At 41.5% G+C, this 106,594-nt stretch overlaps 2 protein-coding genes across 6 annotated transcripts; both read right to left on the minus strand.

The window, feature by feature from the left end:
• Positions 1-1,585: 1,585 nt before the first annotated feature.
• On the minus strand, positions 1,586-35,831 carry SH3GLB1 (SH3 domain containing GRB2 like, endophilin B1). 5 transcript variants are annotated; one of them, XM_074961385.1, is made up of 11 exons: positions 35,636-35,831; positions 28,585-28,726; positions 21,636-21,764; positions 19,692-19,825; positions 19,165-19,257; positions 17,467-17,553; positions 15,185-15,208; positions 11,236-11,325; positions 10,572-10,672; positions 5,801-6,032; positions 1,590-2,049 (listed from the first exon to the last, which is right to left on the minus strand). In XM_074961385.1, exons 1-11 carry the CDS (start codon positions 35,705-35,707, stop codon positions 1,942-1,944), a joined length of 1,212 nt encoding a protein of 403 aa, XP_074817486.1. In that variant the 5' UTR covers positions 35,708-35,831; the 3' UTR covers positions 1,590-1,941. The 5 variants fall into 5 exon arrangements, with proteins under 5 accessions (XP_074817490.1, XP_074817486.1, XP_074817488.1 ...); XM_074961386.1 differs by having other exon boundaries at positions 1,592-2,049; positions 17,515-17,553; positions 35,636-35,830; XM_074961389.1 differs by lacking the exon at positions 28,585-28,726 and having other exon boundaries at positions 1,586-2,049; positions 35,636-35,785.
• A 7,457-nt stretch (positions 35,832-43,288) lies between these two features.
• Positions 43,289-76,788, minus strand: LOC141992906 (calcium-activated chloride channel regulator 1-like). The gene is made up of 14 exons (XM_074962241.1): positions 76,639-76,788; positions 74,860-75,000; positions 74,251-74,401; positions 72,487-72,604; positions 69,707-69,884; positions 63,151-63,378; positions 59,687-59,911; positions 58,572-58,749; positions 56,966-57,072; positions 51,000-51,230; positions 50,169-50,439; positions 48,963-49,127; positions 45,761-45,997; positions 43,289-43,713 (listed from the first exon to the last, which is right to left on the minus strand). Exons 1-14 carry the CDS (start codon positions 76,786-76,788, stop codon positions 43,289-43,291), a joined length of 2,805 nt encoding a protein of 934 aa, XP_074818342.1.
• Between the last annotated feature and the right edge of the window lie 29,806 nt (positions 76,789-106,594).

Genomic DNA, 106,594 nt, shown 5'->3' on the forward strand with positions numbered 1-106,594 from the left:
GGTCTAAATGGTAACTCTCGTTCCGAACTGTAACACTGAAAGAGCTGTTCATTGTGGCTCCCCTCGGCCACAGTAATAACATTCTAGGAAGTAAGAGTGGGCAGGAGCAGGAAAAGCTGATGCCACCAGAAGGTATAAGACACAGCGGGTGGCGAGATGCAAGAAGGTTGAGCCCTTCAACATGACTGGGGCACTTTTCACCTTTGTTGGGTCAACTGTCAGTCACAAGCCCACTCCAAAGGAGTTCAGCATAAAAATCAAGGAGATCAGTGGTCAAGAAAATTAAGGGGGCACCAGGGGCTGTTTCTGCAAATTAATTCTTAGCTTAATTGCAATGAAGTTGTGTTCTGCTTCTGAACAAGCGTTAATGTCTGTGTATTCCTCCCAACCTCCCCTTCTGTTCAGAGTGCACCAAGGCACCTTTAGTGATACAATGGTAACAGTTTGGCAGAGTAGTAGTAAGGAAGAGTCTTATTACCTAGAAAAACAAAACAGATGCAGCTCCATTTTTACCTCTGCTCTTAAAAATAAATAAATAATAATATGGAGTTCAACTGTTTGGCTATCTATTCTAGCCCATCACAGTTGTGTTAGGCCCTCAGAAGATCTCTTGCATGTTCCGACAAGTTCTGGGTTTCCTTTACATATACATTGTTAAGAGTTAGTTTTGATCATCTCCAGACATTTTATCTACTTTCACTATTTAATAAATGACGTTTCATTAGATCCCCATTATCCTTTTCAAGAGCGAGGCTGCTCTGTGGCAGCAATATGTTGGTGCATCTCAATAAGATGTAACTGACAACTTACTGAAAAGTCAATTAAGTCCTTTGATTAGTTTGAAGTTAGTATTAATAAACACTAAGCGTAAGAGTAAATTAGTGAATTGCCGACCTTTGCCTATATGTGACCTTGAACTTAAAACCACATCTGATGCAAAATGCGTTCGTTACATGAAAGGGACAATTAAAAATAGCATAAATTGACACTGACTTGTGTTCTGTGGTCAATGTCATCAGTGGAAGTTATGGTTAAATCATTGCGTCATTTTCTGCTCCCAAGACCTCAGTACTATCCTTTCTTACTTATAGCGAATGCAAACAGATGAACGCAAGTAAAATTGCAAACATTTATGATGCTTCCTGTGACATTTATATTCAATGGAATGAATATCTAGAATTTTCCTGGTGCTTGGCTGTTTCTTTGAGTAGACTGCAGTAAGCCAGCTGGAAAGTTCGGGTTGGTTCATGTGTTTGCTTTATTAAAGCTTTGGCACGAGGGAAAAACAAAGACACCAAGCAGGGTTTTCTGGAACTGTTAATTTTTTTTTTTAAAAGTATTATACATAAAAATAAATAAAAAAAAAAATAAAAATAAAACCTTGGCTTTTCAACCAGGAACTCAATTTATTTTAATTTTATCATTAATTGTTAACCACAAATGTCAACAAGTTCCTATTCAATATGCCATGTTGGAGAACTAGAGACAAATATAGTTTCATTTTTGAAGTGTTAACACCTGGTTTTTGGCTATTCACTATGCTGAGCAAATAACTGGAGTCAGACTGATATCAATTCACAATAGATTTATTTTATGTGAGGAAAGCAGCTTGCCATTAATGAAAAATTCAGTAGAAAACAGTGCCTCCTGCTTTCAGTCTAGATTACTCAAAAGTAGAAGCTTGGTATTAGTGAAAACTTCAGTAGAAACAATTCTGTAGGAAACATTCTTGGCACATGAAATAAAAGCTTTAAACACAAATTAAATCTGAACAGAGTATTTACCATGCAACAATACTGGCAGAAGAGCCGGTTTCTGATGACTGGTATTCTTATCCCTTAAGACAGTATCACGGAAGACACTTAAACCTGCTTTATATAAAGTTAATTGTATATAAATATGGTGTCACCGTAACTGGCAATCTTTATTCAAGCCAGCCATTTAGTTTAGCAGTTCTAAGTAAGTAATAGGCACTTTGCCCTTCTGATTCCCCCTTTCACCCATCAGCCAGTCTGAATCCATACCAGGGACACTGTACACTGTGATCACCTAAAAACAAAAATACACCATTAACATTTGACCTAGAATAAATATTCCTGACAATAAAGAACAATCTATATGCACTTGAAAACTTCTGTCCCATCTGTCTTCTCTTTTCCAGACTAAACAAACCCAATTTTTTTTTTTTCTTTCAATCTTTCCTCACAGGTCATGTTTTCTAAACCTTGAATCATTTTTGTTATTGTCTGAACTTTCTTCAGTTTGTCCATATCCTTCCGTAAATGTGGCACCAGAAACTGGACAATACTCCAGTTGAGGCCTTATCAGTGGTAAGCAGAGTGGTAGAATTATTTATCATGCATGCTAACAACACTTCTGCTAACACATCCCAGAATGATGTTTGCTCTTTTTGCAACAGTGTTACTTTGTTAACCCATATTTAGTTTGTGATCCATGAAAACCCCCAGAACCTTTTCTGCATTCCTTCTTTCTAGGCAGTCATGTGCCATTTTGTATTTGTGCAACTGCTTATTCCTTTGTAAGTGTAGTACTTTGAATTAGTCCTTACTGAATTTCATCCTATTTAATTCAGACCATTTCTCCAGTTTGTCCAGATCATTTTGAATTCTAATCTGGTTATCCAAGGCGCTTGCAACCCCTCTCAGCTTTCAATTTTATAAGTGCTCTCTATGGCATTATCCAAATAATTTATGAAGATATTCAACAGAATTGGACCCAGAACAGATCCCTGAAGGACCCCTCTCGATATGCCCTTCCAGCTTGACTGTGAGCCATTGATAACTACTCTGAGTATGGTTTTCCAGCCAGTTGTGTACCTACTTATAGCACAGGGGAGGGCAAACTATGGCCCGTGGGCTGGATCTGGCCCATCAGGACTTTCAATCTGGCCCGCGGGATTGCCAGCCCCGTGGTGCAGCAGGGCTAAGGCAGGCTCCCTGCCTGCCCTGGCCCCGCGCCGCTCCCAGAAGCGACCGGCACCACATCCCTGCGGCCTCTAGGGAAGGGGAGCACAGGAAACCCCGGCCAATGGGAGCTTCGGGGGTGGTGCCCACAGGTGAGGGCAGCATGCAGCGGAGCCACCTGCCCTACCCCACCCTAGGAGCCACTGCCGGATATGCTGGACACTTCCGGGAACGGCGTGGGGCCAGGGCAGGCAGGCAGCCTGCCCTAGGTAAGAGGTGCTGGGCCGGAGCCTGCACACCAACCCCCTGCCCTGAGCCCCCTCCTGCATGCCGCACTCCCTTCCACACCCCAACCCTATATTCATGGCCCTACATAAAATTTCCCCACCCAGATGTGACCCTCGGGCCAAAAAGTTTGCCCACCCCTGTTATAGTAGGTTCATGTAGGCTATATTTCTCTAGCTTATGAGACTACTATGAGACAGTATCAAAAGCTTTACTAAAGTAGATGACATCTGCTACCTCCCCCTATCCACAAGTCTTATTACCCTGTCAAAGGAGGATATTAGGTTGATTTGCATGATTTGTTCTTGACAAATCCATTTTATTATAGGTGCTTACAAATTGTTTATTTGCTCCATTATCTTTCTGTGTACTGAAGTTAAACTGACTGGTCTGTAATTCCCTGGGTTGTCCTTATTCCCCTTTTAATACATGGGTATTTTATTTGCCCTTATCCAGTCCTCAGACTCTCTCCCATCCTTCACAAGTTCTCAAAGATAATAGCTAATGGCTCAGAGATCTCTTCAGCTAGCTCCTTAAGTATCCTAGGATGTATTTCATCAGGCCCTGCTGACCTGAAGACTTCTAACTTGTCTAAAGGCATGTCTACACTTAAAACGCTGCATCGGTGCAGCTTCATCAACACAGCTCTAGTGCTTGAATGAAGTCACTAAGCCAACGGGAGAGAGCTCTCCCGTCAGCATAGTTAGTCCCCTTCCCCAAGAGGAGAAGCTCGCCTGCCGATATAGCGCTGTCTACATGGGAGGTTACATCAGTATAACTACATTGCTCTGGGGTGTGGATTTTTCACTGATATAGGTCCATACTGTAGACCAGACCTAAGTAATTCTTACCTTGTTCATTTCCTATTTAACCTGAGATCCTATTCCATTTACATTGATGGTCTTTATGTTTGTCTAATGACTACTAACTTTTTTGGTGAAAAAACAAAAACACAAAAAAAGGCATTTAGTACTTCAGCCATTGCTGCGTTGTCTGTTATTGTCTTTCCCTCCTCATTGAGTAATGGGCCTATCTTGTCCCTGATCTTCCTCTTGCTTCACATGTATTTGTAAAATGCTTTTTTGTTACCCTTTATAGTTTAATCTCATTTTGTTCCTTGGCTTTTCTAACTTTGTCCCTACATGCTTGTGGGGGTTTTTTTGTATTCATCCTTTGTAAGTTTCCACTATTTATATGGCTCTTTTTGAGTTCCAGGTCACTGAAGATTAATTGGTTAAGCCAGGATGGCCTCTTACCATACTTCCTATCTTACCTATACATTGATATTGCTTGCTCTCATGCCGTTAATAATGTCTTTTTAAAAAGCTGCCAACTCTCAAACTCTGCCTCCCCACATAGACTTGTTTCCTTTTGGATTTTACCTACCAATTCTCTGAGTTTGCCATCTTGAAGTCCATTGTCTTTATTCTGCTGTTTTCCCCTCTTACCATTCCCTAGAATCATGAACTATCGTTTCATGATCACTTTCACCCAAGTTGTCTTCCACCTTCAGATTCTCAATTAATTACTCCCCGTTTGTCAGAATCGAACCCATAATAGCCTCTGACCTAGTTCCATTCTCCACCTTCTGTAATAAAAAGTCTCCAATGCATTCCCAAGAAGTTGTTGGATAATCTGTGCCCTGCTGCATTAATATCCCAGCCTATAATGCTAAATAGCACTTTCTAATAGATTTTATTGTCAAATAAAAGACTAATTGTGCCATTTCTTTCCAGGTTCTCTGTTGAAATCAAGTCTCTGTGCTTGTGCACTCATCCTTGCGTGTAACCTAAGCAGAATTTAATGACTCAGTCATTACAATGGTAACACCAATGGGTACTAATGGAGGGAGGTACTATATAACATGAAAAGGGATGGCAGAATTGAACCCCAACTGCTTAACTCATAAGATAACACTTACTGTGCCTGCCTCACAGAAGTTATCCCCATTTTATGATATTTGGATATGCAAGTAACGGGCACTTCAGTGACAGTGAAATTCTGATACATTAGATCAGTGGGTCTCAACCAGGGGTACACATACCCCTAGGGGTACACAGAGGTCTTCCGGGGATACATCAACTCAACTAGATATTTGCCTGTTTTACAACAGGCTACAGAAAAAGCAACAGCTAAGTCAGTACAAACTAAAATTTCATACACACAATGACTTGTTTATACTGCTCCATATACTATACACTGAAATGAAAGTACAATATTTATGTTCCAATTGATTTATTTTATAATTATATGTTAAAATGAGACCATAAGCAATTTTTCAGTAATAGTGTGCAGTGACACTTTTGTATTTTTGTGTTGGATTTTGTAAGCAAGTAGTTTTTAAGTGAAGTGAAACCTGGGGTATGCAAGACTAATCAGACTCCAGAAAGGGTACAGTAGTCTGGAAAGGTTGAGAGCTACTGCATTAGGTTACATGGAGAGGTTTCTAGCTTCCACTCCAGAATACTTAAGTCACTATTTCTATGTTGAATACATAAGTTACCTAAAATAGTATTTAAGACATTTAAACTTGTTAGTCATGAGTATACTGGTTTTAAATTACTATGCTATTTAGAAAAAACACCTCTTACCTCATCTGCAAGAAGGGATAGTTCACTGCTGTTTGCAGCATCATAATCATAGAGAACTCTGGCTTTCCTGCTGCCACTTGATGCTTTCAGTTCACTGAAGCCTGAAGTATTTACGGAATTGCTTACTGAAGGCAGTGAAGCAGAGGCAGAAGCCAAGACTGAGGAAGCAGAAACACTTGGTGCAGGGGTCAAGGAAGACTGATTATTGTTAGAGAGGAAGGTAGATGGAAAGCTGTGGAAAAACAAGATGACCACTGACTGAATTATTTCAGCACACATGCAAGCAAGTCTTCATCACTATAGTAAGAGTTTCAATTATATGACCCTGTGACCTTTCCTACCAACTGTCTAACTGGCACTACACATTGTGAGAGCTTATTACTTCCTTGAAGTCTGAAGTGTAGTTCTCTTCATGCCAGTAGCATCTGTCAACACCCCAAACGGGAATCACCTTTGATTCATGGATTTCACAAGCAGAACCATTATAGCTGATTCAGCTAGCTACTAAGCATTATTCATAAATGATAGGTTTTATCAGTTTCACAAATAAAACACCCAGCTATTGGACATGAACAGGAATACTTACAACTCGGGCAATTCCTCTGACAAGAGAATATATTGCCCATTAAACACACACACACACCCCCCACACCCTCCCCCCCATACACACACAGGAAGCCATTGTTGTGCAAACCCCACTTTCACTCTGCCCCACACCCTCACATACCCTCCCCCAACCACCCTCCCATACAGTCTATGTACAAAGTGTTCCAGCCACTCTTGCTCAGACATCTTGCTGCAGATCCCCAGTTCCCCCCCCCCCCCACCCCCATCAGTCCTCCTACACAGGCTGGAAACCCCACTGGTGCTACCCCTTTCACTCTCCCGATGTGGGGAAGAGACTTCACCCTTACCCTGCCTACTTTATTTCACAACAGAATAGCATTCATGGGATTTCAAGTAAAATTAAGAGCTGGGGTCTTACCATGAGCATCTCACAATTCAAGCTGGAACTTGCATATACTGGCTGCAAACCCCAGAGTAACTACATACCCAAACAAGAACATAATTTCACCTCCTCAATCAAGATAGAAAATAAGCTAGGACATCTGCCCTTCTTGCTTGGCAGCCTGCTTCTGCAGAAAGTCTGGCTGTTGCCTATATCTGACAGCACTCCAGTGGTCACTCAGCTAGTACACAAGCCCAGGGATCTACATATCCTCTTCATCCACCTACTCTGAGCAATCAGCAGCTATGCCTCATCTATTTACAAATGTACGGCCCTATCCAGTGTGAAAAGTGCAACTCAAGAAACTGTCCTGTCACGCTCCATGACTAGTACAATGGAGACTTCCTTGTCCAAGATATATAGCAGGAAGGACAGGAATTGGTTTAACCACCACTATAGTTTTAAAGTCATGTAGATTACTCCTGTGGTAGTTCTGTGCCAAAAAAATTTAAAATTCTTCAAATTTTATTTGTCAATAAATAAATGTGGCTCCAGCATGAGGAGCACAGGCCACTGGCTGCACTGAGGTGGGAATATCACCCTGAAGCCCCCACCTTCCCTGGTACTGGGACTTGGCAGTACAGCTGCACCTGATCCTGACACAGTGCAAGGGCTGGGCCTGCCTCAGAAACACCCCAGGACCCTGCCCCTCTGCACCAGGTGTGGGTGGACAGGCTTAACCCAACAGGATCTAAGTGTGGAGGACTTCGTGTGGAGGGATCCAGGTGTGTGGTGAGAGGTTTCTGTGCGGGGCAATCTGGGTGCAGGCGGCTCAGTGGGAGATCTGGATGTACAGGGGCTCATGGGTGGGGGGGGGGGAGGAAGGTTCCAGGTGAAGGAGCAAGGGGACTCTGCAGGGGATCCAGGTGAAGACAGTTGGGGATCAGCAGGGGGGGTTGGGTGTAGGGAAAAGGGGCTCAATGGGAGTGGGTCTGAGCGTGGGGGGCTCAGTGGTAGGGTGTGAGTGCTGGGGGAGTGGGGCTTGATGTCCAGGTGCAGCTAGTTGGAGTTCAGTGGGGTGGGGGTCCAGGTGTAGGGGGCTTGTCAGAGGGGTCCGGGGGTAGGGCTTGTCAGGGTGAATGTTCAATGGGCCTGCTTAACAGGGGAGCCCCAGCTGCTGCTGAGGGGATGCTGCATGCCGGGCTCCTGCTTCCTCTATCCCCTTGTCTTCTCCAGCTCCTTCCCCCTCACTCCCACATTCCTCTCCCCTTGCCCTATTCCATCCTCTCTTCCTTCCCCACTGCTTCTTCACCTCACCCCCTTCCCTCATTTCCCCCACCCTCCTCTTACCCAGCCCCACCGTAGGCATTCATTGTTGCACAAAAAACAGGACGGCTCCTAGCACACAGAAGGGGAGCATAACTAGCACTGGGATCCAGGAAGCAGCGTTCAGCCCCCAAAAACTGTACCCATGGTATTCCGTTCCCGGCGGCTTCCCTTTGCTTCCCTGCTGTTTTCTGCAAAATCCCCACAGGAGTAGCAGATGCAAGTTTCATAGGGCAGTTTGTGAGACTTTCCAGCCATAGACTGAGCATCGGCAGGATTATGGAGATAGAGTTAAGGCCAAGTTTCAAGACCACACTGACACTTCCAAGAACATAGGCATTTTGTAAAAACATGCTAAAAATAAAAGCACTTTTACATGCCTAGGCAAAGAAATTAGTTAAGAGGAACAATCTTCTTTAGGTTAAAACTACTATGTTTAAAGCAAGTCCTATTTGCTTTCTATAGATTATCAACCTAGTTCTTGAAGTCTGTACTCTTGTCATTTGCTGATACTCAGAACAGTCTTCCAAAAACACTTCATTTGACTTATCATAAAAATTTAAGATATTGAGAAATCCATGCCCTTATTCTCATGTAGCTTCTCTTCAACTTTTGATTCTGCGGTATGTGTTGTATACAAGTTACTTAATTTATACTAGTGTACCATCTTTCATGGAGGCTCTCAATGTGTTTTACAGATATTATACCTCTTAACTTGTTCATAACTAGCACAAGCACTTTATAAGTGGAAGAAATGAGGCAAAGGGCTTAAGTGACAAGGTAGTGATAAGTCAAGAAAAGACTCCGGAGTATTAAGTTTTTCCTGCTATAGCTACTACACTCTCCCTCTCATTAAGGCAAAGCTTATCCATTCCTTATCTATATAGAGAAATAGAACGCCTCATATAGTAGAGCCTCAGAGTTATGAATACCTCGGGAATGTAGGTTGTTCGTAACTGAACAAAACGTTATGGTTCTTTCAAAAGTTTACAACTGTAAATTGACTTAATACAGTTTGAAAACTTTACTATGCAGAAGAAAAATTCTGCTTTTAACCATCTTAATTTAAATGAAACAACCACAGAAAGTTTCCTTACCTTGTCAAATCTTTAAAAAAAAAAAAAAAAAAAAAAGTTAAAGTTTACATTTAACAGTACTGTAGTGTATTTGTTTTTTTTGGTCTCTGCTGCTGCCTGATTGCATTACTTCCAGTTCCAAATGAGATGTGTGGTTGACTAGTCAGTTCGTAACTTTAAGATTCTACTGTATGTATGTTTTGGGCTTGTTTTAGAAGCCCCCATACAACATATGCATTTAGAATCCAACAACATAACAAAACTTATAAATGAGTTAGTGCAATTTATAACACTGCTTCAAATTTTAAAAGATACTAGTTTCAAATGCCAGTTATTTCTAGGTTTGTTTTGATAAGGCAAGTTAATGGTAAAATGGTAAAATTCAGTTACCACCACCACCACCCCAAAAAAAAATTCCAGCCACTGGGTACATGTTAGAATGTGTTTCAGCAGGTGTGCTAAGAGTTCTAGATAAAGCAGCTTGCAATTTACAAGTGGCTGCAAAAGAATCTTTTCTTCTAGTAAAGAAGTAGTTGTTAATAGAAATTATCCAATTAGGGCTTGTCTACACCTTGAAATACTCCAAAATAGCTATTCCCGAATAATTATAAACCTCCACATGGACACTGATTCCAGAAAGCTTGCTCTCCATTTAATAAAGGGGTCTGGCATACACCATAGTTTCAGAAAAATTCTGATTGGGATAAAGGGTTTGAAAGAGGGAGCTGTAGGGAATGTATAGAATCTATCAGCATACAGTACAATTCTTTAAAGCATTTTAGTATTTTAGAATTCAGGGCACATCAAATTAAAGAGTCTTTTAGGCAACAGATGGTTTCTTCCACTTGCTTTTTAAAAAAAGCTTTTAAGCTATCCAGAATCTAGGCACGTAGTCTACCTACTCAGTTGCTACTATTAATTTCCCCACCAAGCTTCTCATATTATGAAACGTATTTCTCCCCATAGTAAATTGCTTTACTGGTAATCGCTCTAACTTTGGAGAACACCCCTGTTCTCAAATCATCTTAAGGTCTTGCATGTCAACACTTTTTGACAGCTGTTTGCTAGCATGAAACATCACCAACACAGTAGAATAATTAGCAGTATATTGCTAGGAATCCTCTAGATCTCTACCAGAAGTGATCACGTTAATTATAGACTCCGCAAAGTCTCCGTTTCACATTATGCTTCACAGCATTGGCTCTATCTACAGGTTTGGGATTTTTGCTCCACTGGTGCAACATCATCATCATCATTACACTGGTACAAACCCTGTTTTGCACCAGTGCAGCACATCTGCATTAGAGGTTTGCAGCACTATCACTACATTAATGTAGTTACAACAGTGCAAGTTTTCCTACCTCTAAACAAGTCCTTACACAAAGCTATAACTATAAAAAAGCTTTTGCAGTTTTACCACCTTCCAAGTTGTTTCTGGAGGTCCAACATATATTGGTAACATTGTGCATAATAGGTCATCTGAGCTTCAACAAAATCATTCAGACAGCGAAGATGATGTGCCTATAATATAATGAAGGTTTCAAATTTTTAGTGCATATGAAGAATACTATACCTGCATTAAAAAGGCTGGCTTGGTAGCTTAGCATCAGTGGCAACCCTGAACTGGGGAGGGGACGGGGGGGCGACACAAATTCAGGACCCAGACTCACAAGATAATTGGGATGTTAGTGCTCTGGAAACAACATTTTCAGGCCTGAGAGATAGGATACTTGTATGATGCCCACCATTCTTAATTCTCTGCCCAATTAAAGAGTTACTGTAATATACAGTAATTTTGTAATGTGTAGCCTCAACACAGGGTGGGTCTGGTGGTGGTGGGGATCACAGCAGCTTAGAGGAAAGTAAGAAGACCCTTTGGGCGCCTAGGGCCCTGGGGAGACCAGAGTTAAGTTAGCTGGACAGTAACTACAGCTTAGAAGTTGAGATTCAAATGGGTATGTATTGTGTAACACATTTTAAAGGTGTTAAGGAAAATTAGCATTTTAAAAGTTTTTCCAAGCAACTTCCTGTAGTTATTTTAGAGGGTCTCAATTTTATTCGTTTTCTTCAATTTAGATACTCACATGTGTACTGCTGATGCCTTCCAGCAGCAATCTGGTAATCTCTGCTTGACGGTCAAATTCACTCTGAGTTATTCGTACTTCCTGTTCAGACTGAAGAGTATAAACTTATTAGAAGTTTGTACAGCACAGCTTAAAACACCGATTACAGTTTCTATGGGAAGGCCTTGACCCTATAAACACAGACAGGTGCTTAACTTTATGCATCTAAGTGGTTCCATGGACTTCAATGGGACCATTCATATGCATGCAGTAAAGCACACGTTTAGGTGTTTACAGGATTAGGGCCCAATTTTGCTTTCACACTCTACAATACTAAATAGATTACAGCTACTTAGTGTTTTCAAATAGTTGCAAATATGAGACTTTTTGGCAAAATTTTAACAAAATGCTTTATTAGTCACCAAGCTTTATGTTCGATGTTTGATCTACCTATCCAGATCTATGGGTGCCTCAAAATTAAGATCTTGAAGGAGAAAATGAAATTTAGATTTAGTCCCACAGTCTGATGTTTTAACTTCTCTGATAGACTAGAAAATGAATTAGGCCACCAACAGCAGAACATCTTTAAGACTTCATATATAACACTAATATTTATTTTTACAAATCTTTCAAATTCCTGGATTGCTCTCATGTTGCCAGTTAGCCTACAGTTATTAGCAATTTTAGAACAAGTCTGAAATGATCTAGTAACAATAGAGGGCCTCATTTAACACAAGAACAAGTCATTCTGAATTCCATGCTGTTCTGAGCAACCAATACCACCCAAATTGCACAGGACTTTTTACCTAAGTCTATATTTCTGCTTATTCTACTATGGATAGTTCCATGGGAACACAAAAGTGATTCATTCAAAGGAATATGCACAAAAGAATTATGGAACTAAAATGTTTCTGGGTTAAGTTTTTACAGCCACTTTTGAAATTGCTTGAAAGACCATGAAAAAGCTGTGGAGAATGAAGTATACAGTGATATTTAGCACACAAGCGAATTCCTATTAACTTTCCAAACTTTGTGCAGAGTGTACCAAATGGACAGCATGGGTCCACTAGAACTTGTTCTGTCAGAAGTCTTTCAGGACAAGCTAGCTTACTCCTCCCTCTCCCCCCCAAACAAGCAGTTTTACTTTCAGAGAAAATGGCAGAGACATTTACTATAAATTCTTATGCCTGACATGTTGACGCTTATTGCTTCAGAAGTCAGGACTTCACCAGCACAATGAACTCATGGCCTGCCATTAGGAAAGAGCTGGGTAAGAACAGGAAGGAAAATAGGAGGGTTTGTGTGTGTTTTGCTTTGGTGTTTGTGTTTTGTTTTTTTTGCAGGGGAGAGGCGGGAAGATTGAAAGACAAAAAAAAAAAAAAAAGGAAGAGTTCCATTTCCTGCTTTTGCACTCTACACATAGCTTCCCACTGGATGGAAAAACTAGTTGACTGTCTTGAGTTTTTACAAAAGTTATTTTTTGGTACTTCAACTTGCAGTAAATTTCAGGTGATTGTTTTTAAACACATGCAGATATGAAGCTGTAGCAAGGCTGATACTTTAATGAAACACTGCAGAGGGCAAATTATCTACTTTAACGATAGCAGAGAAAATAAAGCAGATTCCTTCCCATACCAAGTTCATAAAAGACAAAATAAGAAGTTATACAACTGTATGTTAAACAGGTGCACACTGAATTAGTTCACCAGACAGAAGGGCCTTTGGAAGCGCTACTGCTTTTTAAGTCAAGCTTACTTGCTATATGCAGAGGGTTCCTTGAATTGGTGGTTGCGATGGCATGCTCCAAGATCTCTAGTTTCCTGATCTTCCCACGCATTGCCTCATCCCCTTTTTCACTGCTGCTGATTCAAGTGTAGCATTATGGCATACCATTTATATCCCTGGGGTAAAACTTGTATACATGCACAACTGACATTCTGAGTTCACGCAACTTGTAACCTTATCAGCCCTGTTTTTGAGAAGGGTTAAGGAAAGAGCCTTGAAATGTAAATCTAGGCTACCCTGTCCCTCAGTGTAGAACTGCAATCAGAGTCAGTGAAACCTCCTGTTTGAATAGGAAGTAGCAGGTGACTGGCGCTGTCTTGCCATGAAGAGCCCTTGATGTGATACCTGCTCTCCACCTCAGTTCAGACCATGGATTTGTAAGCCTTCTGGGCTGAAAAGCTTATTATATAGATAACCAGTTGACTCGGAGTATAGTGCGTCCAGTGCAGGCCACACTTCAAAGAAGAAGGTTAATTGCAAAGGATGCAGAAGAGCTACAAGACTAATTCAAGGTCTGGAAATCATGCCTTGCAGTAAGAGACCAAAGAAGTTCAGTCTATTTAAGTTCACTCTAGAGAAAGTTAAGGGTGACAATCACCATCTACACATGCCTACCTAAATGGGAAAGATTTGACAGACTAAGCTAGCAGAAGCAGGCATAACTAGATCCAATGGTTAGAAACTGAAGCGAGACCAATGCAAACTTTAAAAAAAAAAAATAATAATAATTTGTGATTTATTTCAAGGCAATTATATCCATAAGATTAGTTGTTCTAGTGGTTAAGTGATTCTCCATCATCTAGAGTCTTAAAAGCAACATTGGAGATCTATTTCTAATGATAAGCTATTTCAAAACAGAAGTTACGGTTTGATTCAGAGATTAGTTTATGAATCAGATTCCCCTCCATCCCCAGGCTTTCAATAAAGGGGAAGACAGATCAACCTAAATGCATTTAGATCAGTTACTGGGCCTTCGGAAGGAGGCATGAGCTAGAGGTTGGAGGATTTGACTGGGTGGTCTCTGGTTTTATTACTTTTTCATTTTTTAAACCCGACAGCACTTACAGCAATAGATAGGTACTTTATAAACCTAATAAGGTATTCAGAGTTTCTAGCCTCTCTGTTAAGATTTGAAAACAAATAAGCCAATAGCTAGCGTTGAAAAGTTGCCACTGGATTTTTCCTTAGATACACATAACTCAGTCCCCCAGAATTGGCTTTTGGGATGCAAGACAGCTCTCTAGAGTAGACCACTTCTCTGCTAGTTGGGTGATGGAATGCCATTCAGGCTGCTGCCAACTGCACTATGACTAGTCTCCAGCTTCCCCCAGAGAGCTGCTTGTAGCTCCTGTCACAGAATGGTAGCTCAATAGTATGGAACAGCATGATTTGGCAACAAGCTTTGATGTTCTACTCCCAGCTCTCAGACTTCTTAAGACTTTGCTTCTTAGTTTTGCCATACGAAAAGAAAGGGGAACCAGTTTGATAGTGTTTATGATAGCACTGTGTGTGTGCTAAAATCCAACAGACGGCAGACACAAGCCTCTGGTAAGTCAAGTGACGTCTCAAAGTATCATCTTGTCAACCTATGGTTTTGTCCTGCATTCCATTACATTTGCAGGCAATTAGTGTTTTGCAGGCCCACCCAAGAGTGCAAAGGCTAGCACTGCTTCTCCTTTTTTCACCCTCCTTCAGATGAGCTTACTACCTTCAGCAGTATCAGTTCCCCATTTGAGTACTAAGAGGCTGACAGTTGAACGTCTTTTAATTGTCTCACAAAATCCTTCAGAAAAAAAATCTACAATGCAATTTGTTACTGTGATGTGTTTGCAATAAGATACTATCCTAAGAAATTAACTTTTTTAAGAGAAGCCCTATTGTCTTGTTACTTGCAGGCTTACAGTCTAATATTATATCTTGCCACAAGAATGTCACATGGTGGCAATGGTTACTTAGAAACAGTATTTCTTCAAATTCCAAGTTTATTCCTCAGCACTACCCTGACGATGTACCTCACTTCACTACTGGTATCTGAAAGTCTCTACAAGAGGCTAAATAGTTAATGCAATACAGCAGAATGACTGCCAGCAGTGTACTAACTACAAGAACACCGAACACTCTTTATTACACTGTACCAAACAAGTAATTGTTTCATAATGCTGCAGTTTCTGAACTGTTTACTTACTTTTGTCACTTCCTCTGCCCAAATCTTGTCAGCATTAAGAGTTAAGACAGACATTTAGAACAGCAGACATTTAGAACAGCAGAGAGTGGTTTTAACACAGTAAAGCCATACTTGTGTGTTCTTTAATAATTCTGCCCCCGCATCCCCCCACAAAGAAGTAAAGTTTTTAAAGAGTGGACAACTGTGACTTGTTGCACCCATATGAAGGCCTCTGCTATGAACTATGTTCAGTCAAGAAAATGTAATGCATTCTTTAAACAAAATAAAGAATTCCAGTTTAAACTGCATACCTATAGCACTATATTACGTACATTATGTGAGGTTATAGAGCTATTATAAACTTAAGTGGATACTCTACAGAGTAGAAGTGATGAAAATCCAAAAATTCTCCAAATTGGGAACTTGTCCGTAAAACATGAAGCTCTTAAAATGTAAAATATGTAACTACTTGGAAAATGGATACAAACTAGACAACAACCTAAATTACTTATTGCAAGTTATAAATAAATTAAAGATTTTTAATTTAGTTATGGATACTTGAAGGTTCGCTAAGGTTGAAATATTGATCAACTGAAAGATATGCTCACCCTTCACAAGAGCCTACTAGACAAAACTATGTTAATATAAAACCGTGAAATTGAGACAAGCGATTTCTCTTGCCATCTTAATTCCATTATTGGTTGCGGCCTCCACAAGGATTTGCAATAAATTGGACAATTTCAGTAAACTGGACAATTGATTAAAATTCTATTGTGACATCTCAATAATAAGTTAATATTAAACTTAATACAGCTACAACAGGAGTCTTCCTCACAATGCAGCTTTTCTCTAGTTTATGATGTTGAAATTAGAAGTCTTTTGGAAAGCCATCCCAACACCGTCAAAGTTGTGGTTAAAACATACAATTATGACCCAAGACTTCATTAGTTTTATAACTAGAGGTAAGATATTTTTGGTTTAACGATTCACTGTCCATCAGCAATGGAACCTTTAACACTTCAGTGTTGATTTGTATTACAGGCCCCACTGAAAATCAATGCCATATTGTACCAGATGCTCTACAGACCGAGGACAACGCCACCAGAATGAGGAACCATCATAGAATATTGTGCATGTTCTACAGAAGTAATTTTGACTAGTATGCTAACACTCTGGACTAAAAACTGTATAAATATTTTCCAGGCTGAGAAAGAATCTGCAAATCTTTGCAACAAGTATCTTACAATTGTTATTCCTAAATTAGCCCAGTGATCATATTGCAATATTCATAGTTTCAATTGTTTGTACAATTAGTTTGATATCAAAAGACAAGAAATAGTCCCTAAAATATATAGATTTACAGTTTATTCCAACTGTGACAGAGATGAGACCCTGACAGCATGGAAACTACAAAGATTATGATGTTGAGATTATTTATTATGATAATTCAAACAACATCTGGAGTCTAATCAGATGCTATGGGCGAACAGGTTGCTCAAACTGTTATATCAATACACATCTGTGTGCATGTGTGTATATATCTGTGTTCCTGGTTCATTGGGTGGGTTTACTGTGAAATCTGGAATCATTAGGAGGTAATTAATGCAAATCCATAGAAATACGACACAGACAATTATATATACTGGCTTGGACTGGGTTCAAGAGGTGAGCAAACATCCCTCTCCCCCCAGAAAACAGTATGAAAGGTCAACCTGCACTGACTGTGGATAGAACTCTGAACCAAAGCATGTACAGACACACTGGATGATGGGTAATCCCTGGTAAATTTAACTTGTGTTTATGACACTATTTTATGACATGTTCTCTGTAATGCTTTTGACTGGTTTGGGGTGCCCTCAAGGGCACCATAAAGTAGTGTGAGGTGCAGTTACCCTGAAACGGCCCTGTACAAAAAACTATGGGGAAAGTCAAATAATGCATTTCAGTTGTTTTCCCACAATTGCACTTAATTTTTCAATAGTAAAAAAGTTTCAAATTGGTACATTAAGCTTTCTGACATCAGTAAAGTTGTGGAAACAAGACTATAGTATCGTACACTTTAGATTATTGGATACAGTCTGACAAGGACAATTTAACAATACAGAGCCATGAGTCATTTGTCTAGCACTCCCCCCTCCCCGCCTTTTTTTTTTTTTAAATATAAAGTAAGGACTCTTAAGAAATTGGAATATTGATTCTGTTCTCCATTCCAAATATTTGATATGACAATTAAGGCCACTAGAGATGGATAGCAAGAGGAAACACTTTGTAAAAGAATGTATGAACACAGAAGGCCAACAAACCTTTAGCCATTTTACATGCAGCAAGTTGAGCATGTAAGAGACATTTACCATAATGTTATTTTCTTCAGGCTGAGAGGTGTTTAGTTGCTTTAGTGCATAGATAGAGACAAAACCAGGTTACACTGTTATTACTATAGGTGAACAACATGTTACAAAACACAGAATAGTTAAAACACTGCAAGATTGAACTAAGCAAGTGGTGAAGCATACCTAGAAATCCAAACAGTTGCTGGTTTAATTCAAGTAGTTTTATTCAGCCATCTTAAATACTGCTCTGGGCTACTTCATTTAGCTATTAAACATAATGGTGCATGACTTATGAAGAGATTAAAGTTACATGTTACTACATCTGCATTTGTTTCATTTTCTTTTACAGAACAGAGAAAACATTTAAAGTAAGACCTGAGATTACCACAAAGACGAGCACTAAAACCCTCAATGAAAGTGTGCGCTACTGACTCAGACATTCACTACAGCTATCAAGCCAGATAAACATCCCTCAGAAATAAAGAATGATCCATGGTATCCTGAACCAATCCCTTTACACTTCTTCACCCCCTCTTGATCTTCTGGCTTCTACTCTGAACATTCACTACCAACTGCACAATAAGACTTTAGAGGCCCCTTTGTGCATACTCTGGAAGCTTGAAACCCAGTGTTCAAGAGGAAGAAAAGCATTAAAATGTTCTTAGTTTGAGTTATCAGCCACTAAAGTGGATTTGGAATTGAAGTATAGGCAAGCAAGATGGTAATGTAGATGTACCTTTAATTACATCACAAATTGAGGTGTACTTTATAAAATGCAGTTAGGCATACCTGTGCTAGCTTTAGCACAGAAGACGTGATGTCATGAGCTTCAGTGCAGGCTAGCTGCCCCAGTTCAAGTGCACCTCCCAGTGGGAGTGGGTATGTATTCTGGTTGCTAGCCCACACCAAGGTCTGCGCACCACATCTTCACTCCTATTGTTATCCATGCTAGCTAAATTAAAGCTAATACAGGTATTACACCATAATTTGCAATGTGGATGTACCCTAAGAAGTAGGAAGTCTCATGATCTACCACCAATGAAATACTGACAGATAAATGTTTACAAGAAAAGTATTTTTCTATTACTAGTCCTGTAGTAATGATCAGCAAGTAATTTGTTCCTCTGAATAAAATCAGCAGATTAATTCCCTCCCCCAACTAACAAAAATCTAATAATGCATGTAAGCAAATCACAACATAACTTGAGATAAAACTAAGATGAATGAGGCCACTTAAATGTTTTGGAAATGGTTGTTCCTGGGATTTTTATGTTTGGTAAAATGTGTATCTGCTACACTGGCCCTAGCAAGCTAATACCCAAGGTAACAGGACTTGTAGCTGTTAATATGTAAAAAGGTATAAAGATGTGATAAGTTCCCTGAAATTATGTAAAACGTGTGACAAGCTATTTCAAAGAAAAAGACAAGAATATTTAGCATAGGGCAAGGCTGAGCCTTCTGAAGGCTCCAAACTAGTCTACTTATGCTCCCACACTTCTAGTAAACAATCAAACCACCAAAAAAATATTTTTTATATATTATAAAAAGTGTCTGGCTTCTAGCATAAGTAATTACAATTTGCATAGGGCCAGAATTGTCTATGTTTGAGACCCAAATGTGGAGAGTTATGGTGAACTTCTTGTTTTTTAATTAAAAGATTATTCTACTTACCGCAGCTCTAGCTTCTGCAACTTTTGCCTTCTTCAGTCTGGTTTTTGCTGCATCCAAATCTAGTCTTTTATTTTGCAATAGTTTGCGTTCTTTCTGGAAGTTTAGGAAAATCCGTTGGTATAAAGGATCATGAAATAAGCTGTGGGCTTGTACTACATAAAGACCACTCACTCACTCCTGTGGATTATATTTGTAACATACTGCATACAAGCAGCCTCCTAAAACTGACACCACAGGCATAATTAGATACAGAATTAGATCCAGATTTTTTTTATTATTATTTTAACTCCTATCTAAGATAAGAGACACTTACTAAAAGTGGCAGATACTCAAGAAAAAATTTTCTTGAGTCAGACAACCCCCCCCCCCCAAAAAAAACCCACGACATGCATTACTTAAGACAAAAGTCTCAACTGCTTCTTCCTTATTGTAAGTTTAAAAAAAACTCCATGATTTATCTAGCCCTTTACTTAAATGTTTATATTTAGAACTATTTACAAATGTTTAAAATACATTTGTCAACTTACAGTAATTGTTTTATAATCTCCTTCTATAAAATTTCTTAGAGGAGTGAGGAAGTTTATAGCAGATGTTTGAATTAGTTCTCTATCTGCTGTTCCAATTCGCTTTTGTGTTTCTCCACATTTAATTAATGCATTTCCTGCAAAGGAGAAGAGACGGTTGTTAAACAGTGATTCCTATAGGTGGTTATGCAAATTTCTACAAGCACAAGAATTTAGGCCAACATTTTGAAAAGAATTACCAAATGCTAAACAAATAGCTTTTAAAGAAAAAGTTAGAACCAAGGCTGTTTTAATGAAAGTCACTAACTGGAAGTTCTGAAGGAACTAACATTCATTGTTAGATCTTAATCTATTGAATAGTTACAGCACTGTGGTAGTAGTACTACCTATGGCAATTCCATTTCGCATTTACTAATGAAAGTTCTAATTGTCAGTATTAGTCCAGAAGCAGTTTCCCCCCTTTTGACAGTTTGATTCACCTATCTGAGGTTTTGCTAAATAGAAAAATGTCAGCTGTTGAGAATGCTTTTTGCATTTTATGTAAACTCTGAAAGTCTACTTTTGAAGACACAGGTAGGCTTTGTACTTTAATACAAAACGTTAGTAAATTTGATTCTGAAGAACAGGGTTATGAAAACAACTTCAGAGAGACACCATGATCAGATGCTTCCAATGATCACACATTTTACTGTTCTTAGAATTTTTAATTAATTAAAAGAGAAAAGGGACTGGGGACCTTATCATTCAAAGTTTGTTTTGTATGCCCTTGAGGTATGGAACTTTTCAGTGCAAGTGCTAATCAATACCAGTTTCCTACCAAAATTCATCCTTGCTCAACATATTAAGTATGACGCAATGACACTATTTGAAAGCTAATGCTGTAACTTATTTATTTTTGCATCCTAGAATGAATCAAGTTGCAATGGCTGCATACTTATAAGAAGTTACACACATTGGTATGAATAAGCTGAGTTTCATTTAGTTTGTTTTATATTAAGATTAGAAAGCTTCAGGCCTGGTTAATACTTGGACAACCAGCCACTGATGTTTAAAGTGTCTCGTCACTTCTCTGATTGTAAAGGTTGCCATTACTGAAGTTATACCCATACACTTTCTGTGAAAATCTATACTTGGATGCTTCAAACAGCAAGAGTAGGTTATCTTCTACTTAACAGAAAATCCTATTAATTTCAGATGCAAAGATCTACGATTCAATTCCTTGTGGAAATTCATCTCACAAAACAAGGTTTTTTGATTTACTTGCTCAGCTGGCTTATGTTCTGAAATGAAAATTATCAAGCTTTGTAGTATGTGTATTTTGGCAACAATATACCTATATATTAAACAGTTGGTTAATTTTAACTGTTACCTATATTAAACTGATGGGTAGGTTTAAGAGAAGATGAGACCTGGACTTCATGTTATTAAGACCCAGTCTCAAAACTTTTCCTGGAAAATACCAGAGATGACATTATAGAGGAGTACGTTTTTGGGGGAGTAAGAGAAACATATCCATGAACAAATCTACTCTAATAATCCCTTGTAGAAAGTAGTTAAAAAAAAAGTCAGGACTATGAAACTGCACTGAGATTTTAAACAAGAACGTAGTTGTTTCCCACAGCATTTCTACTCTGCACACAGTACATATGTATTTCATATCTTTTTCAAATAAATCACTGTATTCAAAAGAAAGGAACTGCATTTTTCCCTTGTGACTCGAAATTCATAGGGAAACAAAATGTGAGCTATCTGTTCAGGTAGTAAAGTTATGCATCCACTAGGGGGGTAGAGTTAGGGTTCCAACAGCAGCCATAACTAATGCTACCCTCATCTTCATTTTAGATTAAGGCTTCAGAGCTTTAATATTCTCAAAGATGTACACTGAATACACAAATTTGTGCAGTTATTTTTTTTGAAATTTGAGTCATCTCCTGGGCTCAAACTTACCATATGCTGTTCCTGGGCCAAACTCATTCCCTGCATCAATCATATACTGGCCTAGTAGTTCTGGGTTATTCATACGACTTGGTGCTTTGCGGTCCAGCTTCTCGTAGACAAATTCTTCTATTCTAGCATCTAAAAAAAAGCGTTATTTGCTAATTTGAAGCACAATTACTGTAAATCAAAGCAGTATTTAAAAAAAATCTTCACTCATAGAAAATCAACTTACTAACTAATTCATTCAAGGAATATCAAAGTATTAGGTAACTGACGAAACTGGATAAAGTGATTAGACTAACTTATCACAGTTAGTGACAAATCTCCATCTGCTCTGTTTACAAGTATTTCTAATATTATCCATGAAAATTCAACACAGGCTCTTGTAATAAAGCAAATTCATACCTTCTTACACATCAGTAGTATTAGAGGTTATGCAGGGCACATCATCCCTAACACTTGAGCCATTGTCACTAAATGCAGTTGCAGTTTCGACTGATTTCATCTGTAAACTAGTGTAAACCTAGCCTAGCACTTTTGTCAGTATAACTTATGTTGCTCAGGGGTGTGAAAAAAAAAAAAAAAAAAAAACCCAAAAAAACCCCACACCCCTGAGTGACATAAATTACACCGACAGAAGCACTATGGTGTGGACAGCACTATGTTGGTGGGAAACGCTCTCCTGCAGACATAGGTATTGCCGCTCATTGGGGGCAGGGTTTAATTATATTGATTGGAGAGCTCTTTTCCATCAGCATAGAGCTAGTACGTGAGAGATCTTACAGCGGCACATCTGCGTAAGTACAGCTGTGCCGCTGTAAGCTCTCTAAGGTAGACATGGCCTCAGTAAGCAGTTCTGAATTCACCAGGAACAGAACAGCGCCTTCTTCCCTATAGCCACACAGACGTCTGTTTCCAAAAGTACTTAGTAAAAACTCTGCCTCTAGAGTCAGCAGTAGATATCACTACGTGTAGTGAGTAAATCTGTTGAGTATGAAAGAGGGTTTTTTTTTGTTTTTTTTAAAAAGACACGAAGTCTAGAAGTCACACAAATGCTCTCTTCAGCTTTGATTTCTTTAATATTTCAAATCTCTAATGTGCTAGAGATCGGTTTGACACTGAGCCTTGGATGTGAAGACACCTCAAACTTTGACTTGGCTAGAGTCACAATCTGAGTTTTGTAACTTTGGCTGATCTCTAATTTCATAAAGAGCACTTATGCTTACCACTGAAACTGTCATGCACTTGTCACATACATCTGCCACAAGTTTCTCGTGAGCTACAGTAGCATTTTGGGGTCAGGATTATTGTATAGCGCCAAGTAGGCTTTCCCTATATTAGTGATTGCTTGTACCCTTTAACTGTAGCATAAACAAATCCGTTCACCCTGTTTACCTATCCATTACTACTACTTAGAATCCAGCATTCTTCTGTAGCAGAGCTTTCAGTTCCATTACTCATAGGAAAAAATGGCTGTGCTTGGATTGTGGAGAGAAGATATACATGTCTTAAGGTACCAAATAAAGCATTTAGGCAGAAAGCATTTGTCAAGGTTCCTCCCCCACCCTGAACTCTAGGGTACAGATGTGGGGACCTGCATGAAAACCTCCTAAGCTTACTTTTACCCGCTTAGGTTCCCCAAGGTACAAATTAATTTTATCCTTTGCCCTTGGAATTTCCACTGCCACCAAACTTTAACTGGGTTTACTGGGAAATGTAGTTTGGACACATCTTTCCCCCCCAAAATCCTCCCAACCCTTCCACCCCACTTCCTGGGGAAGGTTTGGTAAAAAATCCTCACCAATTTGCATAGGTGACCACAGACCCAAACCCTTGGATCTCAGAACAATGAAAAAGCATTCAGTTCTCTTACAAGAAGGCTTTTAATAGAAGTAAAGGAATCACCTCTGTAAAATCAGAATGGTAGATACCTTACAGGGTAATTAGATTCAACACAGAGAATCCCTCTAGGCAAAACCTTAAGTTACAAAAAAGACACACAGACAGGAATAGTCATTCTATTTAGCACAGCTCTTTTCTCAGCCATTTACAGAAAGCATAATCTAACACATACCTAGCTAGATTACTTACTAAAGTTCTAAGACTCCATTCCTGTTCTATCCCCGGCAAAAGCAGCATAGACAGACAGACACAGACCCTTTGTTTCTCTCCCTCCTCCCAGCTTTTGAAAGTATCTTGTCTCCTCATTGGTCATTTTGGTCAGGTGCCAGCGAGGTTACCTTTAGCTTCTTAACCCTTTACAGGTGAGAGGATTTTTCCTCTCGCCAGGAGGGATTTTAAAGGGGTTTACCCTTCCCTTTATATTTATGACAGCATTAAAGAAAGCATTTTTTAGAGAAAAACAGATTAAGGTGTGACACTCAAGTTGAAGCGAGATAGCTGGTTTGAACTGAGTATTTTCAGATTGGATCAGAACTGAATACAATTCAGAGAGCTGAAAGTAAGGTTTAGATAAAATTGAGATATTGCCATCCATTCATTACACTGTAGTTAATGACTCAGGCTTCTGGTTAAACGTTTAGTGAGACATTTTATAAGCTGTTTATTTTTTTCCTCTTAAAACCAGAAACCCAAATTATGTAGTGTTTAAGTTTATTTCCTCTATTATTTCAAGCCAGAGACTCAAAGCACTGTAATTTTATTATTTATAGTCTAAACTGTCTCTGGTTCACTCAGATTTTAAGTGAATAAATTCGACAAGTGTTTCAGATCCTTAAGTCTGCTGATGAAGAGAGATCAGATACTGCACTGGAACCTAGATTTGAATCCTAGACTTAAAGTCAAGCCAGGGTGACCACTCAGCTCAATCTCCCATAGCACTCCTGCCAAGTAGATGGCCCAACTGAGCACAGAAGGGGAACCTGAAGCTGTTGCCTTAGCATTACTGCTGCTCTGCTCCTAGCAGCTGCTCCATATGAAGGACAAGGAAGCATTGCTTACTTTTAGAGTAGGGGAACATTAGTTCTAGCTACCAATTGTGATAAGTGTGACTTGTTGCCAAATACACTGAAACCCTCCCCTACCTGTCTGAATCCCCACCATTTCAAAGATGTGGGGACAGAGGGGGGAGAGAAGGGAGTGAAAGGGGAGGGAAAGTTACTTAGCTTGGGCACTCACATCTTTTCCAATACCATTTGTTTATCAGCCACTCATCTACTGAGGTCAAAATTCCCTGCAATCATCCTATGACTGTAGGAAGCAAAGAACTTAACTCTCTGCTGCATCTGCTCCTCCTCTGCCCCAAAGAAGAGAATGGAGCTAGCATTTTTTTTTTTTTAAATAGGCCATCCTATTTATGTAATGGGAACTATAATATACAGGTTTCATAGAATTTGGCTTTTAATTATATTTTTATTCAAGGTCTGTGTATCCATCTGCTGCAGAATTTATTCTGGAATCCACCTCTTGCAACAAGTACGCTCCATGATTTCAGCACCATTCAGTTAAAAGAAGTGTTTCTATTTTTCTGGATGTCAGGAAAACTTTGAAGATGTGAAGGAAGAGTAAGTTGGAGGTCTGAGTATACAAACTGCTTGAAACAATAGCTCTGAGAGGCATGAACTGTTACACTTACCTCAACAGGTGAAGACTGAAACCTAAAGATGACCGTTTGCATCAATACGGTCAACTATTTCACTGCCACTCATTTTAGCGGACATATGCAGCTAATGTGCTTGTTCCACAATCCTAAACTGCCTTACTCCCTCCTGGATACCATGAGCCTCATTCACCACTTTATGCAGCGGCCAAAACACTCAGCTTCACCTCTGACAGGTTCTAGAAAGCAACTATGCTTTAATACAAAACTGGCATATTAAACTAAGTGTGGAACACCATAAAATTGAATTTTGTATCTGAACAGTACCAGTTGTAACACTCAATTTCATGCTGAATCAAACAAAAACATCCATCTTTTAATTTAAGAGAATCTTACAGGATTTCCAGTTTGCCACACCAGAATGTCACAGAACCCAGGTATTTTGCAACAGAGTTTAGGTCCAGCTTCCCATGGAATACTGTGAAGATGTGAAGAGCCTACAAAAATTATGATTTCTAGTAGGTACTATGAAGTTGTGAAAATTGCTGTATCAGTGAATACCTCTGTGTAAAAATGGAATCCACCGTGGGCTGACAGTGCTTGTATACCCACCAAGCTAGGGAAAATGGAAAGCAGTTACCCTTAGCAACTGTACTCTGACCACACAACGGGTATGTAAGGAGGTTGGCTGAAGTTGGGGAAAACAGATTCTCCTAACTCCTCAACAGGAAGCTTGGATTTGGAACAGCTGAACAGAAACCAAGGTGGTGACGCTAACCTTAGAAACCTCAGAGGCTGGGTGGGTCGGGGAAGACTCACAGCCACATAGGAAGTTTTGGGCAGGAGAAGGGAAGCAATTGGGAGGTTTTTGTAGCAGGGAGCCCTGGTATAGCTGCACGACCAGCCAAGGTTAAAGTGCTCCATGGTTAAGAAAAAAAGCCATGCACTGCAGGAGGAACATGGAAACCTGCAGAGAACTCTGACCCTAGCCCAAAGAATGCTCTGGAGTGGTGAGGCAGGGAAATGCATGCAGGCTGTATTTCTGTACAGATCTGGGTACTTCTCATCAATTAAAGAGAGTAAAGTCTGTGTTATGCCTATCACATTGAAGAGTTAACCCAAGCATACAGAACAGCTTCCAGACTAACAGAGACTTTGACACAGCTTTTCTATTACTTTAAGATCAGCAGCTACAGACAATCATAAAGCTGAGGGGTTCTTGCTATAACTGTACATGGCACTTTGCATTAAGATGGAACCCTACGCAGGGTGGATAAAGATCAACTTTTTAAATAAAAAAGAAATTTGATTTATTTAATGCACTCTTTAAAAAAAAAAAAAAAGTGTAGGCTGCCATAATTTCAAATATTCAGGCCTAAACTCAGTATAATCTATTACAATTATTTAAGTAAAAATATTGAAGCAGTATACCACTTTTGCTGTGAAATTTTTAGATTCACCGAACTGGTGGAAGTCACTGGCTGAGCACCTAGAACCAGGTGTTAACGAAGTGCTAAACCAGCTTTTGATGGCAGTAGCCACTTTTGCAGATGCAGAAAGAATATTTTCTTTTCAATGTATTCAATTCAATGACTAGTTCATTGAGAAGCCAACTGACAGTTGAAAAAAGCAGGAAAGCACGTTTTCTCTCCAATCTCTGAATCAAAAATGAGGTGTGTGCGGATGAGATCTAGAAGTATGGAAGTTTTGAAGAACAGTGACCATACACGAACAGTTCAATTCAATAACTACGGATAATACTTCCTTTGTTTGTTAGGCCAGTGTCAAATGAAAACAGGTTTGCTAAACTTTGTCCAGCACATTTAAGATGTTTTTTGTTCGATGAAACAGTTTTAAAATTGGTTCGTGCATTTTTAATTGAATTCCAAGTTCTATCCAAATATAGCTCAACGTAAATGAGTAAAAAATTAATCTAGCAAATTAAAGTATTAGTTAATATTTTAACTTAAAAATGTAAATGTTAAGATTATTAATAAATGTATGCGAAGCTATATAGTTGCTTAAATGTCTATAGAGAAGGTTTCCTCTGGTTAGGAAAAAGCACCAAATTTAGTGTAAAGGCTATATTTAATTGAAAATCAGTATGTTCTCATTTGTTGGTAACCATTACCATCAACCTGTCTTTAGGAAAATAACTAAAGAGTACAAATGCAAAGTAAGATAAAGATTAAGCATTTAAATCAATGTTTCCTGCTTGATGATTAAATGATGATTTAATTAAAAAAAATCTGTGATTTCAGTTAACTGTTATTTACATCAACCCATCCACCCCAAAAGACATTAAAAACAGTTCATATAATTTAGTCTATGTTAGTTAATGAGAATCATACGACCCACTAAAAAAAAAAATCTAGAAGAGGAAATGAAGATTATAACCAATTGAAACTGTAGGGGGAATTGAGATAGAATACAACTCAAGAAAATCATTCAAGCTAGAAATTGGCCAGGATATTAGGTTTACAACTTGGAGTTAAGCCAATAGCTTGTAATGAGAAGCTTAGTTGATTAATTTAGTCTTATTCTGTGAGCAGATTATTTGAATTTATTCACTTTAAGGATTTACTGCCAATATTTGACATTTGAGCTTTGTTGCTTGTGTGTGACCTATCAGCTAAGGATCATGATCTTGTTTATTTTCCAGCTGAATAAGAACACAAGCACTTTTGGTTTCCACAAATACACATGAAAACTTGAAGTTTTATGAACATTTCCCTAGTAAACCACCACTCAAATATTTGTGAAAAGCAAACCAAAAGGGCAATTAGCATGGCCAGAACAGATTTGTTGCAAAACTCAGAAGTGTGCTGGCCTTGTTCACCAAGGTCTAATCAAAACTCTTTTTCGTAAAGAGTCACTAAATGTAACATGACAAGTGATCAGAACCCCAGTTGCTATTCTCAAAGAAAAATATCAAGCAGCATCATGCCCCTAATACAATGGTGGAGAAGCAACACAATACAGACTGAGGGAAGAGTGACACCTATTAAATAATCAACATATCTTCCCGAGCATTTTGTTTTCCTTTGGGGTAGGGGGAATTCTCTCATCTTAGTACTGATGAAGACAGACCCTGCATAGCTTAGATGAGATATGACAGGATCAGAGCCTAAGATGTTTTGAGACAACCCTCACACAATCATTATTCTGCTATAGATTCCAGATGCCGTTTTATGTAGTCAAGTCTTTGCATTGGAATTAAGAGCTAATTTATTGCATTATATCAAAAAAGCATTGTACATCTTGTACATGTAAGTTTTAAACAGGAACAATGAACTGCAGTGTGTATAAATATGCAGCAGTGACTCTGCCAAATACACACACAAATAGACAAGCCTGTTAACACTGAAGTATCGATGAAAAACCCAACAAGTTTCTTACTTGGGTTTGGCTGCAATAAAACCTCTGTCTGTTTCATAATTTTTTCTGTCCACAGTTTAGTACATTCTGCTTTGCTGAGGAGGTTCTCCAAGTGAGCATCCAGTTCAGTCTTCTCTGCTTGACCAAGTTTTTCTTCAGTAAACTATTGGTTAAAAAGAGCTAGATTAGCAATGCAAGTCTGGTCAGCACAAACAGCCTCATGTAATGTTAGCCTTTATCTAATTATGTTTTATTTCATGTAAAAGCTTTTTTGAAGACTGACGCTTTACTCAGTCTTCAGCAACTAAGCCCTACTAATATTACTGAAAAAATAAATTTTAAATGAAATGAAGATACCTTTGAAAGCTAGCAAATGTGCATTTGAGTTTGCAAGTTCATACTCTGAGCTTTCAAATTCTTACTGAATTAAAGCATACTATTCATTTCAACTAGTGTTTAAGTCACCACAATAGGATTTTAGTTTTAACATGGAGAAATTTCATGCTCATGAAAGAGCACATAGCATCTGTGTCTGGATCCAGAGACAGGTATGCTTTCCCAAACAGCTCTACTATTACACCTCAGTCCTCACTTGCAAACCTAGTGCCCATCACAAGAAGAGATTTAAGTCCCAGGAGTATAGACAACTGCCAGCCATTTTAGGTTGAGTTTTAGTCTTCCAGTTACAGAAAATTGCACACTAGTGGGTCTGGGTCTTGTTCTAACCCCTGAACTGATTTAGGGTTTGTCACCTCCATCTCCAATGTTAAATTATGTACTCATCTGACAACCCCGTTTAGGTTGGGCATTTCCAGAGAAGGAAACCTGGCTAGGTAATTAAATCCCGAGCAAGTTTACAATTTAACATAACCAGACTAAAAGTATTCTGGCTGCAGTAACTTCAACATTCTCTGCAGTAAGTTGTAGAAGAGAACCAAAAGCAAAACTAACTGGAAAAGGAATCAGATTGGACAACGTTGTTTCTCTTTCCATTATGCAGAGTGAAAAAGGGTAACTTGGTAGTGCCTCTTTTTCAAAACTGGACATATGTTCATCTTCACTGGGGATCCACATCAATGCAAGGATCTGCACAAATGTTGTCTGTGGTCTTATTTTGTAGGCATATTAATATTGTTCCATTTTCTAATGTTTATAAAAATAATTTCAAAACTTTACATTTCAAAACTTTACATTGCTTTACATTTGCTAAAAGGAATGTTTGATTAAATGAAGTTTGATTAAACCATGTTTTCCACAACAGAAAAAAGTAATGTGCCTAGCAAAAGAATAAGGAGTTAATAGGAAGAGTAACAGCATGCACTGTTTCTTTTGATGATGAGAATTGGAATACAGATATAGACTCCAAATTTACTAATCAAGACACTGCCTTATTGAATCAGTTCAAAAACAGACCCTCATCCATCAAGCAGACTGAAGTTTATGAAAACATTAAGGTTTGGCTCATAAAACATGTAGCTCTTGGTTATAACAGATTATGAACGAAGGCCAAATCTACACTACAAACTGTTGCCAGCATAGCTATGTAGGTCAAGGGTGTGATATGTGACCGACATACCTGTGCTGGCAAAACAGTCCTAGTGTGGAAACTATGCTTTTGCTGGTAGAGTTTATTAGCCTAGATTAGTTTACCACTATCAGTTGCAGCAACACTAGTAGTGCTTTGCTGGTATAGTACACCAATGTAATTCCTTCTGTAAACCTGTGATCTAAGTTTCCAGGTGACTTTACTACTATATAAAGAGATTTCTAACACAACTCCAGTTTCAGAAAAGGAACATAAGTAGGTCTCCATTTCCTCGGACCCAGCCAAAGAATACTGACCTTAGTATCTGGGTGAGACTTGTGCAGAACTAACTGGCTAAAACTAATCCAGGTAAGGTTGAAGTGAAATTACCTGTCTGGAAGAAGTAACCAAAAGAGATTGCAAGAATATTGGCTTGTTTAAGTCTGTGCGCATCTCCTCCACCATTTGTTTGTCAGATTCACAACACAGGGGTCCGTTTAGACTCCCAGCTGCTACCAGAAGATGTGGCTTGCTCAGCTTTTATTATTTACATAAAGCTAGGAGGCTGCATCCATTCATTTTGTATGTGAACCTCACAACTATCATCCATGCCTTTGTCACCTCAAGATGAAATTACTCCAATGCATTCTGTGGGCAACATTTTAAAAGCATCCAGAAACTGAAGCTAATGAAGAATGCGGCTGCCTGCTTGGTAACTGGGATGTCTTGCCATGATTCTCAGTGGCTGTCTGTGGGTTTCTAGTTTACAAGATTGATTGACCCATAAAGTCCAGAATGGCGGAGAACCAACGGGAGAGAGTCCCATATCACAGAGCATCAAAACCGCTCAAGATTAAGTGCCCACTAGCATAAGACAGACAACACTGCTGGCTAGGCATTCTCCATGAGGAACATTTCACAACATGGGAGTTCCCTCTCCCTGATCTCTAAGAACCCAAATATTTGAAGGTCAATCTGCCACCACCACCACAGCAGCATCTGAGAGAGGGGAACTTAAAAAAGGTGTGGAATTGCTGGAAAAAGGATATTTGAGTTTCTAACTGCTGCATGGTGGGTGCTGTACATTATTTATGTTTAGGTATCCATTTTGCTGTATTTTTAATTATGGTCAAGAGTGCATAGAACATATGGATCTATTAGTGTTTTATACAAATGCAAATACTTTCATGTTTTTAATAATTAAACTCATTTTCTTTTTCATCATTTGTTTACACTTTTTCATCATACTCAGAAAGTCAAATAAGATTGGTTAGTTTCTCTTTCTAGTTCTCATATAACCTGTAGTGTAAAGAAGTTTAGGGTACAGAAACTGAAGTTTTATAGACATTAAGACATTTCTAGTTCTGTTGTGTTCTTAGATTGAAAGCTCCTGGGGCAGGGAAAGTGCATTTACAAGTCATCACATAAGTTATGGTGTTAAGTGACATTCACCACAGTTTACTTTTTAGGGTTGACTAATTTCAATAAGTTACACTGTCATTTTTGATACAGCACCCTCTAAGTCATTCGTCTTACAAATGAAGAGCTTTTCTATTGTCCTAATGATGTCTGTATGAGCCTTCCAAGTAACAGAGAAGCTGACTGGACAATTTTACTATTCATCCTGTATATACACAAAGTGGTATCAAGTACAGTTTCAATTGAGAGAAAAGACTTAAGTACATTAATTTTGAATGTTATTTGCAATGTAGTAACATTTTTAGACAGAAATGGTTTTCATATTGATGTTCCCCTAAGTCAATGCCATACTGCTGTCACTCTAGTTCTCCCCAAAGTGGTGAAAGCTACCTTAAACTCTAAAATTGAAATGGCTTTATTTCATATCCTCTTCATGATTTATGAATTTAACATTCAAAACTGAAAAGGTAAAGGTGGCAGTGATCTGCACCCTGAAGCTTTGCCTTTAACTTTTAAGGGATAGCTAGCACATGGCTGCTCCAAAAAAGGCAGATGGTGTTACATTTTAACAAAAGAAAGGTAACACTTTTCTAGAGCTCTATTCAAAGTAGAAAATTAGACTGCTTTCTAGGACACAGTAACATATTGCCATATTGGATCATACCAGTGCAGGATCTAGTCCGGTAGCCCATCATTAAACCAAATAACAAAAGCAGCTGGTGTGTAATATGGACAATTTATTTAAGGGGAAAACTGGCTTTTTCCACATGGGAACAACTCTATCTACCCCTTCATACCTTGGTGTTACAGAGCTGTTCAGACACAAAAGCCCATGTTAGTGAGCTCCTGAAACACAGCCACTACCTTCCCCAACTCCAACAGAGGCCACACAACAAGAGGTACGGCTTCTGCTGTATGGCCCCAGGAGGAGGGAAAGACTGACCCATTCTTGCCTGGCTTTTGATAGAGAGCATACTAGTTGTGGGAGCTGGGTCTCTGGAATCTTCCCAACAATTGCTGTTCAGGTTAGTTTGAGATTCCATTTTCCCCGAAGACCAGGGACATCTGGACACCTTCCTCCTTAAACGACAATCAAGATGAGGATGAGGAAGAACTCTTCAACCCCACAAAAACTTTGTTTTGTTCCCAGCAAGCAGAACCTGTTTTTACAAGGGTGATGACTGCTACGAAGCTTCACTTCCATGAAGTTGTCCCTTTAAGGGTCCTCCCCACCCAGAGAGAGACAACCTTCTAAGGAGGCAACAGCTTCCCTCTAAGAGTCAGTCCACAGAACAACAGCTGGGGAGCGGAGTGGGCAATGACGAGGAAGATAAGCACCGGGCAACTACATCTGCTGAAGATGAAGCAGCCGCCACTGAATATAAATTCAAGGTACAATTTTCAAAAGCACCCAACTGAGTAGGGCTTGGGTACTCTTGAAAATGTTATGCATCTCCAGAAACTTCCTCAGGAACACCAAGCTAGAGCAAGCACTTAGAAGTTATTTTCCTACAACTGTATTATACTGCTTCACATTGTGCTTTGTAAACCTTCTTTTGAAAGAAAGATGTTTCACATTTAGAGACAATTTCTATGGCTGCTTATACTCCATACTACCAAGCCAGCTGAACATTAGAGCACAAGAAGAGTTTAACACAAACCACAGAGCAGTGCTTGCTGCCACACACAGAAGGAGTACAGCACTGTATTTGCAGTCCCTACATAGATAGCGGCTTATAGAATTTAAAATCTAGAGAGAAAAGATGGGGTGGGGGGAAGTAGAAGTGGTACAACATATGAGCAGGGTGACAAAGGCAACACGAACCTGCTTTTTTAATATTAAGCTTATTGTATTCTTTAAAAAGAAAAGAAGTAGTTGTGGCACCTTAGAGACTAACCAATTTATTCGAGCATAAGCTTTCGTGAGCTACAGCTCACTTCATCGGAACGCATCCGATGAAGTGAGCTGTAGCTCACGAAAGCTTATGCTCGAATAAATTGGTTAGTCTCTAAGGTGCCACAACTACTTCTTTTCTTTTTAAAGAATACAGACTAACACAGCTACTACTCTGAAACCTTTGATTGTATTCTTTGGTCAGCAGTTGATGTAGCAACACTCACTTCTGCATTTCCACTGAGGCTTTGTCTACATTAAGGTTTTAACCTCGGATGTAGCTACCCTGGTGAAAACCAATAACCTAGATGGCAGTACACTGGTTGTAAGCCATGACTCACAGCAGTGCAACATACCCCTACTTTAACCCAGGGTAGATGGCAAAAGATCTACAGTAGGCTTAAGTGTTAAGTTGATTTACATGCAAAAAAAGGAATCAAGATATTAAAAAAAAAAAAAAAATCACAAGATTTACATCGAGATCTTACAATACAAGAAAAACTGTGCCTCTTTTTAACCCATCCACTGAGGAAAGAGAGTAAGCCACTACATAATCAAAGGGGGGGGGACATAAAAAAAGTCTGGGAAGTATGGAGACACCCCCAAAGACCTCGAAGAGGACAGAAAAGAGAAAAATGTGCTAGAAGAGGAAACGATCCAGCTCATAAAGAAACCATACCAGCTTTAAGATTGTTTTAATAGCACCGATTGTTCACTAAGCTGGGTCTTCCATTATGTTTCTATCTCACCTCTACAAACCATCCCACTGATCCACATGGTTTCTTCTTGAATGTGAAGATTTAAAACAGTACTATTTTCTCAGGGTCATGGCTAGATTCTGGCCAGATATTAAAGTATTCTTTTTTGCATCCTAAAATTTTAAGCAAATTCAAAGCCTTATTGTGACTCACCAAAACTATTATGACACCCCCAAAATGAGTTGCTATGTTCTCCTTGGGAGTCTGATACCTGAAAAGATTTGCTGTGGGAGTGATTACATAACACAAGATCAGAGGCTTATGCCCCCCTACCCCCCCGGATTAAGGAACAGGAGCCAGTTTCACTTTTTTAATGCTAAGGACACTGTGCAAGAGTAGTTTGGAGACAGAAGACTGCTAAGAGAAAATTTTTTGAAGTAATATCAAAATCCACCAGCATCTCCTTACAGAGAGATTGTACATCTTTTCACAGTATTCAGACAGGTTCATATGCCAGGCCAGCTGCTTAAGGTACATCACCCATGTTCATTTGCTTCAGATGATGAATTTTTTTTTTTTTAAACTTACTGATGGAAATTTACCTTCACATTTCAGACCCCCAAACGGTTAACAGATCCTGTGTCGGTACATTGTACAACAGTGTTGTAAGATTTCAGAGTAACAGCCGTGTTAGTCTGTATTCGCAAAAAGAAAAGGAGTACTTGTGGCACCTTAGAGACTAACCAATTTATTTGAGCATTGTCTCAAATAAATTGGTTAGTCTCTAAGGTGCCACAAGTACTCCTTTACTGTTGTAAGACACAGCTGCTCTATCTAGATAGAGTACTTACTGTACATGCCCTGCCCCATGTCCATAGCATCTGAACTACTCCTCCTCCCCTCCCCTTCCCTCCCAGGCCTGTGGGTTGGGGTTTCCCGACTCCCCTTCGCAAACCCCTGTAGCGCCGAGGGGCGCGGTGTAAACGCCCACGAAAGAAGAAAGGCTCACACCTGAGGCGGGAGGGGTTGGAGGGAGGAGCCGGTTTTTAAACAGGGCGTCTCGATCTGTGACTGGAGCCGACTGCACCGGCTCCGCTGGAGAACTGGCATCAGCCGCGGGTTATTGTACTACCGCGTAGGCGAGACTAGAGGCGCCGCCGCCTCACCCCGCTTAGCTCGGGGCACCCCGCTCCGAGCTCACAGCCCGGTTCAGACACGGTCAGCGCCCCGCCCCCCCGGCTCCATGCCCGCCCCCCAGCAGGGACAGGGGCGCGCAGCCAGGGGTCCAGGCCAGTCTGTGACACACCCCGCCGCCGCCGCCCCAGCCCCAGCATGCGGGGACCGGCGTAGGGCCCGGTTCCGGCGCCAGCCTGCGACCGAGCGCGGACCAACGCCCCAGCCGCCGGGCCCCGCAGCAGCCACCCAGCACCAGGCCGCAGCCTCCAGCGCCGCCGCCACAGGCGCTGCCCGGGCCCGACCCGCAGCCAGTGCCGCGGCGGCTGGACTCGGCTCCCCCCCCCGGCCGGCCGCCGGTACCTGTACGGCGCGGCTGAGGAAGGTGCCCGCATCGGCAGCGAACTTCTTCACATTGAAATCCATGATGTTCATGGTCGGGGGCTGAGTCAGCCGCCGCTGCCCTGCCTTGGGGGAGGCGTCGGGCGCTGCCTGCCCCGGCCCGACTCAGAGGAACCCGACAGCCGATTGGGCGGAGCGCGCGGCGTCAGGGCTAGGGCGCCGCCCGCGTTGCCGCCCCCTGCCCTGAGGCGCTGGGACGGACAGAGGCCTTAAAGGGGCCCGCCCCGCCTCAGGGGATGCGTGGTGGAGGAGGGAGGATCGGATCTGTCCTGGGATCCACCTCGGGCGATCGGGGTCAGAGGGTGATGGGGGATCCGCCCCGGGATCATTCTCAGCAGAACTGGGGCTAGGAAGATTTATATGCGGAGAACAGGGATTATAAACAATCCTGGTGGGAGAATCTGGTTGTTTGGAGGGTCACAGGTGAACTTTGTTATTTGCCACCCATCCCCATCACCCCTCCGAGATCATCCAGATTTCACCGGTTCAGATGGCTTGCGGTGCGCTAAGATGTGCTATACCGATTGGGAGAGGCAAAGTGGGTGAGGTAATATTGTTTATTGGACCAACTTCTGTTGCTGAAAGAGACAAGCTTTTGAGCTCCACAAAGGCATATCCTCTCTGAATGGGAGAGATTAACTCCCCACTTTGCAAAATCTACTGTTTTATATTGGTCAAATCATGTTGTTTGTCTTCCAAGAGAATAGTATCAGGATAATTCATGACAAGGTAGATTGGGAAAGGCCAAGAAAAAGACTACAGAGAACAGTCCCATTTGTATACATAATGCAATTTATTTATTTACGTACATGTAATGTATCTCTGTACACTCTAGGTGCCTTTAATGTAATTTAAAATACATTAATATACAAATATAAGGAAAGTGCAGGAATTAATCTAAATATAACTCACAACAAACCAAAAAATTACAAGCTCAAATTACTCTCCCACTTAAATCATTTCCCACTATTAAAATACCTTCCCCCACCACTTCCTGACAATTTATAAATGCTGGGGAAACAAATATGAGATTTGCTCATATAGAATAGTTTGGAGTTGACTATTATAGGATGTGACATGTTGCATAAACAAATTGCTATTTTTAGTTGGAGAATAATTTGGTAAACATGTTTCACTTAAGCCACAGCAGCAGTAATTACTGGCTAAACTTAGTAAAACTGTTTTGCCTATGGTCAGGGAGATTCTAGGGTACTAGGATAGGAAGTACATTCAAAACAATCAAGGTTTCAGAGTAGCAGCAGTGTTAGTCTCTCAAATTTGTTAGTCTCTCAGGTGCCACAAGTACTCCTTTTCTTTTTGCAAAACAATCAACTCAGTCTTGTTTACATTCTTCTACAGTGGGATGCCAGGAAGGGGCAGGGAAAACAAACAAACAAAAAACCCAAACAGACTTTCAGCAAAGTTGCCATTGTGCAAAACAGTAATTGATAAAGATCGGGCCTGAAAGCTACTGAGTATGTATGCATTTGCTCTGCTCGAGGGCATTTTACCATTCATCTTTTACTTTAGCAAATGTATGTATCTTTGCTGATTGAAGGCTGCTTTCAAACCCTTTTTCTACTGTTGATTTATCTCCATTTTGCTGAAACTATTTTTTGTAATATAACCTGTCATTGTCTTTCAAACCTCTGAGGAGGCACCATGCTTCTGTAGAGACTATAGTGTAGTGAGAGTGAGAGGAGCAGGGTTCTATTCCTAGTGCTGTCACTCTGAGATTTTTCTGAAAGTCAGTCAGGCTAAAGTTTTCAAACTTGAGTACATAGATAAAAGTGGTCCTACTTTCAGGGGTTGAGCCCGTATAGATGCCATTGATTAAATGGGAGTTGTGGTTGCTCATTGCCTTTACAGATCAGGCCACTTATGTCTCTAAGTATGGATTTAATAGCTAATTTTAAGTAACAGGCAGTGTTTGAAAGTAGGGTTGCCATCTTTCTAATCCCTGAAACCTGAACACCCGGCTCCATCCCTTCTGAGCTTTAATGCTCAGAAAAATGGGGGTTGAAAGTAACTGAGATATGGATGAAAATCAGTACAGATTGAAGCTAGTCCCTTGTTATCAGCACAGTATTCAAGTCCTCCTCCTCCCTCACTCCCCGCACTTAACTTCTCCAAGAAGAAACTGACCTTCCTGAAATTTTGCATTCCTTTTCTCATCCCAGAATAGTTTTTCTGGGAAGTTTGGTTAAAAAAAAACAAAAAAACCCTCAGACAAACAGTTTTAAAGCTATGGTATTTTGAAAACTTCCCTAACAGTCACTTTTTTGTCCACATGCAAAATGCTTGGCTGATAAACTCAGAATTTGTTTTGTTGGCCTTGGTCAGGAGAGGTGCCTTTTAGTTTTGGGAGGAGCATGGGGGATGTAAAAATATATAAAGAGTTGTTTTTAAGTCTACAGGTCACCATCCATTAGAGTCCATCTATTAACCTCAGTGCATGTTGGATCTGGCACATAAAATGCAACATTCATCAAATAATAATGATAAACATTTGTACTATAAGTATTTTGTAACTTAAATGTTTATAAATATAAGCAGTCCTTCTTCTGACTCCAGCTCCTGACTGTGGGAGAAGTAGGGGCATGACCTCAAGAGCAGGAGGCCATGAGATTCAAGGCTTTCACAAAAGCTAACACCGTTAGAGTCAGTTTAATTTCAAGGGAGACAGATTTAAAAAAACGAAACTTTCTGCAGTGTTTGTAACCCAATATTATACTGGCTCAGGGGTTCTCACATTCTTTATAGTGTGGACCACAGTACCTGCCATTTGTGCCTCCCTTCCCCATCCATCATCACATAACATCCCTGTGGCAACTACAACAATTGCTTACATGAAAAAGTCATATTGAGAAAGTATTTATGTATTAGAATTTTTTTAAATGTAGGTTAGCAGCTGGAGATGAGAGGAAGAGCCAGCCCCTTGTGACCAGCTAGCCATTCACAGACTGCCAGCCAGCACTCTGCAGAATAGCAGTGGTCCAGGGACCAGGGTTTGAGAATTGCTGTGCATGAAAATCTGAAGATAAATTTGATTAAAAATGGACTAGTTTATTTTCATTGTCCTCGCTGAGAGAAATACAAAAACTAAACAAGCAGTATGAGCAGTGGAAAATTAAAACAGATATTTAAAATTCTTTGTGTTTTAATGATCAAAGTTATTTGTCACGCAGGCCATTTGTTTCTGTAGATATATAAAAATGCATGGGGCTATATTTTCCCCCTCTGCCAAAATGAACAGATGGGGCTCTAACCTGGGGGTAACAAGGTGAGAGGCCATAAAAGGTGTAGTGTCCGCTCCATTACATACTCCCCCTTCCCATATTCCATTCTATGAGCTTTGTGTAGTTAAGGCTCCCTGGAAATTTGGGGACAGGAGTGGACAGAGCCAGGCAACAGCTGTTCCCTACAACATGCTTCCCTCCAGAAACCATGTGTGATGGGATCCCCAGGGTGCAGCCTGGGACTGTGGGACCACTGTCCCCCATTAACTCTCCAGCCTGGGCTGTCTCTCACAATGCTTTACTAGTGACAAGCAGCAAATCCCTCCAGGCACTGTGATCACTCAGCACAACCACATGTGGAGCCACTAGATTGCATGAATGCTCCCAGAGCCACTTATGAATCACACAGAGAAAGGCACCAGCTGAATCCCTGCAGCTCCCAGCCTTGGACTTCAGGAATATACCTTCTTGCACTGCTTAAGACAAGCAGTGCTAGCTTATTAATTGGTTCACCACTTCATCAATGGAAAGTGGATATACACCAGCCTTTGTAAACCTGAGCAGATTTACCAAACTTCAGGCAAACTCACTGGTAAAGATAAACAGTAAAACAAGTTTATTGACTGCAAAAGATAGATTTTAAATGATTATAAGTGATAGGCAAAATGTCAGAGTGGTTACCAAAATAAAATATAAGTATGCAGTCTAAATTCTCAACCCTATTAGACTGGACAACATCTAAATTAAGCAGTTTTTCAAACTACTGTACTGATGACCCCTTTCACATAGCAAGCAGCTGAGTGCGACCCCTCCCCCTTATAAATTAAAAACACTTGTTTATATATTTAACACTATTATAAATGCTGGAGTCAAAGCGGGGTTTGAGGTGGAGGCTGACACCTCACACCCCCCCCCCCCATGTAATAACCTCACGACCTTCACTTCCTGGATCCCAATAAGGCTACTCTGCTGTAGCTCCTTCACAGGGCCGTGAGCACGGGCGTGTACTTGGCGCGGTTCACCCCTATCCTGGACACCTGCCCCTTTTGCAGTGTGAGAGAAAGCCTGGCGCATGTCTACCTGGAGTGCACCAAGCTGCAGCCCCTATTCCAGCTCCTCACAAATATTTTATTAAGGTTTTGGTTGCACTTTTCCCCTCACCTCCTTATCTACGCACTCCCTGTCTGTGGCCCCACTAAGTCGCTGGACCTCCTGGTCAACCTTCTCCTGGCCCTGGCTAAAGTGGCCATCTATAAAACCAGGGTGAGGAGGTTGGCCGATGGAGTCTCCTGTGACTGTGGGGCCTATTTCTGCTCCTCTGTCCGTTCACGCCTCCGGGCAGAGTTCCTCTGGGCGGCGTCCACTGACTCCCTTGACGCCTTTGAGGAGCAGTGGGCGCTGTCCGGTGTTCTCTGCTCGGTGTCCCCATCAGGTTCCCTTCGTTTGACCCTTTGACCACACTCCCATCCCTGTTGTTCATTAGTTGTCCCCCATAATTATTTGGCTTCCAGGTCCTGTGGACCGCCCCTTAGGCTGGGGGGGGTCCTTTAGCAGTGGGGGGGCCTCGCCCGCCCACTTCCTGGATCCCAATAAAGCTAGTCTGCTGTACCCAACTGGCCTGGGTCTATCACAATAGGCTGTGAGCTCTTTGGGGCAAGACTGTCATTTACAGTGTGTGTGAAAAGTGGCCAAAGCAAGGAAGCCCCAATTGTAGTTGGGTCCTCTAGGTACTTGTGTAATATAAAGAAGAGGAGGAAGAAAAAGAAGAGCCAATCACAACTGATAGATGAAAACTCAGATCTATCATTTTTGACTGTCCCACTAAATAAGTATTTATATGAGACATCAGTACATCCTTAAAGAAGCTGTTTTGGTCTATTGGGTAAATGTGTGATTTTTGGAAACATAACTGAAAAATTTTTGTGTGTATATTTTGATGATCCACTAGATGTCAGTGTAACCAAAGCATTAAGCTGATAGATAACAACTCTATTGGCTGGAGAACCAGGAAAGAGATGTCCATGGAACAATAGTTATGCTCTCCCTTGCCCAATGGACACAATACATGTCAGGACTGCTATGTTTTTATGCTACTCTAGGAAATATGTCCAGGAACAATATCACAACTGATTACTCTGAGTCTGTGATATACTTCCTACCCATACAACTTCTGCGGAGTAGGAATGTAAATACTTTTGAGAACGATGAGCTGGTAGCACCCTTCAATTTAGAGGTAGGATGAGCAGGTGAAATGAAGTGCTACCAAACAGGTGGAATGCAGGTAAAACTAGGGGCACTTGAGGGGGTTGATACCTGTGAATGTTGCTTTGTGATTGTAATTTTTCTCTTTATTCCTCCCCGAAAGGGGTCTTTCCAGCTTTTCTTCAGAATGTGATGACTATTCTTCCAGACACCGAGGAGTGGTCCTGGCTCCCTCCAGAGGTTATCAGGGCTGCTTTCGAATCAGCCAGAGAGCTTGATGCAAAGTACTACAAGGTGCTCCCTCCCTAGGTTGAGGACATTGTCTCTTTACAGTGCTCCTAGCTTTTGCCATGTCAGGAATGAAGGACCAGCCCCAAACACGGATCTCCAGATGGTAATCAAACTGTCATCACTAAGTCAAATGCTCCTAGGCTCCCAGATCAATTTTTCTATCAGGAAACAGCTTGGCTATATATGATTGGGCAGATCTATCAGGTGAGAAATCCCCTGGTCTTAGAATATTTCTCACCAGGGCTAGAGATTAATTAAAAAATAAAAAGTAAAACACAATCCTCAATTCCCATGGTCTGTTTTGTTTTACTGGTCTTTATGCATAACACATATTCATAAAGCATCCAAGCCTTCTGTTTATTACACAGATACTCTGCCTAATCACTCTCTTCTGTACCATTCACCTATCCCCAAGAGACGTGAAGAAAACCACCAACATGCACCAGACAAAACAAAAATGGGGAGTTATATTGCCTTTACTTTTGGAAGAGCAACTAAGAGTTCAATTAAATTTCTTACTTTCACTTCATGCCATAAAAAAACCATCAGCGGACATAAGAATTGCACTACTTAATCAGATCCATCGTCCCTTTGAGCCCAGATCCCATCTCTGAAAGGGCTTGTCTTCACTCGTGATTTTCACTTAATATGTTTGTAAAAGCTAACATGGACATTCCCCAGTGTTTGGTCCAGGCATGGTCCAAATGTGGTAACTACCTTGAGCTAACTGTCAGTTAATTAAAATTGTAAAAAATCTGAGTGTAGGCATACCCATGTTGGCCAATATTTCAATATTACTAGATACACGTCAGTGGAAGCAGCAAGAAACCCCATAATGGACAATTATGAAATAATTTGCACATGGAAAACTTCCTCCCTAGCCCCTGTTAGTGATTAGCTGATGACCTGAAGCATGAGGGTTTATATATCTTATAAAATAATTTGATCCCATCTAATGTAACAATGGACGTTTTCATTATCCAAAGAATAGGCGATCTTTTCCCATTTCTGGAGCGTCACATCACAGATCTTGATGTTGCAAGTTGCGCTTGCAGGAGATGGGAAAAACCAATGAAAAGTCACCTGGTGAACAGCTTTTCCTCTTGGGTGCTACATGCTGTCACTTCTGTCACATACTGTAGTAGGTGGCATTTCTGCTACCTAGAAATTTAGTGTTTTCTCTTCTACTATTTTGCATTTGTTCTATCATTTAGAGTTGGAATGTTGCATGTGTGTTTGATGATTTTGTCATGTAAAATGTGTTTTCCGTAAGATCATTTGTGGATAACATATGGCCCTGATCCGTGAATACTTAAACACCTGCATTAGTCATAGGATGAGAGTTGAGTTATGCATGTACCTAAGCATTTGCAGGCTCAGAACCAACAGATGTATACATTTATGTTTCCTACTCACTGAATATAACTGAATGGAATGTATGAAAAGCAAAGATTACAGATCTAATTTCTTCTTAAATCCTCCTTTCCTGACTGCTAAGCAACTGGAAAACAAAATTAAAAAGATTTTTTTCCTATTTTTTAAAAAACAAAACATAGAGTACCTAACGTTGCAGAACTCTTGCAAGACTAGAATTAAAGTATACATCTAGATTGTCATTTATATGCTACACATTATAGTGATATGTCTTCATTTACTCAGTACATACTTTTAAATTCACTGTTCAGTCTACATACATATACTATAACATACTATACACTCATTGAACGCAGATCAAAATACATCTAAATCCACATTTATTTTAATGTCAACGCACTTAATTTTCAAATCTATTACCAATTTTTTTCTTTATGTATTTTGAAAACAACAAATAGAACTAATTAGGATAAATACCTACTGAGCTTTCGTCTTACAATTAGTTCTATTACATTCTGAGCGCAGGGCCTCCCCTTCTATTTTTCTTATGTAAAATACAAACAGTTGTACTTACAACTATTAATACAACTATTACAGCCCCAGTAACAATTAATACTATTATTGAAACATTGATACCGTCATTGATAACATCAGGAGGAAGCGTACCAGGCAAGGATTCCTTTGGAGGAAGAAACAGAGCTGCTTGCGCTATATTAGACACCTCTGAGGTCAAGGAAGCATTATCAATGGCACGTATTGCAAAGTAGATTATGGTGCCATTTTCTATTGTGACATTTTCTGCTGTAAACTGAAATGATTCTTTGGTGCCGGCAGGGTTAGGTACCAGACTAGAGGTATTCACGGAAGTAGCATTCTCAAAGGTGTTTCTTAGGTCCAGAAGACTTTCACTCATTTTTATTATATATCTGTCAGCTGGAAAAAGAGAGGTATGCAAGTAAGAATGTGTTAGTATGCCTATTATACTATCTGTAAATGTAAGGATAGTACAGGATTTGTAGAATAGTTTTGTATCTTTATAAGAACTCCAATGATACTCCATGACGAACCCGACCATTTTACCCACCCACATTATTGATGGGCCTGCTTAATTGACTAACATCCTTTCTCTGAAGAGCTCTGGACAGAATTCCTGTTAGAACTTATCAGTTCCACATTTTAGTTGGGTCAATAGTCTACTGTTAACTGATGTGGGGCATTCCCTCCCTTCATGAGCACTAACCACATAATGTTACCAGCACTCTTAGCTTCTGCTGGGCTGAGCAGCAAGAAACCAAAACCAGGAATTTGTGATGAGTCTTCCACATGGCAGTGCAGAGAACTTCCATTAAACTGCCCCCATCTATGCCTTACTCCCCCACGCTTTACACAAAAGTATTTATAGTACTAAAATAAAAACATAACTGTTGGATGAGCAATGAAAATAGGATTTCTTTCACTTGTCTCTAGGGAGTATCCAGGTCAAGAATAAGACCAAACAGTACATCTGAAAAACACAGCAGTACAGGGATAGGTCCTGCATCCCGGTCAACATTCCCTCTCTTAATGTGAGCAGGTTCTAAAGCATAGGCTGAGAGATAGCAAAATGCCTGCTCCATTTGCCAGCATAGTTAGTGTGTCAGGCATCTTGCTGCAAATGTGCCTGGCTTCCCACTGTCCACAGTTGTCATTTCAAGACTGTATGGTTCTGTTCTGCTAGTGGGTTTTCTAGTTCTTTGCTTGATTTGAGTTCTATTTCCTACTCCGCAACTTCTTTTCTATCCCTTCAGAGGGGGGTAAGGGGTAGCATAAGAGTGCTATTCCATCAGAGGATGCTCCTAACTGAGGTTATTCTTCTGTTGCTGGCTACTCTAGCTGTAGGGCTATTTTGAGCCAGACGAGTAGTGCAAAGTAGCCACATAGAAGAACCTAGGCCAGTGTTTTGGGGATTTAATGGAGTTGCTGGTTTGTTCCCTGGTGAGCTGGTTGGCAAGAGCTGTAGGTGTATGTAAAGATTTTAATCTGAAGCTGCTCTCTGTGTGACTGAAGGTTGTCTATCTTAACCTCTCTGGCTTGTGTTGATGTGCATACTATAACATGACCTGGTTACAACATACTTAAAATATATATTATAAACGAGACATAGCTGTGTCCCCATAAATGGACTAAAGCCTTGGACTGTCCATGTTATAATTGGGACCCCTGACTTGTTTATAGTTGCAGTGTAGACAGTGGCTAAGCCTTGGAAGAGTCACTGGTGAGTGTGGTTTTTGATTTGTTTGCCTTTGTAAACTAGCATAAGGCTGGTTGGTATACAAGTTTTGCATTTTCTGTTGTACCAGGTTTGGGAGCACAGGCACTGACTTTTGGCTTTTCCAGGGCGTGCTCCACCGCCGCTCTGCCCCGAGGCCCCACCCTCACTCCGCCTCTTCTCCTGAGGCCCCACCCTCACCCCATCTCTTGCCATCCCTACTTTGCCCCCTCCCCCAAGTCCGCACTTCTTCCCATCCTCTTCCCACTATACCCTGCCCCATCCCCTTCTCTTCCCACTACCCCTCCCTCTCGCCATCAAACAGCTGATCGGCAGCCAGCCCTGGGACCCTGCTGAACCACTGTGACTAGTGAGTGCTGAGCCTCCCCTATTTTTTCCATGGTGTTTGAGCCCTGGAGCTGCTACAGAGTTGGTGCCTATGTTTGGGAGTATTCCATGTTTCTTTAAACATTTTTTTAAAGGATTAAGTGGGACTAATGTGAGTATCATATTGAACAGGGAATTTATTGGTTATTAAGTCCTGGTCTATACTAGGAAATTTTATAGAGAAAATCTAGAGCTGGTCAAGCCATAGCAATGGTCATATTTTTTGCAGATGGGAAAGACATAGCTCTTTTCCTCACCTCTCCTTGGCTGGCTCTTCATATGTAATTTCAGATAACTGACAATAATGCATCACTTCCAGCTGACTAAAACAAAACTTCACCTTACCTTGTCCCATATCAAAGTCATTCCCAGGAGCTGTCCAAGACAAGTGAATTTTATCTTCTTCAAACTGAGCCTCGAGGTCAATAATTTTACAGGGTGGGAACACATCAGTAGTTCCTCCTGATGGAACATTCTTCACTACAAAAGAACCTCCTGTTGCAACTCTATTGAAACTTCCTAGCTTTGCTTGAATTTCATCATCACTAACTTCAGGTCTCGGGGCATTCATTTTGATTTCACCTGCCCCAAAAAAGAAAAAAATTGCTCATGCTATTTGAACATTACAAAACTCCAAATCATAACACACTTCTTATCTAGCATCCTTCTCTCTTTAATCTACTTTTTTGTTGGCCTAGTCAAGCTTAGTGCAAAAATTAGCAAGGCTGAAAACCAAAGTGAACTTCAGGATCCTGCATCCTTGCACAAAACTAAGGCAGATCCCAAAAGCAAACCAGATTTCAAGGGCAGTTGAAAGTAGTGCCTATTATCAGTTAGGGTATTTAAGGTATTGAGCAGGTGTCAGTGGGAAGTGGTTGTGATAAGGTAGCTTCCACCCATCTCCTCCTAGGTATTGCAGGCAGCATAAGAATTACAATCTTGTAGGAATTTCCTTATTTTTCTGAGTTTAAGTTGGAGACATTTTTTATGTAGACTTCTTTAATTCAGTATATTCTAATTTTCTAGGAATACAGAAAATTGTCCCTCTGTGTGCACACACACACATGTGCAAGAAAGAGGATATGAAATGCAAAAGCTAACAATCTAAACTTAAGGTTGAGAAATCAGGCACTCAAAAGTCAAGAAATTCAAAAAGCTAAGTTTTCTATTACCATATTATATATACATATATATTTACTCCTGGGGGAGTTCCGCATTACTGCATGCATGCATAATTAATGAGCCCTGCAGATTTTTAATTTTTTGTGTAGAAAAAGCTTCTGCCAAAATGTTGCTGCAATTCTGCCTTTAGCCCACCAGAGGGTGTTGTGGTGATTGAACAAAGCAGCAGTTCACAGCCAGCTAAGGAAGAGAAAGCCTGCCTTCTTCACAGTGCCTGTCAGGCCAGGTCAGGAGACAGAGGCTATGGGGAGACAGACAGCGTGGGGTGTTGGGGGGATCAGACAGGGGCTCATAAGGGCTAGTGGGGGAGGACAGTCTGGGGCAGGGGCTGAATAGGAATGGAGGCACAAGGCTACAGGAGGAAGGGGTGGAGGGAAGTGCAGGGCCACAAGGTGAAGGGGTGCAGAGCTACAGAGGGACAAGGGGTGGCTGAGTGGGGGCTCAGAGACACTTGGGGACAGGTACAGGGACACAGGGACAGGGGAGTAGCCGGGTGGGGACATAGACACACATGGGACAGGGGAGGAGGTACAGAGCCACATAGGGACGGGGGAGGAGGTGCAGGGCCACATGGGGATGGGGCGAGGGGTGTCTGAGACGGGGTGGAGGGACATGTTGACAGGGGGTGCAAGGACACATGGGATAAAGGGACACATGGGGACAGGGGCAGATATGCCTGACTGCATGGGAGGGGCTAGGGGTCAGCCAGGGTCTGCATGGGGGAAGCTCCCTAACAATTCCTCCCTGCTCCCCGAAACCCCCCGTGTTCCATACTTTTCCCACCCATACTCAACAACCCTCCAAGTTCACACCCAGGCTCCTTCCCAGCAATTTACTTCCCTGTCCCTCAGCTCCTCCATTACCCCTGACTCCCCCAAGCCTTTGCACTGCTTCTGAGGGGTGCAGGAAATACGGTTCTGTACTGTAGTTTAAATGAAATATTACTCAGTATTATTGCCTAGTAAATTAAATTTTTTGGCACAGAATTCCCCAAGGAGTAATAATATATATATTTACCATCATATTGCACAATTTTCTGGGGTGGGTTTTTTTTCGGGGGGGGGGGGCATGTACTGGTACAAGAATGTTAAGATGAATATTTAATAAGGAAAACAGGAATAGGAAATACTACATTGTGCGAACACTGAGTGAACACTGAGGTACAAATCTTAACTGTTGGAACTTCCTGAGGTATTTGGGTGCCTAATATCTCAAGCTTAGAGTGTGTTTCTTACTCAGTAGAGCAGCCAGTCTGTCTACCCAGAGTCAAATCTGCTGGATTAAATGGCAAAAAGCAAGTTACTATTTTTTTTGTCCAAACAAACCGTTGTTAACCAAGTTCCATTTGCAGAGCAAACTCTGTAACTAGTGCCTTCAAATTATGCCCCCAGTTACACTTGTGCAATCCCACTGAAGGCCAGAGGACTGCATAGATATACTGAGCATGGCATTTGGCCGGCAGACCCTGGTGACAATGCACAAGCCAGAAAGAACACAATTTGATTTTCAGATCTTAGGCTGAGTCTGCAGGGCTCTGAGTTGTTAACAACACAGTTGTTCTTTGTAAATAGAACAATTTTCTTCTGGAGTGATTGAGAAAACAAGTGTAGAATTTGACAATACTATTTTTACAAAGTCACTTTTCAGAATAAAACTATATTTTAATGATGAATTAACTGTTTTCTTTGCATTTGATTTCCACTCTGGGGCCTTAGATCAAAAGAGAAATGCAAAAGTAGTGGAAAGATGAAAAAATATACTAAGTCACAACACACTCGTAACAGACTCACTGTAAAAGTATCATTAACTGAAGCTCCATTGATTGAGAAGGCTTAAGGAGTAAGATCTTAATAGCAGTATCCATACCTGTGGTTTCTGGAACTGAGAATCTTTAACTCACATGCCTAATGGAAAGAGTCCTGAACAATGTGTCCAGAAAACCCAACAGAAGAACAGAAAAATTTTCATGTGGATGCATTAAACTGATAAATTTAAATTTCCTAACTTTGAAACGGATTCCCTAAAACCTCATTTTTAAGTCTCAGTGAAACATACAAATTTAAAATTTCTAACTTCAGCTGTTTTTTTATATGATTTTCAGTTCCAGGATCTTTGGCAACTCCCATGTGTTCCAAAGAGCACTTTATTATTATAATATATATATTTTTTATAAAATGTGGTACTATACCCAGTGCTCATATATAGCAAAAATGCTGTGGTTCCAGCTACTGTTTTCTAAAAGTATAAACAAGATATATGTAACAAATGTTAAGGTTAAAAAGCTTTTTGTGAAGCTAAATGATCTCCCATTCACCCATATTGAGAGAGAGAGGAGAGAATTTTCTACTTCATAAATGTTTCTTACCATTTTCTATGTAGCCTGGAACATACAAGGCTCGGCTCTGCCTGCGGCCAAGTCTGACAGTCTTATTTCTCCCCTGGATATGCACTTTTAAGTTGTATCTACCATTTCCCTTGAAAGATGTAAAGTACTTTGAATAGATTCCATCATTCTTGGTAATATCAGCACCTTGACATACAAATATTAATAATTACCCATCCAAACAAGGTACTTTTGTTAAGCAAGGGCATTTTTTGCTGTTCAGTTCATAAACAGATAGGGTCTACACCTTCTTCTATTGAAATCAATAAGAGCTTTGATACGGACTTGGATGAAAACAGGATCTGTCCCATTGTGTTGACATGAGCTCATTACTTATTTAACTGGAGATAACAATGTAGCATTAAAACATGTTACTGTGTATTTACTGTTGTTTCCAATAGGCCAGCAGTTCTCAACTACTTCTTAGTAGTTCTCCATAGTAGTCTGATCTGTGGAGTCCTTCTTGGTGGTCTGCAGACTAAAATACTTTGAGATTGAAGCAATGATGGAATGTGGGGAGGAGAGAGTCTACAGTTTGCATTACATGGTTCAGATAATGGAGAAGGTGGAGAACAATAGAACTATGTATTTGAATCACATCACCTCTGTAGGCACAATAGATTTGAAAAGGAGAATAACAATCCATGTAATTCATCCTTTTGAAGGAGATGTTTTTAACATTAGCTATACTGTCTATATAGCATGTGACAAGCTATAGAAACAGACTCTCGCTCTCCTGTTCTGCCACCTGCATCCCCTCTGCAGGGCAGACCTGTATGTAAAATATACATAAGTTCAAACAGTGAATATGGCTGAATCAGACCCACAAGGCAATTGACCCCTTTCTGTCCTTGTGCTAGCTATTTGCATGATGGGTAACAGCACAGGAGAGGGAGAAGGCTCTGCACAACCATGACACTCCCCTTCTTCTTGGGCACAGTTTCTCTCTCTCCTCCTTCCTAACACACCCAACAGCGTAAGTGCACCAGCATGTCAGGTCACACATGCTGCACCAGTTTAGACCCAGTGCAGTTTATTCTCATCCTGAAGCTGTGGGGGAGACCAGAGTTACCATCTCCCTCCACTTGATGCCTCTTGTTCTGTGCTCATGGCATAGGCATGACTGAACCAAAATGGGGAATGTATACATTTCTAGACAAAATGTAAGGAAAGTAATAATCAGATTACCTGAACCATCATCAAGGAGTTTGAGCTCCACTGCAGATCCAGTCTGTGGTTCAACAGTGGCCATCACGGTTGCACCAAGAACAGGCAAAAATCCTTGACTAACTTCTGCATAAATCACCATTGGATTAGGGAAGTTGTTTGTATCCTTATTCATGTGGGTTTTCACAGTCACTGGAGGCACAGTCAAAGATGCTGCTCGAGACGTTACTATCATTGATATGACTTGAGAAACTGTGTGGTTATTTTGAATCCAATATAACCAATCTCCCACCTGGAAATCAAATAGATATAAAAATATAATATAAAAACTTCATTATTCTAAGGGCAGCTTTGTGTTTCCCTCAGTTAATTATTATCTTAGTTCAGGGGAGATTTCCCAAGGCAAAAAGGGCAGTTAAGGTATTGCTACAGGACCACAGCTAAGGTAATTTGCGTATCTTACTTGGGATTCTTCATGCTCTCAAATGTTTGGTTTCTTTTAAATTTAACCTTATATCTGAATTTTCTCAGTTTTAATGGTGGATGTTTGAGAATTATCACATTCTTGGAAGGATTAGAACCTGTATATTTTAGATATGTACTCTCAAGCCTAATTTCCCCTGAATTCAATATTTTGTCTGGCCGTCTTGTGTACTTGGGATGTGTATAGTGCATAATAAAAAATTAGGAAGAGCACAGACAACCAACTTCCACGGCAAGTCAGTTGAGTTACAGGAAGGATAACATTGGTTCATTAGGAATATATGTTTATAACTTCTAAAAAGAGAAGGTGCATTTTAGTCTATGAAAATGTTAACATATTTGGATAATAAAACAAAGTTTAGTTTTTACCTCTGCAGTGCCTGCTATATTCAGTCGAGCTGTTTGGAGGTTTAGATTACTAACTGTGAAGCCTGAAGTTCTATATTCTTTTCCTTTGGGGTCCCTCAGTAAAATGTCTGGTGGAGATCTGCTTTGATCCCATGTAACTACAAAGAAGGTGTCATTTCCTACAGTGCTATCTATAGTCACTGTACCATTCATCCACTGCTTGACTGCGACACTCCGAGCTGTACTTTCAAGCTATTAGACAAATAAAATATGTTTTATGGCAAGTTAGCAGATAAACACTTAAAATACCAGTAATTTCAAAGTGGTTCATTTTCCTCTTAAAGGGGAGAACAAATCAATATTTTGTCTATTCAGAGAGCACCTCGACTGGCTGGTGGACAACTGGCCCACTGCTAGAAGAGGGGATAGAGGAGCATTAATGCTATAACAGGCCTGTTGGCACCACGATGAGCAGGTCTCTGCTGTTCTGTGCAGAGCTGAGGGTTGTGCAAAGGAGGCAGGAGCCTCCTGCCACTGTGACTCCACACATGGGGAACTAGCAGGAGGATGAGGGCCACGTGGATTAGCCATTGAAGGGAGTGGAATGATGAAGGCCTGAGCAAATTTTCTGTAATGCCCATTTGCAGAGTACAATTACTTCAGAATGTGAAAGTATAGTAACCAAGCATCTCCTTCCACTGCTATATGTGGTCTATCCACCTAGCTATCAAATCACATCTGTGCAGGAGATTAGTGCTACATTTCCTCTCCAGCTGTAAGCCTGCTTCCAGAAAGATCACACAACGAGAGAGCCATACAACCACATGTAGAGACAACAGAAAAGCAATGATAATTGAAGAGACAGAAATAATAAAACACAACAAGAACAGGAACAAGATTTCCTTTACCAGCATTGGTATTGCACACGTGGGCCGCCAGAATTTACAGATAAGCTACCAATATGAGTTTTATAGTGGCCCACTGGACTACCAGGCTGCCAGTAGATTTGCTCACTTCTCTTTTAGGGATTAGAAAAACTACAAATATAAAAGTACCTTTTAATAAAATAACTTTCTGTTTAGAATAAAAATGGTAAGCTAGATACTGAAACGCTATTTCAAAGAGCACCCGAGCGGACATTTGAGAGTCAGGTGTTCAGACGGTACTCTAGTGATGAGATTGATATAAGTGCTTAGAAAGTGAGATAAACTGTCTTTTAATAGCAGCTGTTAATAGCCCAGAAAATAAAGAAACATTTTGTTTTCTTTCTCCTGAATAGAGGTGATAGTGGAGCTACAAAAACAGGAAACCTAATAATAATGGGGGATTTCAGCTCTCCCCATATTGGCTGGGAATGGGTCACCTCAGGATGGGATGCAAATATAAAATTTCTAGATATCATTAATGATTTCTTTTTGTAGCAGCTAGTCCAGGAACCCATAAAGGGAGATGCAAGTCTTTAACTAGTCCTAAGTCGTTCACAGGATCTGGTCCACAAGGTGAATATAGCTGAACTGCCTGGCAGTAGCACCAATACTGTAATTAAATTTAACATTCTTGTAGGGGAGAAAATACCAAAGATACCCCCTCAGCAGCATTTAACTTTGAAAATGGGAACTAAACAAAAATGAGGAGGTTAAATGGAAATTAAAAGGAACAGTCAGAGGAATGAAATGCCTTCAAATGGCATGCAAACTTTTAAAAGACACAAAGAGAGAGGCTCAAAAGAAATGTACACCTCAAATAAAAAAAATGCTGTTCGGTTTTGTCCCTCTTGCTAGCTGCTCTTCACATTCTTTTTTGGCCTTCCTAATTATACTTCTGCACTTGATTTGCAAGGGTTTGTTCTGTTCTATTTTCCTTAGTAGGATTTCACTTCCAATTTTTAAAACATGTCTTTTTGTTTCTAACCACATCTGTTTACTCCGCTGTTTAGTCAAGATGGCAGTGTTTTGGTCCTCTTCCTGTTTTATTTGAGTACATCAGAGGCGGGAAGCCTGCCAAACAATCACTGAAGCCACTGGATGATCAAAGTGCTAAAGGAGCACACAAGGAAAACCAGACCTTTGTGGAGAAGCTAAATGAATTATTTGCATCAGTCTTCACTGCAGAGGATGTGAGGGAGGTTCCCACACCTAAGCCATTCTTTTCAGGTGACAAATTTGAGGAACTATCCCAGACTGAGGTGCCAGTGTAGGAGTTTTTGGAACAAATAGATACATTAAACAGTAATAAGTCACCAGGACCAGATGGTATTCACCCAAGAGTTCTTAAGGAACTCAAATATGAAATTGCAGAACTACTAACTGTGGTATGTAACCTATTGCTTAAATCAGCCTATATAAATATGACTGCTGGATAGCTAATGCAATGCTGAGTTTTTAAAAAAGCTCCAGAGGCGATCCTTGCAATTACAGGGCAGTAAGCCTAACTCCAGTACCAGGCAAATTGGTTGAAACTAATAAAGAACAGAATTATCAGACTAATAGATTAATGTGATATGTTGGGCAAGAGTCAATATGGCTTCTGTAAAGGGGAATCATGTCTCACCAATCTACTGTATGAGTATTCTTGGAGGGGGTCAACAATTTTGACAGAGTCTCCTACAGTATTCTTGCCAGTAAGTTAAAGAAGTATGGACTGGATGAATGGACTATAAGGTGGATAGAAAGCTGGCTAGATTGTTGGGCTCAGTGAGTAGTGAACAATGGCTCCATGTCTGGTTGACAGCTGGTATCAAGTGGAGTGCACCAAGGGTCGGTCCTTGGGCCGGTTTTGTTCAATATCTTCATGAATGATCTGGAGGATGGTGTGAATTGCACCCTCAGCAAGTTTGCAGATGACACCAAACTGGGAGGAGAGGTAGATACGCTGGAGGGTAGGGATAGGATACAGAGGGCCCTAGACAAATTAGAGGATTGGGCCAAAAGAAATCTGATGAGGTTCAACAAGGACAGGTGCAGAGACCTGCACTTAAGAAGGAAGAATCCCATGCACCGCTACAGACTAGGGACCGAATGGCTAGGCAGAGGTTCTGCAGAAAAGGACCTAGGGGTTACAGTGGACGAGAAGCTGGATATGAGTCAACAGTGTGCTGTTGTTGCCAAGAAGGCCAATGGCATTTTGGGATGTATAAGTAGGGGCATTGCCAGCAGATCAAGGGACGTGATCGTTCCCCTCTATTCGACATTGGTGAGGCCTCATCTGGAGTACTGTGTCCAGTTTTGGGCCCCACACTACAAGAAGGATGTGGAAAAATTGGAAAACGTCCAGCGGAGGGCAACAAAAATGATTAGGGGACTGGAACACGAGTGATGAGGAGAGGCTGAGGGAACTGGGATTGTTTAGTCTGCGGAAGAGAAGAATGAGGGGGGATTTGATAGCTGCTTTCAACTACCTGAAAGGGGGTTCCAAAGAGGATGGATCTAGACTGTTCTCAGTGGTAGCAGATGACAGAATGAGGGGTAATGGTCTCAAGTTGCAGTGGGGGAGGTTTAGGTTGGATATTAGGAAAAACTTTTTCACTAGGAGGGTGGTGAAACACTGGTATGCGTTACCTAGGGAGGTGGTGGAATCTCCTTCCTTAGAAGTTTTTAAGGTCAGGCTTGACAAAGCTCTGGCTGGGATGATTTAGTTGGGGATTGGTCCTGCTTTGAGCAGGGGGTTGGACTAGATGACCTCCTGAGGTCCCTTCCAACCCTGATATTCTATGATAATTGTGGACAAGAGTGATCCAGTGCCTATACTGTATGAGGACGTTCAGAAAGCTTTCGACAAGGTCCCTCACCAAAGGCTCTTAAGCAAAGTAAGCAGTCATGGGATAAGAGGGAAGGTCCTCTCCTGGATCAGTAACTGGTTAAAAGACAGGAAACAAAGGGTAGGAATAAATAGTGAGTTTTCAGAATGGAGAGAGGTAAACAGCAGAGTTCCCCAGGGATCTGTACTGGTCTACTGCTGTTCAACATATTCATAAGTGATCTGGAAAAAGGGGTAAAATGGTGAGGTGGCAAAGTTTTCAAATGATACAAAATAGTTGACTGTAAACGTTAAAAAGCTGACTGCAAAGAGTTACAAAGGGATCTCACAAAATTGAGTGATTGGGCAACAAAATGGCAGATGAAATTCAGTGTTGATAAATGCAAAGTAATGCACATAGGAAAACATAATCCCAACTATACATACAAAATGATGGGGTCTAAATTAGCTGTTACCACTCAAGAAAGAGATCTTGGAGTCATTGTGAATAGTAATCTGAAAACATCCACTCAATGGGCAGCAGCAGTCAAAAAAGCTAACAGAATGTTAGGAACCACGAGGAAAGGGATAGATAATAAGAAAATAAATATCATAGTGCTGCTATATAAATCCATGATGCCCACCCCTTGAATACTGTGTGCAGTTCTGGTAGCCCCATCTCAAAAAAAGAGATATTAGAATTGTAAAAAGTACAGAGAAGGGCAAAAAAAAAAAAGATTAAGGGTATGGAACAGCTTCCATATGAGAAGAGAATAAAAAGATTGACTGTTCAGGTTAGAAAAGAAATGACTAAGGGAGTATATGATAGAGGTATATTAAATCATGAAGGGTGTGGAGAAAATGAATAGGGAAGTGTTAGTTACTCCTTCACATAAAACAAGAACTAGAGGTCACCCAATGAAATGAATAATCAGCAGGTTTAATACAAACATAAGGAAGTATTTCTTCACACAACATACAGTCAACTTGTAGAACTCATTGCCAGGGGATGTTGTGAAGACCAAAATATAACTGGGTTCTAGAAAGAATTAGATAAGTGCATGGAGCATAGGTCCATCAATGGCTACTCGCCAAGATGGCAGGGATGCAGCCTCATGCTCTGAGCGTCCCTAAACCTCTGACTGCCAGAAGCTGGGACTGGATGACAGGCGATGGATCAGTCGATAAATTGCCCTGTTCTATTCGTTCCCTCTGAAGCATCTGGCACCGGCCACTGTCGGAAGACAGGTTACTGGGCTAGATGGACCATTGGTCTGACCCAGTATGGCCATTCTTAAGTTCTTGTCAAGACCAGTATATAATTGCAAAGAAGCTAAGTAGTCCATGACCAAACTTATATTAGTCGTTGTGCATGATTCAGATAAAGTGCAAAAGCGGGTCCATAGCAGAGATATAACAAAGTGAGGGCTGAGTTGTTCAGTTATAAATAGCACAACCCAAGAGCTATGGTAGAAATAGGAGGAAGGGATAACTCAGTACTACTAGCCTCAATTATTTTGAAGAAATCATCGCTGAGTTGAAATAGATCATGAGACGTGTCAGGAAAGCTGGGAATCAAAATGTTATCTATTGTTTAGAAGAGAAGCAGTTAAGATAGTTTCCTCATTATTGATAACGTTAGTATAGTAACTATTCTCTGGAAGACAAGATCACTTATTTACAATCATACACATATTCTACTGTTGAGAAAAGCCCACTTCCACTTTAACTGAATTGTCTCGTTAGCACTGACCCCCCACTTGGTAAGGCAACTCCCATCTTTTCATGTACTGTGTATATATACCTGCCTACTGTATTTTCCATTCCATACATCTGATGAAGTGGGTTTTAGCCCATGAAAGCTTATGCCCAAATAAATTTGTTAGTCTCTAAGGTTCCACAAATACTCCTCGTTTTTGCTGATACAGACTAACACGGCTACCACTCTGAAACCTGTCACACATACTATGGTATTTCTGCCTACCTCTAAGTCCCTTTGCATTAGCTAATTGTGAGAAATTTTAATTTTCTTTGTTTCATTATCTGTTTCATTTTATTGTTAATAACAGACCACACACACACACACACACACAAACACAAAAATTCCCACTGCCATTTCCAAATATCAGTTTATATTTTAAGATCAGTCATTGGCAGTGCAATAGTTAAGATCAGAGACTACTAAAATTACTCTTAATTGACCAGTAACTGATTAATAATGTGAAAAAACAAACAAAATTTGAAACTCAGACCTGAATAGACTGTTCAGCAGTATTTCCACTTCCTGATGAAATTCCACTGAATGCATCAATTAGGCCATTGGAATCAACTGTATCTGTGGCAGACAACTTTAAGCCTCCTGAAATGTGATTGTTAAAATAATCACAATAGTCATTTACTGTAAAACAGTAGGTTTTTGTTATGTGCCTTATGTTTGTTTAGCTGTTGCTATAGAGCACAGTGTTAGTTTGATAAATTAAATTTTGATCTTTTATTATCCTTTATTCATGGGGCAGTGCAGGGAGGAACCGCTGGGTGGTGGGGAATCAATTAATACAAACACCCAGAGAGTTCCTGCAAAAAGCAAGTCTGACCTGGGAAATGATCCCATCTGTTCACTTTTTAACTCCACCTAGCTTGGTCTGACTAAGAATTGTCACCTGTAGCACTTCATCAAGTACAGTGCTCACTCGCTCATGGGCTGTTCTTGGTAAGTCTGGACTCTGAGCCATGGACCTATAAAGTGCAATTCCACTCTGAAAAACACCTCTGTAAAAATGACATGGTGGAATTCCAAGATTATTGCTTCTCAGTGACTCAGATCAAATCTGCTTAGTTTACAAATATAACGTTTGGGCCTCTTTTTCATTTGTGCTGAGCACCCATAATGCCAATGGGAACTTCTGGTGCTCAGTGTCTTTGGAAATCTGGCCATTTATTTAAAACAGTGAGCACTGCCCGCTGAGACTGGGCTCTGAAAGACCAGCTGCGTTCTTTCTGGCTCATACAATCACTTAACACTAAAGATTCTGTGATCAGAACATAGTGAACTATTCTGTTATAGTACACAAACCAGAACAGAATTCAGGTTGTTCTTCCACAGCCATGTTGGCTATACAGTGCTAACAAGAGTAAAAAGCAGTACAATCTTATTTAAGTCCCTGAAGCAAGAAAATGTGACTCTGAATATACAAAATGAGCATCTCTGTTGACTAAGAAGGTGCAATGTATACATAGTCACTATTCAGAGTAAAGCTACATTCTAAATCAACACATGGAATTCCCATTGGTAGTTGCCCTGTACTGCAGCCTCACCCTGCACCCATTTGGCTTTCTTTAAAATGGCTGAAGGTAAAAGTAACAGTCCAGCTCCAACGCAAAAATCCAAAGCAGACCTGACTGAGCCTCCTAGTTGCAAGTGTAGAGCCTGTGGTTGCTGACTCCTCAGCTAGAGCCCTCTAGCTGTGACTATTTGTGAGTTGATAATTGTTTAACTATTTAGGACATTAATAGATTTGCATATTACTGTTAAGTAAACCTCAGAAATAAAATGTTAATCACTTAAACAGGAGCTTATCTTTTTGTTTAGAGGAACATCCAGTAACATAATTATCAAACCTTGCCATTTAGCAGGGTGTTATCAGGATACAGTTTTTTTAAAGCAAGAACAGATAAAGATAAACAATTGCTCCCAATATTGTTGTGTTTATTCAGCTGAAAATAAACATTCTGTAACTATGACTGGAATTAGCTGACCTTATTTTCTTTTCATATTACAAGCTGTAAACCACTCTAGTTTTACATTTCATGCTTAAGGTGTGCATGCCAAAAGTAGGATTAGTTTATAAACTTACTTACCTGTCATGTCTGAAAATTGTTCTAGTTGTGGAGCAGCACTTGGCCCTAAGGCAATGGTGTGAATGATTGATCCACTGTTTTCTACCTCCGTAAGGCAACTGCTCATACCTGAATCCTCTCCATCAGTCAGCAGTACAATTTCAGAACCATCGAGATTAGAGTATTTTTGTTTAATCACCTGAATTGATAAGAAAATTTCAGGTATTAGCCATAGGACTTTATTGTAAATGTTAGCTGCTATAACACAGGCAGTGTCTACATCAAGAGAAACTCTTAAAGTTCAAGTGTAAGGCAAAATCTTTTCCTTACAAGTGTGAATTGTGCTGGTGTAGGAGGCTGTGTCATGTGGCAACAGCTGAATTGAAGGCGTCTGAATTACACTGCCTGTACAGGGCAGGATGGTTCAGAGGAGAGGTGTCTAAGGGTAGCACACTCCTTACAGCATTCGAAGTAGTAGTAACGTGTGTCTGCCGGCCCCCACTCCAGGTCTTGCAGCCAATGACAGCATATGCACAGGGCATGTGGAAGCCTGTCCATGCCCATTGAAACTATGGAAAACTATCTTTAATACAGTTCTGTTCTGGAAAGTAACTTGAGAAATCATGGAGCATGAAGGTGCCATTTTACATAACCCCTTTTCAGAATAAAACCATGCTTAAACCAATCTTAAAATAAACAAAATTTGGATTTTCTATATGAGAAGTTATATGATTTTGATCTTCTGCACAATTCCTTGAGATTCCGGCAAAGCATTCTTGTAAGATTTTCTCAAAGCAATCTTATTTTTTTGCTAGTATAAATATAACAGGGCCTTGTTAATTTCTTAGCTCAATAGGAGCAGTTTCAGGGCCTAACTTGATTGAGCTTCCTAAGCCTCTCACTATAAAACACATTTTAGAAACCTCTAATTGTTCTTGTAGCTGTCTTTCTGAACCCCTTCCAGTTTCCCCATCCCCTTTGAAATGTGGATACCAGAGTCAGTATTCCAGTAATGATCTCAGTACTGCTGTACACAGAGGTGATATCACCTCCCTACTCCTACTCACTATTCTCCTCCTAATTCCATTTCATTATCACTGCATTCCAGGATACGTTCCCCCCAAGTTCTCCTTCACCTTAAATCCTTCGCGTACTCCTTCGCAGATGTTAGTTCCTCCACCAGCTGATGTAGGCAGGTATGTGATAAGATTCTGGCGTACATTATCACTGACTATTTGTTGTAGATTACTTTTAATTTGTGCTGTAGAATGGAATGTGACAATTCCAACCCAGGAACCCATTTCGATAATCTGTAGCAGGAATATCTCCGCAGCTTGGTAAAGACGTTTAATGCGGTTATTCTGCAGGTGAAGAAAGGGACATACTTAGAACTATCAAGGCTTTTCAAGAGAGATCGCAAAAAGCAAGAATACAGCAATTACTAATGTTGTTCAGTTTGTACTGATAAATGGGAATGTACCTGCCATAGAGTAGATGAGAGATTTGAGGGGAAAATATAGAAAATTAGACAGATACCCAATATCTGGGTACCCCAAACTACCTTACATATCATCCCCCGGCATATTCTTTCCAGACCAGCGGAGATGTACACTATGTTCTGCTTTCATGGAAGGGTATCTGCATATTGAAACATCTAGGAGATATATAACTGTGTCAGCCAAACAGCATTCTAATAATGTGATGATATTCCTCACAAATACGGGTTTTTCTTTCACATTGTTTAGATAAAATTGCTGCAGTCTCAGAGAACAGTACTCAACCTACCTATGAATTAGGATAGCCCCTCTATTTCACAGTTTCCTGGCACTTTGAAAATTTGGTAATTTCAGTGAAAGAATTTATTTTAAATGTAAATATTTGAACAGATTGCTGAAAACCAGCTGAGAAAGTTTATCCTTGGAAGCTTTCCTTTCTCTATAAAACTAGCTGTCATTATTCTTGATCTAGTTAAGGATACTCTTCCTCTCCTATATTAAGATTAAGGGATAGGCTGATTTATATCTTTTATCTCTGGAAATCTAATACATGTTTGCCATTTTATGGCTTTGGGGTGAATTTGATGCTAATGACAGTAAAATGCTCATAGTACTAGTCTACATAAGCTTTTCCAATCTGAAATCTCTCCAGAAGAAGGAATGCCAGCTGTATCAAAACATTTGGTTGTGAGATAGGGATAAATAATCATTAGAGAACACCACATTCATTTTCACTTGTGATCTAGAATTTGAAGTATTATCTCTAGAGGGAAAAGGTTGGTGCATTTACATCCTGTGCCAGTCTCAGTCCCTAGTTGGCTGATTTCATAGCATGTGTCAGGCATGACAGACATTTATCACATCATAACTTCACTAGATAATTTGGGAAAATTGTCAATATGTGCTGAAAATCAGTCCCAGGAATGGACTTGTATGGTATGGCATGGCAAGCATAAGTTGTGTTGGGAGAGCAGTACAGGGGAAACTTACACAGGGTATAATTGCCCTGTACCTGCTTTCAGACAGTGTTTAGTACTTTACTTTCAAGAGCTCTGAATTCCATTCTGCTCAACTGTAGCTCATCACAGAATACATCACTTATTTGAAATCCATATCTTTCTTTGTCCCAAAGAAAATTAAATTATGATTTGATATTGAGAAATACTGAATTACAAAACTGAAAGCTTATAAAACATTATATAGTGCCCTGTAGGCCACAGAAATACGCTATATGCCATTTTAAATATCTTCCTGTGCATTTTCATTGAATTCATTATTGTGGGTTTGTGTCAAATATTTTAAGAGACACTCACAACCTGTTTAAGCCCCATAAATTATCTTTCTGAGAAAGAAGATGGATATCATACACCATCCTTTGCAAATTCCATACCATAAGCCTAAGATTTTTTTATCAAAACTTCATCATTTGGCTCCTCAGTGGAGTTGTGTTGATTGTTGAACTGAAGACCTAAAATATTAGTATTTTAAAGAAAGCTATAGCAGAACTCTTATTTATACCATATAATAATATATATGGAGTACATGATAGTGTGATATAGCATGAACTGGGGATTCTAATGTTGTTCCTTGATGATGAAATTTTGAGTGACTATATTTGGTATGACAGAAAAAAGCATTTTTAGAATGTTTTAGAGAGGTTTTAATTTTTTTATATTGGGACTACTTTATATCCCTCCACCTGTAAAGTCAGGTGCCTTTGTTATCATTATTCAACCCACAGAGGGCTCATAAAGACTTCCAAAAATTACAGAAGTTTTTTTCCAGACATAAAGATGCCACCATTTTAAAGCGAGATATCTGGGGCCTCTCCAGGGCACAAAAGGATGTTGTGCCTCCCACAGGGAAGCTGAGGATCTTCTCTTCCCAGAGATATACTGGTGGGAAGGTCCTATTTCTAGCCCTGAAGGTTTGAGATATATCAAACTTGAAAGTTGTAACATATTTGAGAACAGGTTTCAGAGTAACAGCCGCGTTAGTCTGTATTCGCAAAAAGAAAAGGAGTACTTGTGGCACCTTAGAGACGAACCAATTTATTTGAGCATAAGTTTTCTTGAGCTACAGCTCACTTCATCGGATGCAGTGAGCTGTAGCTCACGAAAACTTATGCTCAAATAAATTGGTTAGTCTCTAAGGTGCCACAAGTACTCCTTTTCTTTATATTTGAGAACAGACGTTGTCACTAGCTCAGGATTGAATGTTTGAAACAAATACATTAGGGATGAGGAAATTCTGTATACATCAGAGGTTCATATAAAAAATAGCTCTTGGAAGCTGGGTAGTGGTTTGGAATGTAAGAATAAAACCTGGGGGGATGGATTTATGGGCAGAAGGCAGGTGAAGCTTGAAAAGTTACAGGATAAACTGCAAAAAATGTGGCAAACTTATCATATGACTCTCACTTCTACATGCTATTTATACTTATGAACACACCTTATTCAGGGAGGTTATATTGGATTTACTTTAAGAATGATAAATTTGAGGCCCTAAACAGATTGAGAGTCTCTTTAAAGACTCATATCACCTGAAGCAGCCTTTACAAGAAGAGAATTGTGTTAAGTTTAAATTTAAAAAAAAGCCACACCCTGGTTAATCCAGCATCACTTTATGACAACCCAAATTTTTGACTCATTAGGATGAATGATTATGAGGAAAGGTATTTCATTTTTATTTTGCTATATACAGTGACATATATTGATTTTTAAAATAATTTGAGAGAGTCACATATGAATAATATCATGAAACTTCCATCTATGATATATTTTCTGTTTTGGGGAAGTACAGTGGTTCTGTCCTTCTGGATCTGAAACTAAAAAGAGGAGCGCAAGTTATCTTTTGTAAAGAAAAAGAGACCAAGTCTGGCATATCATTTTTAGGAATTTGATGAGTTTCCTTTTAGCAATCCCTAAATATGTATAATGGGAGAAATAGTGGCCTCAGTTTTTTCTTAAAGAATAAAGGATGGTTATTGAAATATTGACAAAAGAAAATATTGTCATATATATACACCACATTATTTTATAACTGCCTCTAAGCAGTTTCTAAGCAGTTCTGCTAAAAATAAGAACTTATATGTTTATTCTTACCCAAGTCATGCTCCCAGAAATATCAAGTACTAGACAGACGACTCTGTCTTTGGTCTGCAGCAATGAGAAGGAGGTCTCAAATGGAGGACTTGCGCTATTTATTTGAGAGGTGTTATTGAAGTCAGGAGAGTTCATAATTACTTCCCAGGTGCTGTGGTAGTTGCACATTTTGTTCTGCATATTTGTAGCCTTTTCATTATGAGTACTTCGATCACAGAACTCAACCACCTAAAAAAAGCCAATTGGTAGAGAAGAAAAATTATTGAAAAAAGCAAGTGAACACATGTAGTAGCAAATCCCAGTTTACTATTTTTCCATTGCTCACCACAACCACAAATACAGAAATTCTTTGCCTGCTCTAAGGGCTATAGAGAATAAAATCCTTCTATGTCCTGGACCTTGGAAGAAGTCATCAAAGAAGAGTGTTCCCCAAGAATCTGTCTCAGGGGTTACACAGGTATGCCCACACTGCAATCAGAGGTATGAGTGAAGCTCAGACAGGCATACACATGCTGTCTTTAATCCAGCTAGTGTGTCTATTGAAAGCAGTAAAAATGTGGCAGCACGGGCTGTACAAACCCACCCAGAACCCTGGATATATACTTCACATTGCTAGCCTGCACCAGTGTCCATGCCACCATGTCTTCGCTGCTATTTTTAGCCTCACTAGCTAGATTAAAGCTAGCACCAGTATGCGTACCTGAGCTTCCATCATACCTCTGATTGCAGTGTAGACATACCTGTATTTAATCACTGTTTTTAAGGATGCCCTGGCAAATCAGACATCATCAGTAAAGTTCACAGTTATGTAGATACCATGGAGTCTCAGAGCATTGATAGTAAGGCTCTAACTCACCTGGGACACAACGCACTCTGCCAGGGGAAAATCATGCACAAGGGGGAAAAAATTTCAAAGCAAAAACCCTCTGATCTTCCTGGCTGGCAGGAATACTTTTAAAGAGGATGAACAGCTCGCTGTGTCTGTTCCCCATTGCTATTCCTAGCAGGGCAGAATTCAACCCATAAAATATTTTCAAAGCTTCAGAAGTAAGGTGCAGCGTGCCTCTAACACGTTGCTGAGCACACTCAATATCCATACATTTTAGTGGGAGTTTAGCACATCACAGGATTAGACTGTCACAAAGGAATAAACCTTCTCAATGTTGTAACAGAAAATGCCCCACCTGGGTAACTTTGTTATCTGACCCAAAAGGGAGCAAATGTTTCCACAATGTCAGGGTATTTCCATATACCTGTGATGGAACAGATAGGTCCCACACTGGCAATGAAAGGCTTAATGAGAACCTATGGACCCAGTTGGCCCCACCCTACTACACCAGCAGCAAATGTCAGGCATGGAGAGAGGAGATAAAAGGAAACTTAGCTAAACTCAGGGCTGCCCAGGAAGGAGAGCAGAACTCCACTTCTCCAGAGAGAAGCCTGGTTGCAGATCAGAGTCTGAGCCAGCTTGCTGGCCTGACAAGCTCCTGTTAGAAGGGACAACCAGATCCTGGGGGATCAGCAGAAGCAAGAACTGTTTGGAGACAAGCCTTGAATAGAAAGGCTGGGTTGAAACATAAGTTTCATTGGACAACTCTGTTTTGAGTTGTATTTTTCTCTTGTTTTAGGATCATAGTATACCAGGGTTGGAAGGGACCTCAGGAGATCATCTACTCTAACCCCCTGCTCAAAGCAGGACCAATCCCCAATTTTTGCCCCAGATCCCAAACAGCCCCCTCAAGGATTGAACTCACAACCCTGGGTTTAGCAGGCCAATGCTCAAACCACTGAGCTATCCCTCCCCCCTGATTCCTGTGGAAGGGGCAGGACTCAAGTGAGCCTTGGCACTCTTGGCAAGCCTTGGCACTTGGAGGGCAAAAGCAATACTACTTTGGACATCGTAGACATAGCAAAATATCATTAGAGACCTGCAGCTGGATGAATCATACCCTGAAGGGCCACAAGGGGGCACTACAGAGGCAGCCCATTCAGAACAAACTTGGGGAAGAATGCAGACACAGATCTAGCACCGGGGGAAAGGGAAGAGGTCAGGACATTTAAAAAAAACAAAAAAACCCACACACATAAGGAAGAGACTCCCCAGCAGTATGGACATGGAGCAATTACTGAAATCAACAGTGGAGCAAAACACCCACCAACACCAGCAGCAACAGCAGATCCTACAGCAACTGGCCACTCAGTAGCAGCAACTGACTTGAGACTTAGCTGCTCAGCAGCAACAGCAACAAAGGTTGGTGCAGCAGGGCATTACCTGACTGCAGCCTCCCACAGTGGCCAAGCTTCTGCCATGGGTCTGGTGGACATGGACCTGGCCTTGGCCCTGGTACCAGTCAGACTCATGAAGATGGGGACTTAAGATGATCCAGTGACTTTTCTTGAAATTTTTCAATGGGTGGCAGTGGCAGCACGGTGGCCGCCAGAGCACTGAGCAGTCTTACCCATCACCTACTTGACCAGGACAGAACCACAGGCTGCCTATGGTGGGCTAGACCCAGCGACAGCATGGGATTATGCCTCCAATAGCAAGGTTTATGCCTGTGGCAAGGTGGCCATTTTAAACTCATTGGATATCTCTGTGGGCCTGGTCCTGCATGGTGGCACAGAAACTACAGGACTTGTGCTGGTGGTGTGGGGTCGGTGGGGGAGCTCGCAGGGCAGGGGACCGATAACAAGGTCTGGAGGGTCTGGGGCGGGCGGGGAGCACCCTCCCGCAGGACCCGCTTAAGGAAAAACTGAGAGGCGGGTGATAAGATACACCTCCTGGAGTACACGCTGGAGAGTATGAGGGGTGGAGAGCCCCATGCGCTGGCCAAGTGCCAGGGGATCCACCCAGTCCCCCCGGTCATAGTCCAAAAGGTCTCCAAGTCTGGTTGTTCCTGCCAGGACCAACCTTTGGCGCACCAAGTGGGACTCTGCCTCCTGCACACCAAGTTAGGGGGTTGTGTAGCAGGGCCTCTGTGAGGAGATCTGCCGGTGGCCGCCACTGATCTGGTCACCGAAACCAGCTTCCAGGTCTGGAGGAAACCCTGGTAGAAGTCTAGCGGAAGACCCATTGGATGCAGATAGAAGTGCTGTCAGTCACATTGGAGCCCTCAGATGTGGTGAAGGAAGGCGTGCACCAACGTGCTCCATGCTGAACTAACTGCAGCATAAAGGAGTCTATGCAGGGCCTGGAGGTGGAGGAGATGGCCCTGACTGCAAAGGAAGAACAGGTTCTGTCCTTCCCCCTCCAGGGGAAGACTCAAACCCCCCACAGAGACACAGAGCAGTCCTGGCCAAAAGAATTCCAGAGCTAACCTCTGGAGCCGGGCCAGGATATCGAGCCGGTGCCAAAGCATGGACAGTACCAGCTGGTGGAGCACCAGTGCCGTCCCTGATAGGGAAAGGCACTGGAGCAGTCCTGTCCACCTCCTCAGCCGCTCAGCCACTCTGCCCTTCAAATCTTGCTAGTTCTCTAGCGGAGAGGGATGGGTGGCGGCAAGATAAATGCCCAGATAGAGCAGCGTCCCCACACTCCACCGAATAACCTGAATCACGGGTGGGAGGGAACTCGCTACCATCTGTCCCTGACCACCAGGCCAGAGCTCTTGACCCAGTTGACTGGAGTGGAGAAGGCCACCGAGTAGATAGCCTGGCGGGTCTCCAACCTGCGACAGGTCAGACAGGTCCTGGACCATGAGGAGTCTGTCATCAGCATACGCTGACAGGACCACCTGCAACTCTGGCTCACAGAGCACCCACCCTGTTAACCTTCTACAGAGGAGACAGAGGAAGAGCTCAATGGCCAGAGTGTACAGCTGGCCTGACAGTGGACATCCTTGACACACCCCTTGCCCAAAGCTGACAGGTTTGGTCAGAGTCCAGTTGAGACTGACCAAACACTCCACCGAGGCATACAGGACCTGGAGAAAACCCACAAACTGGGGCCTGAAGCCAAATGCCCACAGATGTCCTGGAGATAACCGTGTTCCACCCTGTCAAACACCTTCTCCTGGTCAAGGGACAGGACGGCAAACGACAGACCATCCCTACACCTTCCCTCAAGGAGGTCCCAGACCAGATAAAGATTGTTGAAGATAGCATTGCCTGGGATGAGGCAGGTCTGGTGGGGTGGACCACATCCACCAGCACGGACCCCAACGCAGCAAGATGGCCTTTGCTATGACCTTGTAGTCCATGATGAGAACCAAGATGGGACGCCAATTCCAAAGGTCACAGAGGTCTCTCTTCTTGGGTAGCAAGATGAGTTCAGCTTGCCTGCACAACAGGAGAGTCACCCCACTTCCAAAGGACTCAGCCCAGATGATGGCAAGGTCTGGACTGAGGACGTCCCAGAACACGCGGTAGAACTCCACAGTCAGCCCGTCCATATCTGGAGATTTATTAGTGAGCATCTGATGGAGGGCTTCTGAGAACTTGGTCAGAGTGAGAGGCAGCTCCAGCCGGTCCTGGTCACCTGCGCTGACTGTCAGGACTCCATCCCAGAGAACCCTGCAGGCATCGGTGTCGGTCGGACCAGGGAGAATATGCTGGAATAGAAGGTCTTGGCCCTCACATGCATCTCCACCAGATCCGTGAGGGAGTGCCATCCTTTGCCAACAGGTGACATGCTTCTTAGCCCCCCTTCTTTTTCTCCAGGGCGTAGAAGAAGTGGGAGCTGCAATCCTTCTCCCAAAGTAAATGGATGTGGGATCGAACAAAGGCACCCTGAGCCCAATGGTCTTCAAGGGCCCGAGGGAACCAACAGCTGAGCCAGTGCTTTGGACACAAACACCAATTAATTCCCCCCCCCCCCCAGGGTGGACTGACAGGGCCTATAATTAGTGGTTTAGAATGGGCTGGGGGAGCACTAATGAGCAAATTGGCCCATTAACACAGGAGGTAGAAAAAGGCATAGGAAGGCAGTGCAGGGGTGCGAAAGGCAGACTAGCAGAGCCAAAACCAGGAAGGATCTCTGGGTAGTGAGATCCCTTCCCTTCCCTCTCCTCTCCTCAGAGAACTGAGGAGAAACTGAAACTGTAAATAATGATGGTACATGGATCGGTAAGGGTGTGGGAAGGGCAAATGCAAATAAACGGCACTGGGGTGTTTGACAACTTAAGGTCCCTGAGTCTCTGAAGACAGAGAGAAGACAGGATCAGGACACTGCCCTGTCAGAATGTCAATCTCTTAAAGCCATAGAAAGCTGGGGAAGGCCTATCTGTAGGTCATGTGAACCTTCTGCTAGGTGGTGTTAGCAGCAACAAGGGCCAGGTTCAATATCTGAGACAGAGAGCAGCTGAGGAGTGCATAGTCAGGTTCCAAGGCAGAGTCAGTACCAAGGGTCAGAGTCCGAGTCACATTTTGGGGTCCAAGTCAGAAGGTGAAGTCCCAATCAAGCTGAGATTGGAGGAGGGAGAAGTCATGGCAGCTACAGAGAAGCCATGCTGTTCCCTGGACACTTCCTGGAATGCCCCTTAGATTTATATAGGGTGGGGAGCCAACCAGAAGTCATGGGGCTGCTGTCTGTCAGACCCCTGAAGGTGGGACTTCCCATGGTCTGTGTCCACAGCAGGTCATGGGCAGTGCCTGGCAGGTTATGACTATCAGTTTGTAGCAGGGTTCTCATCTATTGTTGCCTTTCTCAATAATCTGCTTAAGAACAGCAGCCTGAGAAAGAGCCGTTGGACGGAAACCTGTGAGAAGGTCTTTCAGCAACAAAAGGCTCACCTTTGTACAGAGCCCATTTTATACAGCCAAGAAATTCCTCCTACACACTGATGCTTCTGAAGCTGGATTCAGGGCTGTCTTCTCCCAAGTGGTTAATGGTGAGGAACATCCCATTCTGAGTTACAAATTGTTCCCAAGAGGGGCCTACTCCATTATAGAAAAAGAGGACTTAGCTGTGAAATGGGCCATGGAGGCACTCCAATATTACCTTCTTGGCAATTAATTCACCCTGGTCATGGATCGTGCATCTCTATGATGATTCCATGCCATGAAGGACATCAACCCCCAACTCATGGTGATACCTCTCTCTCCAGACCTTCTCCTTCTGTGTCTGGCATAGGACTGGGTTGCTCACTGAAATACAGACTTTTTCTCTCAGTAGAGGAGAGCTTCAGGGCAAAGCAGTGACCTAAGTAAGATCCTTTTTGTGTGTGTGCACGCGCACACAGGATGGGTGGGTGATGAGGCAAATAGGCCTGGCAATGACAAGGTTAATGAAAGCCTGTGGATCCACCTCACAATACTTCAGCAAATGTTGGACATGGGAAGGGAAGGACTGGAAATGTTGCTCGGAAAGCAGAGGGGAAGTTTTTTGGGCAGAGTGATGGGTGGAAAAAGGCTTGGAACTGTGAACAAAGAAAGTACCTCCTGTTGTTTGATTCCTGCTATCTTCAGAGTAACAGGACTTTATGTATATTCTTTGTAAACAAACCGGATTGCATCAAAGAAATACTTTACTACATATCAGTTTCTCCTAATGGAAACAACCTACAAGACTCCAAATATTGGCTATCCAATTGGGTGAAAAAGCAATAACAATACTTACAGAAGGGAGGCTTTGCATGTACATTATAGATGCTAGGGCATTTTGTGTTTTATCTGGTACAAATTTACATCCAGCTTCATACAGCTTTGTCTGTTGATCATATTTGCATTCTCTTGTCATGCAGCTGTTTCCCGTGCAGCTTTGGACGATGTATTTACCAGTGACATCACCTGAACATCTGAAGGAAGATGAGATAGAAAGAGGCTTAGCTAACAAGCCACATATAATCAACAAATAAGAATCTGTTATCTATTATTTGAATCATTGTAGGCCCAAAGCCTCCAAACATGTTTGGCATTAGTTAGACACCATGGACAGTGGGTGAACCACGGTCTTGGGGAGGCTAGCTAGCTCCTGGGCCACCCCGCCTTTTCTGCCTGGGGCCCCACCCCTCCTGCCCACCTTCCCCCTCTGGAGCGCAGAGGCTCCCCCCCTCCCGCCAGCCCCGGGACACTCGAGTGCCTCTCCCTACCAGTCCTGGAGCGCCCGGTGGGCAGGCAGGCAGCGCAGCCCCTAGCCCCAGAGTGGCAGGCAACCAGGCGAGTAGGCAGCTGAGCACAGCCCCCCAGCACGGTGGGTGGGCAGCGCGCCTTCCCCTCCCAGAGCGCCAGGTGGGCGGGCGACACGAGTACCGGCTCCAGCCGCCTGGAGTCTCTGGCTGCAGGCCAGCCCCCACTAACCCCAGGGCAAGAGTGGGAGGTCCGGAGGCTCCCACCCAAGGTGGAGGCGGAAACAGCCCCCCGCCTGTGTCACAGGCCCCCCGCCCAGGGCAGGTGGGGGGTCCCAGGCTCCTCACAGCTGCCTGCGCAGCTCTCCCTGACCCGGCTCCAGCCGGGGAGTGGGGCTTCAGAGCCGCAGCTTGGCCTTTATAAGAGCCGGATGGGCAGGTGGAGGGTCCATGGTTCCTCTTAGCTGCCTGCGCAGCTCTTACCATGGCCAGGCTGCAACTCTGAGGCCCCCCCGGCCACAGCCGGGTTGGGGAGAGCCGTGCGGGCAGCTGTAGGGAGTTGGTGCGGAGCCACAGACCCTCCTCCTCTCCCAGGCAGCCGAGACACAGGCTGAGGGCTGCTCTCAGCCTCCCCCCCGCACCCTGGGCAGGTCTGCCATGGCTTTCCAGAGCTGCTTGGTCTCCCCGGCTGGACTCCATGATGGCCTGGACGGGGGTGGGACTTGAGGGGGGAAGAGGAGGGGAAGGGATGCGGTCCGGCCAGGCCCGTCCACTTTCAAAAAGTGGGAGGGCTATGGCCCCCAGGTCCCCCCTGGTTCCAGTACCACTGGCCCTGGGCCCCGGCTACATGAGAAGGAAGAGTCACAACAGAGCATGGCTGGAAGCAGGAGGGGATCAGGGGTTGGAGTGTGGGCGGGGTTATTTACAGATTGTGTGTCAAACACCATCTATGTGAAGAATAACAATGCAAGTGCCTCCACTATTCCATCAATATGCCTCAATCCAGACATGAAGGACCCTCTCCTGAGGTCAACTGGTATTACATTCTCCATGCCCATTCAATCCCTGCTTCTGGGACAGAGTTCTAAGGCTATAGCTCACCCAAGACTCGATCACTAAGGTACTATCTATTCCCCCTGGAGTGGACTTAACTGGGAGATGGGTGCTCAATGGCTTAATTAGACACAGGGCTGATGTACTAATGAGAGCAATCAATCCATCAGCTGGGAGTAGTTAAGAGGCAGGAAGGAAGTGCAAGAGGGAGGATGCCAGGAGATACAGAAGCTGAGGAGATCTTTTCCTCTGCCACACCAGAGAGCGCGCTATGGGGAAGTTTACATACACTGGTATGTTGCTGCCCAAGGCTGTACTGATGAACTGGTGGAAGGGTCCTAATAAAATAACATACTCATGCTTATAAATCTGGAAAGTGTCCAGCCAGTTTGTGGTGGTTGAAAGGGCGGAGCAGGGAGCCCTGTCACAGTCTCCTTCAGTGGTGATTGCCAATTAGAGTGCCAATTGCAGTACAGAAGTTTGGTGATGTTGATACTTGTCCATTAGGAATTGGACTGAAAACACCAATTCATTTCACAATGGTCAACAAGTGACTGGCAGATAGTGATGAGTTTAAGGCACTACCAAACTGGTTCCAGTTCAGATCAGTGCCTGAGAGGTGAAAAGTTCTGTATCCCATTTCCAACCCTCTGACATATCCAGTCTCACTCTGTTTTTTTGTTTCTCATTGACAGAATTGTACATTTTAAAAACACCACTTAAATATGCAGAATCTAGAGAACATTATCATAAAATAGTTATAGCGCTAAAACATGGCAATAATGGGGTGTGTACTTTGACCATGTCCCTTTTTAATATTTAGATAACACTAAACATGAACTAGTAAGAATGTTTTGGAATTTCAAGGATCCCCCCCCAGAGGAACTTGAGAAAACATTCTTATTTACTACATGCTAACTGCTATTTGATAAAGCCATGGTAAATCAAAATGTAGAGAACGGTAACTCAAATCTGTAAAATTTGCACCTAAATTGCACCTATAAATTGCACCTAAATTAAAAGCTCATTTAGTGATAAAAATGTGACACATTACAAAATGATAGTGATAATTCAATGAGACTGATCTGTAGGCAGCAATATTGTTAGTTAAACATTAGTGTATAATCTTTTTTAATCCTATGAACAAGACTTTCAAGGATTAAAAACTTTTTGCACGGGGCTCAAAGTACAGACTGAACACAGATAACCAGTATGTGCCAAGTCTCACTGAGGTATTTAAAATTTCATCAGCTGAAGATAAAATATAAAACATTGTTACCTAGTTGCTTCAACACTTCCTGTTCCAGAGTTTACAGACACATAGAAAGGTGCATCGTTATTATATTCATCAAATACTCCCCAACGAAGATGGGCCCATTCATGGACAAAAACTTTAGCTGGGGAAGAATAGGATCATTTGTGAATTCTAAATACAACACTTTAAAGTTTACTTTATATTTCCATAGATCATTTAAACAAATTGAGGCCCAATCCTACAATTGTCTCTGCTTGGACATACCCCTGTGCCCACACAGGACTCGCTGTGGGATCCGGCTTTAAACCCAAATACATCACTGTGTTCAGATTAATCCTCCCAGAATATTAACAGACCTAAAGTAAAGATCTGTTTCCATACAGTAGCTTCTGACTATTCCAGGTATCAAGCAAGGTTTCTCATGTTACCCATGTCTTTTAAAATAATAATTCTTGGCTCTTATATAACACAAAGGAAAAGGTGTATATTAGAAAACCATACAGAAGTTAGTTTAACTTCAGTTCACGGTAAAACTAAGGATTACGTAGATAGTTGAAGGCGGATAAAGTGTAAAAGATTAGACAATCAGAATACTTTTGCAGAAAACCAAACTATCTCACCAAGACAATCTAACCCCTTTCTTGCAGGTGTTGGTAAAGCCATTGACATGGAGAATGTATATAATGTTGTCTAACTAAAGCTTTCAGCTAAAGATGGGCCAAGGAAGCAGAGCTCAGATCAGATTAAGTTTAAACCAGAATTCAAGGTTTGAGTTCAATGCTTCACCTGGCTAGAATTTGGGTTTGCATTTGATTTAACTAGAATCCAATGAATTATTCTAAGGAGATTTTTGTCCCAAACTGCCAGAAATCTGATGAGAAAGACTGTTCTTGTGAGAGTTCCACCATTTTAGGCCAACAAACCTCTAAATTTTTGATCCAAGCTAATGCAGTTTCGTCTTGGATTTGAATCCAAATAACCTTGCACATTTACCAGGGTTCAGATTTGAGGGGCTGGTTTTGACCTAGCTCTATTTTAAAAGAAATACATAAATGATTGATTCTAACTTGTGTATGGAACAGAGATAAATAAATTGGACAGTATATTGGTTAAATGGACATAGGAGAAAGTCATTGTTAATAACAGGAGGTTACACTGCACAAAACTGAGAGGTCTCTTTTGGGACTTTTTTATTTGTTTATTAATAGCCTTGCATAGGCAATGCTCATGCAGCCAAAAAATGTGCTGATGAAATCAAAATGGGAATATTGTTAATTCCTTGTGAATGTACACTTACAAGAAGGGTAGCTGGGCAAATGTGATTTTCAGAAGTTCCAATAAAAACCTTCACGTCTTCAGAGCAGGATCCGCTCATGGGAGTTTGGTCTATTCTAGAATCCTCTGAGACTGGTTTACCTGCGTATTCACCAGGTTACACCCACTGCAACTCTCAGATTAGTTTACTGCACTGAAATGTTAGGATATAGATTATTCCAAGTCAAAGCAATGATTTAAGAGGACAAACAACCCACATTTACTGAAAAAATATTAGCCAGAATTTTCAAGAGACTGGTAATGTTAGGTGTCCCCATTTCTGAGTGTTCAACTTAAGACTCATCCAGGGAGCCTGATGTTCAACACTGTGTGAAAAACCAGGCTCTTAAAGTTTTGCAGCTTGGGCAACCAAAAACGGAGGCATCCCAAATCACTAGTCACTTCGGAAAATCTTGGCTATTGCATATTTATAACCACAAAGGCAGAAAATTAAGGTCCAATAGATGGTGCTACCTCGTGATCCATAGATGTTATTCAAATTGTCTTTTAACAGAAAGTCGGGAGTGAAATGAATGTATCGTCCCTTTTCCCCACATCCTCCATATTGCAGCGTGTAGGGATCATCTCCGTACTTCAAGAAAGGATTAGCCACGATAACATCTGCCTAAAAATAAAATAGCCCTTGTTTAAAGAGCAGCAGGAAATGGAGGGTGGTAGATGATTCTGTTGAATGGGCTCATCCTGCAGCTTTTACTCACGCAACACTCCCATTGATTGTTTCCCTGGGTAAGGACTGGAGGACTGAGCACTAGAGTGCAATACAAATTCTAAAAATAGCAATTTATATTCCCTCATTATTGGAAAAACGTAGGGCTTGTCTACGCAGTGGGGTGTGTGTGTGTGTGTGATTTCTAAAGCGCAGCACTACATTAAAGTGCATCAGGGAACGCTTAGTGCACACCAGCAGGGTCTACAAGGACCAATTAATGAGCAACACATTAATGTGTTTTAGAAATCATACCTCCATAGTGTGCATTACTCTACCTTGTAGACAAGCCCCTACATCTTAAGGGTATGAACACAACATATATTCTTGATTTATAAGGGCACTCTAAGTCTTACCTTATCATATGACTCTGTCTTTATGCTTAAATACTCAGGTTTTGGCAGCCAATGCAGAGGAATTATAATTTTTACAGCCTTGAAAAAAAGTCTCTGTTTTGTAGCATTGAACAAATAAGAAGAAGCCTCTTTGACCATGTCCTGGTAGGGAAAGAAAATAAAAGATTTATGAATTAAAAATTGAACAGGAGCAATTTAGACTTGCCAGGAAAGAAGAGTACATAAAGTAACACTAAATATGTGAAGGCATAGAAAGAAACCAACCTTGGCTAAGGGAAGGGCTGGGACAGATTATTTCCCTCATGGAGCAAGGAGAAATCAAATTGTAACTCTGAAAGACTCTGGATTGCTCCTAGGACAGTACAAATATACACTGCCCTTTGCTCAGGGCTATGATAAAAACCAGAATCTATCCCTTAAAATAAAACCTGAAAGAGATCCTTCCAAACATGACATTTCTTCAAAAAAGTTACATGGGCTTGAGGTGATGGATGGTTCAGTCCTGGACCAATCCTTTTAATTAATCTATAAAGTGTAGTGTGGTGCTTGATTAATAAAATAAAATGATAATTTGTAAGTAATATCCTGTGGTTTCCTTTTTCTTCTCCCTGGGATTCCTCATTTCTCTGCTCCACTTCTATTAGGTTCTACTTTCTTCCTGCCTCTACAGTGGGCACTACTTTGTCACTATTTTCCTGTTTCCCTCCTCCTTGCTCCTTCCCCACCTCTCTTGAGTAGTTTGGGGGTCACTAGTTAATGGCTATGCCCTCTGTTTATTGTTCTCTTTACAGCAACTGAATGCTCAATGACCAAATCATGTAAACATGGAGTAAAGATCTACACTGTGACACTGAGAACTTAAAGAATAACGAAAAACAGAAATATCACAATATACATATATACACACACACACGCATACATATACACACACCAAGGGTGTTTAAGAACACAGTGAATGCCTGCAAGGACAGGGAGAAAGGAGGGATAAAAGTAAGTGGCAAACACTGTAATGGAGCTGAAGTAATTGGAAATTAAATATCCATGTTCTGGAGATTCTCTAGTCTAAGTACTCATGTTTTGGAAAGAAGTAATTAAGAAGGAGGTGATACATATTATCATCCTGACCTTGAGCCATAATATTCCTGTTAAAATTCAAGAGATGAGTACACTTATTTCATTAACAGCAGCATCTGAATAAAAATTCAAGCAAAGAACAAATTTAGTAACCATAGAATTGATCTTGTTCCCATGAAAATAATAATAATAATAAAAAAACCCTTGACATTAATAAAAAGAAAAGGAGTACTTGTGGCACCTTAGAGACTAACCAATTTATTTGAGCATAAGCTTTCGCGAGCTAGAGCTCACTTCATCGGATGCATAAAGTGGAAAATACAGTGAGGAGATTTATATACACACAGACCACGAAAAAATGGGTGTTTATCATACACATTGTAAGGAGAGTGATCGCTTAAGATGAGCTATTACCAGCAGGATTCTTTATGCATTCTTCGGATGCATAAAGTGCTATTTCCACTTTATGCAGCCGAAGAAGTGAGCTGTAGCTCACGAAAGCTTATGGTCAAATAAATTGGTTAGTCTCTAAGGTGCCACAAGTACTCCTTTTCTTTTTGTGAATACAGACTAAAGCGGCTGCTACTCTGAAACTTGACATTAACAGGAACTGGAACTGGTCTTTTAGGATTACTGCTAATCTAGAGGTAGAAATAACCTGGAAGTCTGAATATCACTGAATGACAAATATACAAATGTTCTTACCTGTATGTTTCTAATGATACTGTGATCTTCTGGTAACTCAGGGTTAATTGCAATAACAATATCCTCATAGCCACCATTTTTCAGCTGTACTGTAGAACCTTTCACCACAGGTACTAAAAATAAAAGAACCAAGCTCTTAAACACCCTCATTGTCCCGTTCCCCACAATTTTTTGTTATAAAAATGATGGCACAGCAGCACTATTTGTGCAATTACTTATTCACATGAAGGGTTTGTACATTTTAAGGCAAGTATATATGGATCTGCTGTGTAAATCCAGGTTGCATAACTGTGTTCAATCTGATGGTGTCAGGTTATATATTAATACACTAGGGAAATTCCCAAAGACTGTAATGATCTAAATCTGAACTATTTCCGTATCTAAGAGATGCATCTTGAAGTGACCGATATCGTGTTGTCATGAATATATTGTACATAGTTTATAAGGAATTTAAAGTACAGTATCGCAAATCAACTTGCAAACATGGCAGTTCTGAACTTCTAGGCAAAAACTTAGATCAGTACAACAGCTATGTATTTAGGCTCTCTCAGAGTTCCAGAGAGGCCTGGACACTTCCAGCTTTTGAGGCCCCTAGCCACAATAAAAATAAAAAATTATGACACATGAAAACAAAATAAGGCACCAAAAGAAGAGTGACACAATTTGAATTCTTTTATTTAACAAATGCTTTTCTAGCCTTTTTCTGTGCAAATGCACTAATTATTGAGGAAAAATCTAGCTTTTGTGCAATGTCACAGTTGATACTAAGCATGACGAGCCCATTCAAATGCTCTTGTCCCATAGTTGAATGTATCAGAGGGGTAGCCGTGTTAGTCTGTATCCACAAAAGCAACAAGGAGTCCAGTGGCACCTCTAAGACTAACAGATTTATTTGGGCATAAGCTTTCATGGGTAAAAAACTCACTTCTTGCATCTGAAGAACTTGTTTTTTTATCCATGAAAGCTTATGCCCAAATAAATCTGTTAGTCTTTGAGGTGCCACCGGCCTCCTCATTGTTTTTATAGCTGAACTGTGATAGCTCTTTACCTGCTTCAACACGTTGAAGGTGCGTTCACCTGAAGCCACTGATGCAGGCAAACTGACAAAAATATGCAATGCAATTGTAATATTAGGAAACACACCAGAGAGTCCAAGTTCAAGTATTTCTTGAAGCAATTCCTTTGGCTTGCAATCCAATTTAAAGTTCGTGGAATATATTCGTCTGAGGAAGATCACCTTGTCACTGAGCTCTTTTGAGATTTCTTTTTTGTACTGTTACTGAAATTGTTCAGCTGCAGAAAGTAGATCTTCATTACTCAGTCTGTTAAACTGCCAAAGAAACCCCAAAAGGGTACAAATTAGTCTCAGTGACTCAGATCGACGTGTAAGACCTGATTGAATAGATTCAATGATGACAAGGAAGACATTGACCCTATAATGCTGCTCGACATTGGATTCAGTAAGTAAGTTGCGATTGATGGAGAACTCAGATGAAATGCCAATATTCGTGCTACTAATTTGGACTCAGTCAGGATCGCATCCCATTGTTCACAAATCTGTTGAATGTCATTGATAAGACTTTCAATGTTATCCCTCTCAACATCAAGTGTAGCATTGCATGCTTCAACTACCAGATTAGTTTGGTGGATCATTGTAAGTAGCTTCAACCACAAGCCTGTGCAGTGAGATTGAGAGATTCAAGCTCATTTAAAGGCTTTCTCACTGAATTAAAATGCTGCGCATCTGGTTGAACACCATCAAACTGTGCAAATCATCTAGTTTTGGACATCCTATGCAATGACACAGGAAGATATTGCTGTAGAATTTCCCACCTTTGTGGACTGCTACTGAAGAGATTGTACATTTGCTGAACAGTCCCAAAGCAAGTAATTGTCTCCTTGCATGATTCAGCACAGTCAACACCTACAAGGTTTAGTGTGTGGTTTCCACAGCTGGAGAAAATACAGTTTGAATTATGCTCAAGCAGAACTTTGTACTTCCCAGCCATATTAGATCCATTGTCATAGGCTTGACCAATGCAGACTTGAAAATCTAACTTAAAACCTTCTAGAATTGCTAGTGCTCGATCAGCAATTTCTTTTCCAGTTTTTCTCATGAAATTACTAAAAATAAAACCTGTCCTCAATTGAAAATTTTGAGCTGTCTACAATCTTAACATATTGAATAACTATAGTAGTCAGTTCCTTGTGAGAACAATCTGGAGAGGCATCAACAGTGATTGAAAAATACTTGGCATTTTGAATCTCATCAAGAATTGTTGTTCGTACGAATGACCCACACAGCTCAATAAACTCGTTTTGTATGCGTGTGGAGAGATAATGGACTCGCATGTGCTTTGACTCTCTTGCGATTCTCAAACACGTTTAACATGCTCTGATAAAAGTGGGTCATATTTGCTGAGGAGCTCAACCATGCCTAGAAAGTTTCCATGTGCACGATCACCAATACGTTGACTTCAACCAAAGAACATCAATCCCCGCTCAGAAAGAAAAAGGATGACATTCAGGATGCGCTCAAGAAGTTTTTTCCAGTTATTAGTTTCTGTAGAGAGTTCAGTCAAGAAGAGTAAATTCTAGACTGAACTTTCAGCTGATGCTGCTCTACTGGCTGATTTCCATGCCACATAATTTTCTTTGTGTGATGTTGAACTCTCATGTGATGGTATTCGGTCTTTCAACTTCCACCAACCTCTGTTGATGCTCCATCCTGATTGATCAGAGGGAATTGATGCATTTTCAGCACTTTTGTTCAAAATAAAGCAGGGTGCACGGTACAGAGATTGTTTTTCCATACTCCAGCATAACCAGACTCTTGTGCAGGTCTCATCATTTGGAAGAGATTTTGTCAGCAGATGAGTAGGGAAAGCATGATTATCAGCATCTTGTGGAATGTTACTTGGAATTTGAAAACAACTAATTTGAAGACAAGATTGCATTTGTGCAGCATTGCTCTTGTCAATAATTCCAGTGTCAGTCAGTCAAACCCGTTGTACTCATGAATTTCTCTTGCTGCGTAAGATCTACATCTTCTTGTTGCTGTTGAGTTTCTTGATCATACACAGGATCTTCTGCTGCATCTGTTACTGTTGGCACATCTCCTTCTTGACTACTGTCCTCATGTTCAGGTATTGGCATTGAAATATCACCTGTTGCAGTTGCAGAGTTTTTATTATCTGTAGCATTGTTTATTGGGTAAGGTGTGTTTTCCAGTGGTTTGAGAAATGAAGTTATTGGCTTTGAGCTCTTAGCTGCTGCTTCACTCAGTTGTTTTTGCTGTCTCTTGCTTGCACCACTTTCAAATCTCCTCTTCATAGTGATCTATCTGGTCAATATGTAGCCTATCCACACTTGAAATATTCTGCTGTAAATAGGTAGCTTATCTACACTTGTAAACATGTACACAAATGCTGATAAGACTTAAAACGAAGGAATACTAATTAAAAACACAAAATGAAACAGTCAGGTTATTATCTTTATCACTGAATCAAAACTCAAGCATGCAAGGTATAACAGGCTGAGCTGAAGACAAAGGAATGACACACATATATATATATATATATATATATATATACAGTAAACACAGACATGGATACAGACAGGGATAATGTTGAAAAATTTCAAACATGTGTCCTCACGAAACTCACTGTACAAGATTGTTCTCACAGATTTTCATCTTGAATCTGTGCCTATAGACTACGAAAGCCTATGATGATGCCCAAGCTACCAAGCTAGGGCTCAACCAACCAGTCACCTCTTTTAGATACCATATGAAGATAATAATGATGAATTCTCACACATAAATAATTCCTTAGTCAGCTAGACATAAAACTGTAAAGACACTAAAATGTACCAATGCTCTACCTTTCAACACACACTTGATCTGGCACCACCCACTAGTAGTGGTTTGTTTATATGATCAGCTGATCTGAGAGGACACGTTCATCACGGTTTAATATTGTGCCATCAGAACCGATATATTTTTATTAATATTTATGAACATTTTAAACTCTTAATATGACAAAATCTGTATCAATTAAAAAAATTATGTCTTTTACCAAATCACATCTCATTTGCTTAAATTTGTAGATCTAAGCTGAGAGAGTGTGTCACATTTTGGTCTGATAGGGATGCGCATAAAAACAAGTTGCAAAACTTATCAAATGCCAAAAAATTAACAAGTGTCTAAATTTGAGGCCCATTTTGAGCTTGAGGCCCAGGCCAAATGGCCCTCCTGGCCTCCCCCTCTGATTGACCCTGTATGTACTACTGAATGGGACAAATGCACATTGAGTGGCAAAGGCAGATCAGTGCTAATCTATGTGATTTGAGAGAGAAATTCCATATGGAACGTATCAGAGGACCTATTAATTTTCATTAGATGTTTTAGTTTAAATAGAACTGTAGAAATTTGTCATACCTGCCAATATTTGAAATCTACTATATAAATAAAATAGGGACAATTGTTATGTACTGTATGTAACTTTATATTCTAATATGTGTAATTTAAATTGCTTTCCTTTTTGTAGAGAGAACACTTCCACTCAGCTTAGCTGTTTTACTTCAACAATGCATATAACTGCAGTCACAATTCATAGATGTATTGATTTTAAGGCCACCAGGGACCATCAGATCATCTAGTCTAACCTTCTGTATAATACAGGTGATGGAATTTTATGATGACTAAAGCATGTCTTCCAGAAAGGCCTAGTCCCAATCTGAAGACTTCAACTGATGGAGAATCCACCACTTCCCTTGACAGTTTGTTTCAAGGATTTATTACTCACACTGTTAAAAATGTACAACTTAGTTCTAATTTGAATTTGTCTGGCTTTAACTTACAGACCTTGGTTTTATGTCTAGTATATTCTCCCCAGGAAGGTATTTATATACCATAATAAAGTCATCTCTTGATTTTTTTTAAATCAACTAAATAAATTGAGCTTCTGAACTCTGTCACACTGAGATATACTTACCAAACTTTGAATAATTCTTGTAGCTATTTTCTGAACTCTTTCCAATTTTCCAACATCCTTTTAAAACTGCAGACACCAGAATTGTACACAGTATTCCGGTATTGGTCTCATCAGTGTTGCATACAGAGGCAGTCTTCTCCTTGCTGCTACTCACAACTCCCTCTTTATACACCCAATGATTGAATTAGACCTTTTGGCCAAAGCACAGCACTGGGTGCTCATCTGAATTGTTTGTCTACTCTGACCCCTAAACCCTTTTCACAGTCATTGCTTTTGGAGATACAGTTCCCCATTCTCCATGACCTGCATTCTTTGTTCCTAAATGTATGATATTACATTTGTCTGCATTCAAATGTATTTTTGTTTGACTCAGCCCAGCTTACCTAGCTATCTCGATCACTCAGTATGACTGGCATGGCCTCATCATTATTTACCACTTTCCCAATCTTTGTGTCATCACTAAATTTTATCTGCAGTGATTTTATTTACTTCCAAATCATTGATAAAAATATTGAATCATATTGGGTAGAGAACCAAGGCCTGGGTAACCCCACTAACAACACCCTCATTTGATGATGAATCCCCAACAACAATTACTTTTTGAGAGCTATAAGTAAACTAGTTCTTAATCCATTTAATGTGTGCTCTAGTGATAATGTATAGTGCTGATTTTTAATCAGAATGTCATAGAGTGCTATGTCAAACACCTTACAAAATATAAGTAAAAGGCAACTGTGTGGATGTCATAATCAACCACACTTGGAATCTTATCAAAAAATGAAATGAGGTTTGTTTGACAAGACCTATTTTCCATAAAATCACTGTGCCATTGCACCCCATAATGCTTTATGGAAATATGCTTATGAATGTATATATGGGACATAACTGAAATATGTTTTATGCTACATATGCTGTGTAACATATCTCTGCAAAGGTTATGATCGACTGAATATATTCATGTATTTGTATGCATGTATCATTTTTGTATTCAAAGTTACGAATATTGGCTGTGTACTTGTTTAATTTTAAGTAGCCTTAGTAAAGCATTTGGTCAGCTTCTTTAGAAAGGAATTTGCAAGTTAAGTGCCCAATCAAGAAACACTTAAGCTAACACTGAACTTGGAGACGCCAATCCACATCTGAGCTTTCCCCGAATGTGGTCTGGCTGGTAAGGAACTCAGTCATGCATGGACATGTGACTTGCCCATGTGATTCCAAAACTCCATCTTGGAGCTGGATTTTGCACAGGAGAGAGGAGGGGGCCTCCACCCACTAGAGAAAGTCTATTTAAGCCTTCCATTTTGTCTTCAGCTGGCTCAAGAGATAGCCTCTCCACCCCCAAAGGTTATCTAAAAGAGACGAACAAAGGACAGTAACTACAGGGGGTGTGAGTGATTGCTGGACCCAGATTAGAAGGAGACTAGTCTGTAAAAGAAGCTTACTGGAACATCTCTGAGGGTGTGATTTCATCCGTAATGACTTTCTTACTGTATTAGGCATAGACTTGCTTGTTTTATTTTATTTTGTTTGGTAATTCATTTTGTTCTGTCTGTTACTACTTGGAACCACTTAAATCCTACTTTTTGTATTTAATAAAATAACTTTTTACTTATTAATTAACCCAGAGAATGTATTAATACCTGGGGGGAGGGGGCAAACAGCTGTGCATATTTCTCTATCAGTGTTATAGAGGGTGAACAATTTATGAGTTTATCCTGTATAAGCTTTATACAGGGTAAAACAGATTTATTTGGGGTTTGGACCCCATTGGGAGCTGAGCATCTGAGTGTTAGAGACAAGAACATTTCTTAAACTGTTTTCAGTTAAGCCTGCAGCTGTTGGGAGACGTGGTTCAAACCTGGGGCTGTGTTTGCAGCAGGCAAACGTGTCTGGCTCAAACCAGGCAGGGCATTGAAGTCCTAAGATGGCAGGGAAAACAGACTCAGAGGTAGTCAAAGCACATCAGGTGGCAGTTCCCAAGGGGTTTTCTGTGATCCAACCCATCACAATCACATCATTTACATTCATTATATTCCCATCATGTAATTCTTTATTGATTGAATCTCATATCGGCTTTTTCATTAATTTGCCCGGGACTGATGTCAGGCTAACCAGCCTATAACTACCCTGTGTGATGGATTAGTATGGTCTGTTTCAATCTGCAAATCCTATTCTGTTTTGTGAACACTATTCTGGTTATAAAATTATGCTGTGCCCTCACTTTGGCACTGCAGCCTTCATCTTGACCTGAAAACACACCTAAGGTGTCAGGAAAAATCCTTGCATCTGGCAGCAGGCTAACAATGGAGAGCTAACAAGAGTAATCAACCTGGATAGTCTTGTATTTCAATGGAAGCATCCTAGAGCAATCTGCTGGCTGCGGTTTCCCAATCTGGACTTCAGGTGGACTGGAACTAAGCAACAAATCACTTGATGAGGGAACTGAAGCTGCTCAGAGAAGTCCCCTGATAGACAGAATGGGAATATTATGAAAGGATAAGTTCTGTTCTGAGCTGCTACTCTTTCATTGGCCATCCAATGAGACAAGACCGGGCTGAAGGAAAGAAAGTGTAAAAGAATCCTGTGCTCCCTGGAAGACATTGAAGATGACCCAAAGGACTCACAGGAGGGATGAGGAAACTGAGCAGCCTTGTGTGGAGCTGTTTAATATTTTCCCATAGATTTGTATATCTCTTGTGATTGTTTAGAAGTGCTTCTGTAAAGCCTGTGTGTCCCTTGTTTTAACTGTCACAAAAATCTCTGAAGGGTGAAACACTCATTCTGAGCAGTGTTGGGGAAGGGGACTTCACTGGCACCTGGAGAATTTAAGGTCTACAGCATTTATTTCTCTGATATATCAAATTCCACAGCCATCAGCCAAACCATAATCTCCCTCCCATGCACCCGCTCTCTCCTCATTGACCACCACTCCCCTAGTCCCCATGGTTGAGGCTGGTGGCACTGCAGAGGTTAAAAATCACACACATTGTAATGCAGGCATGTTTCCTGAAATGGCAGAAGCTCATGGGCTGGATCAGAACTTAGTGACTAAGGAGGAAAGCCCAGCAGCTAAGGACTGGATGGGAGGAGAGTGGGCAGGCTATTCCTGATTTGAGGCAAGAAACTGGCCTTGAGCTAAAAATTGATTGAGGACTCCAGTCTGCCAGAGGCCATTAGTAAGAGGACAGACCTGACCTGGGTACATGCGTTAACTGGAGCCCAGCAGCTGGCCGTTAGATGGTGAGAGGGCTGTTGCTGCTGGGAACCTGCCTGTAAAGAAGGGGGTTGAAGGCTGAGTCGAGTGGGACTGAAGGCACTGTTGTGTTGATGTTATATTGGACTGGACTACGGGACTCTGTTACCCGGGAAGAAGATGAATGCTTTGAAGTAGCTTGGCCAGAGGGCCAAGTTACCTCTATGGCTGGAGCAGGCTGAAGATCATTGTTGGGAAACTGAGGAAGAGTGCTTGGGATGGTCAGTCTTGTAACAGAGACCATCACTGCTTCTGAGCCATGGACCTATCTGAAGAAGCAGCAATGTCATGGGGAGATATTGCCATGTAACCCCCTTTGACCTGCTGCACAGCCTCACCTACCAATTTCCATAGTCTTACTCCCCTCTCCACTGCAGTAATACAGTAGCACCAAGTAGCATTCCAGCCATGTGAGTGCCATCCCCTTCCTGAAATAGATCAAAGCACTACCCTATTTAAATTTAAGAATGTCATCCAGCCCTATGTAGAAAGTAATCTTATTGCAGCACAGCACATAAAGCCAACTGTACAAAACCTGGGGAATGCTATTTTCCATTACAGTGGAAGAAGGAAGTAGGGCTGTGCACAGAATGCACTTGTGGACTCTTGCACGCACAAAGTTCTTATATTGCTATTACAGCTGATGTAGCTATTTCTTATCAGTAACCTAACTGCACTTCGGAAAGACTGAAAATGCTTTTGTAAAGCTATTTTAAGAGACAAAGTTCACCCAGATAGCAGGGTCAACCGTAAGAATACTAGTGGCTTTAGCAAGACTTGGTACCTTGATCACCTGAACACACACCATGCCCACAAGATAGAGATTCAGCAAAAAAAAAAAAAAAAAAAAAAAGTTTAAGCATAAAATGGGGTGGCTTTCATTTTCCAGGTTTCAGAGTAGTCTCTAAGGTGCCACAAGTACGCCTTTTCTTTTTTCATTTTCCAGTTATTGCTTCCATTCCCCACTTTTCATCTTCCATTCTCTCACCCCACTTCCCCCTTAATTGTTTTGTTCTCCTCCCTTATGTCAGTTCTGTTCCCGTTTATCTTTCTCTTCTCTTTCCTCTGGATCCTATCTTCCGGTGTCTCTAGTATTTCCCCCATCTCTTCCCTACCCAACGGAATCAGACTGGCTCAGAGCGATAGCACAAAATCAAGTGGAATTATTAAAAATAATTCTCCTCATGGTGTTTAATGGGGCCTGTTCCTTTAAATCATGCACACAATGGCTTCAGCCCTCCACCACAGGTGTTACAGTTATGCAGTGATACAGTTAACAGCTCATCGTTTGCGTTAAAAACCTTGATTAATAGTAGAAATGGGCAAAAAGAGGTGATGTGTGGACTACGTTTAGGTTATTGTTTGAGTTGAAACAATCATTTCTTACGTTGAGGTTCAATGGTTCCTAAATCATGGAAGTATTTTTATGAGAGTTTGACTCCAAATGGCTGAAAACAGATTTGCAGCTGCATTTTTTGCATGAAGAAGCTTCTTGGGTTGCAGCATTCCTGGGAAACTTCTTTCACTCACGCTCTTTAGTCTCCACTAAAAATGCAGTACTTGGCTGTCTATGAACCAGCGATCAGGTGAGGACCAGCATGAAGCTTTTTCCTGCCTCAAACACATCCTCCAACTGGGTGCACATCTAAACCAACTGTTAGCTGGCTGCTTCCTCTGGATGCAATGACATGCATGAGAGCTGAATTATAAAGATGTTCACCGTATAGGCAGCTGCAGGAAACCTCACTGTACATCTTCTTTTGCATATAGATTTAAGACCTTATCTCATTAAATTTAATTACAGCTTTTTCATTATAGTGTACACATAGACTATGTAATCAAGTGGCATACAGCTTTAAGTGGCATGAGTTTAGGGTGTATATATGCAGTACATACAGTGTCCTTTTAATCTGACCTGGCCATTCAGGCATGCGGTGTACATGCAGTATGATACTGCTACTAAATCACAGCAGTTTCATACAGTTCTGCATTATGGCTTTACAATTATTTTATACACCCATTTTCTGTACCAGTGTAATTATTTTTGTGTATTTCTTGAAAGCATCTAACCGAATCCTAGAAAAATAAGTGGATGTCATCCAAAGTTTCATCTTAAGTCACAGTAGATTTGTTGCAGTTTCTGTGATAACCACTTTCTTCTTTTACTTTAAAGCACATATGGTTGCATTTATAAGGCAAACTGCTGTTATTAACCCGAATCCTAGCAACACTATATTCAATATTACGAGTGAGATAATCCATTGCAGAAACCAATGTCACTGTTTGTGCTGTATTAGATATATCAGAGTGAAAAGAGGCTTTATCAATGGCATGTACAGCCACATAGATGATGGTAATATTTTCTGTTGCAAAAGCTTCTGGTTTAAATACAAATATTTTCTGGTATCCAGCATGCTGAGGTGTCAGAGTACAGGTATGCACCAGAATAGCATTATCAAAGTTGCCTCTTACTTTCAGAGGTCTTTCACTTGTTCTTATTTAGAAACTTGCAGCTGAAAATGGAAATATGTCAACAGAAATTATACAGCATGTATTTAACCCTGTAATTAAAACTGTTGATCTGTTCCTTTAGAAGCAGTCAAATTGTTAGCAGCATAAGTGAGCGCCTATTGTAGTTACCCTATTCAACCATCTGAACAGTGAAGGCTGCATGCTGGACAGATCCCATAACAGAACACTTGCTCTGCTAACTTGAGGGAGACTTGAGGAAGCACTTGGGAACTCGAAATCTCACTGAAAACAAAGATTCATGATATTGAATTTAATAGCCAGTATGGGTTAATCCTGTCCTCACCCAAAGCCTCACAGCCCTACCAACATCACTGAATTCAGTCTATAATGAAGAAGTAAAATTACAGTAAAATTATTGAGTCAAAAGCTTTCACTCTTCACTCCACTCTCTCCCTTCACAGTTGGAGACCACATGGCTCCCTTTTGTGGCTGCTCAGAAAGCAATACGACACTATAGTCAAGGTAAGACCTCCCATCACAATTGCAAGCACCACTTCTGCAATTCTTTCAAAATCCATTGGCCAAGTCAGTCCAAAATCACCCCAAAATCAGGAATGAAATCCTGGCCCCATTGAAGTTAATGGCAAAATTCCTACTGATGTCAATAGAATCAGATTTCCCCAGGGACTTGTGTGGTGTACTATGTTTCAGGCTGAGTGTCAGGAATGACTCATATAGGTTATTTATGGGTGAACTCTGGTTTGTAATCACATTTTATTCATACTAAAGCAACAGAAATATTGGGTCAAATTCTTGGAGTTTCTTCACTTGCTCTCATACTTCAGAAGCGTGTTGGTTTGCACAGGCAATACCCGTACTGACATTTAAAAAGGCATGTTTTCTCTGTACAAAATGGTTGTGGTTGCAAGTTTTTGTGAGCACACTTAAGGAGGACCAGTGAAAATCTGCCTCAGTCACTGTGCGGTTTCATTGCAATCAGATGACAAGCAGATAAACCATCAAACATACCTTGCCCCGGTCAAGATCATCCCCTGATGTTGTCCATGATAAAATAATCATACTGTCAGCTGTTCTGGAATCAAGATAAATAATTTTACATGGTGGAAACACAGCAGTAGTGGGTCTAGTAGGAATGCAGACAATATGAAGGAGCCTCCGGAGGCTGTGCTGCAGAAGCCACTGACTCTGATTTGAATATCTTTGTTACTGATAACTGAGGGTCTTGATGGGTTCACCTGGATCTTACCTACAGACACGCACGCACCCCATTGTATTTGTCTCAATATTCTCACATTATGGAGCTCTGCAGATACTGTGACCCCAATTCTGATCTCACTTATACTGCTGTAAATCAGGAATAACTCCATTGAACTCAGTGGAGTTGAGACCAGAATCACTCCATAGTATGTGCTCTGTATCTTCAAGAATACTGAATTAATGAGAATGAAAATAATACCTAAGTGAAGTAGTTGGGACTCAGTATAAAATGCTAAGTGTTTGACATTTGCTAAACCTTTGTCGCAATTCTGAATGTAAGATTATTGATTATGATTTTCCAGTGCCATTGGGGTACATGGCACTTTACAGATGTAGAGGCAGGACAACTTCCCATATCTGCTTTTTTCACAGGCAAAACATAAATTCATGTGGATTTATTCCCTCTAAAGTCCCATCCACATCACAAAAGTAGTGATCTTGGAAATAATGGTTTTAAACTAACTTTAAACACTGATTTAACTACCCCTTTTTTGCTCCTGTGTAGAAAGGGCAGAATTTAGTTAAAACAATTTCTGAAAAGCATCCAAAACTAATATCATCCAGCTGGGCAGATCCTTATACTTACGAAGATCTCTTAGCAAGGATGTCAATGCTCTAATGCCCTTTAACAGTGTTTGAGAGAATGTGATGCAGTTATTTATTCCAGTGCATTCACAATGGAGCTTGTTTTACATGCCTCACACCGCATTACTCCATCTTACCATTTTCTGTGTAACCGGGTATATACATAGAATGACTCCATGGCACTATGGGGTGTGGTCTGACAGTCTTGCTAGCTCATTGAACACATACTTTCAAGTTGTATCTGCCATTTTCAAAGAAAGAATAGAATAGACACCATCATTCTTGACAATGTCTGACCCTAGACAGAAAAAACAGAATTAGCACAAAGAAATTACTGCATTAGTTCGTTATTCATTGTTAGAAGGAAACTAAAAGGCACGGATGGAGGGAAATTCTGTTCTGACTTATAGCCCATGCAACTCCATTGACTTTGGTGCTGTACAAAATAAGAGAATAATTTTGCACAGGCTGTTTATAAAGTGACCAAAAGAATGCAGTCGGAAGCTAGAATGCTTGCTTATCACCCTGAGGGATGCTGACTGAGGGAGCAGCTGATTTCTCAGTATGGAAGAGTTAAGGGATTTTCATCTCCTGGGCCTATTGCTTCCCAGCATGGATGATCATACAACTATATCATTAAAGCTAAGTGAGCCAAAGTCAGACCACTGTCAGAAAAAGGCCACACAATCAAACCACACTGCTCAGTTAAAAGACAATGATGCAAGTATTGTGCTTTCAAGAGACAGGCACAGTTATGCAACCGGAGGGAGCTCCAGGGAGGTCTTTATTAAAATTCGGCCAAAAGCTGAGGGGAGTTTGGGATGATTTTTCTGTATATAATGATGCTAACTCTCTTTTTGTATATGGCTAACCCATCGCTTTTGGAGATGAATGTTCTTTGTGAGGCCCAGGGAAAAGTTATTTTGCCTTGGAATGTACCACACAATAGATATTTTCAAGAAAATTTCCCAGATTACCCCTATTTAAATCTTCATCCACAGCCAACACTTCAAAAAACTCCAGTGCTACACTATCGGTTATACTTAACACATTTTTCATTAAGTATACCCATTTCCATTAAAGCACAGGTAACCAAAGTTTGTTAGCCAAGTTGTAGTGTCTCCTTCCTGATTTAATGGTTAAGAGAAAAAGATTAAATTCCCACATACTTCCTTCTTGTAAGCACACACACACCTGGTAACAGGCTTGCAGTGAAAAATATTTATGGGAATCCTTGTTAACTATTAGCCACACTTCCTTGTTGGCAGGTGACAACTTCATGTGAACTATGAACCAAATATAACCCTAGTTACAGCCTGTTCTGGAAGGCCATGCACATCAGCAAAAACAGCCCAGAGCATGTTTGTTCCCCTAGCTATACACCATTAAAATCGGCGCAGATGTCAAAAAGCCAAATGTGTATACGATTCAGTAGTCAGTGTAGTCGAATATATTGCATATAACAGATGGCAAGTCAAAAGCACCATTCACATTTGTAAGCAGTCAAGATGAGCTCTACCCTGACATCTGGTGGCGAGTCATGGTGGGTTGTGGAAAAGAACTTCAGGGGCTGATCTCGTTTGCATAGGCACACCCACCTTGCCTAGATGGTCACTTTGGCTGCTGTAGGATCCCCAGTTTCTCTGTTATTGGGGCATGAATAAACCTGTTATTATCCTGATTATCCGAATCAAGGACAGTGGAACTGTACTTGGCCTTTTGTTATGATGGGGGGATTCACCATCAACTAAGCAGCACTCACTAGGCAAGGGTCATGCGTTCCAAAACCCAGTGAATGGAGAGAGGCTGGGGACAGGTATTAATACTTGGTGGTACAGGCCCCCTGGTGAGGGCCTTACATGCTAATTGCACTTTCTCCTCTTTCCACTGTGGAATATCAAAGCTAATTTTGATTCTATTAGGAGTCTAGTTGCAGGCTGCTGAGCTGAATTTACTTTGGGCTAATGGTGCACCAGCACTGAGGTTCCCCTACTACAAGCTGAAATCACAAAAGAGCTAAACTTACTAAGAGCTGAAATCACTGAGTGTTGTGTTAAGTAGTAGGGGAGCCCAAAGATATATGGCGGAGCAGTTTGCGGGACAGCTGGCAGAGCAGAGCTGCTGGTGGAGTATAGCAGTTTGTTGGATGCCTGGAGCAGCTCATGGGGGCAGCGGACAGAGCGGAGCCCCATGGAGAGGTGGGGCAATCAGCTTTGGACCACGTAAGGTGCCCCTTAACCCTCCCCTCCCCCCATCTCCACCCAGGTTGGGAGGTAAAACTCTGCAGATAAACTTTTGAACTCTGGAGCTGCCCTGATCAGGGACAGAGACTTTTGGGTCATTGGACTTTTGGGACTTTGGGTGATTTTGGGTTGCTGGACTCAAGAACCAAAGGGAAACAACATGCCCCAATTTGCTTGGGGTGGGTTTTTTGCTCATGGGTTGTGTTATGAATCCTGTTGGTAGTGTTTCCCCAACATAATGCCACATTGTTTCTCTCTGTTATTAAAAGGCTTTTTGCTACACTCAGACTCTGTGCTTGCGAGAGGGGAAGTATTGCCTCTTTGAGGCGCCCAGCGGGGGTGGTATATATTTGTCCCAGGTCACTGGGTGGGGGCTCGAGGCGGTTTTGCCTTGTGTTATTGGAATGGAACCCCTAGATACTGAACCCGGCCCTTGTTGCTGACAACTCTGACAGGCAGAAGGGTTACACATTAAAATCTTTACTCTTCCTGGGTGCCTCTCAGAAACTGTGCTTTGAAATTGTTGAAAATGATTCAACCTCTGCACACTGCAGAAGCAAGAAGCTCAGTGTCATTTCTGAAACAACAGCTAGCCTCACTAAGGAACATTGGGGGGTGGGGGAAGACAGAGAAATAAGTAAAGAAAGGTCCAGAGGAGAAGCTGAAAACAGGAAACACGTCTGCAAACAATTCTCAAGCCTGGAGAATTCCCACATGAAATTCCCTTATTCCCACATGGAGTCCCACTGACACCAACTGGATTCTGACTGAGGCCTTAACTCTGAAGATTACAGCAGTGAGTAAATTAAATAAGTGATGATGTAACTGGGCTTAGATTCATCACAGCTGTACATGCTAGATAATTGCACAAAAGAAAATGTATAAATCACCTTTCAGTATATACAAATGTCATAAAATTATGAAGTGACCAACTATCCACAGAAAATCTTTTCTTTATAATATATATGGTACAGCACAGAGATACATATCACTTCACAAAATACAAAGAGACTGATTTGTCACTGCCTTGTGCCTTGCACAGTCATTTAAATCAGTGCAAAGCAAATGCATAATGGGTGTGAATAGTACTAAAGCAGAATGGTGATGTTTTACATCCACTTCACATAGATGCAAACAATTGCACCAGATGCAAGGCACGGGAGAATCAGGCTCAAGTTTCTTGCCCTGAGGAGCTAACAGTTTAAGGGCCTGAACCTGCAAATACTTATTATTGAGAAGTAACGTGAGTTTGGAGTTATGGGCCTGATACTACAAGCGCAGACCACTATCCATGTCCCTCCATTTGAAGGGGAGCTGAGGACTGGGCCCTCACTCAAATACAATATACACCAGAACTCTGTTAAGCCTTGAATGGAAATACTCACATGCTTAAAGTTAAGCACATGCTGGAGTGCTTTGCAGAATAGGGACATAAACCAGGAGTAACTCCACTAAAGTGTACCGTACACTGCATTAGCAATTAAGATAGCCCTTTAATTTTATTTTGTAAAATTGCCAAATGTATCACAAGATCGTTGTTACCTGTACTGTTGTCTAAAAGTTCCAGGATAATTGGATTTCTCTTCTCTGGTTTGATAATCACAGTCACATTTCAATCCTTTCGGTGCTAGATATCAGACAGGGAAATAAAAAGAAAGAAAGAAAATGGGCCCTCTGGATAGCAGTGAGGGTTGGAAGATTTGGAGGTGAATTCTAATGTAAAAGAAGTTTAAAATAAAATGGATATAAGCTTTAAAGTGTCTCTTTTAAATTTAAAGAGACCTATTCCTCAGCTCAGTTCGTAAAATAAAGGTCATGAAATTATAAGGTGGAAGAGTTGTCTTATCATACTCTGTTCAATGATTCCATATGTGAAAACAATTTAAATAATTCATGTTTTACATGTTGGTTATGATCAAATGACAAAGGAGAGAGATTAATTTCTACCTTGGCAACTCCTGGCATCTGGAGACGAGCTACCTGCAACACTATATCAACCCCAATGTCCTTATTGGTGTCATTTTTTCCACTGGGATGAAGGAGAGTGATCTTCGGTGGTTCAGCAATCTGTCAACAGTCTCTGTCCTACTGAACTGATTATAGCTCTCAGTCAGTTGTTTCAATCTATCAGAAAAAAATAGAATGACTAGATATCTATCAGTTCTAAAAGCACATTTTTCCCCAGATAAGACCTTCCATTTTCCTCTTAAAAATAAAATCTGATACTTAAAAAGAACAAAATACATATTAAGATATTTGTCTTAATGATTTATAGTCCTGATTTTTCTCTCACTCTAAGTATATTTCAGCAGTAATTCCACAGAAGTCAGAGAAGTTACACTGGTATAAACAAAAAGGATATTCAGGCCCAATGGCTTTCTTCCCATAATGGTGCACACAGTTCTCCCTAGTAGATGGAATTTCTGACAAGATCAAGTGTATGTTGAGGTGATCCAATGTATATAGTGAACTTGGACTTTCAGACAGCCTTTGAAAAGGTCCTGACCAAAGGCTCTTAAGCAAAGTAGGCAGTCATGGGATAAGAAAGAAGGTCCTCTCATGGATCAGTAACTGGTTACAAGATAGGAACCAAAGGGTAAGAATAAACGGTCAGTTTTCACAGTGGACAGAAGTAAATAGTGGGACTCTGTACTGGACTAGTGCTGCTCAACATATTCATAAGTGATCTGGAAAAAGGATACAAAATAGTTGACTGCAAAAGTTATAAAGCTGACTGCAAAAAGTTACAAAAGGATCTCACAAAATTGGGTGACTGGGCAACAAAATGGCAGATGAAATACAGTGTTGATAAATGCAAAGTAATGCACATTAGAAAACATAATCCCAGCTAGACATACAAAATGATGGGGTCTAAATTAGCTGTTACCACTCAAGACAGATCTTGGCCTTATTGTGGATAGTTCTTTGGAAACATCTGTTCAACGGGTAGCAGGAATCAAAAAAGCTAACAATGTTTGGAACCATTAGGAAAAGGATTGATAGTAAGGCAGAAAATATCATAAAGCCACTATATAAATCCATGGTACAGCAGCACCTTGAACACTGCATGCCCCATCTCAAACAAAGATAATAGAATTGGACAAAGTACAAAGAAGGGCAACAAAAATTATTAAGGATATGGAACAGCTTTCATATTAGGAGAGATTAAAGAGACTGGGAACATTCACACAAAAGAGACCACTTCTGAATCCTGTTCATTAAATACAAAGATGTTTGCTACTATATTGGATTTATCTATACAACCATAACATCACAGCTATCAAAGCAGCTGTAAAAATCATATTTTAAGTACATGACCGGGAAGTTTTATAGTAGATCTGGTATGTACTGTATAAAACAGGGCCCCGTTTTACAGGTGTAAATGTACTTCTACTTCAACAAGACTATATCAGGCCTGGTAATTTTTTGCTCTTGATGATGTGTAACATTCAGCCATTTTATCCAACATGTTTAACAACTGAAGTAAAATGCACAATATAAGCACTGCCATTCCTCCGGCCACCCCTTGCCTCGGCCAACAGCTGCCCTGGGATGTGGGGACCAGCTTAGGGTCTGTTTCAGGAGCCGGGCTCTGAGTGGCTGCCGAGCGTGGATCAATGCCCAACCACCAGGCTCAACAGCGGCTGCCCTGCACCAGGCTGTGGCCGCCAGCGCCACCACCACAGGAACTGCCCAGGCTTGACCCACAGTTTTATATATAAATATAACTAGTCTCAGCTTGCCCCCACTGCTGGCACCTGCACTGTGCGGCTCAGGTAGGGAGACCAGATGTCATGATTTTATAGGGACAGTCCTGTTATTTGGGGCTGTGTCTTATATAGGTACCTATTATCCCCCACCCCAATTTTTCACACTTGCTGTCTGGTCACCCTAGGCTCAGGAAGATGCCCATATCGGCAGCCAACTTGTTCATGTTGAAGTCCACAATGTTCGTCCTCGGGGAGCTGCCATGGCTGGAGGGGTGGGGAGGATTAGAGGGGAAGGAGTCAGCACCAGCACAGATATCGACACCAGGTGCCACTGCCCTTCCCTCGTGGAGGCGTCAGGTGCTGCCAGCCCTGGCTTGTCTATGAGGAACCAAGAAGCTGATTGGGTGGAGCCCACGGCATCACGGCCAAGGCCCAGGCCAATTGCTGCTGCACACGTTACCACCCCCTGCCCTCAGAGGCTGTGATAGATGAAGACGTAAGAGGGGCCCACACAGCCCGCCTTCCCTCAGGGGAATCTGTGGTGGAGGGCAATGGGGGAGAGAGAGGAAGAGTTGGACAGAAGTCTCCCACTATGCAAAATCCACTGTTTTATATTGGTCAAATCCAAGACAGTAGTATCAGGATAATTCATGACAAGGTAAATTGGGAAAGGCCATGAAAAAGACTATCGAGAACAGTCCATTATATAAATAAGGCAATTTATTTAGATTTATATACCAAGAAAGTACCTATCCATACACTCTAGGTGCCTTTAATGTAACTTTAAAATAAGTTATATGTGGATATTAATGTAAGTGAAGTAACAAATATAATATAAATATAACTCACTACCAACAAATCAAGACAATTACAAGCTCAAATTACTCTACCACTTCAACAATTTTCTACTGTTAAAACTCCTTCCTCCCACCACCTCCTGACAATATTCAAATATTTGGGGGAAAAATGAAGTTTGCTCATACAGATTAGTTTGCTGTTGGCCATTATAGGATGTAGCATGTTGTATAAACAACAAATTGATTTTTTTTTAGTTGGAAAATAACTTTGTAAACACGTTGCACTTAAAGTGCTTAACCCAACCACAGCAGCAGTAATTACAGGCTAAACTTGGTAAAACTGTTTTGCCTTCCCTTTGCCCATGGGCAGAGAGATTCTAGGGCACTAGGACAGGAAGCAAATTCCTGGAAGAGGAAGTAACCAAAACAATCAACATGTCTACACTTACCTCCGGAGCAATCAATCCAGTGGGGTCAATTTATTGCATCTAGTGAAGACACGATAAATCGAGCGCTCTCCCGTCGACTCCGGTACTTCACCAGAGAGAGAAATGTAGGAGAATTCGTTTGGGGAGCGTTAGCAGTTGACCTACTGCAGTGAAGACACCACGGTAAGTAGATCTTAGTACGTCGACTTCAGCTACGTTATCACGGCATCAGTCTTGTTTACATCCTTTCTATAGTGGGATTCTAGGAAGGGAAAACAAACCAAGAAAAAAAATCAACAAAAAAATTATAAAGTTGCCATTGTACAAAACAGCTATTGATCAAGACAGGCCCTGAAAGCTACTGTGTATGTAAGTACTTGCTCTGCTTGAATGCAATTTACTATTCTTTACCTTTTATTGTAGCAAGTTTATCTTTGCTAATTGAATGCTGCTTTCAAACCCTTTTCCTACAGTTGATTTAGCTCCAGTTTGCTGAAACTATTTTTAGAAATGTAATGTGTCATTGGTTCATGATTGTCTTTCAAACCTCAAAGGAGGCACCATGCTCCTGTAGAGACTATAGTGTAGTGAGAGTGAGAAGAGCTGGGTTCTATTCCTAGTGCTGTCACTCTGAGATATTCTGAAAGTCAGTTAGGTCAAAGTTCTCAAACTTGAGTACCTAGATAACACTGGTCGTACTTTCAGGGGTTGAGCCCCTATAGCTGCCATTGATCAAGTGGGACTTGTGGTTGCTCATTGCCTCCGCAGACCAGACCACTTATATCCCTATATATGGATTTAATAGCTAATTTTGTGTGCCAGTGTTTGAAAGACTGAGCTTTATCTGTCAGTTAAAATGGGGGGTTGAAAGTAACTGAGATCTCTGGATAACAATCACTACAGATTGAAGTGGGGAGGGATAGCTCAGGGGTTTGAGTATTGGCCTGCTAAACCCAGGCTTCTGAGTTCAATCCCTGAGGGGGGCCATTTAGGGATGTGGGGCAAAAATTGGGGATTGGCCCTGCTTTGAGCAGGGGGTTGGACTAGATGACCTCCTGTGGTCCCTTCCAACCCTGATATTCTATGAAGCTAGCCCCTCGTTATCAGCTCAGTATTCAAGTTACCTCATCCTGCCCCAACACCTAACTTCTCTGAGACGTAACTGATCTTCCTGAAATTTTGCATTCCTTCTCATTCCAGGACAGACTTTTTCTGGGAAGTTTGATTCCCCCCCCAAAACCAGTCAATGCATTTTAAAGCGATGGTATTTTGAAAACTTCCAACATCCACTTCTTTTCCACCTCGAAATTGGCTTGGCTGACAAACTCAACATTTGTTTTGTGGACCTTGCTGATGAGAGGTGCCTTTTAGTTTTGAGGGGAGCATGATGATGTAAAGATATATAAAGAATTGTTTTTAAGTATACAGGTGACCATGCAATACCCATTAAAGTCAATGGGAGTGCGTCCAGAATCCTTCCATTAACTTCAGTGCATGATAGATGTGGCACATAAAAAGCAACATTAATTGAATAATAGTTATAAATATTTATACTAAAAGTTTTTTTTTAATAACTTAAATGTTTATAAATATAAGCAGCCCTTCTTCTGACTCCAGCTGCTGACTGTGGGAGAAGTAGGGGCACGACCTGAAGAGGAGGAGGCCAGGAGACTCAAGGCTTTCACAAAAGCTAAAACCATTAGATTCAGCTTAATTTAAATGCAAACCAATGTAAAAAACAAAACTTTCTGCAGTGTTTATAATCCAACATTGTACTAGAGCAGGGGTTCTCACATTCTTAAAAGTGTGGACCACAGCGCCTGTCATTTGTGCCTCCCCTCCCCATCCATGATCACATAACATCCCTGTGGCAACTACAGCAATTGCTTACATGAAAGAGTCACATTGAAAAAGTATTTATGTATTAGTATTTTCTTTTCATGTAGTTTATCAGCTGGAGATGAGAGGAAGAGCCAGTCCCTTATGACAAGCTAGCTGTTCACAGACTGCCAGCCAGCACTCTGCAGAATAGCAGTGGTCCAGGGACCAGAGTTTGAGAATTGCTGTGCATGAAATTAAAAACTGACTTGTCTGTTTTCATTATCTCCACTGAGAGAAATACAAAAGCTAAACAAGCAGCATGAGCAGTGGAAAATTAAAACATATTTAAAATTCTGTGTGTTATAATGATCACACAGGTCAGGCCATTTGTTTCTGTAGATATATAAAAATGCACAAGGCTATACTCTCCCCCTCTGCCAAAATGAACAGATGGGTCTCTGACCTGGAGGTAACAAGGTGAGAGGTCATAAAAGGTGTAGGGTCAGCTCCATTACATACTCCCCCTTCCCATGTGCCATTGTATGAGCTTTGTGCACTTAGGGCTTCATGGATATTCGAAGACAGAAGAGGATATAGCCAGGCAGCAGATGTTCCCCACAGCATGCTTCCATCCAGAAACCATGGATATCTGAGTAGAAACTAATGATACTTCTCGCAGGATAAGCTTCTACTGGTCCTTACAATAGTTGCAAGTGTGCCACCTACAGTACTCCAACAGGAGTTGTACTGGTAGAGGGAGGAGGAGGAGGAACAGGAGAGCTGTGTGGAGGGATTGAGAAATGTACTATAGGCAGCAATCCTGACTTCACAGGAAGATGGACTGGATGAACACGCACTGTTATTGTAACTCTTGTCCTTCCACTCCCCATCTTCCTTTTTTGTCCTTCTATGACTGTCTCTTGTTGGCATGTCAAATTTAGATTGTAAGCACGCTGGGGCAGGACTATACCTTTGTGTCTGGGGCACCTAGCACTGTGCAGGGCACTTGAAAAATAATAGTGATGGTGGCAATGATCGCATAGGTCTTTTCCAACTCACATTTCTATTATATTATAATACAGCATGCAAATGAAAACTCATCCATGATACAGTAAAGAGAAGAGATCAATTGATACACGCAAAATCAAACTCTATGGTAACATGGTTTATTAGTATAGGCCTTGATTCTGCAATAATCTTCATATAAGTGGACCTCTGCACACGTATGAAGCCCTGTTGAAATCAGCAGCGCTCTGAATGGGGTCCACCTACACAGAGCTCATTGCAGGAGCAGGCTCATTGGCAATACAAAGATTCAGAAAAGAACAAATGACATTAGATTAGTATAAAGTAAAATGATTCCCAGCATAACTGGAGAGTATTAGGGGGAACCTTTTGAGACTTTTATAATCTTAAAGTTTGTCTGAAAAACACAAAGGACTAGATTGAAAACACTGCTAGAAACAGATTTATCGGATTTAAAGGAACAGTGTCATGGTTGGCAAACTGAAAGTGTTACATACTTTAAGGGCTACATTTTGGTATTTGAAAGCCAGTGGAGAAGTGTATATGCTACTCCTGGGGGAATTCTGTGCCAAAAATTTAAAAATTCTGCACACAATATTGCAAAATTCTGCATATTTTGTCAAAATAACACAATATAATCATGCCAGTTTGAAATTATGTTGGTAATTTATTTCAAAATATCTGTCAGTAAGTATGTCTGTAACAATACAGACCAAACAAAAAAAATTCCAGTAATTTTCTTTTGACAAATAGATTCCTTACTAGGCATATTAATACAGAACTTTGTGTAATTCATTTAAATTACAATACAGAACTGTATTTCCTGCACCTGTCAGAAGCAGTGCAAAAGCTTGGGGGAATCAGGGGTAATAGAGGAGCTGAGGGAGAGGGAAGAAGCCTAGGAGTGAACCTGAAGGGTGTTGGGTGTGGGTGGGAGGTGGTTTTTTGGGGAGTAGGGAATTGATAGGGAGTTGGCAAGCCTCCTCCATGCAGACCCTGGATAACCCCAAGCCTCTCCCATTTGGTCAGGCTCATCTGCCCCTGTTCCTGCACCCCCCCCCAACCCCATGGGTCTCTGCTGCTCCCCTCCCCAGCCCCAGCGCTGTCACCCCACTAGCTCCTGAGTCCATGCCCCAGTCTGTCTCCCCCCCCCCCCACTAGCCATTCTGAACCCTCTCTGTGACCCCCCCCAGCAGCCCTGTACACCCCACTCTTTCCTAACCTGGCTCCGTGGGCAGGGTGCTGTGATGTGATGAACTCTACTCCTGGGGGAATTCTGCAGCACTGGGCATAGAATTTTGTATTTTCCTGCATAAAATACATTTTGCCGAAGAAGTGCTGCAGTTCTTCCTTGTGCCCACCAGAGGGCACTGTGGTGCCAGAATAGCCAGCATGAACGCGGCCGGTGGTTCTGATGCCACAGCGGCCTCTGGGGGCAAAAGGGAGAACTGCAGCACCTCTTCGGCAAAGCGTATTTTATGCGGGAAAACACAGAATTATGCAAGTCAGAGGAATTCTGCATGTCTGCAGATGCGCAGAATTCCCCCAGGGGTAAGGTGCATGGAAGGTTGAGTGCTAGTAGTGCACCGAGGGATGTGTATTGAGGCAGTGGTTCTCAACCAGGGGTCCAGGGGCCCCTGGGGGGGCCACAAGCAGGTTTGAGGAGGTCCATCAAGCATGGCTGGCATTCGAGTCACTAGGGCCCAGGGCAGAAAGCTGAAGTTCCACCATGCTGTACTGCAGCCTGAGGTCTAAGCAACTTGGTTTTGTGTTGCCCCCTGTGCTGTGGGGTGCCAGGCAATTGCCCTGCTTGCTACTCCCTAACACCGTCCCTAGCTTTAATATGCAGAAGAACAGTTGTTGTGGCACCACTGGGCTGTGGAGTTTTTATAGCATGTTGGCACGGGCCTCATTAAGAAAGAGGAGAGAATCCCTGCACTGAGGTGTAAGGCTTTGTGCCTCATGCTTGGTATGTGTTCTAGTGGTTAGAACGTTGGACTGGGACTGAGGAGACCTGGGATCTGTTCCTGGTTCTGCCACTGGCCTCTTGGGTGACCTTGGGGAAGTCACTTCACTTCTCTGTTCCTCAGTCCCCCCCCCCGCAAAAAGGGGAAGCTGATAATGACCTCCTGCATTGGGGCTCCCTTGCCTCATGTAAGTGCCCTTGCCAGTTGGCTGTGTGACTGCACTCCCTCTGTGTGACGCCGCCTGTGGTGACCCCTGCTGGCAGTTAACTTTCTCAGGCAGGTTTTCAGTGACTCAGCCCTCCCTCTAAGACACACATACTCCACGTGTGAAACAAACACACAAAAAAGACCCCTTTGGGGGTAAACTGTCCAACAGAGCGTACCACAGTACCCTCCATTAGTCTCTTTAGTTTCAATCCTGTCCCTGGGCTCAATTCTAGTCGCATAGGACCTATCACAGTACCTTTTTGGTGTTAGCCTGCAGTCCTGTCTCTGGGTTCAGTTCTCAGTCTGTCCAACAGGGCCTGTCACAGTATCCCGGTTATAGCTCCTCCAGAGCTAGCTTTCAAACTCTCAGCCACTTCTGGGCTCGCTCAAGTACTGTCCCTACTCTGATATGGAGCCATGCCCCCAAGGCCTCTTCCCTGCTGATTCTCCACCAGTTGCTCCAGCTCTCCAGCTGAATCCCTCTTTACAGTTCAGTTCCACCCCTTCCAAGCAGGGGTGGCAGGTTTGTATAATTTTTGGTGGGGCCCAGAACGGGTCCCAAGTCCCACCCCTTGCCACCTGCCTAAGGCTCTGGGAGGGACTTTGGGTGTGGGAGGGGTGCAGGCTCTGGGATGGCATTTTGGTGCTGGGTGCAGGCTCTGGGCTGGGGCGCAGGAGGGAGTTTGGGGGGGTTGCAGGCTCTGGGAGGGAGTTTGAGTCTGGGAGGGGAGTGGGGGATGGGCTAGGGATGAGGAATTTGGGGTGTAGCAGCCAGGCTGCCCTGAGGCTGCAGCAGGAAGGGAGGACTTCCCCCAGCCCTCTCCCCACCAGCAGCAGCGAGCTCTGGGGGAGGAAGAGGGGAACAAGGACCCCCTCTCCAGCACAACACTCACCCAAAACCCCCGAGGCTGCTGCTCAGGAGGTCCAGCCAAGATAAGCTCCACCCTCAGAGTTGACTCGGAGTCACCTGCCAGGTGGGGTGGGCTGGGCTGGGCTGCCATGTGCCTCCTGCCCCCCCCAGGCACAGCAGCCACCTCAGCCTGCCCCCGGCGCTGCTCCCTTGTAGCCGGCAGCAGAATGCAGCATGGAGCTGCAGGGGGCAGCCACCCAGGGTAGGCGCACAGGGGTGGCAGGTGGAGCCAGGCCCCCTGGGCCCTGAATTTGCTGGAGCCTGGGCACCACAGGCCCATACAACTCACTGCCCCTGCTTCTGGGGGTAACAAAGTTCAAAAATTACTGACTCTTCCAGGTCTTCAGTTCCCTCTCTGGGCTGCTCCCTTACTCAGGGCTTAAGCCACTTCCCTAGTGGCTGGTGGGGGGACCCTATAAGTAGCACCAGCCTACTGCTTCCCTTTAATTACTTGCTATGTTTCCAGAGACCACTTCCTTCTTAGCTCCAGTACCTTCCTTTCTTTTCTGGCTCCAGCCAGCATTGACCTGTCTAGCCCTGCAGCCAGCCAAGAGCACCATCCTTGCCCTTCTAGCTGTAACCAGCAACTAATCTGCTTTGGCCAGCACCTCTTTTTTATATGACCCTGCTGGACTATTATTGGCTGCTCCCTGCAGGCTCTCTCTGATTGGCTGCTTCCCTGCAGCCTCTCTAGATAGCCTGGAGGACCTACCTCTACTGTTCCCTTTCCTGGGGTAGGGTGTAGTGGGACTGAGGCCTTCAGCAGCGATTTGAGATCTACTGATGAAATGCATTATACAAGAGCTGAATATTAATTTATTATTATTATTATTTTATTATTATTATAAGGGTGTGCAGGGACCATGCTTAGGTGCACTTTCTAATTCTATACAAAATGAGTATCTTTCACTCCACCCTGAGCTGCCCTTGTAGCTAAACACTGCTAACTGGTGTGTGGCAGTCCTGATGGGTAGTCATGGCCCTACCCAACATATCCTTCAGAATGTACAGCATTGCTAACAATGAGCCTGAATCAAAGCTCATTGAAGTCAGGTTATCAGGCTTACTGTTAACAACCTTTCCTGTTGGACTTAGGAAACATAAGCAGCCAAATTATGGATGCCTTCTCTACAGATGTGTTGGAGGTAATTAGAGTTGCCAACCCTCCAGGATTGTCCTGGAGTCTCCAGGAATTAAAGATTAATCTTTAATTAAACATCATGTCATGTGATGAAACCTCCAGGAGTACACCCAACCAAAATTGGCAACCCTAAAGTGACTCACTACACTACATGGGCTGTGAACTCTTTGGGGTAAGATTGTCACTTACAATGTGTGTGAACAGTGGCCACAGCAATGAAGCCCCAATTACAGTTTGGTCCTTGAGGCACTTGCGCAATATAAAGAAGAAAAAGAAAAGCAATCAGAACTGGTAGATGAAAACATGGATCTATCTTTGACTGTTGATCAGAGCATCCTTGAAGGAGCTGTTTGGTCTATTGGGTAAATGTTTGATTTTGGAAACATAATTGGAAGCATTTTGTATGTGTATTTTGAAGATCCACTAGATGTCAGCATAACCAAAGCATTAAACTAATAGACAACAACTCTACGAACAGGAGAACTAGGACCGGAATTGTCTGTGGAACAATTATTTAGAGTTTACTCCATCAACACAGTACATGAGAACTGCTACGTTTTTATGTTACTCTCAAATATTTCCAGGAACAAAAGCACAACTGATTACTCTGACTCTGTGATGCAGTTTCTACTGATACAACTTCAGTGGAGTAGGAATGGAAATACTTCTGAGAATGATGAGCTGGTAGAACCCTCCAGGTTAGAGGTAGGATGAGCAGGCAAAATGAAGTGCTACTGAAAGGTGGAATGCAGGTAAAACTAGAGGCACTTGAGGGGGTTAATACCTGCGAATGTTGCTTTGTGGTTGTAATTTTTCTCTTTATTCCTCCCAAAAGGAGTCTTCCTAGCTTCTCTCCAGAATGTGATGACTACGCTTCCAGGCAGGGAGGAGTGGTCCTTGCTCCCTCCAGAAACCATCAGGCCTGCTCTTGAATCCGGCAGAGAGATTGTTGCAAAGTGCTACGAGGCGCTCCCTCCCTAGGTTGAGGGCATTGTCTCTTTACAGTGCTCCTAGCTTTTGGCATTTCAGGAATCATAGAATCATAGACTTCAAGCTCAGAAGGGACCATTATGATTGTCTAGTCTGACCTCCTGCACAACGCAGGCCACAGAATCTCACCCACCCACTCCTGTAACAAACCCCTAACCTATGTCTGAGCTATTGAAGTCCTCAAACAGTGGTTTAAAGTCTTCAGGGCGCAGAGAATCCTCTCCAGCAAGTGACCCGTGCCCCACGCTGCAGAGGAAGGCAAAACCCCCCAGGGCCTCTGTCAATCTGCCCTGGAGGAAAATTCCTTCCCGACCCCAAATATGGCGATCAGCTAAACCCTGAGCATGTGGGCAAGACCCACCAGCCAGCACCCAGGAAAGAATTCTCTGTAGTAACTCAGATCCCACCCCATCTAACATCCCATCACAGGCCATTGGGCATATTTACCGCTAATAGTCAAAGATCAATTAATTGCCAAAATTAGGCTCTCTCATCATACCATCCCCTCCATAAAATTATCAAGCTTAGTCTAGAAGCCAGATATATCTTTTGACCCCACTGCACCCTTGGAAGGCTGTTCCAGAACTTCACTCCTCTGATGCTTAGAAACCTTCATCTAATTTCAAGTCTAAACTTCCTGATGGCCAGTTTGTATCCATTTGTTCTTGTGTCCATGTTGGTACTGATCTTAAATAATTCCTCTCCCTCTCCGGTATTTATCCCTCTGATATATTTATAGAGAGAAATCATATCTCCCCTCAGCCTTCTTTTGGTTAGGCTAAACAATACTCCGAGGTCCTTCTCCTCCTCTGTTACTTCCAACTGATGCGTCCCTAGTTTATAACAAAAATTCTTGTTATTAATCCCTAAATGCATGACCTTGCACTTTTCACTATTAAATTTCATCCTATTACTATTACTCCAGTTTACAAGGTCATCCACATCTTCCTGTATGATATCCCGGTCCCTCTCTGTATTGGCAATACCTCCGAGCTTTGTGTCACCCACAAACTTTATTAGCACATTCCTGCTTTTTGTGCCAAGGTCAGTAATAAAAAGATTAAATAAGATTGGTCCCAAAACCGATCCCTGAGGAACTCCACTAGTAACCTCCTTCCAGCCTGACAGTTCACCTTTCAGTATGACCCCTTGTAGTCTTCCCTTTAACCAGTTCCTTATCCACCTTTCAATTTTCATATTGATCCCCATCTTTTCCAATTTAGCTAATAATTCTCCATGTGGAACCGTATCAAATGCCTTTCTGAAATCGAGGTAAATTAGATCCACTCTGTTTCCTTTGTCTAAAAAATCTGTTACCTTCTCAAAGGAGGAGATCAGGTTGGTTTGGCACGATCTACCTTCTGTAAAACCATGTAGTATTTTGTCCCAATTACCATTTACCTCAATGTCCTTAAATACTTTCTCCTTCAAAATTTTTTCCAAGACCTTGCATACTACACATGTCAAACCAACAGGTCTGTAGTTATTCGGATTGCATTTTTTACCTTTCTTAAAAATAGGAACCATGTTAGCAATTCTCCAGTCATACGGTATAACCCCTGAGCTTACAAATTCATAAAAATTCTTGCTAATGGGCTTGCAATTTCATGTGCCAGTTCCTTTAATATTCTTGGATGAAGATTATCTGGACCCCCAGTTTAGTCCCATTAAGCTGTCTGAGTTTGGCTTCTACCTCGGATGTGGTAATATCTACCTCCATATCCTCATTCCCATTTGTCATCCTACCATTATCCCCAAGCTCCTCATTAGCCTCATTAAAGACTGAGGCAAAGTATTTGTTTAGATATTGGGCCATGCCTAGATTATCCTTAACCTCTACTCCATCCTCAGTGTTTAGCGGTCCCACTTCTTTTTTCTTCGTTTTCTTCTTATTTATATGGCTATAGAATCTTTACTATTGCTTTTAATTCCCTTTGCAAGGTCCAATGCCACATGGCTTTTGGCCTTTCTCACTTTATCCCTACATGTTCTGACCTCAATAAGGTAGCTTTCCAAGCAGGGACCAGAAGTCAAGCATTCCAGTCACTAGGCTGCTTGGCCCTCCAAGCCCCCTGTTACAATAGTGTACATGGACTTTTAGAAAGCCTTTGACAACAGTGGTTCTGAAACACTT

The sequence above is a fragment of the Natator depressus genome, chromosome 8 (assembly GCF_965152275.1).
Source record: "Natator depressus isolate rNatDep1 chromosome 8, rNatDep2.hap1, whole genome shotgun sequence".
NCBI classification, from domain to species: domain Eukaryota; kingdom Metazoa; phylum Chordata; order Testudines; family Cheloniidae; genus Natator; species Natator depressus.

Excerpts from the sequence above, each read along its gene's own strand:
- SH3GLB1 (XM_074961385.1), bottom strand. The coding sequence starts at position 35,707 with ATGAACATCATGGATTTCAATGTGAAGAAGTTCGCTGCCGATGCGGGC. Across the intron at positions 28,727-35,635 it reads TCCTCAGCCGCGCCGTACAG|TTTACTGAAGAAAAACTTGG; the intron begins GTACCGGCGGCC and ends TTTAACCAATAG. Across the intron at positions 2,050-5,800 it reads TATCCCTTCTTGCAGATGAG|GTGATCACAGTGTACAGTGT; the intron begins GTAAGAGGTGTT and ends TTTTGTTTTTAG.
- LOC141992906 (XM_074962241.1), bottom strand. The coding sequence starts at position 76,788 with ATGAGGGTGTTTAAGAGCTTGGTTCTTTTATTTTTAGTACCTGTGGTG. Across the intron at positions 74,402-74,859 it reads AGACAGAGTCATATGATAAG|GCAGATGTTATCGTGGCTAA; the intron begins GTAAGACTTAGA and ends TTTTATTTTTAG. Across the intron at positions 58,750-59,686 it reads GAGTACGCGAAGGATTTAAG|GTGATTAAACAAAAATACTC; the intron begins GTGAAGGAGAAC and ends TTATCAATTCAG.